At 47.1% G+C, this 144,179-nt stretch overlaps 2 protein-coding genes across 2 annotated transcripts; both read left to right on the top strand.

Annotated features, from left to right (window-relative positions):
• Positions 1-29,142: 29,142 nt before the first annotated feature.
• On the top strand, positions 29,143-138,978 carry LOC149350528 (forkhead box C1-B-like). The gene is made up of 2 exons (XM_089579573.1): positions 29,143-30,609; positions 138,847-138,978. Exon 1 carries the CDS (start codon positions 29,368-29,370, stop codon positions 30,607-30,609), a length of 1,242 nt encoding a protein of 413 aa, XP_089435699.1. The 5' UTR covers positions 29,143-29,367; the 3' UTR covers positions 138,847-138,978.
• On the top strand, positions 100,210-101,187 carry LOC149350529 (E3 ubiquitin-protein ligase MARCHF3-like). The gene has a single exon (XM_089576895.1). It carries the CDS (start codon positions 100,210-100,212, stop codon positions 101,185-101,187), a length of 978 nt encoding a protein of 325 aa, XP_089433021.1.
• Positions 138,979-144,179: the final 5,201 nt, after the last annotated feature.

Genomic DNA, 144,179 nt, shown 5'->3' with positions numbered 1-144,179 from the left:
TGTGTAAAAAGGTCGGACAAAAAAGTGCGCGGCCGTCGTCTCAAAGGCGCCTCATCCGGTCTTTTTTTTTTTTTTTTTCGGGTAAGCGGATTAAAAAGGTGGGGCCAGCGTAATTACTTTGGCTTTTGTGAAGAAAAAGCTCCTGACCGGCTTAATTGAAATCTTTCGCGCAGAGTAAGTTCTACAGCTTTTTTATTCATTTATTTTGTGCGGAACGCATTGTTCGAGGCCACTGTCTTCCGTTTTCGTTACTTTTACGCCGTGCTTGGGAGCGGATATACGCGGAGGTTAAAGTTTGAAATAAGAAGCGAGTTTTCTTCTTTCCGTTTTTCGTTGCCACTGTTAGCCTCGCAGGCCTGCTTTTATCTGCAAGCCCGCTTCTTCTGCTCCCTTTTACTTTATCTCGACTTGGGCGTCAACCACACATGACGTGTCTTTTATCTGTCGGCCGCAGACTCGGGGCGGTGGGTGATTTTTGTGCAAAATGGACAGGCGCCAAATTGGTTCAAGTTGCCGCAAGTGATCCTTAATGACATGAAAAGGGAAGTGGCTGCGCCCATTAAAGATGGTAATTCGAAAGTAGACTTTCTGTCGAAGTTAAAAAAAGAGTGTTGCTGTGTTTTTAGGAAGCTAAGGTTTCAATACTGCAGGACTGAACCATTCAGCTTGGAGACTAGGTTGTCGATGCTGTGCAGGTGAGCTTAGAAGAATGGGAAAATGAAGAATAGACAGATGAAGTAGTAGAGGAAGAAGAAGACAGTCACGATATAATACAGGCGATGATGGTGATGATGAAAAAGGTTTTATTCAGTAAAGAGCTTTGCCCCTCCCGAACTGGGAGAGGCCCCAAGACCAGGGCTCTTATACGGCTTTATCTGTTTTCTGCGCCCGGTAAACCAGCTGTCTTTGGTCCTCTAGGCTTGAGCTGGGCAGCGCGGCCTCCCACTGCTCAGGTTGTGGGTTTGGGATTTTCAGGGCTGCATGCATGCATTAGCAAGCCCATGTAGTGTGATACGGCGTGGGGCATTCCCCGCATAGCTATAATGTGGGGTGTTTGTGGTGCAAGAGGCTGAGGTTTTGCTATGTGTTCGTCTGTATAGCTGCCTCCAAGCTAAGGCTTCTTCTCACACGAACGTACAGGGGCTTCTTAGGCCATTGGGTGGGAATGTATTTCTAGCCACTTGTACGCGGCGTTGCAAAAAAACAAAAACAAAACTAAAACGGAAAACAAGAAAATGTGAAGGCCGCGAGTCCGTTTCGGCCAAACATGCAATGGCGTTGTCTTTGCGACTCAGATAAGTACGCCCGCAGTCAGAAGTTTATGGAACTCAGTAGTAGTGAAAAAAAATTTCAGCGCCGTCTTTGCATGCAGCTTTGAGAACATGTATGCAGCCTGATTCTGAGTGTGAGAATCGCACGGCGCAACATTAAACGTCAAGTGCCCTGGATAGGAAAACCTTTTTTTTTTTCCCCAGTCTCATGTTTCATAAGCTTTTGACGGTGGCTTTACATCCAAGGAAACGCACATTTTCCCCTCTCCTAGCTGTCGGCAAATCAGGCGCCAATTAAAGTTCGGATCAGCAGCAAGAAAAAAAATAACGTTAATAAACTCCAGGAACCTGCCCCGGTCGAAAACAACCTCAGGCATATGAAATAAGCGCTGGAATCGGCACTTCGAGCTTTCAGCTGGATATGATGCCTTAATTAAAAATTCAGTAAGGCATTCAAGTGCAAGGGACTCGGCACCCCTATGTCTGATGCTGCATGTGAAACACAACTCCTCGATATTTCTTTCATGTCGCTATTTTCTTTTTTAAAGAAGGCAAGGCAGGGAATGGTTGCAGCTGTTTGAAGGCTTCACATATCTTCTTGTCCTCGAACTTTTAAAGGGACACTCAGGACAACTGCTGTCTCGACAGGGAACAGGAGTTCACGATTGGTAGCGAGGTGCTGAAAGTGGCAAGGGAATATGTCTACTTAGGGCAGGTAGTGACCGCAGATCCCGATCGCGAGAGGGAAATTAGAATAAGAATGGGCTGGAGCGCATATGGCAGGTTCTCTCAGATCATGTTTACCAATGTCCCTCAAGAGATAAGTATACAAGAGCTATGTCTTACCGGTACTCACCTATGGGGCAGAAACGTGGAGGCTAACGAAAAGGGTTCAGCTTAAGTTAAGGAAACGCAGCGAGCTATGGAAAGAAAAATAATAGGCGCGGCGTTAACGGACAGGAAGAGGGCATATTTGGTCGGGAACAAACGCGGGTTAATGGCATCCTCCTCATCATCATCATCAGCTTTACTAAGCCCACTGCAGGGCAAAGGCCTCTACCATGTTTCTCCTGCTGTTCATGCTGTTCATTCTCGACTAAGATAAAACAGTGAGATAAGCTAGGAGTGCACAGCGGCCTGAATGGTCAATAAATTAGAGAGCTCAGCATTAAATCCATGATCTGTACAGGGAAGCGAGGAGATGAGGGCTACACTGTCTAAGCGGCGGAGCATTTTTTTTTTCTGTATCTGACCACGCTGCAGGTAAAAGCCTGCTCAACGTCCTCGCACGTTATATCAAATAGACGTTGTTTGGTTTGGTTTATGGGGTTTAACGTCCCAAAGCGACTAAGGCTATGAGAGACGCCGTAGTGGAGGGCTCCGGAAATTTCAACCACCTGGGGTTCTTTAACGTGCACTGACATCGCACGGTACACGGGCCTCTAGAATTTCTCCTCCAAAGAAATTCTATCCGCCGCGGCCGGGATCGAACCCGCGTCTTTCGGGTCAGCAGCCGATCGCCGTAACCACTGAGCCACCGCGGCGGCCAAATAGACGTTGTATAAGTACACGTCATAAAAAGGTTCTCTACAAGTATATACACTGCATTCACGAAGTATAGTTTGGCACCGTGTGTCCTGTCTTCACCTCATGCGGTTGATCGTTTAGTACACTGATTCTTGTGTTTTGCACGTAGACACGAGGTATGCAGTTGACGCAATTGAACCTCGTTATAACGAAGTCAAAGGAGCACCTCTTTTCGTCGTTATAACCGGAGGTGGCTTTGGCAGCAAATGTCGCATGCCAACGGGCTTACATAAACCGTGCCGACGTAGGACCGCATACGTGGCCTTTGGCCTACTGCTGATACATGCTGGCGTCGCGGCCAGCATGTCTATGTCCAAAACGGTTGCTCGCGACGAAATTGCTGCCGTGCGACCACTTTTACCGCAGACCGTATGGCTTCAGTATCATGAAGACGGGGCTGGAAGTTCGGAAGACGTGTCGTTTCCGGTTCACATTATTCTTCTAAGGGAGCCTTCACGCGGTCCAGCCACTTCCGGTGCGGCCGAATATGGACAGACCAACTGAATTTCTCAACCTGAATCTCTCAACCCTGCCGAGCGGCGACAATTGCGTTGGGAGTACCCGTTTAGGTTGTCTTCCCCGCATGGCGCATGAGCACGCGGGTCACAACAGCGCCACTACATGATTTAGTTTGGTTTTATAGGGTTTAACGCTCCCAAGCGACTCAGGCTACGAGGGACGCCGCAATGGAAGGCTTCGGATAAATTCGTCCGCCTGAAGTTCTTTAACGTGCACTGATATCGCAACACTTGTTGTTGGGCTAGTTGGTAATACATACTTCTGAAGGAACCAGCGCACAAAACACAACGGACAAGAAAAAGGCGGTACACGACGGACAGGATATCGCACAGTACACGTGTGCTTCTCGAATTTCGCCTCCGTCCAAATTCTACCGCCTCGGCCGAAATCGATCCCGCGTCTTGCGGGTCAGCAGCCGAGAACCATAATCACTGAGCCACCACGGCTTACTGAATGACGAGGTTGTCCTGCCGTGAAGACTGAATTCGCCACACTGAAGGCTATCAGCGCTTTGGTCATGACCACCGCTGTTACTACTCTTTTAGGCTCCGTGAGGCCAGCGGGGCGACCATACAGTCAGGTACACAAAACGTATTCTCAAACGGTGAAATCACGCGACCACTCCGCGAAAACGGAAACTAAACTCAACGAGGCATCTCAGAAGCGTAGTGAATGGCGTGCGAGGAGGTTGAGTACAGATCAACTCCAATGACCTTGGAGTGGGGGCACGTCACCGCTTCAAACACGGTCATGTCAACTCCGTTCCTTACGCAGGCTGTCCTGATATGGACCGTATCGACGCTGCCTTTCTTCTTCGGCCACTTCTACCCGGTCGAGGAACATCATCCCACGAAGCCGTTCCTTCAGCTACCTCGGATCGAGAACACTGATCAGCAAACCTCGGCATTCACGCTGTTTCCGGAGTGGAACGAACCTCTCATCTGGCAACCTGGTGGCACAATCAACGCGGGATCTTCGTGTATAAATACGTGGCACAAGCACCGGCGCGACTTGGGGCACGTCACCGCTTCAAACACGGTCATGTCAACTCCGTTCCTTACGCAGGTTAGTTACTTACCGAACGCTTGTTCTACCCGTACAAGCGACCCTTTTTTATTCGCGGTGTCGTGCCCACTTGAGTTCATTGATTCTTGCCGCAAACTGTTGTTCGACATGTGTTTACATTGCATCAACGCCTATTTTTTTCGTGTCTTGCTTATGCTCTCTGGCGATGTTGAAATGAACCCTGGACCTGACCAAACCGACACCCCAGCAACCCTAGAATCAATCGCTGCGGCAATATCGCGCCTTGAATTGTCCCAGAATACTGTTTTGTCCGAGCTTTCCAGCATACGTGGTGCACAGATTAGTATTGAAAAGAACGTCAGCGCCCTTTCATTGCGGGTTGATGCTTTGGAAAAAATTGTACATGCTGGTCAAACCGAAGAACAAGCTGCGCCCTCAAGCTCGAACGCCGACATTACCAGACTTTCCTCTGAAATTAAAATGCTCACGGAAAAGTGCGACGACGCAGAAAATCGCTTACGCAGGTCAAATTTAATCTTTTTTGGTATCGCGGACACGAGCGACGAAACCTGGGAGCAATCAGAGGCGCAGGTTGTCACCTTCTGTTCACAACACCTTGAACTGTCGATAAACAGTGATGATATAGAACGCGCCCACCGAATGGGCCGCTTTCAGGAATCGAAAAACCGCCCAATCATTGTGAAACTGGCACATTTTAAGGTCAAGTCAAAGATTCTGGCTGCAGGACCAAAGCTGAAAGAAACAAACTTTTCTGTTCGAGAAGATTATTCAGCGCATGTTCGATTAGCCCGAAAGAAGTTATATTGTTTTGGCAAGGAAAGAGATGTCACGTTTAAAATACGTTACGACAAGCTGCTTATCAACAAAAAGCAATACATATATAACGCCGACACAGATTCAGTAGTCGAGCTTTCATCATAGCAGTCATCGTCCGCCTCCAAGTTTCCCTCTAAAGCGCCGCCCCAGCCTTTGCATGTTTCACGCGCCATCCCATCTTATCATCACATGGCTGTCATGCTAACAAATATTCGCAGCTACTTACCCAAGAGAGAGGCTGTGGAAGCGCTACTCGAAGATCACTGCTCAGATATTGCTATCCTTACTGAGTCATGGCTTACCGATGACATTCGAGACAATGAACTACTCGAGGGCAGTAAATCTTTCACTATCTACAGATTTGACAGAGCTGGCCGAAGAGGAGGGGGTGTTCTGGTTCTGATAAAATCTAGCATACGCTCACACTTCGTGCCAGTCGGCTGTAGCCTTGAATTAGTTTGTGTTAACCTGTCCCTTACTTTTACCGCGACCATACTTATCGCCTGTTACCGGCCGCCAGATTCTGACTGTTCTTTTGTTGATGAATTGTATTCAGTCTTTCTAGACTTGCGGTCCCGCTTTCCCCGTGCACACTTAGTCCTTTGTGGCGATTTTAACTATCCCGACATCGACTGGGATCAGCTGTCAGCACCTTCTCGTCAGTCAAAAAAATTTCTTGAATTAATTCTAATGTTTAACATGGTTCAGTGTGTTAATACTCCAACGCGTGGTAACAACGTCCTCGATCTTGTATTCGTCTCGAAGCCTGAGTTGTTTAAGTCTCCCTCGTGTACCAGTGGCCTTAGCGATCATAACCTGCTATTTTTTAATTTGTCATTTGCCATTCCTTCCCGCAAGCCATCAATAAAATATATTCGCGACTATAACAAAGCTGACTATGCTCAAATTAACCAGGTTCTAGAAAAGTTTCTTTGTCATTTCCGTAACTCTGCTCCCTCTCGAACAGTTAATAGTAACTGGTTGCTTTACAAACAGAAAATGCTATCGCTGATGGAGTCATATGTGCCTCTTGTGTGCATACGCGGAGATGCTGATAAGCATTGGTTTTCCAATTCTCTTCGAAGATTATTAAAAAAGAAAAAGCGTCTTTTCCGAGCAGCCAAAAATTCCGCCACCGTTTCAAAATGGGATAAATACTTCGAATGTCTCCGTAATTATACGAATCTTTTGAGACGCTCCAAAAAGAAATTTTTTAATAATGATTTGCAAAACATAATTAAAAATAACCCCCAGAAATTCTGGAAGATTCTGTTGCCAAACCATAACTCGCCGCAGGGTATTATCTTGCGTGAGCAAGATGGCTCGCACGTCTCTGCAGATCGCTGTGCAGATGTTATGAACAATTACTTCTCTTCCGTTTTCACTCATGAACCCGTCCTTCATGTACCCAACCATAACAGCTCTCATTTCAGCCAGATGCCCCCAATCTCCATTTCTGCCGAAGGCATAGGTAAACTTATCGACAGTTTGAAGTCGTCTAGCGCCCCTGGACCTGACGAGATACCTACAAAAATACTAAAAGGCACTAGAGAAATTTCATGTCAGATATTACAAATAATCTTTAGCCAATCAATTTCAAGTAGTTCGATTCCAAATGACTGGAAGTTAAGTAGGGTTGTTCCGGTTTTCAAGTCAGGTGATCGCTCTGATCCATCAAACTATCGCCCTATTTCATTAACATGTATTGCTTGCAAAATGCTAGAACATATCATATACTCACAGGTTGCTCTTCATCTAGACAAAAATTCCTTCTTCTTTGCCAACCAGCATGGATTCCGTTCTGGTTTCTCGTGTGATACCCAGCTTTACGAATTTACTACGGACCTTAACCTCAATTTGGATTCTTCATTTCAAACTGATATTATCTATCTGGATTTCTCTAAGGCCTTTGACCGTGTCCCACATCAACGTCTGATGTTTAAACTCTCATCCCTCTCTCTTGACCCCTTGGTACTATCATGGATTTCCTCCTTCCTTTCAGACCGCACTCAGTTCACTGTTATTGGCGACCATCGCTCCAAAAACTCAAATGTCATTTCAGGCGTACCCCAAGGCTCTGTCCTCGGTCCACTTTTATTTTTAGTCTTTATAAACGACCTCCCTACAGGCATTTCATCCACAATCCGCCTTTTCGCTGACGACTGTGTACTTTATCGTCGCATCACTAATACATCTGACCAGTTGCTCCTGCAGAAAGACCTCAACACAATAGAAACCTGGTGCGCCACCTGGCTGATGAAACTGAATGTGTCCAAGTGTAAGAGCATGCAAGTCTCCCGAAAACGCTCCAACCTTGATTATTCATACTCATTGAACTCCATGATCATTTCACGTGTAGAATCATACCGATATCTGGGAGTTATTATCACAGACAAACTGAACTGGTCTGAGCATATCACGAAACTTGTGGCGGACACATCTAAAACACTTGGCTTCATCAGGCGTTCTCTCTCTTTATCCCCCAGTAACATTCGTAAGCTCGCATATGAAGTATACATTAGACCTAAACTTGAATATGCCTGCGCAATATGGAGCCCTCATCAACAATACTTAATTGACTTACTAGAAAGCATCCAGAATCGTGCAGCTCGCTTCATCTGCTCAAAATATGATACACGGATCAGCGTTAGTGCCATCAAATCATCCATTGATCTCGACTCGTTAACTCATCGAAGGAAGACATTACGGCTGAGTTTATTTCATAATCTATATTACAACCGTCCTGACCTGCGAACCTCCCTTCTGGTACCACCTGTACGAACGTCCCGTCGGCTCTTCAATTCCCTGAGCGTGCAGCGTATTACTGGTTCCACAAATGCATTTAATAAATCATTCTTGCCCTTGGCTATTGATGACTGGAATTCACTTCCCGAAACTATTGTCCATGAGCGTGACAACTCAAAATTCAGGCAGTTAACATCCGCTCATTTTTCTAAATAAACTGATGAGCAGCAATAGGGTTTCATTTTTCTTTTGCTATACTTATCTCTAATACACTGCATTTTTTGTTCAGTACCCGATTGCTTTTCCTTTTTGTGTGTGAATATACTGTTTTGTTGTTTGTTAAATAATACACTGCATTTTTTGTTCAGTACCCGATTGCTTTTCCTTTTTGTGTGTGAATATACTGTTTTGTTGTTTGTTAAAAGTATGCGGAGCATAACTGCCTGTGTAATTTTCGTCCGTTTGTTTTCCCTATATTTCAAAATGCACGGATCATAGAAATGCACGTACATCACCATGCCTCGTTGTGTTTTTCTTCTATGTATAAATATGACCATGGCCATACTTTCTTGTCCCCCCCCCCCCCTTATGTAATGCCCAAACCAGGGCCCTTAAGGGATAATAAATGATGATGATGATGATGAACTCTGCTGAGGCGAAGTGAGCAGTACGCACCGCGCTTTGTGACGTCGTCCAGGGTCAGCACTCCATCGATATTCCTATGGGAGTAAGAGCTCGCGTTTCTACATTACTAAACCTGCTTGTGCATGATATAACATGTAGTCACGTTCTGGCGTATAAGTATGCCGCTTCGGAATATAATCGGTTGGTAGTAGCGCTAGGGCTCTTCGTGTTTGTTTTTAGTCATTTGCTGCTCTACATTTTGTTTATCAACCATGCACCAGCAAGCCTGGTAAGCCACGCTTGTGGTCAAAATTTTGTAGCGCCGAAGCCGCCGAATCGTAAGTTGAACGTTCCGTGCGGAACTTAAGTGAGGCGGGAAAAGTTTCGCGCATGTTTTGTGTGATGCTCTACTCAGTCGGTTATGCGTAGTAATTTCGATTTACCACATCGAGTGGCTAACTGCTGCGCACAGCTACATGTCGGCATATTCAGCGCTGGTCAGTGAAGTTCACTTGGGATTCGTTATATCTCTTTGCGGGAAAAATTTACTTTGTGAAAATGAGATATGAAATGCATTGTCTGCTATGTGACCTTGCAAGGGGAATATCATATCCAGTATCACGTTATAAGCCGTTGCGTTATAACGAGGCTTGACTGCACTCTGAAAACCAAGCAGTAGACCTACCGCAGCGGTGGTCTTGTAATCTGAGCACGCGCCATAGCGTGCGGAAGGGGCAGGGTTTGATCCCCAGTGCTACAGTCTAAACAAGCGGTTTTCCAACGGTTACAAGCTTTCCCCCGACCTGTTGCTCGGCTTCCCGGCGGTGAAATGTCCGGAAAATGCGCATTTAATTCCATTTTGTGCAGACCAAAAACACGATATCCATGGCTAACGCCTCTAGTTTTCCGCGATTACAGGAAAAGTTGCGGATTTAAGCACTTTTCGCGGAATTATGTTTTAACAGCCATCTTCTCTATTTATGCTGATGCTGTTGCGGACATAAGGTTGAACGACAGTATGATAGAAAAATTAATATTTTACCATAACTCGCGAATACAACGCTAGGTGGGAAACTGAGAACTCAAGAGAATTTTGAAAGAATCGTTATTACGAGCATAATGCAATTTCAAATTGTTCAGACCTACCGTAGCCGATCCCCCCACCCACCCTTTCAAATTCCTAATTCAAAAAATAAAAAGAAAAATGAATACGACATGCTAAAATTTGCAAGCAGCGGACACCTCGATGTTATTTAAGAGACAACGCTTCAGGTGCGCGCCACAATCAAGCGAAGCCAAGCCTCCTATGCATGCAGCCTTCCACGCAGCAGCAGCCGCTGTCACCGCCTTGCCCCTGCTCGGTGTTTTGAGCTGCCCTGCCCAGCGCCCGTTTGCATTTTGCTTACCGCACTCTACACAACTCTTTCAGTGTCTTCACTTTCTCAGCGACCCGAACCGCCTTCTTTCCACATAGCCACCTTCAGCTTTGCACGTGCACGCGCAGTCTGGCTGCTTCTGTGGCTATCAGGGTGGCGAAGGTCGCTTCAGCTACCTTGAAAAGCTCAAGGGGAAGGGAAGGAAGGGGGGGGGGGGGGAATCCCCACTAAATTGTTGTTGTGTTGTGTTTTATGGTACATATGCCACTAAGTCCATCGTGTGCCTTATACATCACACTATCCTTCCTTGGTTGCGAATATAACGCGAGGTGCATACTGCAGCATTATTTGATGTCTGCCACGGAATTTGGCGGATTCTTTGTTCTCCATTCGCGGAATATTTTTCGCCGCAGAAAGTTAAGGGCCTTAGCCATGGCGCTATCTGGCCAAGCTTCCGTTGTATCATTAAAACCAAACCACCATCATGAGCAGAAGACATATAGCTAGGAGTCGACACTAGGTCCTTATACAAAAAAAGAAAGAAAGAAACACACCCGCGGTCAGAAAGTTCATGACTATTGCACGCTTATTACCGCAAGAGTTTTGTTTTAATGGTACGAAGCTTCGAAAAAAGGTTGACGAGGTTCTGTGTAAGCTGCAGGCCAGGTCTCCACTGATGTCTCTCAAAATGGTTCAAAAGTCGGCGCCGCATTTGTGCTATTTAGTAAATCTGCTACCATATTTAAAACTGCGCAATGCCACCTCACGAACTATAGCATGAGCTATGAAGCTGAACTTTCTGCAATTCAAAAAGTTCTGTTTTACATTTCAGGTCACACTGACGGTAAAAATGTTCTGCTTCATACGGATAGCCTATAGGTGTTTTAAAAGAGCTATGCCATTTCTAGAAAAAAAAAAGCGTTTTCGTTCTCAACGTTAAGTATAGGCTACAAGAAGGTCTTGGAAGAAGTGAAGGTTTATCTTAGGTATATCAAAGGTCACAGTGGAAACAGTGTGAACGACGATGCCGCCGAATTAGCAAAGAAAACAACCTTCAGTTCCATCAAAACCACTGCACTCAACACACAAAAAATTACAAAAGTTTCATTAAGAAATCAGGTATACAAGCATGCGAATAAAGAATGCAACTAAGAAGGTACAAACAACTGCATTTCTAAATATATACAAAACATCATACTTGGACTTTCTTTTTCAGCAGGATTATACGCGTCTAAAATTTTTTACCGGTTCCAGGAAGTTTCCTTTTTGCTTCAGTTAACCCAGACTTCCATGTGTCCTTGAAAGCAAAGCATAGAGAACTCTGCTCATTATTCAGACCATTGTTTCATTATAAAAGCCCAAAACAAAAAAAATGATTAAGTATCTATAAGCATTGTCCAGACACTAACAGGAAATACTTGATTCTTTTTCCATCCCATCCATCACACACGCCAAAAAAATCTTGCTCACCATAGTTAGCAGGTCACTTAAACAGAACAGCGTACGCGCACACACACAAATCCAAATACACTCAGCGGAAGCAGTCCGTATAAACTCTGAAGTTAAGAATGCAGTCGACAACCCAAGAACAACATACACAGCAAGCACCTATAGAGCCCTCCACGGACCCGTTTGCCTCGGCCCCACGGCTCAAATCTTCTGGGTGAAGTTCCTTTACTTCCTTTTTTCTCTGTCTCTTACTTTGTATGAAACTGTCTTTCGGTTCCTGCCCTGTTCATTTATATGTTTGTTGGCACCTTTCACCTGCGATACATCGGGGGTGCAAGTTGAGACAACTTCTTTATCCTCAGTTGATAACAGAGTGCAAGACTGCGACGAGAGGAGAGCCGGAGCAGTACAAGCGGAGAGAGTGGTTGTGAGTAGGTGTTCGCTGAAACAGCATCTGAAATCATAGCGCCAAACTGATACAAATGAGTTTCCTAATGCTTAAGTTGGCTACTTCACAATGCACCTTGCCCAACTAATGAAGGATATAACAGTTCTAATGTAACGCCCTGAGATTCCCATTACATCGGAGATACGAAATAAGGATTCAAGTGGCTAGAGGGCAGTGCCATGAAGACCAGGGCGTACGTTTGGCAGATATTCAAGTCGTCAGCCGCCCTCCGAAGTGCCCGCGTCAAGACACCGTATGCACTTAAAACTTGGTGCACATCAAAAGCATTTCCGCATAAATGCATAAATATCAACTACGTATATGCATACGGTAGTGCGCAAAAAGGTTTGGTTTTGTGGGGTTTAACGTCCCAAAGCGACTAAGACTATGAGAGACGCCGTAGTGAAGGGCTCCGGAAATTTCGACCACCTGGGGTTCTTTAACGTGCACTGACATCGCACAGTACACGGGCCTCTAGAATTTCTCCTCCAAAGAATTCTAGCCGCCGCGGCCGGGATCGAACCCGCGTCTTTTGGGTCAGCAGCCGAGCACCATAGCCACTGAGCCACCGCGGCGGCGTAGTGCGCAAAAAGATATGATATTTCAGTTTTTTTAATTTAACTTTTTTTACTGCACTAAAATTTGTGCACGGTGTTAGTGGGGCGACAATGTCAGACTTCTCAAACAGCAGCAACTAATTTGTATCATTATTTTAAGGGACTATTTGTTCTCACAGCAAATTTATTGAAGATCTGCTTTCTGCGTTGCATGAAGGTATCAGCGATTATATCTATTTTTTTCTGTCACAAAATGAAGCAACAAGTTAAAGAATGTCTTTTCAAAATAACCTAAAGCGTCAGTACTTTACACGCAAGCCTTTTCTGGCGATCACTGCTTGATTCCGCAGAAGCAAGGAGGCCCTGCAGGAAGCTGTCAGTGAACGTCTAGTTCATGTTCCTACAATTTTGCTGCAGCTTCTCAACTTTCTGCTCGGCGCTGCTGGCTTGCTTGTCCCTCCGATGATATAAGATACTTATCCAAATATATCCAATTGAAATAATCTCAGTAGGCCGGCTAGGCCACTTCATATGGTCCACCGTCCTCTTCATACAATTTTCCAAAAACGTAGAAGAGTACTTCGGGTTGTAATTTTGCTGAAACACATATCCAAATTAGTTTCTTGCGTGCCTATGGAAGCATAACCCTTGCAAGAATGCCCTGCGCAACCTCTTCGCTCATGACACCTTGAATTCAGTCAAGGAGACAAACTCCACGAGCGGATCAGGATCAGCCCCGTGCCATTACATTAACGCCTGTCTAGTTTAACGTCGAAGGTTTATAACTCGGTCCATATAAATTGCATTGGGGCGACGTATACCATGAATCCCGGCATTCCTGCGCGACAAGAACTTCGATTTGTCCAATACATTCACACTCTTTCATTCGCCACGTATCCACACCGGGCGTTCCTTTCTCTAGATTATCCTGGAAACCCAACTTTTTTTCACAGGTGTGCAAGGTTGGAGCTGGGATCATTTCCTTAAGTTCAGCACATTGCACACGACGTCTCACAATCCATGGAGTTACTGTAAAGCCTGACATCAGGACCAAATCTTCGGAAACAGTCAGCCTAGAGTTTTTTAAGCTCGCGCGAACAATGTCTTTCTCGACAACTTGGTTGGTTGTTCTGGCGGGTCTAATGCGAAGATCGAAAAGCCAAATCTCCCCTGAATTTACATCTCTTCAAAATTTGTTACGGCACGGAGCGCGCTACTCTGTAATCCAGTGAAAGATGATGGCGTTCCATCCTATAACTGTGGCAGCGGATAACTGCCATTTGAAGTCTCGATGACGTCATGTTAACCTTAGACGCCGCCCACTGCTTGTAAAAATATGCAGTAATACATGTAACAGCAGAATATGTCACTTGAAAGTGACAGAAAGTTATTAATAATTTAGAATAGACGGAAAATGAATGCAGTGCGAAGCGCCCACAAAGGGAAAAAAAAAACAGCCTGAGGGCAAACAGTTATGCCCCTAACAACTTATAATATATTCAGAAAGAGCAAAAAGGTTTTGATATCCGTGATATTTCGAATTTATACGATAAAAACTGAAAACATCATACCTTTTTGTTGACTGCTGTATATACACAGCTGCCTGGTATACACAGCTGCCTGGTTAGTGTCGTCGGTGTTGTCGTCCCTTCCGCGTGCCCCATGCCTCCCCAGCGTAGTAATACACCAGCGTAAGAAGCCACAGAGCAAGGAGATAGATCTGAAGGATATAGAACTGGAGGCTCTAATCCGGACCACGATGCAGAGTATACTTCCCCTCAGCCACGAATCCGCCCATTCATTCATAGGATACTGTGACAGCACAGTAACAGTGGAAGAGGATTTCAGTGCGAATGGCAGTCATGCGTGACGTCATCACTGTGTATCCGTTATTTCGAGAATCAGGTTGCACTTATCACTCCTCGTACCCTGAAGGAGTGCGGCTGCAATTTTTTTTCAGCTCGCAGCGCGACTAAGTGCTCAGACAAGGAATGCTGTGCTGTCGGAGCACACAAGGAGCGATGGCTCGGTCAACGACTGACGACGAAAGTCGGAGCCTGTCGCAGTCATAGTGGCACGCAGCTGAACTAGAATGCGGCATCGAAAGTTTTTAACGTAACCCAATAAATTTATGTGAACTATTGAATTTGGCACATACAAGAGCGGCACAACGGTGACATAACGGGAACATTGGCATTATGGTGCAAAACATGATCTGCAAAAAAAAGGAACAAAAACAAGAAAGGAGGACAACGATACACCCAAACGGCTGACACAACACAGGGCGGAAGAGTATGCGTGCCGACGGCTTCACTTCTGGTGCGGGCATGCTCTTCTGGAGAGGAGAGAGGGAGTTGGAACGAATGTTCCCGTGTCAGGCCCTTAAACAGAAACATTCGAGGTGGAACGCATGTTTCCAAGCCAGGCCCTCGAACGAAGGCGCTAAATAATAACCTCATTAAAGAAAGAAAAAAGAGCAAAAGAGCAATAGACAGGGAGGCTTTTATCCCGCGCTGAACTGCAGACGCCCGGAAGATTTACGGACACCCCACGAGCCATAAATTTTTTCGCAAAGAAATTTTGATATCGGAGGCGCTAACACACAAGGCGCGCGCGCGCGCGCGCTTGCTACGTGCTGGCGTGCACAAGGGGAGGCATTAAAGGCACGGGGCGCGCCGACAGAGACGAGGGGCGGTCGCCCGTCACGAGAGAGGCCGACAACCTTGGCCGGCCCGCTGCTGGGTCCCTCCGCGGCGGCCGGGCGAGTGTCCCAATAAACCCATCAGGAGAAGACGGCCATTCCGCCAGGGGTGTCGCTTTACAGCCGCGGAAGGGCCGCGCCTGACGGCCGGCAGCGCGCCTTGTGCGCGGCCGATGATGACGTATCTGCGCAGACATGAGGACAAAGGTGCCGCTTGTTCGGCGCATTGTCGGACGGCTCCTAACGAGGCGCGCTTCACACCGCGAAGGACGGCTTGACGGCGCTCAAAACGGAAAGCATTCGCGCCGCGGGGCAGCCGGCACTGGGCTCCTCGGGGGCGGGGAGGGGGAAAGAGCCGCAGCTGGGCCGCTCCTCTGCCGGCGCTGCTCCTCCAGCGGCATCCCATCGCTCGGAGAGGCCCGCGTCTGCGGTTCACACTTCGGCACGCCACACGGTGCACGCTAGTCGTGGCGGCCTTTTTTTCTCTCTCTCCTACCGGAAAGAACCTCTCTGTCAGTTAAGGCCGTCCCAAAATTTGCGACCTCAAAATAAGTGCAAGATCGCCCGCCCTGACCGGTAGCCAGGATGGGAAACACAGGCTGTGTATTTTTCAGCCAGATTATTCATGTTGAAAAGTTAATGCTGTCACAGCCGCCCCGTTGTACGTCCTGCTCGCTAGCCGGCCAGTTGCGTCCAGGTGGAACTCACTGCTGTTGTCCATAATGTTAGAGCGGAAATAAGTGATGCATTTATGCGAGGATCGCCGCATATCCATGACTGGGATCATCTCACAGATGCTTCGGGAAGCACTAATCGCGAATTCACGGTACACTCAATTATTAAGGTTCATCCACAAACTTCTTTTCTTAGGCTGCCTTGATGAACTGGGACAGTAAGCATTTCTTCTCACTGCATGTTCCGGGTGCTACGTTTTACCACCTGTACTTCGCTGCTTTTTCTTTTTTATGGTGTTTTTGTGATCTTCCTCTTCGCGTTTCTGGAGCAGGCAGGCGTCGCGCCCCTTCTGATTGCAGTTTACAGCCAGTTTTTGACCCCTTTTCATTTCCTTGTGTCTTTCATATTCCCTAATTAAATAATAATTGTAACAACAATAAAAGCGCTGCAAAGCTAACTGCTCGGAGAGGCGGGTCCGTACAAAAAGGGGGTGTCAGCACCTCGTCTCCTAGTAACCGTTCGACGATAACACTCAGGAGAAAAGTAGTGGGTATAAGCCGTTTTACAGTACTCACTTTTTTTTTTCCCCCAGGCGGGATCTTCTGCGTGTGTGTCCCACGCCGCGCTAGCAGAGCCATCGCCAAGGGTCCGCTCTGTCCTTCATCCCCCTTTCAAGTGGCATGGGCTTGGAGGAAGCGGCGAAGGAAGAGCCGTAATTTATCGTTTATTCGATGCCACCGCTTTTCTTTCTGCCCCAGCCCGACTGTTGTCGCACGTGCACCTGCTGGTCAGCCCAGTGGCCCGGGGCCGCGGCGGCGAGCCAAAGCTGCGTCTCTGACGCGGGGGGGGGGGGGGGGGGGGGGGGGTGCTTCGGGGCTGACACCTTCCTTCGCGGCGGGAGGGGAGCGGGGCCAACAAGGCGTGGACGACGAACAGGCGCGCGCGCGGGGGCGGAGAAGGAGCGCGGAAAGAATGGACGCGCACGAGAGACAGCCCGGACACGTCGCACTGCCGCGGACCGTTTTTCAGCGGCGTGTTGGGTTTCTGGCAACCGCCGGGTCCTGACCTTCCGCAGCCGCGCTCGCAGCCGCACCGGCCTCGACTGGACGCTGTGGCACATTTGGCGGAAACGGGAGTAAAGCTGCGGGGGAGAAGGGGCGAGGGGGCTGACAGGCTGGAGCTTCCGGGGAGGACAAGGCGCTTGTCCGGGAATGTCAAGCCCGGAGGGATCGCCGCCACCCGCATAAGCCGCCCCCCCTCCCTCGGCTCGGCGAGGGGTCGAGAGGAGAGGTGCTACGCTGCCGTCGCGAAGATCTTCAATCCTCGGCTGTAAGCAGGGCTCTCGCCCCACGCCCGCACAGCGACTTTTGAGCTGTTCTCGAGCTCCCGTTCGCTTTATTTCTCTTCTTTTAATGGCTTGGTTTCCGACAGCAGAAATAAATATATCGCATGAGAAGCGGCTGATATCCAAGACAGGAAAGCCGAAATTCAGAAATTTTTTCAGGGATAAGATGGAGAATTCATGCCTAGCAAGAGATTTTCAGGAGGAAGCAGAGTGGTGGAACCGGAAAACATGACAGTTGTTGTATGCATCGTAAGAAGGAGGCTTTTAAACTGGCACCTCTGGAGAAAAAATGAATGAAAAGTATACTCTCACCTCGTCGAAGCTGTTCACGGTAAACATTGCTTGTAGCGGTAAAAGATATGCTTCCATCGCTTGTTGCATTTCTGCGGAATGAAACGCCTAAAAGCAACAGGCACAGAATGTCTGCTAGAGTTACCATAGGTACACATTTCACCTCATCTACAGAGCAGCAAATGACTTTTTGAGGAACACGCTCATGGCTCTGCGGAAGAGGGGACTGGCTCGTTGGGAAGGGGGGGGGGGGGGGGGGGGAGAGACTTGTTCAACTTGATGATGATGGTGTCATCAGTCAATAGCCGTCTTCATCTTTCATGCGTTAGTTCCGCTCTTCCTAATGCCTGGCGGCAGCAGAGTTGGCGCCCTGGCCGTGCAGCGGAGTCAAATGAATCAAGAGGTAGAAAGTGCTGCCTTTGTCTTCAACGGCAGCTTTACGTACCCGCACATGAAGCTGAGAAGGCGACCTAGACGACCTAACACGTCTTCAACACGTTCATTGTGGCAGCAATTTTCGGAGCCCTGAACTCTGTGCGTCGTGGCCCCCTGGTGGGCCACCTTTAAAGGGGCTCTCAAACACCTTCCGAGGAGAGCACATCAACTCGCTCAGTCGCTACTGTGTTGTCACGAAAACCTGAGCCAAAGAATACACTTCTACACGCAGCGGAGGACCCACAATCAGGAGCGAAAGTTGGCGAGCCCTTCCCGGCGACATTTTCATGCTCGCACCCTCCCCCATCACTCGCACCTGCGTGTACAAGTTGAGAGGTGGCTATTGGGTTAGATTCTTTCAGACATCAGGCAGCTACCATGGCCGCGGCCAATAAGTCGCGTTGCACCTGTGGATCAGGAAGCTGCGATCCCGGAGGTGGGGCCTGCGGAGGAGCGCCGACCTTGCAGCGTGCAAAAAGTGACGAGAGGACAGGGAAAGGCGGCAAGACGCTGACATTCAAATTTTGATTACAGATAACTCAGCTTCTACAAAACGCATTAAAAATATTCTTTTTGGGCAAAATTAGTAAAGCGGCGTGCTTTAACATCCCGGCATACTGCAACTTTATTAGGGCCCCTTTCAGTGCCCCTTTAAATTTTCTTGGGTGTAGCGCCACCCCGCAGGCAGCCTCCGACGAAGCTAACTTACTGGAACCGGCAATAGATTCTAATGCAACCTAGTATGTGTGATTTTTGCAGGCTCTTTGAAAAACCTGATGTGTCCCACGGGTTCATCGCGCCCCTCAGTATTCCTGCCACTCAGCATGAGTACACTACGTGACCCACCGATGACCCGCGACACAGTGAACATGCTAAGGCCGAAGAAGAGAGGGCGAGCTCTGTGGCGCGTCAAGCAGCGAAAATAACGACGGACGCCGAGCGTAGAGATAAGAGGCTGAACACCAAGCGCAATTTCAGCTGGAAGAGTAGCGGCTCATAGCGGCGGCTCCTCAAGCCACGAAAGCTGCCAGGGATACCATTCACACTACCCAGGTCTAATGATAGGCAAAGGCAATAGAAATAGGCAAAGGCGGCGGCCGGTCCAGCAGGCCAAATGAACTAGCCAATATCTACGTGCGGCTGCCAACATCTATGAGCCGCCCTAGAATGTGCCTCGCCTATCCAGCAATGCACTTCATTCTCACGCCTTCTCTCAGCTACCAGGTTGACTACAAATTTTTACGACCCGTGTTGAAAAGCTATTCTCAGCCCAAGTTTTGCAGAATCTGCATGAGTGTGTGCGTGCTAGATTCCACTGCCACGTCCCTAGCCTGTACTGCAATTCCAGATAATCTCCCTGCCTTTCCTCCTCCTCCTCCAGCCCAAGTTTTACTTGAAAAATGAAGCAAGAACAAAGGTTTCGGACAGGCATGTAGTCAGATTTTTTTTTTTTTCGGAGGTGATTCAAAGTAATATTTTGCAGAAGGACAGGGGGAGTTGAACCATGGGTTTTACCTCGGAGGGAAGGGGATGAGAGAAGCACTATTCTCTCACCCACTTTTAGCTGCGTCCCTGCTTTTTGAAATGCTTAGCCCAACGAAGCCAAACCCCATCGATGCAAGCAAATGTGCAGTTTGGTGCACAGTGGGATGATGGATTAAGAAGGATATCTCAGAGGTCACGCACGTTACGAGAGTGTTTGCAAGCAGGCTCATCATTAGTATTGGGCTCAACTGTGAGATGTAAACAAGTGACTTTAAAGGTAGTAATTTAACGTTCAATTCATTTTAGCTAAGTTGGAGGTATACATATCTTCATCACAACTATAATCGCACTGAATGTTCGCCAAGCCAAAATGTATCTATGCGAGGATAAAAATCGCGCATCGACAACAGCATTTCTTTTTGCATTATCTAAAAATGCATTTCAGTACATAGCTGCATACTCTGTACTACAAATAGTGGTTTGAGGCTCCGCCATGGTAGCTCCTGTATACCGTCTGCTTCGAGTCGGAGGCTAAGTATGTGCATACCCATTCACACCAAAAGAAACCAGCATGCACGCCCAGTGGTGTGCTTAATTCGCCGTAACGCGTTAAACACGCTCATCGCCAGTTCACGCAAACGACATCGGCTGCAAAAAAAAAAAAAAAAGTAACACGGTTTTGGGAAGGCATTTGCACGGCAATGTCATGGAGAAACCAGGCGCCGTCTGAATAAGAAACGAAAATGTGTTTAAAATGCTTTTTTGTCACAAAGGAGCGGAAAACTGCGCTTGCCGACCAATACTTCAATCCGTGCTATTTTTGTTTACACAGCAGCCTGCTGCGTTAACCATTCTGTCCTCTACTTCGTCTTTGTTTTACCTCAACTTACCTTCTTTTCCCTGGCTTGTGCAACTGCAGCTGGCCCGCAATATCTACCCCTTTGAAGCCGTAAACAACCAATAAATCACCAATAAATCAATTCCCACGCGGGAATTGAGTTTACATTTAAATCTGGTGCCTCAGTTATTGAAGAATCTGTTTGCGACAGACAATGACACCTTGCCTTAGCGTCCCAGTTTCGCCCTATACTAAAGTTGTGCGCGGTTCTCGAAACATGCCTCAATAGTCCCGCTTAGACAGTGTCGTACATCCTGTGCAAGGGGGACTGCAAATTGCATAGAGCAGTTAAATAACGGTTTGTTTTTATTTCTACGTGTCTATCTTATGCCGGTGCAGGCGAGGCAGTGGCATTGCATCAAGGGGTCTGAAACTGAAAAATGGAGGCCTTCTGTTTCAGGCGACGCGGGAGCGACAACAACGTGACGCACGCGCTCTTCTCTGCGATCCGCTACCATTCGACCCCGTCTGAAGGAACTCGGCAGCTTCAACTTGTACTCTTCTGCGGAAATTCCCGATTGCGGAAGACATTGAGGGCCTGTCTGACAGCACACATTGCTCGAACTTACTCGAATACCCGAATGGCCTTCAAGTACGGGAGCACGACCCACATCACCGCTTTCTTTTCATACTATAGAGTGTGGACAAGATTCGTTCAGGTAAGAGATACCCCCGACCACCGACCGAGGTCCAGAAGCCACTATTAAATAGATACGTTCACGACACCCCTAACACCCATTGGTTCCGCGTTTAAAAAAAAAAAGACTTGCGTGTGTGTTTTCTTTTTAATTAAATCGCCGCCGCGGTGGCTCAGTGGTTATGGCGCTCGGCTGCTGACCCGAAAGACGCTGATTCGATCCCGGCCGCAGCGGCTGAATTTCGATGTAAGCGAAATTCTGGAGGCCCATGTACTGTGCGATGTCAGTCAATGCACGTTAAAGGGCCCCAGCTGGTCGAAATTTCCAGAGCCCTTCACTACGGCGTCTTTCATAGCCTGAGTCGCTTTGGGACATTAAACCCCCATAAACTGAAGTAAGTAATTTTTTTAATTAAATGGACACTATAGGAGACGTTGCTGCCTTCTAGCGGCATTGACTACTCTTTTTCACACTCGTACTGACGATATAAAGCTCCATAAAAAGCAACACACCTACAATATACATAGTACACAATATATAGAACTTAGTGCACAAGTCAGAAGAAATAACATTAACGAGTCAGCATAATCACTGCAAATGCAAAGTAATCAGTAAAAGCAGTAATGAACAATACACAGCAGGGAAACATACGAAACCAACAAGTACGAGCATAAGAGCGCTGAAATAGACCAGGACAGAGGAAGAGAAATAACCAGGGACTACCGGCCGTAATTATGACTTCATCGCACGCACATAAATGTCTACCTAAAAAAAAAAGTTGTCCGGCTGCTATCGCAGTCATGCAACTAATAATGTCAGCGCAGGAAAGAATATATGGAAACACTCAAGACAACGTTGAAGCGATGTAGTAGCTCCAACAATTAGCAACTGAAGTATTTTAGTAATTCCCAAGGATGCTGCTGCTCCTTTATTGCGCACTCTGCTCGCGGTGTCACAGAATGCTTCAAATATGCGAACACACTAATTCGTAAGACAACCTGAGAGAAAAGGTATTACATATACCACAAATATTTACAAGTAACTTAGATTTTACCCAAATATACATCACAGTAGGCGAGTGAAAGGAGTGCAGATAAATACCTTACGGTTAACACGAAAGATATTCTGATTATTTTACCGTGACGAAGAGCAGTCATAACACACTGTGAGAAGAAATAGAGGACGAAGCGACTAGCTGGGTTAGCCAGCAGCCGCCATTGCAGTCTTGTTTTCGAGCTCGCGTTAGGGATGCCTGGTGCGTACTGCGTCTGTCCTCATTAGCACAGCAAGAGCAAGAAGAAAGCTACAGTAAGTAAATACCATGTTCACACTCATATGTCCTGGCCTAGCCTTGGAAGATGCCGTAGTCGCTTAAAAGCTTCTTCTTTGTTAGCGTCGTGTTAGCACTACGTTTCGCCAGAGTCACGGTACTATCACTATGTGAAACATTAACTGCGCGTTGATGCGTGGTCTTTCCCTAGTATGACTGACGTGGATGCCACTGGACAGCGGGGTCAATCTTCGTTCAGCAGCTATGCCGTTCTCGGCGTCCCTCATAGCCTGAGTTGCTTTGGGACGTTAAACCCCAATAAACCAAAACAATCAGCTTCCACTAGTAACTGCGTATCGATCCCGGCCGCGGCGGCCGAATTTCGATGAAGGCGAAATTCTAGAGGCCCGTGTTCTGTGCGATGTCAGTTCACGTTAAAGAACCCCAGGTGGTCGAAATTTCCGGAGCCCTCCACTACGGCGTCCCTCATAGCCTGAGTTGCTTTGGGACGTTAAACCCCAATAAACCAAACCAATCAGCTTCCCCTAGTAACTGCGTATCTCCTCAAACCGATAGCCGTAGCAGGAAGGTTATAGAAAGTTTACGGCTTCATATAGCAGTATAGCATGCGCCAACAGAATCAACACCGTGGCCACTCGCATATCTCGTGATCACCCCTGTCCAATGGCAGAGGAGCGTTGCCGCGTTCATTTGCTGGCTATAAGAATATGTCATTCGTGGTCACGTGACTCTGTTATGTGTTACTTGGATCGAACTCTCGCTGGAGGAGGAGGAGATGGGGCGGTCAAGCTATAGCTGTCACTTCTAACAACCTAACAGTTTCTTTACAGCGTTTTTTCTTTTTTTATATATGGCATAGATTGCCTCGTATATCCATGCTAAGATCATGGAAATGTACCCGTTCGAAAACTCAAGTGGCGCGCACATCTGATGAAGGCTTCAGCTTGGGGTCAGCGCCGCATCCGAGAGATTATCCTGTGGTAACCAACCGAACCATTTTCATAAAAAAAAAGATGGCACTGCGCAGAGGGCATCGGGTATCGGAAGCCAAATTGAGGTTTCAGATATGCTCTCCACCAAGGGGCTGACGTATGCTTACATCCAAAGCCATTCGGGCTTTTCATTACCCTAGAAATAAGGAACGGACGCTGCGCCGCAAGGGACACGTTACACACTTAAAACAGTTCGACAGAAGTAACTGTGGCTTGCTCAGTTGCAACACCGATCAGAAATGAAAAAAAAACGTGCTAGGTGCCTCTTATGGCGGATATATGGCTCCTGATGAGCGCGCCTTCGAACTCTGGAAATAACCCTCTGCTGAGATAATAATTTGCGATTTCAGCTAGAACAAAAGCACACCTAACATGGGACGATCCTTTCCACCCGTTAGTTTATCATTTCTGGACAGCCATTAATGGTCATTACAATCAGAACTGGTAACCAGTTGTGAGATCGCTTCAAATCTCTTATGCTACACATTCTATATGAGCTTTGAACAGCGACGACGACAACTATTGTGGTGCTGCTACAGTGTGTTCCTGTTAACACAAAGCAGTACTGAGCAGCTAAACTTTCCAAGTACGGTCAGTCAGGCTGATGTGATGAGTGGCAAATTCACGCAAGCGGCCCTTGATTCTGATGCCTTAACCAACTTAAATCCTGCTACAATGAATAATTTGTGAGAGCAAGCTGGGTTGAAATGTTTCCCGTTACAAAGATAATTCATTAATCAAATGAAAAAGTGCCCTAAAATTATGAGAAACGATGTACTGCATGTTCGAACGCTCCTTGCTGCGGCTATTAGAGAATATCTCGGGCTCAAACAGTCACTCCCTGCACCCTCTTTCTCCCCTCACTTGACATTTACCCGGGTGAACTTCAAAATAGTTCGAACGCTGCAACGTTTGATGCAGCCGCCTATTAAGCGTCACATTGATGAGAATTAAGATTCTCTGATGTGAATTAAGATTCTGTCTCACGAACTGGGAGCGTCAGTTTGCAACAGACTGTCTCATGACTGCGAGCTTCCATGCCTGTGTGCTTCGAAGCACACAACACGGAGTTTCCTTGCCTGAAGTACAACACAAGCTTAGATGCTGATTGGAAAATTATATGTACGGTTATTTCTTGAGTGCACTGGCGACAATTCAGCGTGCTTTTTACAAATCTCACGGCGCAAAGTTTTACGCCAGCCACATTCGTTAAAACTTATTCTCTCAAACAAACTAGGCTGGGACTGCCGGGAAAAATTGCATTGATTTCCTATATAACTAAAGTTTCCTCTTAACGTTAGGAAACATTGTATGAGTATCAACAATCTTGAACGCTCAATAGCTTGTGTGTAACTTTATCTTTGTTGAATCTACAGCCACCATTGAATAAATAGGAAAAAATGATGTGCGCTGTAAGCGTTGGCGCTATATTTTTTACCCACACCCATCCTGAAATGCCTGTCCGGTCCTGGAAGTAACACAAATAAACTTGACTAGGCTTCAAATTGACGTATTTGACAAACAACCAGGAGACAAATGTTTTAGTACCGAAAGAAATTGGCCCCGCCGCGGTGGCTCATTGGTTACGGCGCTCGGCTGCTGGCCCGAAGGACGCGAGGCCTGTGTCATGTGCGATGTCAGTGCACGTTAAAGAACCCCAGGTGGTCGAAATTTCCGAAGCCCTTCACTACGGCGTCCCTCATAGCCTGAGTCGCTTTGGGATGTTAAACCCCAATAAACTAAACCAAACCAAACCAAACCGAAGGAAATTGCCACATTAGGATATGAAAAATATCCTTGCTTTAAGTTTCACCCTGGAAAAAAAATAAGAAAATCAGGTCATCGTTGGGTAAAACAGCAGTTGACTTACCTGAAGCCAACACTGTGCGGTCACTGCGTTTGATGTGAATGATGTCTAAAATATATGTAAAACAAATGACGAGAGACCCGAAAGATTCTCCGTATGTTGCATTATATGCCCTTTTCCTGACGTTGCACTTGAATGGAGGCATTCTTTGTATCATTCAAATAATAATTCGCAGTGTAGCAACAAAGATGACCTCCTAAGTAAAACGTTCAAAATCGCCGACAGCGTTGGGCTATTAACAGCCAGCCACTACCTGTTGGAAGCTAGGGAAATACCGAACTTAGACACTTAGAAGTTTTTGCGAATCATTGCTACTTCTCCAGAGCGTGAACAGGTGACCGTATATGCCGTAATGGTATGACGCAAGCGGCGTTAAAAGCCATCTCTGCCCCTTCATTTTCTTTTCTCACTGGAAAATTTTATAACCTACAATTCCTACAATAGTCTGTGGTTTAAATAATTTATTCGCTCGAAGCAATGTTGTTATGTGCGTTCTCTACCATTTCAATAAATGGGTATATGAAGCTAAATCAGCTGCTCATGAAATCCGAAATTTAAATTCAGCACGATGTATACAGACGAACTCATCTCAAGAAGTCTTCTGCGTCCACAAATACACTGAATGAAGCGTTTTTTTTTCTCTCAGAAATTTTTGTTTCGGAATATGCCTTTTAACCGACCGCGATCACTAAAAAGTGACGGTTGCTTATTATTACAGGCAAGCGGGTAACATTCTCGTGCCTGGAGATATCAGCGTGCGCTAAAGAGCCCGAAGAGGTCGAAATCAATCGAGAGCCGTCCAATAATAGCGTCTTTGCACAGCCAAAGTATAGCTTCTGGACGCAAGTTATCGAGCTGGGAATAAGGAAGGATGAAGGAAGCTCATCTGAAAGGTTATGCCCTGGTGATGATTCGGCTGCATGGCCAAAGGGCTGTTTCACGTTGCGCTTTGCGTGTTTTTCTGCGGAGTTTCCCGAGTCTCCTCCTCCCGAGGAGGGTGTTGCATTGCAAGCGTCGCCAGTGCATGCTCGCCGAAGATCCCCATTGGGTCAACACACAAGAATTTGTTTTGGTGAGGTCTCTTATGTTTGCCAAGCTGCGACCGAAGTCTGCTTGTTTCGCGCACATAACACCATTTCTTCGAGCCTCTCCATTAAGGCTTTCTGTACCCAGAAATTAGAAGCGCGATTTGGCAGTTTGAAGTCGCACTACGTGTTTAAGCCTCTCTCCTGTTCCTTTGCTGCTGTCGCTGCTGCTAAAGAGGAAATCTGATTGAGCGAGGACGAAAGTGTAGACAGATTGTGCTCTTGTATTAGCACAATCCCTTTAACAAGGAAGCGCTGCCACAACAATGATACCTATACAGAGACAGAATTTCCATTAGACATCAGCTGGTCACATGAAGCTTCTCATCGGTTTAAATAGCGTATTTCATGAAAAATCGGCTTGCTGCGAGTTCTCTAGATATGCTACAGTTCGTACACCTCCCATTTTCGCAATCGAACACGGTGCCGAAGCCAAAGTGTCAAGCGAGCACCTTCGCAATGGATGGGAGTAGCGAGTGGGAAGGTCAGATTAATTAACTCTTGTGCACGAAGGGCAGTGATACCATCCATCGGGTCGCACGAATCAGTATACGAGTTGTGAAAAAAGAAATGCGAAAAACAACAGTGCACGGAGCACGCACCACAATATGGGATTCCGTTGGTCGGCAGGTGAGCTGACTCCTCCCCCTCAACGGCCGAGCCCCATTGACACATGCAACGAACGAGCTGTAACCTTTGCTACTGTCGTCCCGCCGTTTTGTGCTAACATAGCTCTGACAGCAACATATCTTCGGCGCTACGTGTGACCACCTCGAAGCCCCCCCAAAAAAAGAACTCAACTGGCAGATTATTCTCTCCTAAAGGTCCATGAAATGTCAACGTGCATTTTCTCCACCCCCAAGGCTGTCGCTCTCTCCTCGGCACGGCTTGCGCGCTTTGTGTAGCACGGGCAAAGCACGCAGTCAGTACTGAGAGTGCCATGTCTTTCACATCATTACCCGCCGCGGTGGCCCAGTGGTTATGGCGTTCTGCTACTGTGCACGAGGCGATATACTCGATCCCAGCAGTGGCATTGGGCGATCTATAAAAAATGCAAATGCGCTTGGGTACACTTCGGTGCATGTTACATAAAGCTCAAATTAGTCGAAATCGATGCGATGCCCACCACTACGTGATGCCTCGAAACTCTGTTTAGTTTTTGGCTCCAAAATGTCAGTTATTTCATTTTCTCTAAGTCTTCGATTTTGAAGATAAGCTCGTGAATGTGCTCGTTTTCATTAAAGCGCTTGTGCGAACACGAGAGCGTTCTGTTCCCACAGACACGCACGCAAGCCCACAGAGGCATGCGTGGGTGTCAGCGCAAGCGGCATCCTGCACTTGGCATAGGCGGCAATCGTGAGTGCAAGAGAGCTATCACGTAATAAAAGACACGGACAAAGAAGTAGACAGGGACGAGCGCTTACTATCAACAGGCTTTATTCGACGTAGACCATTAATATACCTTCGCTTTACCCAAGCGCCACTGTGCGAATCACAAGTACGTGGGTACCAGAAAACACCAAAAGAAAACCAAAGGCAGGTGATTACAGAAATCTATCCAAGAAAACCATTTCAGATCGGCGAAGTATCACAGATGAATCACTGATGCAGTTTATAGTAAGCGCTCGTCCCTGTCTACTTCTTTTTCCGTGTCTTTCATTGCGCCCCTGTGTCCCCCAGAAAAGTTATGAACCAACACTCCCAAATACAAGTACTTCAGAGCTATCACGGTCTGCGCTCATTAATGACTTTTACCACTCTCCTTCAGGTGGCGCCATATTCATGCATATCGACACAGCAATGCTTCACTTTCTTGACGATTTTTTCGTTCAACACGAAACTGTTTCAGTGTCCAACGTATACTAAAGCTTTACCGGTATACGACAGGATTAAGATGATTAAGACAAATAGCGTTTTAAACACACGCTTATCATAAACTGATGCCTTTGTTCTCGTTTCTTTTTCTGGGGACATAGATTATATTGGGACTAGAAAAAGAAACAAGAAAAACCCGCGACATAAGAAAAGCATTAGCCGTTTTCTTTTTGTGTTATAGCAGGTTTCTTCGTCACACTCACGGCGTTATTCGCCGCGAGCTATAATTGCTTAGCTCAGGAGCTCAACTCTCGAGCCACATTGTGATGTTAAGCGAGCGTTTTTCATTTTCCTCAACGTTGTTGCTTCCCCCTTGCTGCTTTAGGACCGTAAAAACAGTAGGTTACAAGATATGAGGAGGAAAGGTTGTCACACAATATTTGCACTCAATCATTCAACAGCGCGAGCAACCGCGTGGCAATAGTTTTCATAACGGCTGCAGAGGAAAATTCTGCCAGGAACTGGTAAGCATAGAGGTCGTGCTTGGTCAAGCATGTACAGCTCGCGGTAGGCAAGATAGCTGAAACTCACGACAAAGTATTCGAGGGTATTTCATACAGACGCACGTTCATCATGCAAGTAACAGGGAGCGTGAGAGGCAAGCACATAAGGTAACCAACATTCCTACGCGCAGTGAGGTCACGAACCGCGTTCGGCGAGTATGCACGGCCGTCACAAAAGCCAAACTGCGCACGAGAGAGCCATTGTAGAAACTGGATTAGGAAGGACCACGTGTGTCACTGGCGACAGCCAGAAAGCGTTAACTGCGCAAGAGTAAAGAAAGAAAAAAAAAGGCAGCGCCGCCGTCGTTCGAGTGGCGTCGTCCATTAGCCAGGCCCCGGGCGCAGCGGCGCTGCCGGTCGGCAGCAGAATTGGGCTCGATCAAGTGCGTCGACAGCCGCGGGTTCGGGTGTCCCCTATCGACGGCGGCAGCAAGGGAGTGGCCAGGGTGCCCTTCGGGGCCTACGTCAGCGCAGGAAGGGGCGGGCCGCAGGCCCTCCTCCGAGGCCGCGTTGCCCCCAACGCTCCCTCACCCGCGCTTCCTCCTCCTCGCAGCCCGAGCTCGGGATCCGTCGCGAGGGGGAGCGACTCGAGCCCCGCTTTTTTCCCAATCGGCCGGCCAAGTCCACGCGGTTTTGTCGGCTTGTTCGCCGCCAGCGCAGTCGACCGAGCGCAGCGTTGCCGAGAGCTCACCCCTGCCGCCGCCCCCACGCCGGGGGATTGCGGACCCCGCGCGTCAATCCACGGGCGGCTCCCACCCTCTCCCCCGCCCGAAACATGGCGCGTGCTGGCAGTGCGGCGCGGCCGGGCGCCTGAGAGCCTCCGCAGGCAGCGAGAGCACTTGGCAGCATGCACAGTCTGTACGGCGACCATCACGGCCAGGGCTACTACCGCTACAGCGGCTACTCAACGCCGCCAGCGGCCGGCGGCTCCGGGGCCAGCTCGCCCGCGCTGCTGTACGGTGCGGCGCACGGCCAGGAGCCGCTGGGAGCGTACCCGGGCCGCATGGGCCGCCAGCCGCAGTACGTGGCGGCACCGTACGCGACCGGCGCCATGGCCATCCAACAACAGGCGCCCAAGGACATGGTCAAGCCACCTTATTCGTACATCGCGCTCATCGCCATGGCCATCCAGAACGCGCCTGAGAAGAAGATCACGCTGAACGGCATCTACCAGTTCATCATGGACCGGTTCCCCTTCTACCGGGAGAACAAGCAGGGCTGGCAGAATTCCATCAGGCACAACCTGTCGCTCAACGAGTGCTTCGTCAAGGTGCCCCGCGACGACAAGAAGCCTGGCAAAGGCAGCTACTGGACGCTCGATCCGGACAGCGTCAACATGTTCGACAACGGCAGCTACCTGCGCCGGCGCCGGCGCTTCAAGAAGAAAGACAGCACCAAGGACGCCAATAAGGACGAGGCACAGCGCAAGACAGCTGAGCTGGAGGACAAGAAACCCGTCATCAAGCAGCCGGCGAACAGCGTTGGCGGCCGGACCAGCGGTGAGAGCCACCAGGCGGTCACTCCAAAGACGGAGCCCGTGGCCGACTCCTGCCTGCTTGCCTCGTGCAAGTACGAGGCGCGACCCCTGACGCAGCCGCTGGGCGAGCAGCAGGGAACGCTGGCGCTTGACCCGTCCTTGTCCGCCTTCAGTGTGGACAGCCTCATGACGCGCGACCAGGCGGCCGACGACTTGAGCCACTACTCGCGACCCCTCTTCCAGGCTGCCATGACCCCCTGCCCGAGCCCGGCAACCCTGAGCTACACGTGCAGCTCGCCGGGAGTGTACGCCGACAGGGGCTCGACCGGCGACGACTCCGTGGCGGTCAGCGGTGCGGACGCCCTTCCTGCCGGCCAGCAACAGCACTACGCGGGCTCGCGGCCCGCCTGGTACACCATGCAGCAGCAGCTGCTCGATCCCTCCGAAGCGTACGCGGCCTCCAACGGGTTCAGGGAAGCGTACACGGGCGCAAGTGCCGCGCCAGGAAGCAACAGCACCACCGGCGGCCAGAGTTCCTACCAGGTGGGCTTCCCGCTCAACAACGCTTACCAGAGGTCCTACACGGCGGGCTACGACTGCACCCGATACTAGGTACTGTGGCCCCTCCTCTCTAGAACAAGTTCTGCGGTCGTACTGCGTCGTGCCCGCGGTCTGTGCGTGATCCGTCTTGACCAAGAGGCTTCTGGAACGTGAACATTTTGTGTGGATGTGAACTGGCACGAATTCGGGGGTCCGTGCTGCGCCTGAGTCTTAGGACGCGCTGCCCGGCCGACAATAATGGACACGTGCTGCTAGTCTCTGAATGAAAAGTGTTAGGTAATGTCCCCATGTTGTTTCGATATGTATATGCATTCATGTTCCGCTCATTCTTCATGGGCAGGGCTGGACACCATTGCGGCGACAAGGCGTCAGCGACGCTTCTTGCTTCACTGTGGTTCAGCTCTGTCCAACGATTCTTGTCAAACATAATCATTTTTTTCTTTTCTGCAGGCAGTAAGCGCTGTATAAATCTCATATCATAAAAACTACATGGAAAAGTCTTACATTTCTTAAAAACCGTCGTCTTTAAGGAGCGCGAAAGGGTGCTCTGCATCATCTTATACGGCCATTTCATGTCAGTATCGTCACGCAATAGTTATAGGCAGTGTAACATGGACTCTGCATGAGAAACTAGAATAATGAGATTGCAGTGAGAAAGTGCATTGGTTGTTTGCATCATCAACGACCACCTAATTCAGTTATCGGGGCCAGATTCAAAAAGCCGTTGGTCTATCCTGATACGTACGACCGTTTCACGACTGGGCATACGTTAGAACGTCAGCCAACAACGAGAATCGATCTTGCGCACGAAGGCAATGACAAACAGTTTCCTGAATTTGGCGCCTGATAATTTACCGGGAACTTATCTGCCTAGAGCCGTTTTGCTATCTTTCCTTCGAGGTGTTTCGGTGGCTTTCAGCATGAACGCTAATCTGTTTACTACGAACCGTTAGAAACAGCGGAGTTACTTGGAGAACGCACGAAAGCAGCTCACGCTCTGCTTGCAGATTAGTTTTGAAGGAAAATGCACCAACGTGTGTCTTGTCTTATAGTACGTTCGCAATGAAACGAAACTATAGGGGCGTCAGGAAATCTGAAGACGAGTTCTCAAATCTGCATGCACGTTAAAGTGGTGCTGGACTGTGCGACACGTATTATCGTAAGCCGGGCGACCGCCACTGGCCAAACACCGGCTAGCCAGCCACAAACTATTCTTAGTACGGGCAGAATCTGTGATAGTTTGGCACCTTGCTCAATAACGCTAGTTATATCTTGCTATTCAGTGTCAGTAAAATGTGACGCATAGTATACATGACATTGTCATGCAGTAGCGACACTTCAGCAGGATACGTTGTTGGGCAAGTTGGTTCATGACGATGGAAAGACAGGTTGCGCAGAAACGACGACGAGTGCTTGTCCTCACTTGTGAATGTCATTTTTTGCACAACCTATCTTTTCACAGTAGAGACACAGTAGAGTATACAACCAAACCAGAAAGGGTACATATACACAGAGCGAATCATGAACCGCGTGCGCACTTGTCAATCCTTCAATTAGGAGTCAAAAGGAATATACGCAGACAGCTAGCGCTCCCAACAAAGATATACAGAGCCAATTGCTTCAGAGGCACGTGTCCAAAGTGCTCCTTTCGTGTGTTGGCCAATTAGCGACGCTGTTTCGAACGGTTAAATTTGAGTGGGAGCCTGCCCAACTGTCCGCTTTGCCGTCAGTTCTTTTCCTTACATTTCCATCGACTTTCGCGATTGGCTTGTGAATATGAGTAAACAACTGTACTATCTGTGAAAGACTCGAAGGTTCACGAAAGCTGCGCTTTTTCGCTCACCTCTCTTCACATTAATTTGCGCAGTACAACTTGGCAGGAGCAGAAGCTGCTAAAGAGCGATAATTGTTCTCCAGCGAGTCATGTCAAGGGGATAAGGCAACCACTCACTGTGTTGCGTGCGAGCCTTCCAGTAACCTCCAGTTTTTAATAATATCAGTATATTTTTGGAAGATGTGTCTTTCGTTGTTTGCTACCTGATGAAGCGCGAGATGCTGGTTTGTGTGTAATGTTCAGGCCGCATTATGCCTGGGAAATTAAAATGATATATCTTCTAAGACAGGCAATGGCGAAGAAACGAAAAGTAAGAAAAGGATGAAAAAAAAGGGGGGGGGGGGGGAGCTCAGCTTGCACTGAAGGCTCGAGTGAAATTACACGAGCCACTTTATTTGGGAGTACTTCGGGACTGCCTGTGCCAGTGCTCTAATAAGCATCGACTTGAAGCCAGCCTCGCGCGCTTATACGTGACTTTGCCTTTCAGCGAACAGAAGGCGAAGCGTAGCGTAGCTTTACAATCGAGTCGGCTTCCACATGTTTTCGAGAAGAGGCACGAGGTGCAACAAAAGAAAAAAAGAAAAGAAAATGTCCCGAGTTGCAATAGGCGAACAAAATAAAACACTGATTCTAAACTGTAGCATTTGTTGTTTCATACAAACCTCGCACTTTCCCACAAACCTGTAGTATGCGTGCAGCCCTGCTCCTTTTATTCTGTTTCGCGGAACTGTGCGCAGGTATCACGTTATTTGTGCTTAAATTAGTTACAAGGTCGATGCCCAGGGTCGGCATGGTTTAGGGAAGGATAGAAATGCGGTATCGAAGAAGAGTTGCCCTCCATCGCTCGTGGGCGCACTTAGTATGTGCAAAAAATGCGGCGGAAGTTAGCGAGCGTTGAATGCTCATTTCTTAAAGAAATTAAGCTCGTTAAGTCATGGACCAGCGCGAGCTGAAACCTCTCGCATGTAGTGCATTGTATACAGTCGATGCTATCTGTTACGTTTTTAGATGGCCCAGCCCGTTTCGCTCCCTGAAAACTGAACTTAGATGCTGCTCGTGCTGTAATACTGTAAGGCGCTGTGGTCGCTCAATGAAGCGCTGCAGAAGCCCACTACTTTTCACCAGGGCAGTGTCGAATTCTAAATTTCTCACGGATGGATTAGGCAAGCGCTGCCGAAAGAGACAGCGCTTGTTTATGGGTGTGTAGGAGGAGGTCCCTGTATTCAGAGTGCACGATCCTGCCAACATGTGGGCCTGAAGGACATTTTTATGCAAAAAATTATAGAACCTGTACACACCGATGTGTGTTCGCAACGATTTCCGAAAATTGGGTGATACGTGCAGCTGTCGGGTGCGCGCACAGGAAGCAGTGGGCTTGACGACTGCGGCAGCGGAGTGCGGTGTCGTTAACGATTATTGTGTGCCTGTATGCGCCTGATCATTGGGACTGTCGCCTGCTCTCAACATCAGAAGCTTGAGATGTTTTCAGAGACCACACACTGTGCGCGCACTGTCGCGCTACAACTCGAATGCTGGCGGCGGCGGTTGCTCGGAAAGCACTTCCAACGCTCTTCGAGGAGTAGTTACGCAGTGCTTCTGCGAAGCTCTATGAAATTCTATGCTGGAACTCTGAGTCGCACTCCTAATAAAAGAACGCAGTGTAGGCGACTTTAACTTAGAAAAGGAAAGTGAGTCGATGTATAAGTAACACTTACCATTGAATCTTACATGTAACAGCGACCTGATACAGGTCGCGTGAACGCAGCCTATTGACGTTAAGGGGAACCGAAAGATACAAAGAGAGGGCCGCAGGATTCAGATGATAAATTTGAAAATGGGTAACCATAGGCAACTTTCATGAACTAATCAGCGTAAAATTTTATTATGAATGTGCTCATAAGCATTGCGGCTTGATTTTTTTGTTATTTTTCATAAGCACGATTCGTACGTTTCAAGGAACAAAAGACTGGCCTCTTTCGGGGTTTGTTGTGATTGCTTCAATAATGCAGTGATGTCGCTAAATTCAAGTGCTGGTGAAAATTATATCGCAGCTGCACGTACGGGAATAACCCGGAACGCTTTTGGAGCCCTGCCACCGTACCGAACACCTCACCCTACACACGGTCAAGTATTGCAATGTGTACCTACGTCTGGGACCACGACGTTATTTGAATGGTTCCAGCAACTCGTAAACACTGGCTTACTTGCACGCCGCATAAGTTTTCATTTCTTCCGACATATTCTTATAACAGAAGCAGCGTTAATCATGCGATATGAATATTTGCAGCAAGTAGCTTCCTTGAATAAGCAGATAACGCGCTAAAGCGGCATGCCGTTTTGAAATCTTTCTTCATGTCGGCATGGCTGAGGATTTTTTTTCCATAAGTCAGAGTCGTGTGGTACCGCATACAACTAGCGTAAGTTGTTGAAATACAAATGGCTCCTATATTATGGCGAGTTTTAGATGACCCATATGGGGGGGATGTAAGAAAGCGTCGTGACAATGATGAAACATTCTTTATGCGATTTAACAGCCATTGAAAAGGTTGGCACAATGTACCGAACTACCTGCTACGAGTAGATCATTCAGATCGCAACGAGAACTTTGGCAGATTCTACGGATCTGATATTGAGGCGCAATGCCACTGCGAGGTACGGTATCGTGGTTTTGATCTGACTTTCATCAGGGCACCCCTCACGGGTCTTGTATTCTGTTTTGAAACCGAAAAAAAAAACGAAAGAACCCGGCAGATTTCTCGTAGAATGCAAGAGGACGGTACCCTAGCAGTCGGAAAACATTAACACTGCGCGGGCAGGTATTTACCAACGTACTCTTCGCGATGGAGACTGGTCTACTCGGGCTTTACTAAACCGTGATAGTTTTGTGCGTAAGGTCTTGTGACAGTAGTATTTTTTTTTTTACCTGGCGCCTTTTCTGTACTTCGTAATGCGTTTGACACCTTTCGGCGTCTCTCTTAATTTGAATTCGTCTAGCGACCGATGAGAACGAAAAAAGCCCGACAAACACACACCAGGACAGTACGTGTTTAAACGTACTAAACGGCAAACTTACTAGCAGGGCAGAACATTTCAATCTGCACGGGTCAATTACGGCGACTCATTTACGAGCAGAAAGTGAACAGAAGGGTTGTTTAAGGAATACCGAAGCACGCGGATTCCTTCAGCGGCGCAAACATGAGTGACGACTGCCGAAGAGACCGGAGCACAACGTGATACAAGGCGCGAGTCCGGGCACGCGACGGGTATATGTGCGCGGCTATGCGCAACCACGTTGGCCAGAAACGAATATATTTTTGGACCCATAGCATGCGCGTAAAGAGGAAATATGCTCGCCGTGTTTACATCCCCTCCCCCTCGGCGCGCGAGAGACGAGCTCCCGGAAAGGAGGCGCAAGTGCGTACAGCCGTGCGGACGTAAAACCAGCGGCCCCCTTTTTTCGCTCGGGACGTAAGGTTCTTGGAGCGAAGCTCCAAACAAGATGTTCTCTGCCCAGACGTCGGCTTTCTGGTCCAGAAATACCGGCCGTCCTGCTGGGCGCGCGCGGATGCGGGCCTTGTGTAAGCAGGGACGCGACTGCGCATCTCTTCGCGCTTTCCGGGTGGTTTTTGTCACGGGGGACACCTGAGTGAAAACATGTTTCATCCGCGGTCGGGCGGCGGCGGCGGGCACTGCTCGGCTCGACTGGGGACTGCGCCGGTGCAGTTCCCTGCGGGGGCAATCCGCCCAGGAACGGAAATGTGCCGGATTACTACGGAGTGACGTGGAGAGGCTGTTGCCAAGCCTACGTCCTTCTTCACATCCAGAATGCGCCGCTGCCTTCTCGTTATCGTAAAAAGGCCCTACGCTGTCGCACGTATGGCTTATGAATGTGCTTCGCGTGTGAAAGTGTCACCTTAATGGCAAACCAGGGTAATGGTTGCCGGGTTCTCTTATTTGTCATGTGGTTCCGTAGCTGCAGATGGCTGACTGATTACACTGGCACCTCAGCACGACAGTCGTTTTAATCCACCGTGAGTTCGAAGGCTTGAGTACGAAGGGGAAAGGCGAACAATTCCAGAACTGAGCATATATCTGAATTTGTTCTAAGGCGCGAGAGATCGACATCGTTTCGGTATATCCACCGCGTCAGCTATTTCGAAAGGTTTAAATAAGCAAGTAATGGGTAGGTCAACAGATTTTTTAATCATTTAGTGGAACTGCAAAAATGTTAGAGTTGAAATACCACCCCTTGCGCTAAACAGCTGGTAGTTTCCAGAAAGAATGAAAGTTAGTACCATGTCGTAATGTACGCTTTTTGGCACGTCGGAGAATGTCGCTGTAACTCGTGGCTAAAATTTTCGCTAGATTTATGCTGATCGACATGCATGCAGTTTAGGGACCTGTTTTAGTGCTTATCTCCCTTTTTTTGCTTTATTTAATCGTTCAAATGATTTCGCAATCTTATCAGGCACGAATGCATCTATCAGAACAGTTCGGCTTACCAGTGTCCGAAGAAACGCGATCTAAATTTGTTGCTGTTCATGAAATATGGCTTACAACGATAACACAAGCAACTAAAGGAGAAAATGACTCCAAGTGTGTAGCCAGGAACGATGAGGGGATGACGCGTAACATTCTGTAACCTTTTCTAGTGATCCGCCTAAACAGTGCAAAATGTCATGCACAGAGACTGCTTCCGTAGCTGGCTTATAAGACCATGACACTATTTCATTACAAGTGTGGTTTACAAACAAAAACTGCAGCTGTATAAGGAGCCCTTCAGCTTGTAACTTTATGGGTAAACAGGGATAGCAGATTTAACTGAACTGAAACTGAATGTTGCAGTGACCAAGTTAATGCTTCGGTTTTGCTATGTGCCATCCGAAAGACTCTTTTGTTTAGCGCTGAGAGCTGAAACCGTCATCGCTTTCGCGCCGAATAGACCCGCTTTTTACAAGCCCTATGCATACGCGCTCACTTATGGCAACGTTTGCTGGGTTCGTGATACCACATGACAGGCGTACGGAGATGGTTCCGGCTAACAGCTTTGCTTTCAGAGAAACCCGAAGCCCTCTCGCGATTTCGGCTGGTGCGGCGCTCTATGTATGCACGCATGCGGGCTCCCGAAGCAGGGCGCCACAAAAACCAAATAATCAGACAACTTGCGCCGAATAGAAGCCGCTTATGGAAACAAACAAGGTTGCGGAACTTACACATTGTTTTCTTTTTAGGAGGTCAGGTGAGGAGGAGTTTATGTATCGGCCGCGCTTAAGCCGGCAAGGTGCGCGGCAGCGGTGGGGCTTCAATTTCTCTGGCGAAAAACGAACAGCTTTTTACCATGCGCGTGTCCCATTGTCGCTCTTTGCATCTGAAACTTTGTGGCAATGTTTGCTTGCGTATTTTTTGTTTATTTTTAAGCAGAATAAACTGAAATATATATATTTTTTGCGTTGAAAAAGAAAAGAGTGCACGACTGAGCATTGAATTGGTCGAACGCTGCATCCAACACAGTGCAATCGGCAGTTAAAGGCATAGCAGATCCATTATAACTAAGCACACAGGAGAACTGAAAGGCGCCCGCCTAAAAGAGTTAAGGCAAAATATTGACAGTTGCCGCTTTTAGAAATGAAAGGGATGGCGGCATTTTTTCCTCTTGTTTTCGATGATGTAATAAACTGCCATCGTTTGGCTGTGTAAATATACTGTAGTTTATTATAACAACAATTATTTTAAAAAAGGTTATTTGGCGTGTAATCAGCGGCCGAGTAAATACATAAAAAAGGCATAAATCCATACGTAAAAAGGCAGGAATATGTTTAAGAGCACAGTTTAACTGAGTCTGTATGAACTTATCGAGTTTTATCGTCTTTCTGCTCGGCACAGCTATTTAGAGATATGATGCCGAAACATAAGGTGAGATTTGCTTTGTTGTTCTTCAAAACCTATAATATCGATGGCTGATCGTGCTGCACGCTTCAAGTGCTCAATATTTAAGGATTCTGCTGAATCCTGCACAGCGATAGCAAATTTATGTCACCTTTTGATTCAAGGGAGGTAGACGATCGCTTTAGAAAGAGCGTGGTCGAGGTTCGTTCTCCCAATAATAGTATAAGCCTTGTTTCTTTGTTAAGCATCGTGAAGAATTAATTTCATGCGGGTTGTCCTAAACACACACAATCTGCATAATCTGAGACTGTCGCACGGTCGGGTAAAGAGGGCCGCGATTATATAACGATTCGATTTTAGTTCTGTTCCTTTTCGCCCATGACAACTGAATGTGGCGCCGCTGGATCAGCGTTGTCACTGGGATCATCAAGTCTACACGGTGGATGGTGGCAATGGGAACGAATGGAGTGGGAAAAATTGTTGCACTGCATCGGCCTGGCTGGATATTTGAAATGCCCTAACGATACGATAACGTCATATTAATACCAACAGAACCCACCAATTCTGTTGAGCCGCCTTAGTTTAGTCTTACCGATAGTCAGATGCATCTTAGTTCAGTAGCCAGCTGGGCTGGTTAGAACATATTCATCTCAACGAACGACGAAAACAAAAAGAAAGAAGAAGTAGGAAAACGCAAACTACCGGATACCCCGAAGGCATAAAGCTGAAGTTTATTTAACGAAAATCGTAAAATATATACCAAAATGTGAAATGCATTCGCATGTTTCTACATAAAAAAAAAACAGGCGGGAAAAGGGAAAAAAGGAAGAAAAAATGGATAGAGGAGATTGTGAAAATTTCCTGTCGCTATCAAATGCTCCAGTAGCGACTCCTATGCCTTGCAGAGGGAAATCGACGGGCATCCTACGCGCATTTTATCTCTGTTCTTAATGCATATCGCCTAGACCAATTTTCAGACCGTCTGCTCCCGGAGCTTGTGGGAGATATTGGCTCGAACGAAATACGGAATGAATCTACACGCCTTGTAGCCCGCTGCTAGCCCTTAGTGGAGCTCAGGTGCTCCAGTGCTTTTATTTTTCGTTCTTCCTTCGTTTCATGTGCATGCGCATGTGCATAAACTTCATGTCTTCCGATATCGTTTGCAAGTTTCCTTGAATAAACTTTGGTTTATGAGTCACCGGAAGTCCAATAGTCTCTTTCTTCGTGTCTGTGTTTCTTTTTTGGACGTTTGCTCATGTATGGTCCATTTCATTAGTTTATACAGGTTGGCTTACAATTTTATTTCTGAGCAATGAACTACGGTGGTTGCGGGGCCCCACTCAAAGATTGAGAACCAATAGCAGTGACCTATTTTGTTCTCGCCATTCGCTTTAAAATTGCATTAGAAGCCTTTCTTTATAAGGTTTGAAACTATAGGTTAAGATCACATTTGAATGTTATATTTCCGGCTTCAAGATTTAGGTGCTCATAGCAGCAGCGGCTCAGTACCAAACGGCAAGAAAACGTCTAATGAGTTAAGGATTTCATTGTCACTCATCTCTGAAAATTTGACAACAGCCGACTGTCAACGACAAGCAGACCGCTGACGTCCAGTTCTGGAAGCGTACCGTGAAAACGGGAAGAAAAGGTAACCCCTGGATTTGTTGGGGAGTTTATCCCGCAAAGTTATTGATTATGACGCACTATGGGAACAGTTAAATGACCAGGCGTATAATGAGCATTCACACTTTACGCTTGCTTCCCTAGAAGCTGGCACAAACACAAGCGACGACAGAGTACCGAAGAACAGTTTAACAGCAAGTCCTATAGCTGCGGGAAACATAGCACTGCATGCGAAACCTGTAGTTGGAGACACACGATAACAGTAATGTAAAATGATGCATCTTTGCTGCGACAAATTTTTTTCTGCCATAGTTGCACCCAGGATTTGATTTAGACTTCGTGAGGTTCGTAAAGACAGCACCTAAACGAGAGAGCTGCTGCAGTTCACTGTCGTCAAACGGCAACAGCCACTGCTGTTGATTCAACCCATAATTCGTGCAGCCGCATCACACTGCCATAGCCATTGAGCCAACGAGGTGTACTAGAGTGTCGCCTAGAAAGTGGCTAATACGAATGCAGGAAATATACTGGGGGCTTATGCTCTAGTTCGAACCATCTCCATCGCAGGTAAAGGAATGGCACGCCAGCTTTTTTCTATGGGCTCAATATGAAATCTTAAGTTTGCACTAAGCCGATCCGGTTGCAACTGCTTCTTTGTCCCCGGCACTGACTCGCTCAAAATCTACATGTTGACACAGCTCACATGAATCGGGTAGTCTTCGCGGTAAAGAGTTTAGAGTGGCCGGTTTCTAATCCCGGTATCCTGATTTCGACCCTCAAATGCAGACATACGCGCACTTCAACTTCAGTGTGCTGATGGAAAGTTTCATGACCGACGCACACAGCATCGCTCGAGCCACGCATATGCTAAGTTCTGTGTCGTAGGTAACTTAATCAACGACTTCGTCGTCATGTCTCATGTGAAGTTCTGGCGCAGGCGCAATTGCGGATGTCTTCGTCTTTATTCGCACCTGTAGCTCAACAATACTTTGTCAATTTCTTTTCTTCAAGGTTATGTAAATACCTAGTTCTCCTTGTAAAAAAAAGAGTTATACGCTCTGTGTTGTGCGCAGCAATAGCTTGCATATCCAGTCGATGCAAGCTGTCATAAAGGAATTGATTTCTCTGGAGTGCGTTCGAGATGATCAGAAATAAACGCAGCTTTTTGTCAGAAATGAGAGCCGTACAAATTGGCCAAAACGATAAACGTAATTTCTTAGCCATGCTTTTAAACTGGTCTGAACAGGTTGGATTAATTTTTTAAAATTATTCTGTGACAAATCTGGTGCACATATATGAATTTAACATTAAAAAGAGTCTAATGTTTCCGCTATAGGCCCACAATTTTGACGTGTACTATTGTGATACTCAAGACAGCCTTTCAGAGAAAATCGCAGGCAGTTCTTATATTAGTGCCCAAATGATCTCATGACCCTTATCAGAAGTTCTTTGCCGCGAAGCCATAGTTGCTTTTTCTATCATGATTAATGAACTGAGGAAACAGTATGTTGGCAAACGATGAGCAGCTTATGCACAACCACGAATATATCTTAGTTTCGAAACTAATGTACATACCGTTCCTGAAGTTGACATTACGCGACCTTAGAACAACATCATATTGTTGTAGCTCGAGAAGGCTATAAAATTAATTTTTTGCTCGAATATACAGTGTGCAACACCCACAGTACCTGATAAAAACCCTGTTTGTCTCATTCGCGAAGCAAAGTTGAAACGCCTCATCGCAAGACATCGGGGATTCAAGCGGAGATCTTTCCCACTCGGCTGACAAACTTTTCCTCGTAATTATGATAGTACATGACGGTATTTCTCAACCTCTTGCGAACCTGATCAAAGTTCTTCGGAAGGAACAAACAGGCTGACATCGCATAATCACGGTGTGTCAAACTATAAACTACACGACATGACAAGACAGGCATGGTTTTGATGCCTACTCATGAAAGAAGCCACGTCTCCATGCCTCCTAAACTAATGTATGTAAAAAATTTTTTTTGTGGGCATCGATTCACAGTAATGCAAGCACAAAGCGTTTATGAGACGAGAATAAAAATTACTGTGCTGATTTCGGATAGCTGATTTTCAGTCATGGGACCATTGACGAAGTGAAAAAGCAGCTGAGCACTTGCTTTGCCATTGTCCCTGCGTAAACGTCCCGTGAGTGTCTCTCGAGGCACCATTGTGCCGACTGGGCTCCGATCAACTCAAAGAGGACAAGATTTTCCACTTTGAAAGCTAACGACTTGGGAAACGAACAACGGACCTTTTTTTAATTATTATTGGTCACCCATGAACGCGACGGAAGAAACTTCCCTTCGCTCTCTCTTCTCTTTGGCTGCTTTTATCCCTGTTCTGAAGGGTACACAGCCACTCGGAGAATATCCGTGGTAAAACCTCCCCACCTTTTCTTATGTGTTTGCCTCCCTTCCTTTCTCTGGTTGATTTTTCACATATGTGTTGTAGCTTGTTACGCTGAAATGAGACTCCCGCTGTGTGCATTCTTTTCTTCAGCTGCTTAAAGGGGCCTATGACATGGTTGCTCGACGTACTGCCGTGTTGTATTGCAGTAACTTATACAAGAACCATTAATTCTATTTCCAAAGTTTGTGTGCCCTGGACGCGTTGTAAATATAAAAAAAAACGATCGAAATTGAGACCGATAAATTCCTCCCACCGACAGAACCGTCATATTGAAATGTTCGCGTGGCGTCACAAAGGCAAAGGCATACACGCCGCAGTGTCGTCGCAAATCCAGGTTACGAGGTCAAAGTATACCTGTTTCTCCTGTCGCAGTAGCGGTCGTCCCCCATATACGAGCGACTGATGACCGACATGTTACTGCGCAAAAGTGATAGCAGTAACGTCAGTCTTAGTTGGTATAGTTTAGGCCCGGTCGCACTAAATGCAGATGCTACGCCGGACGTCCATAGGCTGGTCGGCATGCAGGTGCCGTCGCAACGTACCAGCCTGTCACTACATTGATGACGACGTCAGCACGACCAATGACCACCTATCGTCATAGTGCGAGAGCTTTTCAGGCAAGCAACGCCGATGAAATCGTTCGGCAGACGGTTGCCCGATCTGTTTTCATTCCCGAGAACTTAACGAGAACTTCTAAGGTCTCTTTGCGCTTCATTTTTACCTTTCAAATATGAACCAACAAGCCCAAGCATATACCCTTCTGAGAACTTCTAGCCCGCTGTGGCGACGACGTGAACGGCTGTACTTGCCTGTACCTTATCCGTGTTAGAAAAAAGCGAAGTTAGTGGCTGCATTTCATATGTTCAAAATTTAACACTCACCAGCTATGAACTTTTGCCAGATTCTTAAATTTCAGTCGACACCAGCATGCCAGCCTATTTCGCGACCGAGTCCGCAGGCTTCATGTGTGCTATTGCGGTGGGTGCGCAGAGCGAATTAAGAAATTATTACGAATGAAAATGGCCATCGAGAATAGTTCTGGCGACACTGACCTAAAATCGACGATACGATTTCTTGCATTGTAGGACGCGCGCGCAATAAGTGGGAAGTGCCGTGGTGACGCGGTCTACCGATAAATGCTGAAGGCAGCCGTTTGACCAGTTAGCCTGTCAGCGCGCACACGATAGATTTTGTAACAGTATGCATAACGTCAGAGTTTGGTCGAAATCTAGTTTCGGTTTCCTGGTTTTTCCTTTTTTAAGATACTTCTGCTCGGTATTTTTGCAAACGTTTTTTTTTTTTTTTGTGCCGGAAAGAGGGGATGCTAAGAAATTGATGTGGTTATGAACTCAATTTGTTCAAAAACCCGCGGAGTCGCCCTTGAATGTTTCAGCCTCATCGGACGAGCCTCATTTCGACGAGCTTAGTAAGGAAGCAGGAGGGAAGAGAGCAGTTAGGCTCTCTCAGGCCATTTTAATTTCCCTGATACGACACAAACGCTGCTATGCAATAAAAGCATGAGACAATGCACACGAGAATTTACTACGACATCTGTTTTTTTTGTGCACAAAACGCTTCTTGAGCAAGGGTCTGCAGGTACCGTTGCCAATACAGCGACCATTGGCGTTCCGTTCAAAAATTGTTCAAAATGTATGTCAAGAAGGAAACTCCATTGTTAGGCCAATTATGCTATGCACGACTGTGGTTTCAAGTCCGACTTAAACAGGTCGCATTGCGCAACCCGTCATGCACAATCACACCAGCATCCACGCTCACTTTACCAGCACATCAAAATTCCGGGAGAGACACGCGTGCATCGAGGAAAGGGAGCCAGCATATATTCCCCGCATTATAGCACACTGCTCTCTGAACAGAGACTTCGGTGACGGGGCGGTTCAGTGCGGCGATCTGTCATGCGGCTCTTCCAGAGGCTAAACAGTCCCATGAGCACTAAAAGATCTCATGGATCTTCCATTGTAGCAAAAAGTTTACAGTATACGGCGCAATCTCAATGTCCTTTTTGACAGTCCGTTGAAGAATGTCCAAAAAAAAAACACGACATCACGACAAAACACACAGCAATGATCAAAAGTTTCTGGCTGCTGACAAGCGACAGTTCACAGACCATGGCACAACAGTCCCTTTTTCACGAAGCCACGTTTTGTCAGGCAGAACGAACTTGTGAAGTTCAAAAATGAGTCTTTAATCTGAAACACACTCTCGCGCTGTGCATTGCACGTCGTCGTCTGCATCAACTAATACTGCTATGAAACTAATGATCGCGCTTTGAGCTACGTGGCGGTAGTGACAGAGAGGTGTGCGCTGCACGCGTTGGCGTGTACAACGTTGTGGCCGAAACACGGCACTGGAGCAATACGCTTTGGCACTGACGACATTGCTGCAGAAACGCGGCACTGGAGCGTAGGCCGCCGGCGTACATTAGGTGAATTGGTAATGACGATGAAAAAAAATTGGCTGTGGCTTAACTCAGTTATGCCTGGATGTGTGTAGCGAGAGGTACAGTTAATCTTACTGTTTAGCTTGGTTATCTCTACGGTTACATCTTTATCGTTTAGCTTCAGTGTAAAGACTATATATTTTTAAAGTGTAACGCATTTATTTTCAAAGTCTTCATCGTGTGTATGCGTGGCGGCCTAGGAACCTTTTTGTACACCATCTCTATCATATGACGTGCCCGTCATCATAATTTTAGCTCTTTGCTCGTCGCTGGGACTTGGTGGCTATAGCATTCGGCTGCTAACCCCAAGGACGCGGTATGAAATCCCGGTCTCGGCGGCCGCATTTTCGATGGAGGGAAATGCAAAAACTCTGCGATGTCACTATGTGTTGAAGAACCCCAGGAGGTTTGAGTTAATCCAGAGCCCTCCGCTACGGTGTCTCTTATAGCTCGTGTGCAGCCTTACGATGTTACACCCCACATACCAGAACTAGAAGAGTGCGGTGAGGGGCTAGTTGGTACGACATTATGAGAACAAAAAGTAATTCTCTTGTCCCGTTCTTTTGCGCAGTTACTTTTTGTTCTCATATTACCAGAACTACATTGCAATTTTTGCTCCTCATCTGTTCAATCTATGGAACATTAAAACCTTCGGAAGCCTTCAATATGGTCCTCCGGCTCGCAGCCTTGTAGTGATCGCGACTGCGCATGTCGAAAGCACCTGTCTAGCCAAAGCTGAAATTTTCGGGTCTCTTTATCAACACCTAAATGAAACTTTAACCGACATCGCTTGCTAAAGGTACTTACAGCTTCATATTCACTCGTTCTGACACCCCGGCCCTTTGCGGCTCGAAATTACAAGCCAAGAGGGACGTTACAATCAGAGTGAATTGTCATTGGCGTCTTTGATGTTCGGGCTTAGGACAGAGGTAGCAGGAAACATGCTGATATTTTTAGTTCTACGAGGGGGTACCCAAAAGAAACCGGACTAAATTTTTTGGTCGGCAAAAATTCTGTGCTACCGCGTTTTGTCACTAGGAGCGCATAGAACGAAAATTCCACAGTCAGTAAGCCGAGTGCCGTCGTTGAAGGAGGTCAGACTAGTTTAGGCAGAGTTTTAGAGTGACGACTGTTTTGTGTGAGTGTCGTTTTTGCAATGGCTGATTTTCGTGAACAGCGTGCGCCGGTGAAATTCTGATTTTTGCTCGGAAAAAGTTGAATGTAAACTCTTGAAATATTAAGAAAGACGTACAAGGACGATGGTATGGGGACAACTCAAGTGTTCCTGAATCGAATCCTGAATCAAAGCAACAATCATGCCAATGGAAAACTTCAAATTCACCTCGGCTCAAGAAAGCTCGTCAGGTGAAACCAAACCTCAAAACAATGCTGATATGTTTTTTCGACGTGAGAGGAGTCGTCCATGGAGAATTTGTTCCGCAGGGTCAGACAGTTAGCCAGGCTTTCTACTTGGATGTTTTGAAAAGATTGGGCAACAGTATGCGGTGGAAGCGGCCAGATTTGTGGCGGTCGGGTGACTGGTTTTTCCATCATGGCAATGCCCCTGCTCACACAGCCCTGTCTCTACGACAATTTTGGACCAAAAATGGCATGACCCCTATTCCTCAACCCTCATACTCTCCCGACCTTGCCCCGTGCTACTTTCTTTGTTTCCTAGAATGAAAAAATAGGTGAATGGAAAGCGTTTCGCTGATGTTGCTGAGGTGAAGAAAAAAACGACGGAGGCACTGTCAAGCATCACAAAAGATTAATTTAAACAATGTTTTGAAAAATGGAATGAAAGATTCGACAAGCGTATTATTGCAAGTGGGGAATACTTTGAAGGAGATTGAAGGTCTGTGCTTAAAATGTGATCAAATCAGTTCAAACAAAAATAAGTCCGGTTTCTTTTGGGTACCCCCTCGTATATGTGAAAGGCTCTTACGAGTCGTTAGGAGCCATTGAGCGCACGGAACAAATCTATTCCCTATGAAACACCGTTGACGTGGTGTTGCTCTCAACTGTGCCTCTTTAACCCGCGGAATTCGCCGCTTTTGCGCAAACATACCAATAACTTCGGCAAGCAGCTAATTACAACTCACACAGGGAGATGGTTTTCAGAGAAGGCAGAGAAATAGGCGGTGAAAAGTTAAGTAGTCAGTGACGGTTAAACTCGCAGACTGACTGTACATGCGAGAAAGTTCATTCTGTTTTTTTTTTTTTTAAGAAAAACAATAGAGGGTGGCGGTGCGCCTTCAGTAAAATGGCTAGAGTTTGGGTCATAGCAATATTTCATTTATAAAAAGTCTTAGCCCACTTTTTAAAAGGTCAGTGCCTAGACTGCTGCGAGCATATACTTCTTTTATATATATGCTCGCCACTTGTGCTCCAGGCAACATCCCGAGTATCTTATTCAAGTGAGACCTCTGCCTCTTTCACCCTAACCTTCCGAACTTCTGTGTATTAGCATGAATTCCTACAGAAATCAAAACAGGTTAAATGATTTTCGTGGATAATAGTCGTTCGCTTCAGGTGTTCGGCAATAAAATCCCCCAAATATTGGGCAGCAACATGGATTCATCGAAGCGTATTTTTATTGTCAAAATGAAGTTAGTGTTTCCATCTGCCGTCTTACAAGTCACCCTCGTCCAATGCCAGTTAGCATACAATAATCCTGCCACTTCTCACGCGTCAGAAAGCAAGGTTTACTTCGTGGATGTTACTTCAATAGAACCTTTCCATTTCGGCAGTTTAGCGCATACAGTTAGCATGTTGTGATTTCGTACCTTCCGATTTCCCTGAAACAGTGATAGAAAATATGGGAAGCATTGATCACTTCTCCATTTTAATCACAGAACGCAGGCAGACCTTCTCTCACACACTGTTCAGAGAGGAAGCACCGCATAATATGTTATCTCTGAGTGAATTTCGCCGGGACCCATCTTTTTCTTATTTAATATTATTAAAGCGCTTGGAGAGGTCAAAGCCGGCACATACCCGTGTACATCCGGTTAGCAAACAGTTAATTTTGCTTTTACGGGTTGCGGAAAAGCCCTGGACCAGAATATGCTCACTGTATGCACTATCATACGTATTAATTTGAATACTCCGATCGCTACGTTCTCGGCAGGTTCCTCTCATACCTGGCAGCTATCTTGCGACACCTGAGTTTATTAAGACATTTTGCGGCGCAACTATAAGAGATACATCGCTCCCCTTCGCTTACGCGCAAATTTTCTACCCGTGTAGAACATTTACAGTAACTGGAACATTGTGGGCACGCAACATATGGAGAATCACGGCGTGGTATTCAGTGCAGCGCTGGGTACGTATTGCGGGTTCGATTAGGATAATGCGAGCATGCAAGTGTGTAACTTGACTGAATAATGTCTGTGAATCACACGGGCACGTTTTTCTGGTGCATCTTATTTAACCAGAGCTTCCTTGCCTTGCCTTAATAAAAAAATAAAAAGAAATATTTTTTTCTTCTACTCTCGGGGTGAACGATTCACTGCTAGAGCGCCTAAACATAAAAGTCGCGATTTGGAGACCAGCGTGAAAGCTTGCAAAGAGATTGGAAGGCTAGTTTCCGAAACGCGAAACAGGCCTTCAAAGCAGCTTGGAGTACAAGTTCGAGTCGAGGCGTGTTTATGAGCTCGGCGGTGAGGAGTGCGCAGCCAACAATGTAAAAGAAACTGACACGTGTGGCATTAGGATACAGAAAAATAACTCTATAGAGTAATGAATAAACGCGAAACTTGTAGGAAGTAATAGGTATTTATTTCGCAAAACAGGCAACCGGTGGCATATTTAGTGCCAGACTGGACAGCAAGGGAAGGATGCGCGGCTGACAACGGCAGAAAATCGCGACGTTCGACGTGGTTCGTAAGTTATGCATGCCTCGGCTGGCGCAATGGCGTTCTCTGGAAGAGGGCCTTCGTCGAAGAGTCATGAGCATGACGTAATCGGAAGAGCTGTTCTTATTTCGTATCCAACTGGGCAGGAGAAGGTAGCCGCATATTGTGAAGTTGCGCTCACTGTCTTTGCAATAGACAGTTATCTGTCACGGCCTTTTCACAGCCCGGCCACGTCTCTTCATGATCTTCATCGCAGTTCAAGCGCATACGTAACTTCTTCGCGTGCTCGGTGAATGAGCACAGGTAAAGCAAATACGACCAGTTTGGGAAGCTCAAACTGCGTGAGATTGGATTACGTACAACTCCGAGTGGCACCAGGCCGGATTCTCCTAACGCGTAGCTTTATTAATCTTCTTTTGCCCTTCAGCGTTCCCCTTCGTTCTCCTTCCACACTGTCACGGGGTATCCCCCGAGTGGAGGGGCTGCGCGAACTTCCTTTCGTGCCTTCCCGGCGCGGCCGCAGCGGTTCTCATTACCCGCCGCAGTACCACGAGGAGAGGGGATCCGGGGCGCCGCACAGCGCGGCTGGCTGCTGGGCGAATTAATTCCCCCACTCGCTCCTCTTCCACGCAACTCGGCGAGGCAACAGAAAGTCCTACTATCGATTACAATAAGCTGCTGCGCATCCGGAATCCACGCTGCTCGGGCGGCCGTCTGGGGGAAGGGACCCGGAGAGATCGGGGGGAGCGCGACCACCGCCACCAGCAGCAGAACAGGATCAAGCAAACCGCAGCGGCAAACACGATGAAAAGGAAATGATCCCGACGCCTCCGGGCTTTTGATAGGGGAAGGTGGGGACAGCGTCGAGGGCGGGGGATTCCGCGGGGGGAGAGATCGATGTCCCGTGCCGGCTCGGCCAATCAGAGATGCGGCGTGACGCAAGGAGGGGAATGCGGGCGCATCCCAGGCTTCCCGCAGAGCCCAATCCCCACGGCTGGCGCGGGAGACGCGCGAAGTGGGCCACAATGGGGCGCCGCGGCAGAGGCGCTCGCGACGCCCTGCCCACCCCTCTCGCCCTCTGGCGCCCGCTCTGACGAGAAGGTGGGACTTGGGCCCCAGCCGCTTCAACTGTCTGCGCTCAACATTCTTCGATCCATTCTTCCCGCGCGCCACCATTGCTGCTCTTGTTTATTTTCTTCGTTTATTCCCCGCCTTACCACTCTGGTCCCTGCTCTTCAACTCCCCGCGCTGATCGCAGCCAAGCGGGAGCCGTCGAAGACGTCGGCTGCCTCCTAAAAACTGCAGAGGAAAAATTGAGAGAAGGGCGCTAAATCTAATAGAGTGCAAGAGGGAGGGAGAAAGAGTGAGCAAAAAGAAAAAGAAAACAGACATCTCACACGCTCAGAAAGGCACTCCAGCTCAGGGCACTCGTCCGCGTTTTCCCTCTTCTTTTTCCTTTTCGTCTTCACTTATTCATCCACTGCTTCACTCATTGCAGGAGCTTCGTGACCGACTTCATGTTTGCTTTTGTTCGACGGTAGGCGTTGTCACGTCTCAGGAGAATTGTGCAAGCGAGAGCTTCTGACCACCGCCAGTCCAATGCAAATCTTATCAGCGACCAGCAGAGTTTGCACCCAGAGCGATCGGGCAGCAGCGAAGCTACGCGTTATTCCTGAACCGTTTATTCGGAAATACCAAGAAAAGGAGCCAGGCCAAACTATTTCCAGGCAGTGAATATTCTGCCCAGAAAAAAAAAAAATAATTAAAGCCAGCTACTGAGAAAAGCAAGTACGAACTAGCGCTACCTAACAAGCTTTTGAACATGATTTACTTCTCGGAATGCGTCTGGCTTTACGTGCATATAGGGAGGCTCAAAAATGGTTCCCAGAAAACGACATCGAGAGATACCTTCTCTCTTCTCTCCACTCAGCCTAATCTGTCGGCTGTGGGCGTTGTAATTCAAATTTCTGGCTTTCAGACAACAGTCCTTCCGTGTATTGATGACCATGTACACATCGATAACTGTAGTGCATATAACTAGAGGAAAGAAAATTGCAGCGATGAAAGCTAAAGGAAATCAGTGAATATTCATGGCTGACGCCCGCGAGAGATGGGGAGAAAGAGGGGGAGCGTAGCTGGAACGCAGAGAGGTTAACCTGCGTTAAGAGAAAAAGGAAAGAGAAGATATAAAGGAGATGGAAAAAGATAGGCGAGTTATAGCTAGTAAGTGAAGTATGTCAAGTAAGGACGTGTGCGCAGCAAACTTCTAACTTATCACGCAGCCACGCAGCCACGCCTTATTCAGGAAGCGGAACAGTGTCGGGCAAGCACCTTACAGCCTACGATTGCTGTGTGAAGGCTCTGAAGAAGCGCTATAATGATAATCTTACGGAAAGAATGAGGAAGCAGGCGGTTATGTACTTTGGCTATTTGGCTAGGTTTTAAGGGTCGCACGGAATTAAGTCGAGAACTACTATGTGAACAATGTTCATATCGGTACGCACTGAGGACACATTCGTTGGTTAGGACAGTCCAGCGCTCAAAACCTCCGAGGAACCCTCCCCTGTGGGCAGTGACATTCGGTTGCTGGTGTCAAGTTCGCGCGAGCGAACCCGTCCGCGGCGGTCGCATTTCGATGGAGGCGAAATGCAAAAACACTGTGCCGTGCAATCTCAGTGCACGTTAAAGAACCCCAGGTGGTCCACGTGTCGCTTCGGGGCGTTAAATGCCATATACCACATCAAAATCTTCCCAGCGAAAATGGGCAGAAATTGTTGGTTAACGACATGAATTTTTGTTCAAACTTTTGAAGTTCGTTTGCTAACAGCCGGTATAAAAACACGCCAGCGTGATCGTCACAGTTCCGTCAGTTTACGCATTGACTCTTTCCTTTTTGAGTTTATGGCTGCCAAGTGGGACACTGCACAACAGTCATCGGTAGCAAGTGCGCACGTTTTATTTATTTTTTATTTATTTCATACTGCAGATCATCTTACAGATCCAAGCAGAACAAGATAACACAGATACACGGGTAACAAGTAAAATAAAAAGAAATAACAAGTAAAATAGAAAGAAAAACTAAAAATAAAAATAAAAAAGGCATGCAGGATGACTATGCGCTTACATTTTATCATGTCAGAGAATTCCACTCACTGATGGTACGCGGGAAAAAGGAAAATTTAAAAGTGTCAGTTCTAGCAAAGTACGGGGTAAGTGAACCGGGATGATGGTGACGCGTGATGCGTGTAGCTAAAAACGATAAATAGGGTGCAGGATCAAGAGCCAGTTTGTTATTTATGAGCAAGGAAAGAAATTCTCGTCGAATATTTTTTCTTCTTACCTCAAGAGGTTGGATACGGTTAGATTTCATTAGCTCAGACGGAGAATCAAAAGGTGAAAATTTAGAATAAATAAATCTTATGGCTTTTCTTTGGATTCTTTCAATTTTCTTAATATTAGTATTAGTATATGGATCCCACACCACGCATGCATATTCGAGCTTAGGCCTGATTAGTGAGTTAAACGCGAGAAGTTTAACCTGAGGGGGAGCTTTGGAAAGTTTATTTCTTAAAAAATAGAGTTTGCGAAAGGCGGACGAACAGATATTTTCCACATGTGAATTCCAGGACAGATTGTTAGTTAATGTTACACCCAGGTATTTAAAACTGGAAACTTCCTGCAGTGGTGTTTGTCCGAGATGGTACCTGTGCTCAAAAATATTTTTTTTACGTGTCACGCGAAGGAAGTTTGTTTTTTCTTTGTTTAAAGCCATGTCCCATTTCTGGCACCAGGTAAGGATGTTAGTTAGAGAAGTGTTTAGGTCAATCTGGTTATTTGAACATGTAATATCTCTGTACAGCAAGCAGTCATCCGCAAACAATCGAATCTCAACGCCCGGAACAGTTGTGTCGACGATGTCATTAATATATAGTAAGAACAATAAAGGCCCAAGAACGCTCCCCTGAGGCACTCCAGAAGTGACTGAAAGAGCTCCCGATTCCTCTCCATCAATCGAGACATACTGCTTACGGTTAGTTAAATAGTTTGAAATCCAGGTAACTAATATCTCAGGAAGGCCAATAGATTTAAGCTTTAGAATTAATTTATCATGAGGGACTTTGTCAAAAGCCTTGCTAAAATCTAAAAATATTAGGTCAACTTGGCCATTATTGTCTAAGCTTAATGCAATGGAGTGAACAATTGTTACTAATTGGGTTACTGTTGAATATCCTTTACGAAAACCATGCTGAAATTTAGATAAAATGGAGTGCCGATTTAGGAATTCATTTATGCGATCAGCAATGACGTGTTCAATTAATTTACAACAAGATGAAATAAGGGAGATTGGGCGGTAGTTTGACAGCATTAAACGATCTCCTTTCTTAGGTACAGGGATGATTCGGGCGGTCTTCCAGTCAACAGGCAATTTCCCAGTTCGCAAGGATGCTTGAAACAGTACATACAAAAACTTTGCAACCGATTCGGCATATCTTCGCAGAAAAATGTTAGGAATGTTATCAGGGCCACATGCTTTTTTGGTTTTCAAGTTCAGTAGCATAGAAAATATCCCAGCATAAGAAACAAAATTGACTTCGGTGTCATGAAACTGTGCGACTATTGGGGTACATGAACTGGAATTCGAAAACACGCTTTGAAAATATGTATTAAAATGCTGCGCAATGGCTCTCTGGTCTGTGATAATGGAACTGTTGACTGATATCTGTGACACAACAGCCTTTTTTCCGGTTATGTAATTCCAGAACTTTTCTGGTGCGTTCTTTATCCAAGTTATCCAAGACAGACGATATCCTGTATTTCAGAGTGTCCAGGTATTTCGAAAGCTGTCGGTGAGGCACCAAATGTGAAACGTGACCTATGGGAAGTAGGGTTCCAATGTGATGTGCTGAAGTGTAGGAGGGAGTTCGGGGCCCCGCAGGTTTTGTGGCGGTTGAGGACGAGTGGCGGATAAGAGAAGATAGCAAGCTAAACACTGGAGCGAGAACACTGGTTTAGCCTTGCTTGCAGGCTGGAGCCAAAGCAGGCTGGATGCACTGAAGGTACAGAGACCATCTTCGTTCTCTTGCGTACACCTTTCCAACATTCTTGGATAAAAATTCTGAATATTGCAAAATCGTGAGGTGCTGTTATGGAAATATTGAAGGTAATCGTCCATTCTTCCGATGCATAGCAAAACCTTTCTTTTAAATTGTTTTCATCGCTCGCATCTAGCAGTTAAGAGCGGCATATAAAACCAATGAGGAATGGTTTTGAAGATAAAAAAAAACGATAACAGCAAAAAAATGGAAGCCTGCCGACCGGAGATCTGCGGATATATTGATTGTTATAGCGAAGTCTTACAACATATGAAAACATTGCGTTTATAAACTGGTTCCCGGTCAAAAATGCTTTTGTCCAGAATTATTGGGTATAGCAGGTACACAAGAGCGGCACACCAACGAGCCTGCACCAGTCCAGTTTATAGTACTGCGAGAAGCTTCAGATATTTGTGTCTGCGCATGTGTGTGTGTATGGGGGGGGGGGGGGGGGGGGGGCAAATTCAGGCTTCAAAGCGCTGTATGAAAACTGAAACAATAAAGATGTATAGCTATGTACGAAAGGGCGAGGAAAGATACAGACCCGTGTTGGGCCTTTCAGCAGCACAGGTCTAAGAAAGCGTTTTTGTGGTTATGCGCCAACACCGATGCACTGCTGATACATTCTGCACAAGATACTGGTATCAAGAAACTCTGCTTCGCAGCCGTTACCCTTGCAGTGATGCGCAAGATGTGAACCCTCCAAAGAACGACGGTGCGAGTTTTTAAGGTGAGTTCGACGATGTTGTTTGCGACTATTTGGCTAGCCGGGAGGGAGACGAAGAACGGAATGAGACAGGTGACTGAATTAAAGCACAGCGGCCACGGTTCTGTCCAAATTTCTTAAATTTCTCAGAATTCCAGATCTCAATCCCGGGTGGTAGTGATTAAAGTAGTTGATGGTTAATTGATTTTTCTGTACCAAGGCAATGCTATAGGCTATGGATCGCGCAGGCGTTGGGGCCTGTGAATTATTTCGTGCACCATGCACCGAAGGAGCAATCAGAGCGGGTAATGATTGGGGTCAAGTATAATTAGCCTGTGCTCCAACCCATCCCCCTCCTCATGGGAGGCCGCTCTGGGAGCTGAGAGCAACCAGCTGGCCAAACGTGGCGATTGGACAGAGCTCTCCTTGAAGCCCAGGCCCGTGGACTCTTGGACGATTAGGAGCCCACCATTGAGGTCCTTTTGGTTTTTTTTCTTAAAATAAAGTTGTTCCTTCTCCTCCTCTTCCATTTTAACCTCATTAGTTAAGATTATTAAAGAATTTCATTCGTACGTAGGATGTAATATGAAAAGCTAATTGACACGTACTCATCAATGAGAGTAATTCGAGAACATAAGCCGCCGAGAAAGCAGCTCATGGTAATCCGCCTTTCGCAGGCGGAGTGAGGCTTCAAGGTAAGTGTGGGCGCCGCGATCTTCAGAAGATCCATTAGTTCCGCCCTCTTTGATAGTATATTAGGGAAACAAACTCTCACCAAAAGTCTGAGAAGTATAAGGAAAATGTTTCTTTTTTTTTTTTTTTACAGCGAAAGCTGTAATAGCTTAGTCGGAGAGCGGGTACAACGACTGAATCAATGTCACACCATGCAGCATCAAGAGTTACACTGTGGAAAAGAGGAAAGCCCGGCGCGGCGACAGCGGAGAATTAGGAGTGAAAGCCCTGAAGGCTGGCGGAACGCGCGCGCCAATATTTTTATCACTGCGTGGTTCAAGTGTCCATCTACGAAGTGAGCCAGTTATGCGCCTTTCCTTTCCCGAAAACCAAGACAGTGTTTAGACCGCGAATAAGATTACACAGTCTAGCTACAAGTTTAGCGTTCTTCGTAGTCTAAACCCTCTGCTGGATTCTAGGACAGAAAAGACGCATAACTGGTTCGCTTTGCCGGTGGGCACCTCAACCACACCTTGAGAGAAGAGCACGAACGCCGACTAAAAGCTTGTTTCCAGCTATTGCGTTCGTGTTTTTCTTTCACAGCGTGGTTCAGGTGTCCACAGACAAAGTGAGCCAGTTATGCGCCTTTCCTTTCCTCAAGAACAGTAGAAGGTCTAGACTGTGAATCAGGCTAGTCTGGTAGACTGCCTAATTTGCTTTGTGCAAGCGGGCCCTAAGCTGTGCCAAGAAGGAAGGATTGAAAAGTACATGATTCCGAACAATGCTGTGAATCAGGCGTGCGTCTCTCGTCGGGCACAACACTTTCTAGTCGCGTCTTGCACTCCGCCCGCACGCAACGCTGGGTCAGTCTCGGCTGTGGCGGCAGCGCTTTAAAGCGAAATGCGATTAAACTGACTTGCTGCAGTTCATGTTTGCGGCCTTGCTTTCGCTGTGTATTAAGTGTAACTCAACCTGCCCGTCTTCTTTCCAATTTCTCGCGTTGATCAATCGGATATTGGTAAGCATTTTATGCCTGAAAAATAATTGATTATAAAGTTTAAGAAAAAAGAATCATATGCCGCCAGTGGGATCCGAACCCATGACCTCTATATGGCGCGTACAGTGCTCCAACTGAGCTATGGCGGCGGCTGTCCAGTTTTCTGCTTTCGGGGGTATTTAAGTTGAGTACAACCTATCCTTGACAGTTTTCCCCAGCGCCACCGTCGTCCATAGCGGCGGACATAGAGCGTACTGTTTTACCGTGAGTGTTACGTGGAACGTGGTTGAACGATGAGGGCGGAAGCTGCGCAAGAACCCACTTATGCCACCTATGGCATCAAGACTGGCAGAAGCTTTCGAGCAGACAAGGGAAGGGAAATGAGGGGCTCGGTACCGCAGCCTCCATCAATGTATTTCAAGCAGAGGTTTATTGAGTCCAGAACGGGTGGCTGAAGCCAGCTGGGTCTGCTAGCCGATTGCGAGCACGAGACGCCTCTACCTCACTCTTTATATTCTGCGTGGTCGGCATAGCTTCTACATGGGCGTAACAATATTAAGGAATCGAAGTTCGACATAGTACCTGACCCTCTTCGGTTTGCTCGACAAAAGTGAGCCTTTTGATAGACGCCGTGAAAGCAGGGCTGAAACAGCGATGAACTCGATTCCTTGAGGCCGTTCCTGCAGCTGATCAGGCCAGAAAGTTTTTACTGTAACCGAAATTTGCCAGGAGGCGCACAGTCATCACATGCTCATTATCGTTGGCTTTTGTTCTGGAATACACTTTGAGACTAGAATTCATCACACAATGAGGCAAGACGCAGAATGCTGTTATGTTCAATGTATCCGTGTTAGTGTGTGCACTGTAAAAACTACTGCGCTACGGGAGTGTGCGTGAGTTACTGTCATGAGCGCTATAGCCTCACTTTGAGAGCAAAGGATGAGACGTAGCACTTGTGAGCGGTCGGAAATGGCATATTAAGTGATCTACACTGACGATGTATTCTGCAGCAGTATATTTGGAAGTTTTGCCCAAGAGGTCTGCAGTTATGAAGTTACCTTCCCAGCTACGTCTTATATTAAGCGCCACTATCTGTAATTCTTGCATCGCGAGGGTCAGACTGCTAGTAGAAAATCGCGTAAAAATGCGTCATTGGACAAAGTACAACGGTGGAAAGGAATAGAGCCATTTGTCTAGGCCGTCTTCATCTCCATTGTTGAAGTAATTAGGTTCAGAAAAAGCTGAGATTACTTTTTATTCCCTTCTGCAAAGACTGTATGCTCCCGAAAAGAGAAAAAAGAAGGAAGAGAGCGCTGCAAAAACTTACGCATCGCAAAGCGTCACATTACCAGCAATTAACACTCGAAGTTTCATAACATCAGAGCTTCGATTCTATTATCGACTTTCTTGTGAGATAAGCGCTCACGAAATGGGGTAAAAAAAACGTGACAGGAAGGGAGGGAGCTGCTGTAAATTGACGATGCACCGACTTGACTCGGAGGTCAACATCTTTTCCAGCGATAGCTACTTGTGCGAGCGCTCCTTGGGTACGGAGCAGCCACTCGTCGATATTGACCGCACAGAGGAGACAGGCGCAGGGGAAGGCGCTCGTGAGGACGGGGCCAGGCGTGTACGAGCAGGAGCCTTGTCGGCTTTGTCTTCACCACTGCGGGGAACCCCTTGAGCGACTGCGTCACGCGTCATGGATACTGGGTCGTGTAGACCCAGAAGCTTTGCAGCGGGCACGAAATCGAGAAAGGAAGCGCATACAGTCTGCGAAGGCCTACATGGCAGTGCAGCCGAGAGAAAGCGTACGTTAGCGGGAGGCCAGAGCCCGCATGCGTGCGGCGTTTTGAATAGAGGATGAGCGCGCATGGAACGCTGGCCGTAAACACGCTGCACGATAAGATCCCGCCGATTCCAAGATAGAGAGGCACCGTCAGCGTGAAACGAAACGTGAGCAAGACAGCTGAAACCTGACCAGCAAAACGAGAAGTGTTTAGTTGATAAAGACAGAAATCTAGGCCGCTTGATTTTTCTTCGACGTCACGAAGACCGGTGCATAGAAGCTTAGACTCCGCTTGTAAATCTTCTCCAGCAGCAAACATTTCTGTGCTCTTGCGCTCCCACTGTAGTTATCTTGCTCGCGCTTCATTTGACGCTAATGATACGCGCCATGGCCAACGCCAAGGTAAAACGACGTAGTTGCGAACAATCGGCACTGCGTGCTGCCGAAGCTGTCGCAGAAATTCGCGGTTTATGTGTGGTAACCCTCCTGTGAATCTGGTTCCTGAAAACCGGCTTTCACGCTCTACCCCTAACCACAAAACAGTGCAAAAATAGCGCATTGCGTGTGTAACGTGGGCGCTATGAGGCCGAATCAACAAGTTGCTATTATGACATAAGGCCACAGGGCGTTGCGCGTTCGAGCTGTCCGCGAAGCTAGAAGGGCACTTGACGGGATGAGTTTTTGAGGCATTGCTGATTAATAATGGCCACCGAGTTTCTAATTACGGCGTAATGTGTTTTTCCTTGTTGAGATTCTCATTAATTTATGATGTATATATGTTCTATTCATGACGCATTGCTGAATGGTCTATGATGCAGGAAAACTAGCGCTTTGCAGCCCCCCTCCCCCCCCCCCCCCCCAAAAAAAAGGGGGGGGGGGGGGAGTGCCTTCAATGCAATTTTTTCTAACGTCTGTTTAACATCATACAGAAACGCTGCATTAATGCTCTCTTCCACGCGACGTAAATTTCGCTGAAACATGGAACAACTCAGGGCCAGACCCGCCAATCATTACATTAGACAGCTTCCATGGACCTTCTGAAAGGAGTAAGTAACAAGAAGGTCGACAATAGGGCATTACAATGTTGTGGAAACCATGCCGTTTTGATACACTCACCTCATCCGAACTTCATACTCCGGCTCACGTATATAGTATACTCTTAATAAATGACCCCCCCCCCCCCCCCCCCCCTTCAAGCAAGTGCTAGTGGAGAGTCGTTAAAAAGCAGGGTTTGAAGCCATGCAATTTCTGGCAGGTGAAAATCAAGAAGTTTACCTACAAAGCTCTGTTACTTTAGGTACAGTTTTGGTCAAAAGTCCTAAGGCCACAGCGCTCACCTGCAGCGAAATGATTGTCCCTGAAATGTTCCGTGTGGCGGATCGTTAAAAACACGTCAAGCAGAAAGCTTCTCTGCATCCAGAAGAAACTTTCTGCTAGCATTTCAAGCTCCAGCGGTCTTTAATAATGCCCTAATGGCTATATTATGGGGCTGAAGCGAAAAGCCTTTGGCCTTAAGACTTTTGTCCAAGACTGTACATCATTACTGCACGAGAAATTGAAAAAAAAAAAGCCTGGGCGGTGCATGAAAATGATGCTGCTCGGATGTGTTCATGTATCATGAGTTGGGCTACAAAACTAAGCTTTTTTTTGTTTTTTCATCACTCAAGTTAGAGCAAAAACTCCTGAAGAATTTATAATGTTACTCCGACGTAAAAAAGTTAACACCAAAACTCATCATGATTACATCATATTGATATGAAAAACTCAATATTCGTTTTTCTAAAGCGGGTACACCTGTACTTCATTTGATTGTATAAAGTTTCACCCTTTATACTCTGCACGTTACCGCGTTTGTGAAAGTGCTCTGTACACCTATTATCTGTATTGCTTGGATAAATGCTGCAAGTCAAGTAAGATTCAAACAGCTGTCAAGTTTTAACTTCCCTCTTTTACTATGACAGCTAATAAATCTGATCATATACGCCAGGTAAACTTTCCCACAGCAAATTTTGAGGGCAAAAAATAACCCCGTATTTCTTGTGCTGAGTGGAATTGAAAATGCTTGGCTCAATAAAGTAAAGGCATCTATGACCCGGATTTGTCTCTTTGTCTCTTCTCTACAAACGCTTCCTCACATATTGAGCGCCCAGCCCCAGCCACTTCAACCTGCCGCCACTGCGAGGCAGACTTCTCCTCAGCAGCCACGGCACTTCAGAGGAGACCCAGGCGTCCTGATTTAGGGTCTGTCGCTTAACTTCTCATTAATCCTGGACGAAGACGGAGCGTGCCATCCATGTATCCTCTCTACAGTGAGACGGAGCAGCCGTCCGCGAAGACGCTTTCCGCATGCAGTTGCAAGTCGTGCTTGAATATATGGTCTCATTCACTCTGTACGTCGGTAATTGGTGTTACACAGGTTTCAGCTTAATCCATAACGAAAACCATCGTTATGGTTATGAGAGAGCAGCGCTGTAAAAATACGGAAGTGCGGTAACTTCTCTCGGCTGACGTAGGCGCTCCTAACAGAAGAAAGCGAGGGGTGACATTTAGGCGAAAAACCTGCTCATATAAAAAGGTTGAAGGCTGCTAAAGATGACACTGTGATGTGTTATGGGCAATTTTTCATTTTAAGATAGCACCGAAATTCTTAAAGATACGCAGATTAAGGAAACTAAAGGTGCAGTCATGTACAGCCGCCATGAAAAGTTCATGAAGCGCAACTTTTGCGAAGGAATTTAATTTTTTTTTCTTCTTGAGAACTTAATGGTGCTGGGCGTAATGCGTACGCTCAGGATAAAGTAGGCAGCGTCCAAAGGCGGCGAAGAAATGAATGTTTTTTAATACATAATATTGCATTCCAAGCGTTTTTAACTGCAGGTATCCGTGTAGGGGAGAAAAAACAGGAAGACGGAGCCTTATTCACTGCTGCTGCATGTTACGAATATCTAAAACCTCTAATTTTTCTACAGGTCGCGAGAACTTAGATTCACATATTCACAGAAAAACACGCAAAACACAGGGAGGAACACAGGGAGAACGGACAGGAGCGCTCTTGTCCTGTCCGTTCTCCCTGTGTTTTGCGTGTTTTTCTGTGCGCCGTTTTTAGATGCAACAAAAGTATCTCACATCTGAGGTCTACACTCCGCTTCACACATAAGGTACAACCTGTCATAGCTAGCTCTCTTGTTTGTGCTGCTTACATTCGTTATCAAAAAGTTATGCTTTCCTCGTGTTGAGCGCAAAATAATAAATGCTTTTGCCTGCAGGCTTACTACATGATACGTTTGCCATGAGCTTGATTAAATGCGCTCTTATCGCTGAAGACACGCTCTCGCTTTCTCGTGCCTTAGACCACTCGGCCACAAAACTCGATCCCTACAGCGGCAGCCGCGTTTTGATGGAGGCGAAATGCAAAAAGGCTATCGTGTTCTGTGCCATGTCAGTGCGCGTTTAAGGTCCCCAGGTGGTCGAAATTACTGCGGCGCCGTCCACCACGCCAACTCTTTCTATCTTTCGGCTTTCACTCCTACCTTTCTCGCCTCCCTAACGGAGCGGTTGATGTGTCTACCGTGAAATAAAACAATAACTGCGCCTTTCCTTTCTTCAAAAAACAATTTTAAGGCGGAAGCCTTTAATGCCTCATCGTTGTAAGCAGCAGTTGTCGACAGAAATGTCACGCTTTCCAATTGGTCGAAATGGTCGTGACGTCACAGTGCGCGAATTTCAAACGGGGCTAATTGTACTTTGGCTACTAACCATGCAACCAATTAAAGGGATCGTATAGTGATGCTCCAAGTAAGTGGTACTGAGTTTAGTTAATTGCTTACTTAACCAATTAGCCTAATTAACCTCTCTAGTCAGACCAGATAAATAAATAAAACAGTAGGAAATTGGTCGAGCTCGGGAATCGAACCCCGGTCTCCGGCGTGCGAGACGAGCACGCTGCCACTCCGCCATGCCAGCTCGATGTTTTGGTATGAACAAAGGCGCGTCTAGTGAATAAGGTGTCTTCGTTCACTCCCATCTTCCTCCCTTCCCGTTACGGCGAGGTTTAGGTGTCCACTGAGATATGAGTGACAGATACATTTTAAGTCGAAAGCCTTTAATGGCTCATATTGTCGTGACCAAGACGTGTTAGCAAATTTGTCCGTGTTTCAAATTGGTCGAAATGGTCGCAACGTCACTGCAACGTCACGGGTGTCCACCGAAATATGTGAGACAGTACTGCACAATTTCCTTCCCACAAATACAATTTTCGACTGGTGTCCACCGAGATATGTGAGACAATTACTGCATAATTTTCTTTCCTCAAATACAATTTGCATTTTCTTCTTTGCGGTCCCTCTTTCTTCTTTCACTCCACTTCCTCCCTTCCTGTGCGGTGCGGTTCAGGTGTCCACGGAGATGACAGAGAATTACAGCTCCATTTCCTTTCCTGGACTCCCAGGCAGCGCTACAACACGCTGTCGCGTTCCACTCCTCAAGGCAAAGATTAGGCGTCATTAATTGGCAGTTAATTAATGCACCAACAGAATGTGAACTGAACAATCGCGTCGCAGAATGCAGCACTCAGGCTTTCGTCTTTCACCACTTTAGCCACTAAAGTTCCTCGAAATTTTTTCACAAAACAAGAGCAGAGTAACACATCTTCATTTTTTTATGCAGACTAGTTCCGTACCTTTCACAGCGTTGCACCTGAAGTATGAAGCGGATCAAAGTAGTTCAGTAGTTCGAAAGCTACAGTTTGTTTTAAATTAAGCTTTGGCATTCGTATGTAAATAGTGTATTTTTGTTATTTCGGTTTCTGAGGCTATATACCGTGTGCTCAAAGTAAAAAAAAATCCAACAGAAGCATGCCAAACCCGTAAGCAAAATGCGTTGATAAAACTATAGGAATTTTGTAATTTCCGTGTAGGTGGGCAAATGGCCATCCATCAAGGTAACGGAGGAGTGCGTTTCGTCATTTACTTGGTCATTAAAAGTAGAAAACTATGGCAAAGATATCAATCAGCCCTTAGAAGTAAGGTCGGGCGTCATGAATGCTCTGAGCACATTGAGTTCTACTGTATCTTACCAGGTTATCAAACTCACATCACATAAACATAAGGCATCATATGCAGCACACACATCCCCGCTGGTAACGTTGTGACGTCTTTTGGAGGTGAGAAGTGCGGAGGTGGCTATACGTTGGGCCAATACCCGAACTCAAAAAATAAGTTGTGAAATATCGATTCCTCGCAGCACAAAATTCGTAGCTTCAACAATCACGCTCACGACTGGAAGCGCGTCCCTATACAAGGAATGATGAAATGCCACACTCTAAGTTGAAAGCGCGAAATCGTCATAGTAGACCTCAGACGCTTGTTAGTCGTTCTTTATTGCGGGGATGGCTTGTTTGCCTTTAGAAAAAAAAGGAAGGCAGGTGTTAGCACCAGGAGATGCTCCCGAAGATGCCGGCGTTCCTCTTAATAAGTTCCCGCCCAGCTGGAGAACTTTCTTTGCTGAAATTTTTCTCCAAACTTGGGCCATTAGCGACATCAAATTTAGGCATATGCACTCGAGTTCGCTGTCAATTCAGGGCATAATCACTCACCCTCACTGAGAATAACACAAGAAAATAGCTAAGCCTCCTTAGACAGACCGACACTACTGCAAAACTGCTCTTCAAACTCTTCTTCGCGTTCGATCAGCATAGCACGAAAGGCACACCCAAAATCGCTCTTTAAGTCTTCCAATCAATTAGCCACCAGAACGTAGTACGACACGCATGTTTTGCTTTGTACTCCTAATATATTAGCAGTTAACTATTAAATGTGTAGGTGCTGGATATGGTCGTGGCAATTTTATGCCTCCCTTGAAAGCTTTGACAGCTCCAAGGCGGTCGGTCACACACGGCTGCAAGGACCTTTCATAGCAGCTCCAAGAGCGGCATGCGACCCATGGGCTGCATGTTTGAAACGTAAGTGCAAATATATTCTTTTGGTACGCTGAAGTTCTTGTCTCTACGAGTTCATATATCGCTCTCATTTTTTTTTTTTTTTTCAGAATGAATCTACTCATGACTGCGAATGTTTTTTTTTTCTTTTTCTTCAGCTCCTATTAAACAAGGTCTGTAGTTCCTTTTCTCTTGTATGACCCCAAATGGAAATCAGAAGCGTCGGCAAAGCTCTTTTTACAAACGGAAGGAAAGAAGAGAATATAATGAAATCTCGTTTTGTTAACTTTGATCCGCTTAAGTATAACAAGGTGAAATCCTCATGTTCTATTTACTGTCCTCGTTGAATGAACAGCCGTTAAAGTTACGTTTCTTTTTTCATGGACGTCCCGCGAGTAAGTACTCAGTTCAAGCAGACCTCACTTAATGCGGAGAGGCTGAAAACGGCAATGCGGCAGACTGCGCATTTCCTGCACTTGGAGAATTGAAGGAAACTCGGCTATAGAGCAGGCTGCTGTGCTATTTTCGGAGCAGTTCGCTCTGTATAAATTCCCTGCGTAGTTAAAAAGGGTGTAGAATAGCCTGAGTGCTTAAAAACAGAGTTCGATGAATCGACGACGGCTGCGCTCTTTCCGGATGAATAAAGTGCCAGGGATAAGGCTTTTATCACACCTTTCGATAATTTCTGCGCCATTCATTGCATTGGGTGAATGTTAATGAAGAGGCTCTTTCCAAGGTGGAGGAAGATAATGATGCATTTAAACAGACTGAATTCAGACGCGAACGCGCCTGTGCCTTATTTCTTCAGTTTACGACCAGACATTGACCATATACCATGGAGACATGGATCCATGCTTTGCATCCTGTTTTATGCACATACGTAAGCCGACTGCTCGAAACAGACTAACGCAAAAATGTCACAGGTTGTGTCGTATTGAGAGGCGTTGTTCGTATTTGATTCCGACTGGGTAGTACCTTAGCAAACGCTCTCAATGAGCATATACAGCGATAGCATGCGCAGGCGCACACAATATAAAAAGTAACATGGGAACTCTTGTCGTATACGTCGCAAGGCGATCTCACTGTGGCGTTCCAAAAATTTTAGGCATGCACGCCTCCCACATATCTCTGTCGGGCGGTCCCATCAGAGAAGTGGCAGAGCTCCGGATCCTGGGTCTGTTCATCAATAACAAACTTAGGCCGGACTCTACTATAGCGAAACTCAAGAGCATAGGTGAACAGGTAGGGCGCATGATCCACCGTGTTTCCAACAAGCGGGGTGGTCTGCGGGGCAGGGACGCGCTACGGCTCGCCTATGCCTTCGTGACCAGCCGGATCCTCTACGCCATGCCGTACCTACGCACCACCAAACAACAAGACGAGCGCATTGACGCCATCATCAGGAAGGCAACAAAGCGAGCACTGGACCTCCCGGTGGCTACCTCCAACGCTAAACTGAAGGCGTTGGGAGTGGTAAACTCCTATCAGGAGTTGCGGGAGGCCCACCTCGTGAACCAATATACGCGGCTATCGCAGACGGTGCCTGGGCGCCGCCTGCTAAACCGCTTACACATCCAACACACATGCATACCAGAGGGGACGGAGAACATCCCGGTGCTGTGGCGCCACATGCTCTTGGTGGCTCCGCTCCCGCGTAACATGGACATGGCTTCACATGAAGGCAGACGACAAGCGCGGGTTCGCACGCTTGAGAGGCAATATGGCTATAAAGAGAGCGTCTATTACGTGGACATCACAGGGCCGTCGCCCGCGGGATTCTTCACGGCTGCCGTAGTCCACCGGGGAATGAATGTCGATGGGCTATCTTTTCGGGCCCCAAATTCAACACGAGCGGAGGAAGTCGCAATAGCTCTCGCTGCCGCCGATCCAAAATCGAAAACGGTTATCACAGACTCTCGCCGGGCCTGTGAACATTATCTTGCAGGCAAAATATCACCTCTTGCCTCGCAAATTCTAAGACGCGCTCTCGCCGATCCAACTCGCACAAAAGTGATGAACGTGGCGGCTCAGTGTGCTCGAGGTGTTGCGTGTAACTGAAAAATTTCGTGATAGTTCGGGTTCTGGGTAGGTCACTAGGGTGCAAAACCAAGCTTTTTGGGAGGCATCAGGCGGGACTCCGAAGACACCGTATTTGGGGGTTCCTTTGCATCGGTATCGTAATAGTGGACCTTACGGGGATTCTCAGATCTCGTTAGTTAGGGGACAAACTCAGGCTTGGATGGGTAGGGAGCTGTCTCTATTTGCACGAGCACAAGCCTGCAATATATTCTTGGTTTCGAAGCTTATCTATGTCATGCAGGTGTTGCATTGTGCGAGGAAGAAATACAGGCAATGCACAGGATTTTTACAACTTTTGTGTAGCGCTCTCAATGTGAGCCCATGTGTCTAGACAATTTATTCCTCCCTCTGGAGGCTGGTGGAGCTGGTCTTCAGCACTTGTTCGTTCATCAGCTTGTTTCTAAGTTTCTATTTTTTAAAACAACAAACCATCCGTTCTTCCTAGCTGTGTTTAACAGACGGTTAAGTGCTCATTTGCCTATTCTGTTTGCGCCCACTGGTCACAGGAGTGAAAGGCCTTTGTGAGGTTTTTTTTAAGAAGTCGCCGACACATTGCACTTCCCCACTGTACGCTTTTCCTTAAAATTCCTACGCAGTCTATCCAGAAGACAGGTCACAAAAGTTCTGATTGAGACGTTGTTTTTTGTACCGATTGGCAGCCTTACCTGTCCTTTCTAGACAACAGTGTATTAAATCGGTGCAGCGGATGTGTGTTCAATCGGCCGCAAGGACTCTTTTTTTTTTATTTCACACGTCAGCCTTACCTGTCAAAACGTAGTTTCGTGAAAAAAGGACTTTTGTGCCATGGTGTGTGAACTGTCGCTTCTGTCATCAGCCAGAAGCTATTCGTCATTGTTTTGTGTTTTGCCCTGATGCCATATTTTTTGCGGCATTCTTCAACGGACCCCCAAAAGGACATTGAGATTACGCCCTACACTCTAACATTTTTGCCTGCAGTCGAAGGTTCTCAGGTCCCATGTGATATTTTAGTGCTCATGGGGGTGTTTAGCCTGTGGAAAAGCCGCATGAGAGATCGCCACGCAGAGCCGATATGCCACGAAGGGTCGTTGGTTCAAGCATGTTAAAGGGGCACGAAGTGAGATCGTTGTGGTGTGTACAACGGTAAAGTGTGTTAAAGATGTGTACTGATGTTAGACCACGATGACTTGCAAAAAAAGTTGCTGACGTGATCCAAGGGTCTCGTGACAACGGTGACTTGCAAAAAAGTTGCTGACGTTCAAACGCAAATGCTTTCGCATTTCTGCACTGCAGCAGACTGTAGTGCTCTCCAAGTTTAGCTTTTTTTTAATATACTATTGGAGTTGGTAGCTCAACGCGATGCCATTGAATTCCTTTCACAATGAAATAAACCTTCAACATGCGTCATGAACTTCCTTTCTAATTGCCATTCTCTGCGATGCATAGTTCTTCCCCAGTTTGGCTTCTTAAGTATTATGTATCAGGCTGTGCAAACTTTAATATGGCGATGATCTGCGAATTACAGCCCAGTTAGATTGCCGGACTAATGAGAACGCGATTAGTCGAGGTTAAACTTTTACTTCCAGAAAGTAAATACATTAGAAAATGTGAGTTTAAAGGTGCGTAAGGAAGTCATGAGAACCTTTATGTACAGATTAAAATATTGGCAACGTTTCGAAAGAGGTATACGCCTCCGTATGCACTGTCGAACTCGAGCAGTAAAAGACGCCGCTGTGCTGCGCGATGTCATTGCATGTTGTAGACCCCCCCCCCCCCCGGGGGGGGGGGGGGCGGTGAGATTAATCCGGAGTCCTCCACTACGGCGCCTCTTTCTCTCTTCCTTCTTTTACTCTCTCCTCCATTCCTTCTCTGAAGAGATGCGGTTGGGGTGTCCACCGAGAGTGAGACAGTTAGTATACTTTTCATTTTTTCACAATCCCCCACCGTGGTGGCTCAGTGGCTACGGCCTTCGGCTGTTGAGCCAAAAGAGGCAGAATAGAATGCCCGCTGCGGTGGCCGCACTTCGATGGATGCAAAATGCAAAAGGTTCCTGCGTACTGTGCGGTGTCAGTGCATGTTAAAGAACCCCAGGTGGTCTCACTTGATCCACAGCCCTCCATTACGGCGGCTCTCATAGCCCATGTGTCACTTCGAAGTTATTTTTTCTTCGTTCTGATTATAGTAGTCATGTCATCGGTTAAAAAAAAAAACTTAGCGAGTACTGCAGTCTGCTGCATTGGAGAAATGCGAAAGCATTTGCGTTTGAACGTCAGCAACTTTTTTCGCAAGTCATTGTTGACACGTTCCACTTATCACGTGTCCCTTGGATGACGTCAGCAACTTTTTTTGCATTTAATTTTTGTCTAACAGCAGTACACATCCCCAACTCGCTTTACCGTCATACACACCTCAAAGCGTTCACTTCATGTCCCGCAAACACACTGGAACCAACGACCTTTCGTGGCATGTTTTTCCGGGACACTGCGCACTCAATAGTGCGTGCATTCTTGCAAGTAAATTTAGTTCATGCTCTAGTGTCCTCTAATGTTTCTGATCGTCCGTGTTTGTGGGGTTCATGCATGAGATGTATTTGGCTGTTCGTTTCCTACTTGTTCGTTTTTCCTCTGAGTTCCTCTTTCTCGGTGTCGAGGAAACGGTTGTACAAGGACTTAATGTGTATGCTGTTCCCTTCGCCAGTGTATTGCTCTGTGTATTTTGGTTTACCGGAACCTGACGTACTCAAGAGAGTATGTAAAATGCCCCCCTCGCCAGATACGAAGACATTTTTCTTTAAGTTACACACTGAGACTACCGGTAAAAACATGGCTCGAGAAAAAGGGTGTTTTTGTGTCTACGGCTAATTGTCGCCTTTGTGATGCTCCTGAAACGACTGAGCAATGTTTCATCAATTGTAAATATGCAATACTTATCTGGGACATTATACAACGACATTGAAAAAAAAAGACTTAATTTGACGCCGCATTCAGTACAATCTTTCACTGAAATGCCTTTTGCTGATGAACACTTAGACAGCTTATTTTTAATTGGATTACGCAACCTGTAGAAAACACGCATAGTGGACCGACATTGGGAATCTGTTGTTTCTGCTAGAGACCATTTCAGTAGAATGACTGTACACCTAGAATTGTATGCCCAGATCGAGTTTGAACTGGAGTGGCATTCACTCTTAGTGGTGTGCTGTTCATTGCCCTTTTTTTAGTTATTTGCTGCTTATATCTGTCGTATTATTATGTATTAGCTATGTACGTGCTCTGCCTTGACTCTTTTCTCGTGCTTCGTTGCTCAGGTACGTTGATTTGCCACTGTTTTCTTAATGTTCGCAGATAGCTCATGTACATAAAAAATCGTATCATTGTAATAAATAGCATGTTCGAAAGAAAGAAATATCCTTCGTGGCATATGCTTTGCGGCCCTGCCTGGTACGCAGAGGGCCTGAATTCGAACCCCAATGCCGGCGAATTTCTTTTGTTCGAATGAGGTCACGTGAGAGGTACCATTTCCTGTGGACACATTTTGCGGACGGACAACTTTCGGTGACGGGTTTTCCTTTCCATGCGGCATATAAGCCTTTTGCATTAATAACCAGCTTTAATTGATGCAGGAGAAAAGAGAGACCAGACGACTGCTCTGCGGTACGTTCAAAATGGTGCTTATCAAAAGTCTCGTGAGCTCACAAGTGTGACCAGGGACACCAAGATAACCCCCTTCGATAAAGGCTGGGCGTCCGAGCGTTGCGAGTGACATTTACAGAAACTATCCTTCACCGTGCAAAACTGGGAAAGATGTGTTGAAAACGCGTGATGACAGACCGGCAGTCTCCTCAATCTATTTAAATGTGGAGCTTCATATGATTCGGTCGAAGTAACAAAGGTGATAATGTTCTATGTGCACAATTCGGCGGAGCAGCCGGTGAGCAGCACGTGTGCGCACATTAACACGAATGGTTCTGTCTCGCTCGTCAGTCGTCACTCCACAAACTGGTCTAAGTAATGTGCATAACTTGTTAAACGGCTTCGATGAATTCGAAACTTGCCGCTAGCCGTCACGCTGTTCGGTATGACTGTATGAAACCACCTCAATAAAAGGAAGCTTTCTGACATTCCGAGGAAGACCTCCAAATTATGAGACGAGGGAGAAATCGTCAATAGCCAGGCTTGCAACGCCATCACGCTTTCAAAAAGAGACCAAATATATTTTTTTAGCGACAGTGGGATCACTTCAGCTTTGTCGGTAGGACTTCATTAGAGAGTTTTGGCATAGCGCGATGCGAGATATTCTCCCTCAATCCGCTTCCACGGGGGAGGGGGGGGGGCGGCTCTCTGTGAATGCACATACGCCTCCGAGGGGCGCACACCTGTCACTGCACAGCGGCAGCTGAGTCCGCGCGTAAGCGGATCATGGTAGCGTAACGCAGATCGCGATAAGCTATAACTGTCTGTCGACAAGACCACCGAATATGTTCAGACTGCACTGATACAGCACCATTCATAGCCCGCCTGGATAATAGGAACGCGTAAGAATTGGTTTGTTATCCCATATAAATTATCCATTTTCATTTTTCATTACAACTTAACCAAAACAGTGATGATTCATATATAAGCGAAAAGATTACACACTCACATAAACAAAACTGCAGGGTTAATGGGAAACGCAGAGCTTTCAAGGCACGTGCGATGAAGCACGAACCGGTTATCCCTTGGATAACGCGCGCAGTATAAGAATCGGCACATTTTGCAGCTGCAGCTGCCTATGGGACTTTCTACACAATAAGCGGCATTGACGTCGTTGTATGTTGTGACGGTAAGCTATCGCGTTTAGGTGCTGACCAATAAGGATGTATTCAAATATCGCTTTCACTTCTCAGCTCCGAATGAGGGCAAAAACTCCGGGCGCTCTATAATCAAGGACACCCCAAAGTTATTACAGTGGTCTTCGCTTTTCGTCTGACTTCCCGCGGAAGCTTGTCCACAGCTCTGCAGGATTCGTCAGTTTAAGGGACCACAGACATCTGATTTTAGGTGCATGTTTTGCTCTTCCAAATAGTGCATTAGACCTTAGAATACATTATTCGCCACGTGGTGTTCGCCTACGACCGTAAATAATTTGTAATTGAATTTTTTCCTGATGCTCTTTCGGTACATCGACCGAACGATGGCTGTGACCCGTTGGAAGTGCTCAGGTCTTGTGACGCACAAAGAAAATTGCAGTGTATTCGGTTTTACGTAGCTTTAATTCACTACAATTCTTAGGCCAGCTTGCTTCAACAGCTGGAATTACAGCAAACGACGTATAAGCGGTTATATTGCAGTTTTTTCCGTGCCTCACGTCACCTAAACACAACCCCGCGTTACAGCATCTTTGGGCTCATGAACAGAAAGAGCATAAAAATGATTTAGCGGTCGTAGGTGAACACCACAAGGTGAACAATCTATTCCATTGTCTAACGTGTCCTTCCAAACAAGAAAACACGCAACTAAAATTATCTGTCTATGGTCCTTTAAGTGAAGGTCTTCAAAAGACTTGCCCGCGACAGCGTCTCGTTTATCGGCACTCACCTCTAGGAACGTCTATAGAGGTTATTTTATGCGCATGTGCTGCAAAACGTTGTTACCATTATTATCAGCCGGGTGAAATCCGTTGCGGGACATTAGCCCGGTGAATTTTAATGATGTACCCTTCTCCATGTGCCAGCAGCAGCCCCCGTAGCCTTGAGGATTTGTGAAATCATTCTCCGCTGTCTCTGACCCCATTTCCTTTCTCTTCGCATTCACTCTGCACTCTAAACATAAAGGAGTAAAGAGGGAGTGAGCTGTCCTCTGGCGCACTCCCTTTTGTGGACACCTTACTCCCTTTTTACTGCCATATATGAGTATTCGTGTTTAGAGTGCGCCTGTGCGGCGGCTTCAGCCCCTCAGTTACCAGCGCATGATGACTGGTGCATGGAAAGCAGGTGCTGTACGTGTCGCCATTTTACCTTCCCTTCACGTTGCGAGAGTCCGCCGAGTTATTCAAAATTGTCGTTTTCTCTCATCAGTCACGCGAAAGCCTGTGCGAGTTTCATTTGATGTCTTTGTACCAGGGTACTTGAAACAGGGATGTTAGAGCATGTGTGCGTATATCCGAGGCAGGTGGACATGACTAGAAATGCCGCCATGTATCACTAGATGACCCATACTCTCGTTCTTATTAAAGCTGATGTGCTCTATGCACCAGGCTGACAAGCGAACCGCGAGCTTGCGCTTACGCCTGTATAGCCTATATAACCATAGATGCCTTCCTATGCAACCGTAACATAATGCAGCAAAGTCAGCGGTGGGCTGAAATCCGTTCGAGTAAGTGGTTTGATGCATGCAGAGTGAATTGGTCTGTGCTGGACAGCATGCCCCACAATTTCAAGTTCACACTGTCTTGGCACTTAAAAGAGATTGCATAGGGAAACGGCTGCATTTAGCCTCCCTCTTGGCGTTGCTAAAGCAAGCGGCATTTCCAAATAAAATTGAAACATCGCTCCCGGACTGCAGTAGCAGTCGCGTCGAAGGATGACGAGTGCCGGCGTTGAGTCTGTTGCGATGTGCAACCCTGCAGCAGCGGTCAGCGGAGTGCGGCGCGGTGGGAGTCGGCCGCTGCGCGCAATTGGTCGCCGGTGGCCGGCGCCGCGCGCTCTCGGCGTTGTCGGCGCGCGCATGCGTTGGCCACCGCCGCCGTTCTTCTTCCCCCGCTGCTTCCGGCGGCGGCCCCGTGTTATTCCTGCTTGCTCCTCATCCGGATTAGCGGAAGCCCTACCTGGGGGATTGGTCCACGGAGAAAGCCGACTCCCTCTTCCTCGTCTCCCCGGCGATGCTAAAACTTAATCCGCAAAAGAAAAACAAGCGGCCGGGCGCATAACCAAAAGGGGCGCCACAGTGTCCGTCTGGCGCGCCCGGGGCCCTCGCCCCGCACGGGGGAAGAGAAAGAGTTTTCGAGAAGCAGCCGGAGGAAGCGCGCTTTTGGGGACTTTTGTTTGTTGTAATAACAAACTTATTTATTTATATGGATCCCTCGCAGGAACACACGCACGCAAGCACCCACATAAAAGATATATAAACATATATAAAAAGGCAAGAAAGAAAGCTGTTACGGGTGGTCTTTCCAGCGGAAGACCTCATGAGGAAAAAAATCGGCGGCTGCAGAGCTTACCGCGACTTCGCGCCATGCAGCCGCCTATTCGGAAGCCCTTCTCGCCCGAGCAGCGAACGCGGCCAAGAGCGCGTCAATTCGGCCGCCGGCACAGCGGCGGCATTCGGAGCCGTCCTTCGATGCCGCCCAGCCGCGCCGGCGCGTGCCGTGGGAGATCGCCGGTGGCCGCCTCCTCGCCGACACCGCCACGATGCAGGTCAGTGGCGCTTTCTCGCTCGCTCGGCTGGACCGCCCAGGACGCGCTCACGCTACGCTCAGCGGAAGCCGGGATAGGCCGCCCAGCTGTGCGCAGCAGGCAGTTAAATGAGGTAACGACCCAAGCGCCGGCGCTAAATAGGTTCCTGCTCGTCAGATTAATAGGCGGTGTTGAGCATTAATTGCCCCGCCTCCAGAGCTTTGATTGTTCTGTTTCTTTACTGCTGCTGACGTTGCCGACAAAAGCTGATGCTAGTCAGTCTATGGCGTTTCAATTCGAGTTGTCACCGGTTACGCTTACGTACCAAATAATGGAGCCAGCCTGACATAGCGCACTCAGGGTACAGATTGGTCATTTTAGATTATTGTTTAAAAAAAAATGTATTGCCGCGTCTGCAAGCGCAGCCGCTCGGCGGCGTAACATAGCTCGAGCGGGACGTACGTAGCTGCGTTCTGTCTGGGTTCCTCTGCCGACTGGAACTCAATTGCTACGCGACAGCGTAGTATATTAACGGTAAATACATGTGCAGAAGCCGTAAAACTTAAAAGAAATTGTTTTCAAGATGCGGTTTTGTCTGAATAAGAGTTTGAACGTTGAGATGACGAGGTGATGGTAACAGGACGAGGAAAATTACGGCACAAATTTGCTTGCATCGTTCCGCGAGGTTTGTTCTGATTGGAGGCCGTGCCTGTAGTGGGTCGCTGGCTGCAAGAGAAAAGCTAATAATAAAGTGACGCGCCCTGTGCGAATCTACCCTTCCTGACGTCCGTGTGCTTTCCGCTGCCACTGCCTGTTGTCATTTTTTTTTTTTTTGCTTCAGTGTGTTATTTCAACTCCTGCGCATCTTTTTCCAGACTATCTAGGACATGGTTAATTTGTAGGACTGGTACGGCTTTTTGTGTGCACACCGTCCTCGTATATGTAGCTATGTGATAACAATTCATATGTCGCAACAGCGTTTCATAATATGATGATCATAATGCGGCATGACACCATATTTATTTAATCCTTTTTGTTTTTTGAATCTAGCTAAGGCCATTCCCATCACTCGCATATTTCTTTCCTGAAATAAACCGCGTAGATATTTCTCGTCATGCTGTACTAAAAGTGCGTTCGAGACCAACACTGGCCGGTTTAAGTACAGTTTTGCGTATACCGCAATCTATGTACGGCTTTGGTCACTTTGTAATTGGTACGGTGCTAGTGTCTTGGACATATATTCACGAATTTTTCGCCAAAATTTAGTTGAATGCCCACTGACTGTCCTACTTTCCAGCCTTTTATAAAATTTAAGAGTTTTTTCGTGCTTGGGAAACTGGCAATCACTACAGTCAATTACCGAAATGGTCCCCCAAGGCATTTCCAATTTATTTTTTTATCTGTCTGTATTGCCATCGAGAAGGCATTACTGAATTTGTGCACTTCAAGTAATCAATTGTATTTCCTTCATAGTTGGTTTACTACGCACCTCGTCACGTCGTTTTTATGCTTTATTAACTACTTTTGTCACTGCCTCAGTTGCTGTAGTGGGCCTAAACTGCTTTCAGAATTACTTTCGTAGAACGAACTGGTAATGTGGTAGTAATGCGCTTTAGCCGATGGGTTAACGTACAGAATATTTAGTCATTCAGCCATGTTCGTGAGGCGTTGATTTGCAGGCTAGAGCGGCTTAACACTGACCCATGCTCTTAGCGAGAATTAGGATTTAGTTATTTGCGTCGTAGATTCGCTGTCCTAGGTTCCTCTAGCAGCGATATCTTCGCCGGTGTCTTCCAGATTCATCTCCATTATATTGAACTAAGACGCTTGGGTGGCATCGTGCCATAGCGCCTAGTCCTGGAACACTGCACCATCATAAATGACTCTGACGTGGAAGAAGGATCAGGTCGACAGGACAGTCGATGGGCGCCAACAACTTCTTTACTGCAGGAAGTGACGCATAAAAAGGATGGAGGCGGTAACAAACGCAAGAAACATGATTATATGGCTAGAGCTAGAGAGCACCGCACAGGCACAAATATGTAATTTATTTTCGTGATAGAACCAGAGAGGGAGTGCTGGTACACTTATGACATCCTTTTTTTAATGCAGTAGGCCTCCAAAGTCTTCCTACTTTAGCTTCGTTTTCAGTTTCCCATAGACGCGTGTGGCGTTCAACTCTGGCGTACATTCGCACCATCTTCTCCAATGGTCACCCAAGTGTTCAACCCCGTAAAATCTTTTTCTGCTACACAGCTCTCACAGCTTGTTGTTCAAGCGCCTGTCACTCTGGCTGTCGTCTCGTTTTTGCATGAGAGAGATATCTCATAAACCACCCCCGCTTTGAATGTTATAAAACGAATAGCATGTTCCTTCTTTAACCGAGGTTGTTCTTTTGAGTCTTTGACAGTACATTTGCCAGCTTGTTGGGTGCTTGCTGGGTGCTGCTACTTCTGCTAATGTCTGTTACTTCTTTTATGTCTCCGTCCTTTGCAACATTGTTGGTTGCTAAACATTGCTCGTGCGATGTTCCAAAATGTAAATCACCAACTGGCCCACCTTTCTGGTTTACCTGAGGCGATGTCTCCTAATTGTCTGGTAAGCAACTAGGTTATCCTTGACCAGTTCTTTTTTATTGAACTGTTGTCATCCTCGTATAGGTAATAGCGCTTACATATTTCAAAGCAACGCTTTCCTGATCGTTGAACTTTGGAATCGACCTCGACAGCATGCTGTTATTGCGGCTGAATGCAGGTTGGTCCTGTCTGAGGGTTTTCAGATCATGTAGCACCAGGTGTAAGCTTTACATGTTATAATAAACGAATCTATAGCTAGATTTGGCCTTCCTCTTAGTTTTTTACCTAGCGGAACGGGCTTCAACACTTCGTAGTCCTTCTGCGTTAGTATTGATAAACAGGTTGTGGAGCTCGGAAACGAAGAGTTTTCATTTTGACTGCACGGTGCAAAACACACAAGGACGAGAGACACAGAGCGACTCGGCGGGGTTCTCTATGTCTGCCGTCCTCGTGTGTTTCGCGCCCTGCAGTAAACCTGAAAGGTCGCCAACTCGCCAAAAGGAGACTTGTGAGTGCTTTTTATATCGACACAAATGCATGCGTGTAAAATAAATCCAGGCCTGCAATGTGTTTACTTAAACAGATCGTGCTGAATAAAGTTGATCAAAGTTAGCGAAATTTGCAACATTTGAATTCATCAAACTGACCATTCGTAAAAGTAGTGCTGCGCTTCCTACAAATACAACTACCCCTTGAACTCTTCTTAACGTTGCTGGCATCATTCACAGATGGTGCGAGCTTACCTAAGAGATAGCGATGAAGAACAATGAATAGAAATGAAACATTATCAATGCCTAGTCCTTTATAGTTTATTCGTTCGTTATCTTTCACGTATCTTTCTTGCCTCCTGCTCCGATTAATTGCAATAACGCCAAAATTGCAATGACACTCTATCTTTTGCTCTTGGAATGTTTTTTTCAGTGTGGCAACTTGCTTCCATTTTTGTTATCTGCACTTCAGTCATATTCGGGACAAAACTCAGAACGTTGGTGTGGACGCGGATGTCACCGCTGCAATTGATGCTGCGACGCATGCACAGTAAATCTCTAAAACCAGCGCGGGGCATTTTGGGGTCCACTGTGTGATCCGCCAATTATTCAACACATTGGAAGTGTTATGTGTATGCGCTGAATAGAACAGCGTGCCGATTTTACTGCGGTAGCACCTTGCGATACCTTTTTACACGTGATACCAAGATGGCAGCTTATCAACTGTCATATTGAGAGAGCTGCCATTCCTTCCCTGATACGCGCCATTCCTCAGGTTGTAAACATGACTTAAAGGAGCAATGTGCAGGATTATTTTGATGCGGTCTAATTTATGCTCATCTGTAAAAACACGCGTACTTTTCTATGCGAGCGCAAAGTAGTCCATTACATACCTGTCTTTAGTCATTTTATTAGCAATAGCATCAGAGTGCATTAGTGCCTGAACTGCTACTGTTTTCTTCTTAATTTCAGAAGAAATCGTGTGTACCATACTTTATGCGGTCGACATCAAGTTGATAGATTCTTTCAGCCGAGCAAGCGCAGAAAGCTGAAACCTCTTTGAGAGAAAGCCGCTTAGCTAGGGAGGTGGTGGAGTGGAGAAGTGGCTGGTGCTTCTGAAGAGCAGCCGGCGATCCCACTGCGTCTTTGAATTCGATTTCCCAGTCGCTTTTATGGCGACGACCATCATGGGGAGCCCACCCGGGGCCTACGTGTTACCATGGTTCATAGAATTTGGCAGGTGCCCGGAAATTGCCCCTATTCGCTGAGATCCCCTAGTGGCGCTGGGTGTGGTGCTCACCGACCCACCACCATTCTCCAAAAGCGCCACCACCCACTGGTCCACCTCTAGTGGCTATTCCATCTGGCGCTTCTGGAGGACAGAGTTGTCTGGGAGCGTGGTGGATGGCGCTTATGGAGGGTAAAGTGGGCGGGGTGTGGTGGGAAAGTGGATCAAGTACGACGGTGGGTGGGTGGGCAGCCTAGATGGGTGGGTGGTGCTCCTGGAGAGTGGAGATGGAGGGTGGAGGCACCTCACTTGGGCTAGAGGCTTCACTTCAACCGACAGTCGATTGCCAGTGGGGTTACAGTTGCACAGCTTTCGCAGTAAAGTAACTAGTGTAAGCACTGAAAGCCATTACATTTGCAAAAGTCAGGCATCATCAAGGTGCTTCAGGCGTCCATGGTTTATTAAAACTAATGGGCCCCACGCCTGTTCCCATCGAGACCTGAGAGAGAACAATATATAAACGTATGGATATTGTCACTATCTCCTCACGCACAAGCACTGCACAGCGCCACAAGATAAGTCGGTAGTGGCGGTGGTGGTAAACAGTTTATTACATGAAAAGCTTTGCGGCCCTCGAACGGGGGGGGGGGGGGGGGGGCATATTCCAGGGCTTCTACGGCCTTAGCTGTTTGCTGCTCCCTGTGAACCAGCTGCCATTGGCTCTCTAGGCTTGAGCTAGACAGCATGGCTTCCCATTGCTGAGGTTGTGGGTTCGGGATTTTCGGGGCGGCCTGCAAGCTTTGGCAAGCCTATGTAGTGCGATACAGTGTGGACTGTTCCCCGCATAGAGGGCGAGTGGTATATTGGGGGGTGAATATGGTGTCAGAGGCTGGGTTACGGACGCCCACATTATACCCAAACAGACTCGGCACTACCGGCACTGGCCGCCAGCGTTCGATCCGTACTCGAGGCGCCCCACTCTGTTCTTCTTGTTATTGTTGTTGGCCTCAAATAAAGATGGCACATAGACACTACGGGCGTGTGGCCAAGAAACAGGCGGTGAATTGCAGAGGCGCTTTGAGGAAAAGAAAACAGATGCTGTATACTTATAAAGTAGGCTTACACGAGCTTAAAAACATAAGACATTACTGAGCCTCGACTGGGGACCAGTCTTGATCAGAGTGGTACACGATTGTTACAGCGCAGTATTTATAAGGGTTGAAAAGAGGCTGCTACAATGTATGTGAGTTAGAACCCAAAGAAAAGAAAAAAAAGTAGAAAAATGGCTCGAACGCCCGCGGCGCGTTATTAGCCACAATCCAGAAATATGTCCAGTGGCCACACTCAGGCCAGAGCGCAAAACAGTGGAATACACACACGCACGCTAGGATACACACTAACTCGGGTGAATTGTCATATGTCAATTGATAAAGCATCCAGAACTGTTTTCGTGTTTAAGGTGCAGAGAGAAAGCTCCGTTTTCCTTCGTTATTTTTTTAAGTTCTTTTCGACAGCGTGTAAGTCTGAGCTGTAGACGAACAATTTAAAATGACTGAGCATACCGTCGCTGAAACGCAACGCAGTTTTCTGATCTCAATTACCATGACCCTTCCTATAGTCTTTTCTGCTGAAATGAGCCGGGCTGGGACACTAGCTCCATTTGCACTACTCGTACTGGGCTGCTCTGGCTAACTTTGTGTTGATGCTAGTTAACATAACAATGTCTTTTTATCCTTTCTTTCACTGTTACGGACAGCAGCGATTTGGCGGCATCGAACGTGATTTAACAATTTCAGCTTGGAACCCTTTGTTCTCGCAACCGGTGTAAGCGGTATGAACATGTCGCTTCGCATATAAGGAGTATTCACCGACGTCAAAGTGGCGCTATTTTGTTGTACCTAGTGCACAGCGAAAGGCTGCGCGCTTGTCTAATCGGCTTATCGCCATCTTCTCTGGCCTGCACTGCTGAAGCTATGCGCTGTACAACAAAATGACGCCCGTGATGTCACGTGAATACTCCCTGCATCTGAACGCTACAAAATACAGCTCCCGTCTTGCTTGTGCGAGGCACGTAAACGGTGTGCTCTCGAATGAAATGGTGACATTAACGAGTGGTGCTGGGGTTTTGATCCGGACGTAAAATTTACAGAGCTGCACGTACATATCTTCGGTTCGCGACTGGCTGCACCCCTTGCGCTGACCGATCACGGCAGCCAGTGTGAGGACTGCCAGTGTGCCAGCCAATCGCTAAACCAGTCTCACTCTCGAAAACAACCCGTCGCACTCAGCATAATGCGTGCGCTGACGGACGGTTTGGCATGATACCCAGTCCAGACATCGGAGACTTGTGCGCTCAGACCAATGGCGAACAAGACAACCGCGGTGGAAGCTGTGCTGAACTGGATCATTCTCAATACCTGCGGACAACGCCGAAATTTCAGTGCTTTTCTCAAGACCGCAAACACTGCCATATACTGAACACGTTTTCTTGCTGTGGATCACTACACAAACGCAAGACTTTAGGGAGGCAAAGTGAGTCCTGTTTGTGATTCTGCTTTCGGGTACATATTATGTGGGTTGGTGTAATGAACGCTTAGCGTGAATTGAAGGCATTAAAGGTGAATTAAAGAGAATTAAAGGACACTATAGTACATGAGAGGCACTACGCACTATAGACATTGCGCTACGAGATACCGACATGTGGGGCCTCTTTTTTTTTTCTATTCGCTGCCATTTCAGTTTACAGAGTATTATTTTTGTACAAACAACGTGAGAAGAAAAAAAAATTTCATCATTCGAGGAAGCTGATTCCAAGGCAAAAGAAAAGCAGCTAATGTATACACACATGTCATTCTATTCATCCGCAAATTTCGTGTAACCAAACACATTTTAAAGAAACTTCACTGTATGGTTTACGAAAGCTGCATAAGCGGTGTTTACAGCGGTGTATAAGCGCAATAGCAATGCATCTAAAAGATGAGGGCAAGACAGAAAGTGTGGCGTCATTTGAGTAATGGAACAATCGGATTATCGCGAGGGTTGTACAAAAAAAAAGTGTCAACGTCACTGTCGGCGCAGATTAAAGGTCGAGTGGCACTGAACGTTCTAGCAGATCTGGGTAGAAGAAAACAAGGGCGCAGTTAGTTCGAGGAGAAAATTGAAGAGAAAAAAAAATACTCAGAAAATTGGCAGGCAATTGCGATAGTCGCTAATACGAAGTTTCAGCGCAGCTCTTCACACGCTGCATGCGGTGCCGTGTGCGTGCCTAACACGCCACCTGGGAAGTGGCGTGTTACGCTGCTAGCCGCCCTCTAGGATCTTCCCGTTCTGCTACTTGGATAACCGGTTATGCCGACAACGCCGACGTCGATGACGACCTGAAACGCAGAAACGCGCACATAAGAGCTGCGCTCTAAAAAGATTCGTCTCCTTGCTTTGCCCATAAAAAGTGTTGGCTTGTGTATCTATTTCCGGCAACGTGTTCAGTAACACCTTTCATTACAGAACCGGCGACATATGGTACTTGATAGCTCTCAGTTCTGACGTTAGAGGCGATAGCGACCGACAGTGAAGGGGCAAACAAACGCACCGGATAACGAATCTTTGCAAAATATTGATCCAGTATATGTTTACAGACAGTATATAACTGTCGCCGGTTCCGGTTGGTTGGATTTAAGCTAGTGGAGTTGCTTCTACCGAGTGCAGATTAACTCTTTCAGGCGCTCTGCACACAGATATACATGGCGAACTTAACGCCTTTTCTGAGAGTGTGCTACGCCTAGAAAGGGTTTTCTTGCTTCAAGCGAATATAACATTCTTCATATCGTAATTGGGATGCTTTCTTATGCTAGCTAGCGAATGCAGTGGGTAAACTATTTCAGTACAGTGAACACGGCAGCGCGTTTTTCGATATAGTCATGTGGAAGTATTTTATAACCCTTAATTAATTTTTCATTTTGGTTTTTCATTGCTTTTTCTGGGTTTCTAGCGCCATGCGCACCTTTGTAAAGAATGCGATCGCACATTCTCTCGAGTGCTAATTGACGAATTGTGGTGGTTTCAATATTTCCATTTCTGACTGTTGTGATACTTCGTTCAGAATTCTGTACGCAACTGTAGAGAGTTAACAGTTGGCGGTTGGCGTTGCACAACTGACAAACCGGCTTTCTTTAGGGCTGATATAATATTAAGGAATAGCAAGGAGTTAACTGGAGGGATAAAGGGAAAGGCATTTGCCCTGCAGTAGGCGTAGTTGGGCTGACAATAATGATGCTGATGAGAATATTAAAGGGTAATTGAAGAGGTTTTAGGATTCGAGCAACGCTTAAACGGAATGAATGTGTGAAACTTGCAGGAGGAACAAGCGATGTCTTTTTGTGCTGGCATTTGAAATGGTGACGCAATCGCCGATTAACGCCCGCGACGGCGTTCACTCTTTTCTGGACTGTGCAGCACAGGGTAGGGGGCGTATGATATTGCCGTCTTGTTGGAAAATTTCCAGCACAGACAAGACAGGGACAAAGAAGAGAACGCCACAAGCGCTGTAACAACATGCTGTACCAACTCGCTCGAATGTCAGTTTTACTACAATATTGCCATCTTGATGGGGACGCGCATTTCCAAGGCAGGACCGCTTGCTCGAAAGAATAAATAAAACGGCGTCGAAGGTACTGTCAGCGTCAATTGAAACGCGAACAAGCCAATTGAAACGCGAACAGCACAAATCGCAGATATTATACTAGGGAGGCAAAATACATGAGCAGTTGATTTTCCCATCGAACGAAAAGACCGCTCTTCTGAAATGTTAATAGCCCACGCCTGTATTTCACCTCCAGCCTCTAATATGCTTGATTTTTTGTGCTCGCGTTTAAGGTGTTTTGTTCGCATTTCATTTGACGCTGATAGTACATCCCGCGGAGCGTTGTTTAGCCGCAGTAGACGAGGCACGGTAATGGGAAAGCGAATGAAGTCTGAAATATTACTCATCATGACGTCATCACTGAGCGTCTCCTCACAACACAAAGCTGCGAGAAGAAGCCTACACATTGTTACCGGCTTTTATCGGCGACTACGCCACCGTTTTAATTGCTATAGAAAAAAAAAGAAACTTGTAGTGCTTAAGTACAATCTTCGTACATTGGAATCCGTGAATCTCGTCAAATTATTTAAAAAAAACGCTTAAAAACGCTTAAATAAACGTTTAGCCTATAAAAATATATTTCATGCGCTAATTTTATATATATATATATCCTCCTGCTATGGCCGCTTTTTTGCGCATATTCTACATACCACGCTGCGCCACGGTGGCTGAGCACTTACGGCGTCCTGCTACTGCGCTCAGTATTTGCTGGCTCACCTTCCCACCGCTGCGTTCCTTTGGAGAACATATGCAAGAACGTCTGTGTACTCAGATTTCGGCGCATGTTAGAAGACCCTCAGCTGGTGTAAATTAACTCGGAGCCTACCTCTGCGGAGTGCGCATAGCCCGGAAGTAGTTTTTAGCACGCAGAGTTACTTTTTTTTTTTGTAATCTTGAAACATGCCGGTTTGATCTTCCAACTTTTTTGGTGCGTTTAGAAGAAGTAAATCATGGTTGGATGAAGAAGAACGCGTCGGCCGGTTTCTTTTTTGTGAATCGGTCGTCTTTTTCTGCTCATTATCTCCTCCCTTTCGGCCTGTAGCTCAAATGATGAGGGCGTTAGTCAACACTTAGCTATTAGCTCGGGCAACCCGAAGACAAATGATTTTTCAACGCCCGTAGATTGTCTTAAGGACGTTTCAAGATAAGAAAAAGCAATTACAGCGACACTTAGAAGGACAACTTTTCAAGTGTATTTTATTGCATTTCGAATTAAATTATTCAAAATAAATAAATAAACAGCAACGCACATTTACTACGGGACAGATATGGGACACGACGTGTTGGGGAGCCGCAGTCGGGAACTTAGTCAAGTCGAGCTCTTGGCATGTGGTAATGGTGCTGCCCGCAGGACTCATGGGCTATCTGAATAGCGTTTAGCGTTTGCAGGAAATCAGACACGCAGAGCAAGACATCTACGTAGAAAACCCCACACAAGCCACCAATAGTAGCAGCTGTGTGCGCCTGATGAGCATGCGTTGGTTGGTGACCTGGGTGGCCTCTTTTTCAATAAACTTCAGTCCCTATAGCAGTGCTGTCCTGCGTGCTTCTTTCTCTATAGTGTTAGTGTCCTTTCTTCGTTTTGTTGCTACCTTCATATATGACGTATAACAACTAGCCGGCATCCCATCCCTGTCACAGATCTGAATAAATTGGACCTTAACACATAGAGCGACCTCAGTATTCAATTTATTTACCAGTCGAATAACCTAGCACCCGCAATAATTTCCTCACTTTCTCTGCGCGTATAGCTGTCTCCGTTTTTAGGCGAGGAACTAGAATTCGACTGGACGAATTCGTGCTTGACGCCACAGCAGATGAATTCGCTACGTCAGGCGTTGAGTAGCAGGTTCATGCGCAATTAATAGTTTGACCACTTCTGTTTCCATCACAACGGCCTATGTTTTCGCCTTTTAACGCGATAACATTAAGAGTCTCGTTCAGCGGAAAACACGGCGTCGTCATCGTTGTCGGCGGCAGCGGCGGCGTGAGTTAAAAGTACCCTGAGAAGCCGGTGGCCCATCTGCCACCTAGATCACGTGACCTTGTGACGCCGTTACAACCTGCCCGCCGTGGCAGGTAGCAGCTAAATTAATGATTGCTCGAGAGAGGTTGCTAGGGAAGAGCAGCCTGGGTCTTAAAATCCCCGCAGGTCGCTGTGTTTGAAACAGCCGCTGCACCGCTGCAACCGCTGCACCACTGCGCCAGGAGTGTTATGAGGACTCCCAGGGATCTGTGAATGCAAAGTAGAGAATGACCAATTCTGCATATATCGGCGTTATAGAGCGGAGCTTAAATGTTCCCTCCAGTTTTTCATTCTTTTAGTAGCAGACTTGTTTCTGAAAGAATAAAAATAAAAAAAAGCGAAAACATAAGCCCCTAAACCACCATCCCTATGAATCCTATTCTCAAATAACAGACAAGAGCCGACCTCCCCTTTGGAATAAAGGTTTCATTCATTCATTCATTCATTCATTCATTCTAAGAGTGCTTTACGCTCTATTGTTAAGACACTAAGACACTATCCCAAGGAATCGCACCTGGCAACGAAGCATAGTCTGTTAATGTATTATCTTTAGGCTAGTGGATCACAATGTTATTCACTAACGAACGAACAACAGATGATAATGATCAGTGGATAGCAACCAATTTGATGCGGTCCATAAGTTGTAACGGTTGTCACGCACTCAACATTAGTTTTAACCTCGCCTCAGTGGCACATATATTTATTTAGAACCAAGATTTAAAAATGAAGGAATCGAGAAGCCAGGGAAAATAACCAATTGAGGCAGTGGTGCGGTACGCTGTACCGGGGAAAGGCAACTAAAAGGAAGGTAGAGGGAAAAAGGAATAACGTACTGTACGCGCAAAAAGATGCGCGTGGCACTGGTCACAATCCATCGGGCATGCCCGACAACTTTAAACCACCCTCATATTAGACCACATCGACGAGCACTGAGGCCCTTTCTGAGGGTTGTTTGCAAGAGTAGCACGCTAATTTCCTTCCTACGTAAAAATTGCTTCGTAAGATCAAAGCAGACGCGAGTGTTTTAAAAACGTGATTTACTTTCATATATAATCGGCAAATAAGGAGCGATGCAGGCGCCGTCGAACGTTACCATGTCCACGCTGTGTGGTGCCAAGGAATCCCATACTTCCTTGCGCTAAAGCACGTGACCCCCGGCACGCTTCTTGTAATGTTCAGAGAGTGGGAGCCTCTCCTATGTTCTACATTTTCCATGGCTGCATCTAAGCTATCCATTGCATGCAATCGAGTGTCTAAAGATAGCCTGCAGAGATTATCATTAAACAAGTACTCGGACCGCCTCGCTTGACGATTTGTTGGGACTGCGTGTCACTTGGTTAACGCCGAGGAGGCATGCAGATGAACTAGGGATGGTAGTCAAGCTTCTGAACTAGATGAAGGTTGAGCAGGCTTCCATGTGTTCAGCAGAAGTGATACGAGATCGCTATGAGCGACCGATTGCTGTTGAATGCTGCGTGGCGAGTGTAGTGCTTCTTCATCGTTCAGGCAGCCATGACTACGTGAGAAGCTAGGCCACTGCGGCAAGGAAATTATTTTTCGCAGCTTTTAGTTGACATAAAAAGTGGTCACAAAAAGTAGCGCTGGCTGCAAGTGAGGTGTTGACTAAGTTTCAGAATATTTTTGACGCCGTCATATTTGTAATGATTCATTTCTTGATTAATTTCCTTTTTCCTCTCCCGTTGGTGAGGCCCGCCTTTGATAGCAGATCTGGCGGTAGACATTGCTTGACGGTTATCAGCCGTGACGTTACAGACGACAGCAGCCAATGAAAAACGAAAAAGAGGGTGAATCGGGAGATAAATCGTTACAAGATACGGACCCTGCAGGTTTGTCCCAAAATGGCTGGAGAGGCAAAGCGTGAAATTAAGAAGCTGGTCCTGGACCTACATCACCTGGACCAGCGCTTTTGTCTGACCACGGAGAAAACTTTCACCTCTCCCAAGGGGTCTGTTCTATGACAAAATTGCAGGTCTCCGTTTCGAATGGTCGTCTCGGCCTCCGGGGTATTTAAAATGATTCTGTTTGTACCCGCAAACGGGCAAAGCTTGCACGCAGTCATGTGTTCTGCTCTTCTGCATCAATGAGCCTTGCAGCTTCTCAATGTCAGCATGAGCATCAGAAAATGAAGTTGTATACCGGGTTGTGTATTTTTTAATCTGCACAGATTTTTCTGTAAACAGCCGTAAGAGATACAACGCAGTGTGTGCAGGTTGATTGTACGGCATGTCGGACTATATGTCAGTAGGCAGTTAAAAGATTATTATTTAAAATTATTAACTAATCAACTCCAATTTTTTTGTCTTTAGGGCAAAATGCTATATTTTGGAATTAGAGACTTTCAACACAGTAGGCTAAGCTAGTTTTTAAAAGTTCTAAATTAGCTTCGTGGTTCGACTTCTTAAACATCGAATTACGCGCGCAAAGCGACCCTATACCTAAAAAAGCGCACGATACGTGTCGGAAGTGGCACAGCTCCGCTTCAATCTGGGGGACTGTCGGACACGAAAGAACCACATCCTCAATTTAAGTTGTGACAGACGCGCACCATACTACGTTCGTTGTTAGGTGCTCCCGACTCGGCCACTTCACACAGCGTAGTCATGCACATGCATGCTACGTGGAGCTTCCGCAGTGTTCTTGGGGATATTAAGGCTGAGAAGGAAGTTCCAGTCTCGCTTATCACTTAACCTAATCGGCCAAGCCTATGCATTTTCCCTCGCTGCACTGCCACGCTGAAGACTGCGTCAGTCGCGTAATTTATTGCCGAAACCGAGAAGCCTTTTTTTTTTTTGGCGTCGCGGCCCTTCTCTCGTAGCGCCGCCCCCTTCGTTAGGTACCAGATTTTTTTCCAATGGCCTTTAGAGGTAAGGCGCAGGTTCGCTAGACGCCCAAGTAACGCAGCTCCGTTTTTTGGCCTTTAATCGCGTCCCTCCTTCCCCCCCCCCTTCCCTTCTACCGGCGCGAAGTGTCAATCTCTCTCTTTCTCTCTCTCTCTCTGGTACATCTCGCGCGTTGGTTTCGGTACCGACTCGTATTGTGCGAGTAATTGCACATTCACTATATGTACACAATGTCGATTTAGAAATCTTGAAAACTGGATTCACCTACGATGTTGAATGCCTCAGTTTTTTTTTTTCGTATAATATTGTGCTTTTACACTAAAAATTGAAAAAGTGATTTAGCTACTGAGTCTTTTAACGGCCTACTATCAAGGATATAATACCCGTCATGTTGCAAAATCCAACTGCACAGACCGCATTGTCGTACCCTTCACGGTTTTTCAAGAACAATCTCTAGAAGCTAGAAAAAAAAACACCCGGTACTAGATATAAACATGTTTTGGAGATTTCATTTCTTTCTTTTTTTCTCAAAAATTCAGCGGACTTACTTCGGTGCATTTCAGAACACAATTTTCGGCCTTTTTGATGAATATTATTTGCCGCGAAATAATATAAATTTTACTTTCTTAATATATGGGCACCCCTTTATGCTCAAAAGTCGCTTATAGTTTATTTTTGCTCCCATGTTAGCAAGAGTGATTTAGGTACAAGCAATTAACGCACAAATGATCGTTGTTTATAGTGCTGGTCGCATACTGAAACTTTATTACTGTAAAAAAGCAACAGCTTCTTAGGTTATTGTGTTAGGTTATATATAGGGCCTTAAAAAAGGGAAACAGAAGAAATAAACTTCTTTTAGAAACGGTTCTAGAAATAAACTTCTAAAACCGTGGTTGCGTAAAAACCACCCAAAAAAACGAGAAAAAGAAACAAGCAAAAACAACGGGGGTACAACACACACTTGCCTAGCTTAGGAAAGTGGAACGTGACGTTTCTGTTTGGTCGCATTCATTTTTTTTAGTGTTTTTGTTTGCGGCACATTACTCAGTCCTTCAGTCACGTAACGAACTGTGAAAGCATGCAGCAGACGCTTCACAAGAGCAAAGCTTTGGATTGAAAAAATAGAAAAGCTAACCGCGGCCTAAATGCAAGAACCAACGGACCTCCGACCACGTAGTGCGCGCGATGACGGCAGTGGTGGTAGTGCCACTGAACCATCGCGGAAGCCAGAACATGACACTTTTTCGCAATGCTTTCGCATGGTTCCGAGTTTGCGGTGGACTGTATACGGTTATAAACGTTGTCGGTGTCCTTGCGTGCCACGCGAAAACTCCTTAACCAAGTAACGGCTCTGATAAGGGATTAAAGTCTGTGAGCAAAAGGAGCTACGCTGGTAGATGAAGCTTGACGAGATGGTGGAGCCTCACGGTCTGCACCCGGCGTTTGTCTAAACTAGCGGAATAATGCCGCAAAACGTAGAGCTGCACTACTTAATCCATTGGTGCCGTTGCCTCACCGCATTCCTGGCTTCCTCACTTCGTGAATTCTCTTGTGACCGATTGTAACTCGCTCTCAATAGCCAGCAAGTTATGGCGTACACCTAAAGGATATGATCGTCTCCGCTTAAAACCGGATTGCGGAAAATGAATTCGGCACATTTTTAGCGTTTAGTTTTTCGGTTTAAACCGCATACTCCAACCCCCTAGTTACGATATACATATAGGGAGCGGGGGACGTAGTTTGTACGTATTCATTCTATCACCTCTTTACTATTGGTTAGCCCCCGGTAACAGACTTGACTTCTGGCGACCAGGTCTGGCGTCGCAAGCGTCAGCTACCAGCGATAAGAGGACAGAAGAATGGAGCGAGACAAGGATCATTACATGTTATTTCCTTTGCTACGTTTCCGAATTCCGTCACATAACTTTACACTTTTATTCACAAAAATATTTACCTGCTGCCTCTGCAGCAATGGTGCAGGAGAGGTTTTCCATCCGTTCAACAGGCCATGCATACTGAGACTCAAGAAGGACGCGTCAAAGCTTGCGGCGCCGGCCTTCCTTAAACGCATACAACCAGAGAGGACCAACTTACTCTGATGTTGATTTACCAATCGTACTCAATTAATTCCCAACGTCGTTCTATATTACCTTGGAGCCACATAACTGAGTGAATGGTCTGCTAACCAAGGGAAAACTGACATATTGATTGACTGCTGAAGCTTCAAAGAGAAATGCTGAACTAAGAAGAGTGGTTTGAAACCGTCTTGATTACAGTAGAAAAATTATATATAATATGAAAACGTGCGCTTCTCGGTCTCTTTTGCAAGAAAAAAAAAAACTAATTCTTTTTATCAGTTTAATACTTGACCTGCTCAGTGAGCTGGCAGAGCCTTTCCTTTACACTTTGTACGTTACGCAACGTGTTTTGCGGCTCATGTTACTTCACGGAGAAAAGAACGTTGAAGATACCACTCTCAACGGCATTTCTTCATAGTATGATAGAAGGATAAGAATGCATGTGTGATATATGCTTCCTCGCCTAGCCCTTCTTTTCAAAAAGACGCAAGCAGGCTTCGCAAGGAGAGTAGGCGGCTTCTTTATACTCAGACGGGACGTTGCCGTGGCCAAGTTGAAGGTCAAATGCGAATCTAAATATAGCGGGTAGTCCGGCGCCTCATCCTGGATGCCTTGAAGGAAACCTCGTTCTATTTCAAGATGCACGAAACTTTTCTTCTCAGAAGAACATTACGGTCACGCCCATTTTCGCGAATTTTCATCTACACAGTTAATCGTAATTCGCTCTGTCTCCACTAAACGCCACTCATTCAAAAACTGGAGGAATTTTATGCCTGCGAAAGAAACCTCGTCCATTTATGAATCTGGAATCCTATAGTCACTAGCAGAAGCAGTATAGTGTCCCGTTCGTTTCAGCCTGCTGGACTTGGTCTTGCAGACCAGTATGACATCACATCCGCATCTGCAACGGAACATGTAAGCGCGCAGGCAGACGATTAGCTTGGCGCTCACACGCCATGCATTGGGAGACGTATCGTATATAGCGCGCGCGTAATTTTGTGCGTGCGTTTACATGCGTGCGCGTGCTCTACTGGTGACAGCCAGTTATGGGGACTTCAGCGTGGAAAGTCGGTCGTTGTCGTCGGCCTCGTCCGAATGTCAGTGAACGTGGGAACGAACGTCGATTCAGAGAGAAGAGAAAAGGGGTCCCCAAATGCGAGGAGATTATGAGGAGCAGCAATAGCCTTCTAGCAATCGAGCTCAGTCACAACTAGTGTGCGTAGAGAAGGAGGTTTTGACAGAGGAAAAGCGCAGTGACTGGCGCGCGAAGTGCAAACTGCGCATTGGCGACTCAAGCTCGGTCACGGTTTGCATTGCGAGGAGGAGGAGTTAACGAGGAGAGGAAAGGCGCGTGCAATGCTACTGTACGTAGTCTCGTCATGAACACACAGTGACTACACTTTGACAAATACGATGGCGAAACACGTGAGCATGGCGATCGCCAGTACTGGTAGCTTTATATGGAAGGGAACAGTCAGCGTACACAAATTAATGTATTATGTTGTTAATTCTGCACAGTCGCGTAAAATGTCTACGTGCGTTATCCACCCGGAGGAAAACCATTAAGAACAAAGGAAACAGTGCGTTTTTCAATCACACTTGCGGATTAGTCATTGGTTGAAAGTTAATAATGTGCTCCCCTTCATGTCGGAGCTAACCGTGAATATTCACTCGTAGGCAGGGCGATGAATACTTTTTGTGTGTGTGTGTGTGTGCTATTGTGAGTACGTGTGGCATCGTAGTTCAACCTCTTGGTCTGGAATAGCAAAGAACGACGGAAGAATCCAGAATAGCATTTGCAGGTTCTATTAAAAGCCTAAGATATCTTTTACCGCAGCTCCAGTTTCGATGCCCCATGTGCTTTACAAATGACCGAACAATTTTGCCTTCAAACAATAACCTGCGAAAACAGTTCGTGTAAAAAAAAATTTCACAGCTTAAGGTGCTCAGTCAAGAGTACATATAACTGCCAACAGTGATTTGCAGATGGCTCGTCTGTCGACTAAAAGAAAAAAAAAATGTCGATGAACTTTTTTCTACTCTCTCTTCTGTTGAGTGTTTCGGAGATTATTTCGTTTTGATGTACTTGACTAGAACGAAACCAAACGCCAAAGCGTAAAGCAAGTCTGAATATTGTCGATAATGTCCCGTCGCGATTACTCATGTTATTGCCAAGGACGTATCTCGCACCGACGGGATGGCTTGATTTAGAAGCCGCAGCGGTTCCGGGCATGGTTAAAGTCTCGAACTGCACCCTGATCCTCTCGGCCAAAGGACGGGTATGTCTCCTGCATGAAATGCATCAGTAAAAGTGCTTATACCTACTCTATACTATACTAGGGACTTAAGGAAATGAGACCAACTAGCCACGGTAATCTGGCTAGCTGGGCGAGTTGTGTACATGAATACCTCCCGCTGTATTGCAATGTTGCAAAGGCACACAGGTGGCGTATTGCTGCTCAACAAAAGCGACTTCGGAAGTTTGTTGAAAACGTTGACATGCTCAGAACAATGCTGAAAGATGCCCATTTGGTTTGTATCTTCTTTATTCTAGAAGCAAACCTGTGCTTATTCAACACGTACGAATGTGTGCGAGTGCGTGTGGGCACGTGAAAAGCTGGACATGAAATATCGCAGGCTACGATGCCAGTCTTAGTCACCGGGGCAACATCTGCACCCAGCCTATAGCGAAACGTTCGTGAACAGATGTCATGATGCCCCCTAAATAACCCAGTGGGACATGAACCAAAGCAACCCGTTGTCTTTTCTCAATTACCTGTTTAAATGTTTGTTCAGTTCTACTTCCCATAGTTCAGAACACGCTATGAGTGTGGGCGAAATCTTCGTGGTTGGCTTTAAAATGTGCCCTTTTCTGAAGTTATTCATCAAATTATAAGTCGCAAAAAAGATATAATACTGTTTGTAACCAGTTTTACACCTCTTAAGTCACTCTTAAGCCATTTATTGCAGAAGTTTACTTCCTTCTCGGCGCACAAACGTTGCTCTATGTTGAAAGATTAACAGTTGTTGAAAAGGGGCTAATTTTTCTTAGCCTTCTAAAGTTGAAGAATACCGGAGATCATTGGAAGCCTCATGCAATAGCGCCTGTTTTAGATTTATTGACATTCTGTCTACTGTACCTTAACATTGTCGCTGCTATACACGGATGCAATACTTGTAAATGATCATTCGTACTGTTTTTCACAGATAGTTGCAAAGAGTTAGTTAAACCTTTAGTAAAGATGTATTGTCTTTTCTTTTGCATTCCTAGATGCTGCGAAGGTGTTAAAAGAAAGGAAAAAGGTCGTTCATACTTGACGTAACTTTTATGCTTGTGCGCACAATTTTCGATGGATTGTCGCCGTACCACTTGTACAACTTGTTGCACTTTCTTTTCTCGTCACTTTTGATTAATAATATACAAAAAAAATGTTCGTATAATTTCGCAAAATATGATGTTTCTCGCACACGCCAGCTGACCGTCACTTGGCTGCGCTAGGCAAGCAGAGCCTTTGTTGAAGCTCAAGCCAGCCAGCCGGCTGTAATAGCGCTCTGTTGTGAGATCGTAACGCGCGAACTAATACTGTACCACCAAAACTACAGACAGCTTAGCTGTGTCGGGAGGTGAAAGCTGTGTCTTGATGGGAGAACTTGTCATCACGCAAAAACGCGTCCGTTCACGTTACCGAGTCAGTGCTGTGACATGCGCGTTACAGGCGTCATAATATTCTCTATAGTTCGCCTTTATTCCCCTGTGTCACGCCAGTGCAACACCACTAACTATAAGGATTTCCTGACGGACGGGTGCGCATTCTTTTTTATCGTGCGCAGTTCTTCGCAGCACGCAGGCAATGGTCATGCTCGGCCATTTTCTATTTACACTCACACCGAAATGCGGCTGCGGAACCGGTGGCACATCACTCACGCGGATTTGTACGCAGCAGCACAACGCCATTAGAACTCATGTGCAGCGTACCAGATTAAAACATATTTTACCTCCTGCATTGGCGGCAACGGCATGCAGAAAATATTTCGTTACACACTCCGTACGAATCCGGCTTCTCTCAGCAGCTTCACTTTATTATCGTTCATGGCGGTGGATAGTTTTCGTCGGGATGGCCCCTCGTCGCGCTTCAACATTTCAACTTACCAGAAGGTGTACAAGTGATGTCTTGTAAGGCGGGCGCTAAATATTATGGTGGGTTCAGTAAACTTCAAATCCTCATCCCTTTCATGTATTCAGACAACAATCGAATCGGTCTTCTACCGGATGCTGCAAAAGCACATGCCGCGGACAGCGAATTCGGAGAGGCTGGAGGAAATAACATCGGATCTATTAACCGCGACTCCCACTTCAACCGTCATTTCGTTATGCACGAGTTCTGCTCCAATACCGCAACCATTTCGCTTGAAAGAGTTCCAGGACCTCGCCAAATGCGAAAGGGGAGACCCTCTCCGCGCAGGGCGCGCTGGGAGCGGGATGCGCGCAGCAGCGGCGAGCGCGCGCCGCTGCCCAGCCGGCGGCTGCGGGCAAATATTGTCGGCCAGCGCGCGCTATTTTGCCCGCGCATCGGGCCGTCGACTTCCGGCGTTGCGGCGGCGCGAGCACGGATCCAGGTCGTCTGCTCACTGTCGTGCGCGCCGGAGGCCGCCCTGTTTGGATGCAAGCGCCGGAAATATCCGCCACCAGACGGATCGAGCGGCCGGGGCTCCCGATCCTCCGCCGCGGTGAATTATTGCTCTGCTGAGGCAGAAAACTCCGCGGATGGATCAACCGCTCTCTCCGAGCGCGCGAGAGAGATAAGGGCGAGCGCGGTGGCTCGCGTCCAAATGGGCTGCCGTCGATAGCCGGCTGGCGAGGATCCGGGCTCTCCATGACGTGCAAAGGGTTCGCTCCTTGGAGCGCTCCCTGGAAGACGGTCGCCCGCGCGCCCCACCCCCATTCACGCCGCCGACGGTCGCCGCGCCGCGGCCGGAAATGGAAATGGCCCGCGCGCTCTCGACGACGCCCCGCTGCGGCCGCCGCACCGTCGTGGCCGCCGCACCCGCGCTGCACAGCTTGCCCGTGCCCGACGCTGTACGGACGCGGTCACGGAGAACCGCAACTGCCGAGTGCAACGTCTGGGATCCTGCCGGTCCTTGTGTGGCTTTCGAAAGACGGCGATTCATTCCTGCAACTTCGAAATGAACTGCAGTTATTTCCTAGGAACCCAGATCCAGCACTGCATCCAAGCGCAGAATCTCTGTATTTTGAATAAACAAAATCTGTATTGTGGTATATTCTTGTCACTTCACTAGATACACGAAGGTGCAATCAGTCTATGTGTTGATTTAATGCCAGCTTAATTTGCGATGTAATCTGTCCGATAGCCCATGCACACTTCCACATGCTGCGATATCTTTTCTTAACACTCGCTAGCCTAAGACAAAGGAATTCCGTCTAAGCAACGATTAAAATTTGCACACACTGAACTGAGCATATCCAGCTGTGTTGGCCTTTCGTAACGCGTTAGCAAGGACCCCCCTTGGACATCTTCCTCAAGTTCAATGTTAAAATAAGTCGTGTAGTGACTGCGCCACTCGTGAGTTGTGTACTGCTTTGGTTATGCGCACTTATTAAATAGATGGCAAACTACCATTGATAAACTGATGTTAGAAGGGCGGGCATGCCGGTAATATATATCGGCGTTTCTGAAAACCGTTTTCAAACTTAAAGGTTTAGGGCCTATCATTTTACTGGTTGCAGCAGTTATAAGTGACACAGGCTGCAGTCAGTGCGTTTCCTGAGCATGACATCCAGTAATACATACGAGAATAAGTACTGACAATGTTGCACTTGCATCATTAGGACCGGCCACTCGCAAGCACGTCAACTTCGTGTACATGGCGTCTCGCGTAATTAAGTCTCTGAACCGCTGACTTCACGTGCACATACGATAAATATGAATCGCGTGAACAGCCTGGCACACACCAGTATCTTCCTTTCATTTTGAGGCCAAGTATCCTTGTTGCGTTTTGGACGTTACAGTCAATTATACTGCTTGCGGACTGCGTGCCCCGGAAAACTGCCTACTTCATTCATCCTTTTCCCTGAAGAAGCCAACGGAACACACACAAACACACACACACACACAAACACACACACGCATACATACATACATACATACATACATACATACATACATACATACATACATACATACATGCATGCATACATACATACATACATACATACATACATACATACATACATACATACATACATACATACATACATACATACATACATACATACATACATACATACATACATATATACATACATACATACATGCATGCATGCATGCATACATACATACATACATACATACATACATACATGCATGCATACATACATACATACATACATACATACATACATACATACATACATACATACATACATACATACATACATACATACATACATACATACATACATACATACATATATACATACATACATACATGCATGCATGCATGCATACATACATACATACATACATACATGCATGCATACATACATACATACATGCATACATACATACATACATACATACATACATACATACATGCATGCATGCATGCATGCATGCATACATACATACATACATACATACATACATACATACATACATACATACATACATACATACATACATACATACATATATACATACATACATACATACATACATACATACATACATACATACATACATACATACATACATACATACATACATACATACATACATACATACATACATACATACATACATACATACATACATACATACACTCCAAAGCCGCCCGGTCTGAGCGACAGCAATGGCCATGTTATTTCCCGCTAACAGTGCTTCTGCGCAGTTTGTTGGGTTTCTGAAGCTCAGAAAAATAGCCGAAAACCGCATTCACCATTATTTGCATGTTACCGCCCTAAGCACCTACTTCGCATCATCAGTCGTTCCTAAGGGCCTTCGCATAACTGTAAAACCAGCTATACCTGAAACGTCCGACAGGAATATAACAAGGTGGAATACAATACTAACGACCACTTTGCTTGAACTAACCCGTTTGTTTTAGAATACTGTGTATCTTGCGGTAAAACGCTACTTAATACAGAAAACAAACTAAGTTCTTCTTAATCATATGCGTTGGAAAAGTATAAAACCAAAAACGAGATGAACTTTGAATAGTTAAAACAAAAAAGCCGCGGCGAGACAACCTAGAATGTTTTCCCAACAAACTTCCTAACGGTTACGAACTCCTTCTTAATTCAACAGCCACAGAATGTCTTTCCTCTCTGTACTGGCGGCACTCGCCGTTAACAAAGGACGCAGTCTTCCTGATTTCTCCAATATAATCAATATCTCAGATTACGAACTACGCTTCGAAGAAAGTAAAGTGTTGTTCCGTGGCCTCAGCTTTTTCCCTGCCACAAGCGGGACGGCGAGTTTCAGTTGATGAACAATTTGGAATATTTTGTCCGGAACATGTCCCTTTTCACAGAAACCTTCAGTTCGCGAGACAAATGCAATGGAGCAGTTAGCGTCCCGAAATGACATAATCATTAGGCCGGCTGACAAAGGTGGTGCTGTGCCGCCGCGGTGGCTCAGCGGTTATGGTGCTCGGCTGCTGTCCCGAAAGACGCGGGTTCGATCCCGGCCGCGGCGGCTAGAATTTCTTTGGAGGAGAAATTCTAGAGGCCCGTGTGCTGTGCGATGTCAGTGCACTTTAAAGAACCCCAGGTGGTCGAAATTTCCGGAGCCCTCCACTACGGCGTCTCTCATAGCCTTAGTCGCTTTGGGACGTTAAACCCCATAAACCAAACCAAACCAAACCAAAGGTGGTGCTGTGGTAGTAATGAACAAGAGCGGCTACGTCGCAGAGGCACACAGGCAGTTAGTAGACGAATCCCTTTTTCAACTTGTAGAGTGTGACCTCACAGAACAGTTCAAAGATACTCTTAAGAATACATTGCTATATCTTTACAATATCAACGAAATTACAGAAAGCGCTTTTCGGTCAGTTGTCCCACATAGCCCAATAGCCGGTAGATCCAACTTGTTACCTAAAATTCACAACAAAAACATTGGGGGTCGACCCATTGTTTCCGGCGTTGGCACTGTTGCAGAAAATCTGTCTCGTTACGTCGACACGCTCATTAATAATCTTCTGCCCACACTTCCGTCTTACATAAAGGACGCCACGACTTTCCTTTCTGACATCACTGATCTTATCATTCCTCGGGGTTCTTTGCTTGTCGCGCTCGACGTCACTTCACTTTAAACGAAGATTCCGCATGCACATAGCACGTGAGCGCCTACAATGAAGCTTGCCTGTAAAAGACAGTAGATATTTGTACTTTGGCCATCCTACTGAAACTTATTTTACAGCTTAATGATTTTGAGTTCGAGGGAAAACATTATGCGTAGATGAATGGTACTTCAATGGGTACGCGAATAGGCTCCAATTATGCACATATTCATGGGGATGCTTGAAAACGAATTTTTGGAAAGCCGATCTTTAGTACCTTTTTACTCCACGCGCTACATCGATGATATATTTTTCATTTGGCCCCATGGTGAAGCTGGATCCTATCATTTATTTCCGATTTCAACTATGTGCATCCTTCCATATGATTTTCCCATACTTACTCTAGATGCACAATGAATTTTCTTGGCGTTACAGGGTTCACTTCACGAAGACAGCTTAAGTACAGCACTGTACCGCAAACCGACTGACTGCCAGCAGTATCGCCACTTGGATAGTGGCCATGTAAAATATGTTAAAACCAACATCCCCTGCAGTCAAGCAGTTCGCTTCAAACGAATCTGCTCAGAACAATCTGATTTTGATCGGAACTGGCCACACTTCGTAGCTCGCTTATTAAACAAAAATACCCCCCCCCCCCCCCCCCGCTCATAGATGACACCATAAAGCGCGCTGATATACAAGTCCGAAGGAATCTACTGCCAAAAACAAACCAAAAATTCAGCATTTTCATAATAACTTGGTCTTGGCTCATTCTGCATCCGCTCCGAAAGCTTCGACAATCCTAACGAAGCACTACAACATTCTCATGCAAAGTGATCGCCTGAAGAACATATCCGTAGAGCCACCCAGAGCAGAGAAGATTCAAAACCTGCTGAATATACTGACTTAATCGAAAACCAATTACCCAGAACCCATAGGCTGTCACCCATGTAACAAGAATCGATGTAAAATATGTCTGCACATGACCACATATCATAGCGTCAGCAGTACTCGTTAACACTTTCGTTTAAACATTCACGGTTACTTCACCTGTGATAGTTCAAACGCCATCTATCTACTCCGATGTACCGTATGTAACTTGAATATATAGGCCAGACTAAAACCCCCTTTAGATTACGCGTTAACAACCACAGAGCCCTTTCCAAACTTTCCCCTACCAAGGCATGTCCAGCCCCCCGTCACTCATTCCATGAAATTTCAGCTACTATTCTGGAATTAGGCTTTAGAACTAATCATGATCGAGAAACTAGGGAGTCCTTTCTTATCTGTAAATTCAATACAGTATGTTCAGGTTTAAATGAAAGCAGAAACGTTTAATTCATGTAGTCTGCTATTGCGGGACGCGCCCTATGTCCGTGCATATGTTATGTTCGTGCAGTGAGAAACTTGCCTGAGCCCCTGCTTTTCTATGAGAGAATAGATTGCGCGCATTAAGTGCCGGCTCTCGGCATGTCCTGGCACTGCGCTTACAGATTTTGCCAAGAAAAACATGAATTAGGAAGCGCAAACCTGTCCTACCACAAGTGACGGCCGTGTTCATGCTCACAAGTGCAACATGCGGGTATTTGCGTGAATCAATTCATGAAGTGGAAGTCGTTCCTGCGTGCAATGCGCGGCCACCGCCAGTCTTCGAAATTAACCAAACGCAATCCTTGGCGAGTATACAGTTATCATAAGTTGTGCTTGTCGAAGCATTTTGCGCTTTTAAAAGTTTCCGAGACTCCTACGAGAAATGTGCAGAGCGCTCACGGCAGCAGACTGCTGAGTTCTCACTTCACAAGAAATCTTGTTTCCTTCCCTCATATTTCAATGCACAGGTAGCAGAGGTTCCCGCTGAGCAAACCCAGCTTGCTGCGTAAATGGCTCCCAGTAAGGGGGCAAACAGACTATAGGCCTAGCAGGCACCGGACACTGTGCTCGGCTCACTTCGAGTCAAGCGCCTTCGGATGCTTCGGATGTTAAATGAACTGCGTGCATAGCTGTACTACATAAGCACAAAGCGCACAAAACATAAGTAAAAACTAAAGTGGTGAAAACGAAACTAAACAATAAAAAAATCAAATCCATAGCATAGTCAACAAGGCACCAAATGTCAATCCAAAGTGCTGTTTTCCCGGCATGCATCGGGCGTCCATGGGGGATGAAGTGCAGAGCCGCCAAATTCCCCTGTAGTGAATAGTACGGAACTCTATGCTTAGCGCCTTCTTTGTGGTTTTCTTCTTCTACACCTTCGACCTTCGCCTATTGCTTTTAAAAATGCCTTTTTTTTCGTTTCGCGTCACAATGTCTGATCGATAAAATGCGGCTGTTTTTAAAAATTAACTGCCGCTGATACTGTTCTGTTATTGCTGCTGCTTCAACTGAGCACTTCATATTCGTGACATCTGTCATGTGCAAAAGCTATAAGGCCATTCATATTCCGCATGCGCATGCCACGTAAGCAGATGCTCATCAACACGAGCATATACATGAGACACCCATATGTCCATATGGATTCGCGCCTACGGCTGGCTGCTTCCACTCTTATCAGTTACTCAGGACCACGCAACCGTTTACCGCGTTCTTTCACAATCGATTGGTGCAGGTTCCAGTGTCGAAGACAAAAAAAAAGAAGAAACACAAACCAGAATAGCATTTCGTGAAGAGCACGCTCAAAGAGCCCCAGGAAGCCGCTTATAAGTTGCGCATGCTAACTGGCCACCTTCACGTGGCATGCAGTCATGCGCCGTGTCTCGCGGCTTGACGCTATATTCTTGCGTGGCACACGTTTGTTGTCACTGCCGCGCGAAGCTGTATTGATTCGACGCTTCGCGATGTCCGACGGACCCCGCACCGCTGCGACGTCAACGCCCAGGGAGTCGACGCCCATCTTCGGCAGGGTTGAACGGCGAGACCGAACGTCGTGCGCCGACAGCTTCACGGCGAGCCCCGTGTGTCGCGTCCATGTGCCCAAAGCGTACCGCGAGCCGGGCGACGAAGAGGAGGGCGTGCCGCTGAGCCCGGCGCCGGCCAACGTGACGACGAGCAGTGGACCCATCTGCCGCATCTGCCATGAAGGGGACCACGGACTGCCGTTGCTGTCCATCTGCCTCTGCTCGGGCACTATGGGCCTGGTGCACCTGACCTGCCTCGAGCACTGGCTCAGCGCCAGTGGCAGCGAAGCCTGCGAGATCTGCCACTACCGCTTCAACGTGGAGCGGCGGCCCCGGCGCTTCCGCGAGTGGCTGCGCAGTGCCAACGTGCGCCGCGGCTTCCTCGGCGACCTGATGTGCTTCGGTCTCCTGTCGCCGCTGGCGTTCCTCTGCGGCGTGCTCTGCCTGCACGGCGCGGCGCAGCAGATGCTGCAGCAGCGGCTCTGGGAGTCCATAGGGCTCACCACGCTCGCCTTCCTGCTCTTCACCGTGTACAGCGCGTGGGCGGTGCTAACGTTCCGCTACCACTACCGCAGCTGGAGGAAGTGGCGCGAGGCCAACCCCTACGTCAAGGTCGTGGACGCGCCGCGCGAATTCCAGGACCTGCCCGAGAACGGCGGCAAGAAGGTGGAGATGACCGTATCCCATGTCGCGGTCCGACTGCCACGGGCCGGCAGAAGCGCCCTGCCTTCGGGATCGGGCCTCGATTCGTCCTTCGAGCTGTACTCTCCCAACACTGTGGCGTCCGGCAGCACCGCCTGGGAGTACTGCACGTCGCGGCTGTGAGGAAAGGGCCACATACTTTTAATGTAATTTTTTTCCTCATCGCTCAGCGAGCGCTTTTATTTTTCCACTGTTGCCTGAGCTACACATTTGAGGGTTTTTTTTTTTTAGGTTGCTGAGTGAGCGCTCTTATTTTTTTTTTTTTTCAACATTGCCCGGACAGCACATTTTGGGAGGCACAATGTGTACTACGGCAATAAAGCGCTCTGAAGTGACCGCGGTTCGCACAGCGTGACCTGATTTTTCTAGTGTCGCTGCCGTGCAAAGAGAACGCACCTTACGTTTGAAGTGGCCTGCGTTTAGCCAACGTTTCTAGAAGTGCCGTAGAGGGCAGATCTGCTGTGACAGCGGCAGATAAGACAGCTGCGATCGCTGTTTCACTGTAATCCGTTTATTCGTAGCGTGAACTCGCGGAAGAAATGTCATGTTTGCTGAACGATTTGCCCTGGACAGGCTTTTGCACATAGCAGGCTAGGGGGCCGGATGGTCGGTTTTTCTTTTTCTGTCAGCTTTCGATACCGGCACAGAGTGCGAAGCTTGGAAAGCCGAGCATAGTAGGCGATCAGTTCGGCACAGCTTATACAAGCCAAAGAGCGCACATGTTTGACATTCGTGTAGGCCTCAGTACATAGGTGCTATAATCCTTACCACGTAATTTGGGAAACAATCTGCGTGGCGTTTCTTTAAATCGTGTTTGAATTTGGCCTCATCGCCATGGTGCTTTTGATGACCACACGCCTACAAAAAACTACGGAATTAAGTGTTTGCACTTTTTGGAGCGCAATAGCTCACTCAGACTAAACGTGCTTCAGTGCACGCGCACTGGTTCCTGCATGGCGGCTTGGCAGCAAAAGAAAAAATTTTCGATTGACAAGATGCACCTGTTTATTGCGATACGGAGCGGGCGTTTATGCGAGTTCTAAGAAATCCTCTGAATCGCATGGCGTGCACTGACCCTTACATAGCTAATTTATCCGCAAATTTATAAAATATGCGGTGCAAAGAAAATAGACAACTGGTCCTGCCTTGTCTGTTCCGCATGTTGCAGCCGCCACCGTTATGGCGCTCGGCTGCTCACCCGGAAAACGCGGGTTGGATCCCTCCCGCGACATTCGAATTTCGATGGAGGCGAAATTCTAGAGGCCCGTATACAGTGCGATGTCAGTGCACGTTAAAGAACCCCAGGTGGCCGAAATTTCTGGAGCCCTTCACCTGGCATCCCTCATAGCCTGAGTCGCTCTGGGACGTTAAATCTGACCCAAACCTGTTTTATATATTGCCCTTATTCACCGGTATACCCTGTTTGTAGTCGGGCAATATGGCTCAAATGCGCTCGCTACGACCGTTATTCGCAACTGTCCAATTCACTTCGTGTTTATTTTTGCAGCGAAAAACAGTTATAGGGAGCCTAGCCCAATGCAGAACGAGCGGTCCTCACGCATCCTTGGCCATTTCGTCTTATTTGCGGTCGCGCGGGCTAGGCTGTTAACGTTTCATTGTGGAAAAAAACAGCGCAAAAAAAAAAACAACGGGAGACGAGATAGAACCAGCACGAATTCTGACTATCAAATGAATGTATTTATTGCGTGAGCTCATAAATACCTACTGCCGGACAAATGTTTAGCTGGCGTGCGTGACAGTCGCTTTTTCTGCGCTCCTGCGCTTTACGACGAAGCAAACTTCCGGAAAGCTCAATATTAAGCACGGGCTTAGTGCACGAGCCTATGCTTAGATTTGATATTTTCGTAAGTTTTCTCCGTCATAAGCTGCAGGAGTACGTAAAATGCGGCCGTCACGCACGCCAGCTAAACATTTGGCCGGCTGTACACGTGAAGAAAGCATACACACAAGAAAAAAAAACTGCGCAACGTCACCAACTTTAAAGTACCATGGCTGGTCAGTGAAAGATTTAGATACGCCAACTCACTGCGAGACAGAAAGACAAAAGCGTTCAAAGTGAGCCGCGTTTCTTTTGCAAGTCTGTTATTCTGAGATCACTGTTGATATATGAAACAATCCCAGCCGCTCTTCACTGGGTAAGCACAGGCGTTTTCTGTTGTATGTATTGCGCCTATCGCCTGACTCTATCAGAGAGGCGAACAGCCTGAAATTTTGAATATTATATATAAAGGAATTGCAGCGCTTAAACTGACAGAAGGTGCGCTATCGCTTTATTTTTTTAGTTTATATGTAATTTAAGTAAAGCTGGAAACTGAAAGGAAAGAGCTACAAACACCAAGTGGTCAGGTGAATAGAAATCAAGCTTACCAGTGGCGCATTGCCTTTTATAGCGCCTCTCTTTCATGGCGGATGTCGTCGCAGTGTGGTGGTATACCTATCCCATAAAAGAGCCTGTATTTCCAGTAAATTAATCACCATCATCATCACTGTCGTCATTGAGAAGAGCAGAGCTACGTTTATTGCAAGACAAATACCGCCTTACTAATACCACATTACACCGGCCGATTTATTTGTATCATCTCTCCCATCCTTTCCCCTCTCCCTGCCGGCCCGACTACGTTTCCCTTGCCTCCACTCTGTGCCTCTGATAGACTCGTGGTTATCTGCTCTGCACGTTACGCGCTCCGGTTTGTGTTTAAACAGTCAGTTTGGCAACCAAATAACTGTCCATTAAACCTCGCTTTTAGAAAGGAAAGAAAAAAAAAACTGTTCAGAGGAGGAGACGAGCGTCTTGCGGGCGGAGGATGGTGGTGCGCGAGTCTTGAATAACTGTCGGCACCTGCAACACGCGCGGAGGACCACAGTTGTGCCATCCGCGGGCAGCCAAACTCGACGCACGTACCAACTTATTGCCGCCTCTCGACATCCATATGCGCGGACGTCAAGCGCTGGAAAAGCGAGCAAGAGTAAGCAGGGACGTGTCAAACTGAAATGCGCAAGAGGCGCCGGGGCAAGAAAAAAAAAAGAAAAGTAGATGCGAGGCGAAGCGCGCGGAAAAGTTCGCGATGAGTCGCGGAGCAAGTGAAGAAGCGCCAAGGAGGTGGGATGAGGAGCGGGGTGCCCCGCGCCGGCGACCCGTTTTGTCCAGTTGCCACCGCGAGACCGCCGTCGTGCACTTCCGCGGCGGAAAGCGGGAGGCCCGGTTATTTAGGGACGTACACTTTCTGACAAGGCTTTCAGGCTTCCCAATATTTGCGGGGGCCGCGGCGGCGCATCGCGGTCGCCCCGCAAGGCCCTCGCGGCGTCACCGGCTGCCCCTCCGAGTGCGCGGCCCATGAGCGGGGCGGACAGCCTTCTGGAGAGCGTCCAGGAGATCGGTATTTCGGGCCCGCGCTTAATGGACCGGGATTAACCCTTTCAGCAACCGGAGTAGCGCGGTTTGTCGCGATGACTTAGCTCCGAGCCGCATTTCCAAGGCGGACTTGGACAGCGGGAGCCGGCTGTGCGCGCCATAGTAGCGCGTGAGTCAGGGTTAGGCGGCTCTCCTCTTGTCTCGGTGCATAGAAGGAGACGCCCCGGGTTGGGACGCTCAGAGAGAGCCGTTTTCTTCAACGTTTGCGGGTTCGAGGAATCCCAGCGGCGTCCTTCCTCGCTGCCGCGTGCCTTGGGCCGTCCGGTTTGGCGCATGAGCATCTAGTCGGGTTATCGCTCTAAAGAAAGCTCGCGGCGTCACCCTGACCTTCCATTCGCCCCCTTTATGAAGGCAGTGTACTGCACGCACAGTTTTATGAAACATTTCATGCAGGATGAAAGGCATTCACCGATGTCAGTCGATAGTCACCGTTACTGTTAGGTCTTATTGCCCCAGCGTTGTAATTGTCGTTCAAACTCAAGGCGGAAAGGCTGTGCTTCCACCGTTAGGGATCAACTAGATGACGCAGTGGCTTCCGGTGGAGCTCATCGATATAGGCGTCTTGAATATGGAAACCGCTGCTCTAGAATGCATCTCCTTCACAGCTGCCGAAAGTGACCTGTATTTGCATTGTATACCGGGTAAGAAGCTCAGTGCAAGGACAACGTCCGTCAATGACGTGTTTGAGTCACCTCGGTGCCCAATTCGAACGGCCTGCACAATTGTACCACGTCATGCATATTTTTTTGCTTCACCTCTTGGTGCAAGAAAAAGAACAGTCATCGCCAACTGCGCGGTCATTATTTTTTAGAGTAATGCAGCAAAATAAACTGCATGTCATGGTAAAGTGGAGTAGGCAGTTCTAATTTGGCGTCGTAACCACTGAAGTGGGTCATCAGCGGACGTTGCGTTTCCATCGAGCTTCCTGCGCACTTCATGAGCTCATTTGCGGTTTTGTGCGGGAAACGCCGGATTCCCTCTAGCTGCAGAGCTTTAGAGAACGACTTTTTCTTGGTTTCGAAAACTGATATGGCATAGCTTTGTCCATGGTTTCGAACTCCACATGTGCACTAACGACCAGACTGTGTAATTAGAAAAATATTTAGTGAATTTTGGTTAATTTGCTACCTTAATGGTACGATTTCTGAGGTAATTGATGTCCGCCATGGCATATACTTTTTTTCCGCTGCAAAGTTTCTTATTTTTAGGAATATTTAAAGAGTTTGCTATAGCACACGGTATGCCCCGCAGTTCACGTATTGCTTGTTGTGCAGCATATTTGTGCCTGTTATTCAAAACATTCTTGCCGCCACGCTGAATTTAGTTGTCAGAAATTAGCTACGCGCAACGCTAAATAATCTTCAAAATATCCTTCCTGGATACCCATTACTCTTAGGCCACTGCAGCAGAAGTTCCAGATTCACCTCTTTATTTGCAGAAAAATAACTGGGTACACCTTTCAAGCATCGTTTTACTGAAGATTGAACTTTAAATGCCTTCTCTTTGAGAGCAATCTTTCCAAGCCGGATCTCGCAATTGGTTGAAGCTGCTGTGAACGCAGCTTATTATAAAAACCATCCAATTATATGGCACATATGTATCCGTATTGTTTTCATGTGCATGCATGAGCGCTGTTAAAAACTAATGTGCAGGTTTAATAGGTGTCCAGCAGTCACAAAATGTAGGGCAGAGAATCGATCACAGGAACATCACTGGCTCTGATCGACCAGTTTTGCGTTTTCAGTGGGCCTTCGCAGTCGTAAGCAGCTTACGCAGGCAGCGCGCGCGGGGAGCGAGCGAGCAGCATAAAAAACAGAGAGCGCTACCAACTTGCTCGGCTGGGGATCGATTTATCCTCCGTTCGAGGAAAAGGTTCCACTGGAGGAAATGGTCCCGCTGACGCAAGTTCCTATATTGCGCCACTGCAGAGCGCTATTCTTGAGTCAAGGCAGCGAATAGAAAAACCTCTACGAGATAGAACGAGTGAAGAAACGAACGTCCCACTCAAGCAGGGTGGTGCAATGTGAGTCAAAACTTAATTGTATTTTATTATAGTTTAAGCGACGAACGATCCAGCGCTGTTTCACAAGCGCCACTGTAGCGCCCTACCTGTCGTGTGATGTGACGTCTTGTGATAAACCCATTGCAAAGCAATCCTTTTTCAGCGGGGCTATTTATGAACATAGTTGCTGCAGGCGTTTTCAATATCTCATCGCAGTATTATAGGTTGCACGTGTTATGTAACTGGGTTTCGTGGATAGCGTCCTAAAAATTAACCTGATCTCCCAAGTCATTACCGTACTTGGCATACGTAATCACTCTCTCGTGGTTAGATGGAGCATGTTTAAGTGCTTCTCAAGGCGGCTAAGGTTTACTTGAGCACGGCCACTGAAAACAGTGTAGCGTTCGAAGATTTAGCTGGCGATATAGAGCACCCAAAGCCTAATACACATTAAGAGCTCACCATCCTTCTTCAGATCAACGGGGCGGAGATGCCCAAAGAGAGGGAAGACAAATGGTCGCCTTGCACAAATCTCCGCCATGGAAAGATTCACGTTCCCTCCTGCAGACTTCTCGCTGCGGAGGTCCCTTGGGTTTGGGAAGAAGGCGCAGGAGGAACGGAAGCGTGGCTTTGCTTTTATTTTTTTTTCCTGCGCTTCTCTCACATTTGCTCGTCCGCTGTTTCCGAGGTGTCCTTTCTGGCCCTATTTGTTTCCTGTTTTCGTCACTTCCCGAGTGTTCGCGGCGGCCGCCGTGGTCCTTTCGTCCTGCAAATCTCGTCAGAGACTAATGATTTTCTCAGGGCTCGAGTCCCGCCTTCCCCACCCCCATACCCGAGCGCCTGTGCGGTGCATCTCGCAGTCGCGGCATTGATGTATTACGGCCCTCTCTCTCTCTATCCCCTCTTTCCCTCCTGGCGAGGACTGCGCATCTCTCCCTTTCCCCGTCGCGAAGCTCGCGACGGCTCATGCCTTGTCCCGCGCAAGTAGAGACAGAATGCAGTAGGGACCGGCTTTTCCCACACCTCGAAGACGGGCGCGTGGGTGGCGGTCTGCCCTCTTTCCCTGCACGGCCGCCGGTCTTTTTTGCCACGCGGCTTAAAGCGTGCAGATGTTTTGTATTCGGCCCCGGCGGCCCCGAGTCTCACGGCTGCCGCCGCTCTGCACGGCTTGTCCTGCACGCTTCACTCCGAAGCGCGCGATGGCGGGAAGAGGCGTTACGAGACGAGCCCGGAGCGCGGTCCCGTGGAGACGACTACCGCCCCCCCCCCCCCACCTCCCACCATGCCGCTGCTGGCAGCTGCGACTCGCCCAGAGCCAGGGAGCAGAAGTTCTAAAGTAATCGGTTGCAGGGCATCCTAATGTTTTCTGATGACGTGTGTCACTCGATCAAGCTGCAGGGTGCTGTGGTTGATATTTCGACCTCTTTGCCTTAGCTAAATCGTTTCCTATTCCGTTGTATTTTAGCGCTGTCACCATCGCGTCATAAGTTGCCGACGAGTTGATAATGCACCGACGAAGTCATATCACGCCGTAAGTAAGCAGGGTATACATGACTGCTTTCGGCATCACCAAATATACTGCGTGGATATTGGTCGACGTGCGCTATTTGCTTTCTACACTCAGCGAACCACGTACGAGAATACCTCGGCCTCAAGGCGTAGCTCTATTTAATTTTTCTTTAAAGGTTCAGGCAGGAAGCTTTAACGAGCACGGTGGGAATTTTGGTTGAACTGAACCAGGAAGATATTAAACCAAGAGAAAGAGAAATCTCAACACTATAATAGGCTCATAACTCAAGCCTGTTCCCGGAATACTCCATGCCTTCGGCACTATGTTTACATAGCGTCCAACAATTCGAAAAAGAACAAACAAAACAGCCCGAGGTTGAAGCAAGAAAAGAGGAACAAGGGACGTCCACTCGAGGCTCGCGCGTCGTTCGCAGGGACGCCCGCAGCACGGCGCCTCGGGCGACAGGTGAACAGGATAGGGAGAAAGCGTCATGCGGGGGCCGGGGAACTCGACTGCGCAGAACTTTTGAATCTGGCAGCTAGGAATTCCCTTTCCCCCGCAGGCTCAGAACCAATGGCGCTGACAGCCGCTAATTGATCTTCTGCGCGGAGCTTACGTTCAGGTCTAGGCATCAGAGCTGCCGGACGTCGGCGAGCGGAATGTTTACAGTGGGGCTAAAAATGATGTGGGGGCTTTAACCAAGCAACGAAAAACGAAAGGATCAAGTAGTTACAGGTTCGTATAAAGCTCACAAAACTGCATTAACCGGAACTACGCAGTGAAGCTGCAGCTTCGGTCTGCACGCAGGAAGGTGTCTGGGAACACATGAGCTGAAACTCTCACCACACAGCTGTTTCTAAAGTGAAACACAGTTTTACTCGTTGCTGGAGATAGCCTGCTGCTGATCGACACTGTAGGCGGGTAATTGGCGTTGGCTGGGTCGGGAACAACTGAAAATTAAAAAAAGAAAGACAAAACAAAAGAAATACATGGTATTCTTAAAACTCACGAGTAAGCAAAGCGAAGCGCGTAAGGCTTACAGTATTTTTCTTTTCTTTGCCAGAACTATGCAGCAAAAGTATACGCTTGACACAAGTTCGGACGTCGTAGCCCTAAAGAATGTAAATACATTCTACAAAACCTGCTACCACTTCGTATTTTCTGCTTTTAGATATTCGTTAAACGACGACATGACCCCTCTATCGCCAAAGCCTACCGGTTGGAACTGCGGGCGATAGGACGGATATCAAATTTAAAATCCTTTACATATTAACAGCGCTATGCTTCTCGGTATGTGTGTGCATGCATGTGTATGCGCTTTTGCACTTCTGTTTTATGCGGTGAGCACGCCCTGTCAGATTTTCCGTTGCACAGTATTGCTAAAAACGAAAAAGAACCTACACCGTACTTGCGAAAAGGCCCCAGGCGCAGCCAAAAAATTGAAGTGCGTGAATTTTTAACGGACGCAAAAGCAAGAAAATACTGAAATTGAGTAGATTCTTCTTAAAGATAGACATTCGGCCACATGCCTGTACACCCGGTAAATCATTATCAAAAACTTGCCGCGTTCGTAAAGTCCGCTAAAGACAATTGCTTCGAAATACCCTGCATTGTTCCCGTAGCTTCGTTTTCATACGCAGAACTACAGCGCGCACAAATATATGTAATGTTCCTTCAGTTTCAAATGGGAACAGTGTATAGATATGAATGGCGCGCGGTCACCACTCTGTGCGAGATTGTACTTCAACATGAAACACTGTTCCTGGCTGCGATGCATCGTTGCTCCTTGGTGAGATACAACTTTCCATGGGTGTTTTGGCACACCGCAGAGGAAAACCTAGCGCTTGGCCCGCGCGGGGGCATTTCAAAAAGCAAACAATCCGTGTTTTCTTTTAAAACGGCGCTTCGTTCCATTGAAAACACTCTTCGTGGGTCGCTGCAACGCCGAACAAACAAACAACCGTGAGTGGTGAGCAACCCGTGTAGTCTATGGGGCCCAACAGCGGCGACCCGACTTCACGCATCCTATACAGAAAAAAAAAGAAGAAAACCACACTGACACGAAAGGTGATAGCAGTCTCCACGAACCGCGGTAGCGTTCCTTACGTCCTGGCGGCTAGTATGTTACTCTGCAAACACGTACTGCCACTCCTATCCATTCTCATGAGTTTTCTTGAACTGCGGTTTTCGTTCTGAATTCGATACCTCTAGTTCTGAGAATGAACCGTTGCAGTTGCGCAAGAAAGCCTGATATAAACCCAGCACGTTACTATACGCCCTTCGTCACACGTCTGTGGAACGAAACTTTGGAGAAGGAATCTAAATGCTTTGCATACAAGGCTCATGTGCCGTTAAATTGCAAGTATGTAATTACATGTACCTTGTAATTACAAGCATGTAATTGGAAGCTTCTAATTACAAGCATGTAATTGGAAGCTTGTAATTACAAGCATGTAATTGCAAGGTTTACTGTGTGATTCGGACCCTCAAAATGAGGCTTGATAGAGTTATTTCAGGATGCGCTAATGAGACGATGAAAGTGAGTGTTTGGCTAATACTGCGTCCCATAAACTTCTGACCGCTGGTATACATTGCAGCCAATGACGGATACAGGAGCGGGTGGGTTTGGACGATCACCTCGTCCTCTGATCCCCTTCCATAAAGCTACTCTTTATCCCTGCGTCCAACCTCTGCGTTAGGGTGTGTTTTGTGCAATGAATTTTAGTTTCTGAATAGGTCGCATATTTATAAGTTAGTAAAATCGCATGCTTTTGCTAACAGCAATTCAGTAAACAACTAAAACCAAAGAATAGCCATTCAAATATACAGACACGTCCTGAGCTATACAGCCCCTACCCCCCTCCCTCCGCATGCACACACACGCACACACACGCACACACGCACGCACACGCACGCACGCACACGCACGCACACGCACGCAGACGCAAACGCACACTAGGCTAGTTTTGACACTCCCCTGATTGCAGCAGCGGTCAAGCCAACATAGTAACAGCAAGCTTGTGACCATATTAATGTAATTAAGAATGCATAATGCGGCAGTGGAATGAAATCCTGCTTTCAAGAGTGTAGGAAGGAAGGAAGGAAAAACTTTATTTTACTCTAGTCCTTTTTCCTGCGGTTTGGGAGCATCTTCAGAGACGTTTTCTCCTTGATTTTACCCCCAGGAGTCTTCTCTGTCGAAGTCGTCCGCCTCTAATCAGTGGTCGGTTGCCCTCAGTCCAGGGCTCCGCTGGCCACTGCCGCCCGAAAAATGCTTGAGAAGCGAAACCTTAGCAACTTGAACACGTCGCGTAAAACTGATTGACCTGTGCTGAGGAGCTTACAGAACGAGATACTCTCAACTTGACACAAATGCTGGCACAAATAATCTCTTCGCATTATTCATGTTACTCAAGGCAAGCTGGTAGTGAGTCATTGGTCTCAGCCTTGCATGAAACTGACATCAGGAGGCGCAGCACACCTATTTACATAATTAGGCACATTAGAAGCTACCGTGCGCGACGGACAGATAAAAAGTGTATTCCTTTCAGAGATCCATGCCCTCGACGAGTGATTGCTTGCTACCCTGAGATATAAACTCGAGTCGTAAAGATCCACGTCAAGAGGTGAACCAGTATGATTTAGTCGATACACTCTCACCTAATGACGAACTCGCTACAAAGTTTAGCCGCAGGTATGAGATTTGCATATATCTCTAATAACCTCGAACACACCTTTCTTTATCAGCGAGTGTATTTGTTTTGATGTCATCATATCTTTAAACCACTAACAGTTTTACGAGCGCTGTTTTTATGTATCTCAACATTTTAATGTTTTAACCGAGAGGTAGGCGATAAGGACGGCTTTTACGCCTAAGGCTGGCAGCGGGCACCTTTTCTTGCCTGCGGGAGTCGTCCTATGGAGGATGCTCATGAATAAACCGGTGTACGTCTGAAGCCTCAGGGAAGCCAATGCAGTCAGCGCTCAACAGCAAGCAAATGCACATGAGGCTTGCCGTATACTTGTATGCATGAAGTTGACATTAACTGCCACACGATATCGCATAGATGATGTGCATCAAGTTCCACACAAGTACGACCTTTAAAACTTCGATTAGTTGCCTTAGCCAAGCCGCTTGACCGAGTTGGCTTTTTAACGGGCGATAACAGGCAGTTATTAGCATCACATTTCAAGGGCTGAGTTATTTTGTCGTGTTTTTGAGTGTGTGAATGTGTGTGTGTGTTTTTTATCTCTCTCCAAGTTGTTCTTGAGCTGCTGTGTCTTTCTTATGTTAATACTCTTGATAATGTTGATAATGTTAATGTTGACCATGAACCCTGTACTTTGTATTTCTTGTTGATTTTACCGACCACTGTATTATGAAACGACCGTCCCCCCCCCCCCCCCCCCTTATGTAATGCCCTAAGCCAAGGGCCCTTAAGGGTAAATAAATGATGTTGATGATAGCTTGTGTACAGCCCCTCGTCGGAAGCTTGCAGGGTTATTTTTGAGGAAACAATCCTACCCGTGGCACTGCGGCCACAAAGTTATCGGAAAAAAAATGCCTTAATACTTTGCTTTGGGTGGAAGGCAGCTCTGCGGAGCACACATCGAGAAGTATACTATTGCATTTTGCCCTGCTGGACTGTAAGGTGGTTATAAGTTCACAGAAGGTTAATGGTCGGGCCACAGCTTTGTCGGTAGCGTGGTAAAACCAAGCGCTGCTGTTTTGAGCGTACAGCGCAAAGTACATACATGATCTGAATGCATTTCATAAAAAAAAATGCTGGTGCATTTGTGGAACCAATATCGCTGGCAAGTACGTATGGCTTCCCTCAACCTTTGTTTTTCTAGAAGGGCAAATGCTGCGAGTTTTTTCTGCAAATTCACCTCACGCAGTCGACTGAACGCACTGCGCTGAGCTCAAATTCCGTGAACCTGCCTGAGATGGGGCAACGTTCCTCCATCGTGCCTTGCGCAGCTTTTGCAGGCGAGGTGCGGCAGCTCTGGCAGCAGCATCTCGATGGGACTGCGCTTTGATGCGCAAGTCATGGCGACGTTACAGTATCGGGAACCAGGGAACAAGCATCGTATGCAGCTCGCCCTCGAAGGAGAGTAGTTGTGTCTGTGAACCAAGAGCACGGGCGCACACTGCACTGCTGTACTTCGCCGCAGACTCGTTTTTGTTTTTTTCCTGCGCCCTTCTCCGCCTTCAGTACGGCCTTTGCGGTGTCCACATAGAAGATGCGCTGCCAACTAAACGATAAATACGCGCTTCTACTTATCTGTAAGCTAAAATGTTTTGGAAAAGCTTTGCGTCCAGTGAACGTGAATGCTGTGTTGCTCGAGTTTCCACGTTTGAAAATAGCGCCGGCGGCGCGTCGGAATGGTACCGCGGTGTCTACACAAAAATAAAAGAAAACTACGAGCATCTCTCACCTTGTAAAGGAATGTAATGTGGGAAAGCCGGGTTAATGTTTTAAGAAAAGGCGCGTTTCAAATTGCGTTTACTTTTTGTGAGATGACACTAAGTGAGAGCACATTTTGAAAGACTAATGTGGCTGTTTTATTATCTTGTTGACTGCGTGTGCCACTTGACTTGTTCATTCAATGCCGCATGGCATTCCCTGATGGTATATGAAATAAAATGAACATAGCGGGAGTTACTGCATGCCCTTTCGAGGATTATGTCTCGTTGTTACTCGATTACTGTGTCGTTACAGACGGAGTCCAATCTCTGTGCTCACAAATTCGGCAAACCATGTATGATGACAAACTTCAGGTTTTTGTACAAGTCCGTCTGCGTAGCATTACTTTGCCGCTGGCCTTCGCACGTTTCCGTTTAAGCTGAAATTCGTCTTCCAGTGAACGAACAAGCTTCTCTGGTGGTATCTTTAGTGCTGATTTCCACTCCATTTTATTTTATTTAGTCGGGCCCTTTCGCCGCTATTTGATTGTTAACACGGTTAAACACGAATACGATAGTGACAGGGTTCTTGCAGTGTACGTGCCGCCCGCCGGCGAGCTGGCAGCGCACTGGTCGCTGGCCGTTGATATGCCTAACCTGCTTCGCATTGAAGCCGCAGCGGACAGCTCTTTGTTCCTAGCCACTGCTTACTATAATATGTCTAATCCTGTTACCAGTGCACTATAAATAGAGTAATCATTCATTAAAATTACGGACATAGTTGGTTTCCACAATGTTTTCGGTAGCGAAGAAAGCAACACCAGGTCAGGGACGCCGCAATACTTTAGTTAGTTTGGGTTCACTGCATGACAGCGATGCGGAGTGGAAAATGAGTGCAGGAGATCGAAGACCACCCTCAATCGCGCCTCAAATTCACCTCGTCACGTAGTTTCACAGCGCTAGCGCTAACAGCAGGTGCCTAAGGCCGCGCAGCCGACCCGTCTCCGCACGTGAAAACTGATCCAAAAAGCCGTCAGGAGAAGCGCCACTTGCAGGGGCGCGGCGCGCAATTAGATATATAGAAAGAACGACGAAATTGGAGTTGATTACACTGCGCTACTTTCCTGCACTTTTATGCGGGATTTTAAAGGGCATAATCTGTGTGTTCGTATAACCAATAATTCCAAATATCCGGGTTCGATATATCCGGGCTCGACGTATGCTTTTAAAAAAATGTGCCATCACCTCTCATTTGGCGCATAAGTTTTTCAGCGCGGGTCATAACGCACTCAGTAAACGTGAGGCGGCGGTATGCAAGACAGGGTTTTTCACGAGAAAAGCGCTCGAACAGCTAATGCGCGTTCGTCAATATTATGCGCGCTTCTTTTGTCACACCTATAGCCGGCAGGCGGCAGACCACAATTGGGCGGAACGTGCCCTGATTCGTTTCCTCTTACAGCAAATTCGCGAACGTAGAAGTCGCAACGGCCACAGCAGAGTCAATCATAACGATTGTCTGCGATCATACTTGCTGCGTAGTTCGTCAACAAACGGGCGAAAATCGGCAGCATAGTGCGCTGTTCGGTGAGAAATTCGCGGGCAGTTTGTCATTCAGATGTGGCGTTGAATGAAATACGTTAGAGCGCGACTGCTGCTCGAGTGCTTTTGAGAATCCCTCGAAGCTCACGTGTACAATTCACGATAGCACACAATGAACGTCCCGAAGGCCACAAGCTCGCGTTATCGTCGCCGATGTGTACGCGCGTGAGCGTGGTCAGCAGTTTGTTCTGCAGTCCGCGGCTGCTCACGATGACTTCACGCAGTTTATTTCGCACCCGGGGAACCTATTTCTACCCTACGCGCACGCTGCTGCAAGACCCCAGATGCACGCGATCCAGTGGGGAACCCTCACCGGAATAGTAGTGAGCGGAGGCGCCATACACTTGCACCTTGCCGCCGTGGCCACTGATCTGTTGGCTTTCGGTTTTTGGTTTGCGGCTGCGTTTTCGGTTTTTGTGGCGCCTCTGACTGGTCGGACTGCAAAAACGACATAGAAATGATGTCGCGGCAGTTCATTCTTCGCAGGCGCTTTGAAAGTGGAAGTGTTTTGGGACATTCACTTGCTATTTCTGCAGCAACTCAGCCCCCTTTCCGCGCGAAAAAAAAGTCGTCAATACTGTTCTCGATGAATAATCTATCCCGTCTTGCTTAGTTTGATATTTTTCTTTCATATGCCTTTAAGCAGGTGCTCCCACTTGCTTCTGGCTGTTGCGTCGCGGTAATGGTAACGCCTTCGTCAGCTCAAGACGTGTACAACAGCCGCTTCGCATCAGTAATGCGCACTGTTAAAAAGAAATGCACGGACACGCAGCCGTAACTGAGCCTCAAAAGTTTCAGGTGTTGATCAGTTTCTCGCTATCACCTTTTTACTATAAATAAGTATAACACTAGTAGCTTATATCTGACGTATTTTGTCTGTTCTCTTTCCTTTGATATGTGATCGTTCAAAGTTGTAAATTGTAAATTGTCAAATTCAAATTCAAATTCAAATTTATTTAGCATCAACAATGATGTTACAGAACTCGTGATGCAACGGGGTGCTAGCAAAAAGCCTGTAACGGCTTGACAAAGGCTAGCACCCCGTTCACAAAGCAATACAGCAGGGGACAAAAAAGTGATAGCGATATAAAGAAAAGCAATATATATATATGGCGACGGCTTTACATAATCATAAAAACATGTTAAGTGATAGGGCTAACATTGCGGGTTCATAATTGTAAGTGTTAATGTCTTGGAGGTGACTTGGAGGTGTTATCAGAAGAGTTAAGAGCATGTGGTAGTGTGTACATCAGCATTTGGCGGCCATAGTTAGTACGGGGTTTAACATTGTGGGGTTTAACATCCCGAAGCGACGGATGGGCTGTGAGGGAGTTCGTAGTGGAGGGCTCCAGATTCACTTAAACCGCCTGTTCGTCTTTAACGTTCGCTGACATAGCACAACACATAACGTCTTGTTCGTTTCGCCTCCATCGAAAAGCGGATGCCGCGGCTGGGGCGGAACCTGGGTCCTACGGTTCAGTTGCCGAGCGCTCTAGCCACTGAGCCACCTCAGTGGGTCAGATAAGCGTTTGATTTAACCGATATATCAAAGAGTCTGAGAAAGGAATGCAATTTCCATTTCCTGAAAAAAAAAAAAACTACAGGTCCTCCAACTGTCTTCAAGTTAAACTCAAAGCATTTGCAGCGTGAGCTCTTAAAATTCTAGCAGTCGATTAATCTCCTCAGATTCAAGATAAAAATAAACTTATCATCACAATGCCAGCCTTCGCTTTCTCTCTTTTTCCACCTCTCCACCTTTCTCTCATTAAAATTCCTTTCTCTCTCTCTCTTTTTCCACTTTCTTGAAGTTGCATAACTTGGTTTCCTTCCGGTGCTAACAGTCCTGTAGCCGAGGCTCCTTCACATTCACTGGGTGAAAACTGATTTGTTTTATAGCGCCTTCAGACTGCCAGATATCGGAAAGTATCAGGAAGAGGAGTGCGGTGTTTTCATTTTTGCGTCGCGATGGAATCCCACGAGGGCTTTCATTTTTGTCGCGTTCATTCGCGTTTGCTGCGACACCAGAGCGAAGACTGCGATACCCAGCAGGCCCAGAATCTACAGTACAGACTATTCGACGAACAACGAAGGCATTAATTAGCATTATTCACGGGGTGAATCTTACGTATTGTCCGCGCAGAGCACTACAAGTTGAACGTCCAAGGCCGTAAGCTCGCCACGATTGGCCGTTATGAGGTCGCGTAGTGAATGATCATCAATAGGAGCGAGCATACCCGCGTGGTCTGCGGCAATAAATTACTGTATTGACGTTCAAAATAAACTTTCCTATGTAGTAAGAAAGCTCAGCTCTTTAAAATCGAAATGTAAGGTGTAGCTTATCGCTCGCTTAATACCTTGCTTTCGTACCACAAAGGTGAAATCAAGGTGTAGTACAAGGTTATATGGCTCAGCTTAACATCAGCATATGGAAGAACAGACTTTTCACATCTTGGCACCCATGCCTCTTAGCAAAATCTTCAAATCGTTGAGAACATGCGCCGCCATTCCATTCGTTAGGGGGAAAATTTATTCACCCCACCTCTGTGTTGATTGTTTGTTCAGAGAATAATCCGTCTCGTTAAGGAGGCTAATGCGCAGACTAAACAGAACCGGCTCTGTCCCAGCGGTCGGATTTGAAGATGTTGTCCCTGATAGTCGTGTTAGGCATTGTTCAGTAACTGCCTAGGTTTTAACCCGGACTTAGGGAAGGCGGACCCTGACTGGTGTGGCTGAATACAACAGCGCAGATTAATCTCAACTTTCAGTCAAGCGGGTGGTTTTAGTGAATAATTAATTTTTGAGCAATGGGTAGAGATGGCATATGCGAGCGACAGAAACTTTAAATGTCTGTTTTATTTGCGGCTTCACAGCCAATTTGCAAAGAAACTCTCCAAAAGGCGTTACATATAATATATGATGCAAAGGAAGTGTCAAGTTTTCCTGAAATGGTGGTGTCTCCAGCAGCGGTATGGCTGTGACAACACGTCATCTCTTCATTGCGATCCGATTTGGATATAATGGTAATTTCATTAATGATTTCCGCTTTTATGGGGTTTAATGTCCTAAGGCGACTCGGGCTATGAGGGACGCCGTAGTGGAGGGCTCCGGATAATTTGGACCACTTGGGGTTCCTTAACTTGGGCTAAAATCGCACAGTGCACGGGCTTCCACCATTTCGGCTCCGTGGAAATGCGACCGCCGCGACCGGGATCGAACTCAAGCCACCGCAGTGGCTTAATTTCAATAATTACTTACCAAAAGTTCACATAGTGTTCAAACGCAACGTGTCTGAACGCGCGAAATCTCTTTTAATCGCAGGCTGAAAACAACAGATTATCTCTGCAAAAATTGCGTAAAATACGAATGGTTATTTAAAAAAAAATCATCGGTCAGGTCATAGAGAAATGTGCCGAAAACAAAGAGCCACTGATTAATTAGAAACTTTAAAATCATGCTGGAATTGCGTAACTATAGACGGATAAATGTCCAGATGAGATTATTAATCTGGCGGGAATAAGGTGGCCGCAGCTATAGCACAGGACAGCGTTAATTTCAGAAATATGGGAAAGGCCTTGGTCCAACAATGGACGTGGCTGGGCTAATTACGACGATGATTAAAGTACAAATGAATCTCATTAGAGGAGAATAAGAAAAAATTTATGGGGGTGCCTTAATGTATCACACATTTGTGTTCACCAGCTCACCAGTACATAACATGGGCGGAACATTAGATCCGCACATCTCGTATGGAAAGCTGAGCTGAAGCATGGATATGCGTTCCATTCTGTCGATTTTCTTCATTCCAAGTTCTCCTTTTAACGTCACGCTTATTTCAGCACATAAACATTTGTCTGTTGCTTGCTGTACGTTAAACTGTAGTCACCATTTTTCTTACATTTGAAAACTATTTTACCTCTGCGCGCACACATCCTTCTTCTGTAATTGGATGGCCGGGACATTCGTTGTTTTCTTCTCAATTCTTGTACTCACGTACTTTTCTCGCTGCGGCCGTGCCTTCCGTTTTCTGCAGGGTCATAAGCACTTCGTTTGCTCTCTTTTCATTGTTTTTCATTTCCCTGCTCTGTCTCTGCGGCCCGCAAGAGGCGTGAACTTGGCGGCGGCAGCACGGGGTCGCTGCAGAGCCAGTGCGTGGCACCCGCACAGTGCCGCGGTGTCCGCCCTTCGGAAAGCGCAGGCGCTGGCTCGCGCGCGCGCTTCGGCAAAATGGGTCGCCCTGGGGTCGCACACTGAAAGCCTGTCTTGTGTTCTCCGACTGTTGGAAAGAAGAGCGAAGGGGGGGACCGACCCGAAATTCCGCCCCTGGCAGCTCCTCCAACTTGAGGCGAGTCAGGGGTATATGGAAAACAAGGGGGTCCCCATGAAGCGCCACATCTGGTTTTTACATTGGGCCGCGGAGAGAGCGCGGGAGGGAGGCTGCAAGCCGGCCCAGATGCCTGCCGACGCCGCCGTCTTGGAGCTGTCGACGGCTCCCCCTGCGAGAAGGGGGGACGCCTCGCTCGCGCCCGCTGCGCGGGGAGCGTCGGAATTCTGACAATGAGTGACAGTCGTATTAGGACGCGTGAAAGATTACACTATCCGCTGAAAGCCTGCCTCCGTCAAAGGCCCCGTCGCTGCGCGCCGCTAAAGGATCGCTTGACCCTGGTGCAATCAGTAATTGCGCTCCGTTTTGGGTTTCGCGCGCTATTACGACGGCGCCTGCGTGACGTGTCTCGCAGACAATCGCCGCCGCCTCGTTTGCGGAGCGGCTGCGTTGCTACGCGTCGCACCGTTTCAACTTTCGCGCCGGGGATTGCGGAGGCGCACTGGCGCCGCAGAATGCGAGCCTTCAAAGGCGGCCTTTGTGCCCACGGGCGAGGCTAAATGGGAGCCCGATTTGCTTTGCCCCCTCGCCTCGCTCGAGGCAGCGAAAAGAATTTTGTGAGGAAACGAACGGCTCGGTGCCACGTACAGGTGCAGAAAAGCGCTTCTACTCGATGATATTAACAACAACCAGTGGCTCAGCCATTAGTGATTATTTCATTCAAGGCGGTGGGATATCTCATCGTTCAGGGCAGTATAATGGGTGAATGAAGTGAAACGAGTAATAGGCTATGCCATGGTGGGATCATCTGCATTTTCTCATCAGCATTTTCATGGACGAAGGGGAGGGGGGAGAGAATTTAGGTCTGGTATCAGAGATCTGACGCTCACCCTTTCTACTCATCAGGCACAAGCTGCTGTAACCAACGTACTGGTCTTAATGCGCTCATGTGGTTGCTGAACAACACGCTCGGCTGTATCATATCCTTTCCTAAAACCCTATCGCCTTTTTTTTCTCTTTTGTGATAGGAGCCTTAATAAATAAAGTGGGTGCCGAAGTAGGCACAGTAAAGAAAGCTCGAAGTATCGCTTGTGTTCACTGAACAGTCCTGTCCTCATCACACGTTCATCTATTCGCACGTTCTTCTCCCTCTATCGGCAAGTGGAAAGGAACGTCGCGCGGCCCATTAAAAAAAGAAAAGAAAAGCTGGTGATGTTCTGTACTTCCTCAGTGCTGCTCTTAGCGTAATCAGTATTTCATTCACTGCAGCAGTGTATTTAGCTGTGATGTCCTCCGGTTTTCTTTGCAGGCATTTGACACCTGGCAACGAGATCGAGCCGAAGGGAATTTAATTGCTGTGCCATTCTTCGTTTTTGAATTTGCGCCTGAGGTACCCAAAGAGGTCTGCCATTATTTTTGTATCCCAGCACAGGTTATAGAGAAATGCGTAGAATATAACCAACCCCTAAATATAGAGTTCATTGATTGCAAGAAATCATTTGACTCAGCTGAAACCTCAGCACTCAGGCAGGCATTGCAGAATCAGAGTGTAGACTAGTCTTACGTGAAAATACTGGAAGATATCTATAACTACTGCACAGCTACCATAGTACCTCATAAAGTCAGCAATAAAATTCCAATAAGGAAGGGTATCAGGCAGGGAGACACGATCTCGCCAGTGCTATTCACCGCCTGTTTACAGGAGGTGTTCCGAGACCTGGATTGGGAACAGTTGAAGATAAGAGTTAATAGAGAACACTTAAGTAATTTGCGATTCACTGATGACATTGCCTTGCTAATTCACTCAGGAGATGAGCTGCAAAACATGATCAATGAGTTAGACAGGCAGAGCAGAACGGTGGGGCTAAAAATTAACATGCAGAAAACCAAAGTAATGTTCAACAGTTCCGCAAGGAAACAGCAGTTCACAATTGGTAGCGAGGTGCTGGAAATTCTAAGGAAATACGTCTACATAGGGCGTGTAATGGCCGTTGATCCAGATAATGAGAGGAAAATAACTAGAATAATAAGAATAGAATGGAGCGCATATGGCAGGTTCTCTCATATCATGAATGGCAGTGAAAAGTATACAGCAGCTGTATTTTAGCGGTACTCACCTAATGGGCAGAAATGTGGAAGCTAACGAAAAGGATTCAGCTTAAATTAAGGACAACGGAGCGAGCCATGCAAAGGAAAATGATAGGAAGCGGCAGAGTGGGTGAGGGAACAAACGCGGGTTAGTGACATTCTGGTCGAAATCAAGAGGAAGAAATAGGCTTGGGCGGGAAATGTAATGTGAAGGCAAGATAACCGACTGTCCTTAAGCCCACCCCAGTTTTGTAAAGGAGTAATTTTAAAGAGGATGGTGCTTTAGAAAAATTGCGTCGTAAGTATCCAAGCATCCGATTAGCATTGGATATTATATGCGCGATGTGAACGGCCCATGTTAGATCAGAGGTGATGTGAAGGCCAAGATACTTGTAAGTAGTTACCGGATCTAATGGTGCGTTATTAAGAGAATACACAGGAAGTTCGTTAGCATTTCTAGACACACGCATAAATTTACGCTTGTTAACATTTAATTCCATTAACCATAATTTACACCATGCAGAAACAGCGTTAAGGTCTGATTGTAGTCTGGTTACATCGTCATCACAAGCTACTTCGGTGAAAATTACACAGTCATCAGCAAAAAGGTGAATGTGGGAGGAGACGCAGGAAGGTAAGTCGTTAATATAAATGAGAAATAAAAGGGGCCCAAGCACAGAGCCTTGAGGTACACCCGAGTGAACTGGACAGTGCTCCGAGGTTACGTCATTAACTGGGACATACTATGAGCGGTTAGTTAGGAAAACCTCAAGCCAGTACAGAATTTTGCTATCAAGGTTGAGTTGATGCAATTTATAGATTAATAAACTATGACACACCTTATGAAATGCTTTGGAAAAATCTAAAAATATTAAGTCAGCTGCTGAAGAGTGATCAAGTATTAGGTGCAGTTTATGCGTGAACGAGACTAGTTGGGTTTCACATGAGTATGTTTTGCGAAAGCCGTGCTGAAACTGTGAAAAAAATGAGTTCGCTTCTAAAAAGTTGGCAATCTGAGAAAAGAGGATATGTTCAAAAATTTTGCATGGTATACTGGTTAAGGAAATGGGCAGATAGTTAAGTGGGCAATGTTTCGTACCTGATTTGTGGAGTGGAATCACCTTCCCAACTTTCCATAGAGCAGGCAGGGAACATTTGTCAAGTGATTGCTGAAAATCTTTGAAAGTATAACGGAACAATATGAGTTAGTGTTTTTCAGAAACTTTGGATTAATAAGGTCACAGCCAGGAGCAGATGAAAGCTTCAGTGATGTGATTACTTTTTCTACGCCGACTGGTTCAATGGATAAAGGGTACATTACAGCAAAGTCGTAAGAATGTGTAGTTGGGTGAGTGGCATGGGTGGGTTTCGAAAAGTTGCGTGTAAAAACCTCATTAAAGATGGATGAAGAATCGGTAGGTGGGATGGCGTTTTCAGCGTCATCAACAAGGATTATTATGTCGTCATTCTTTGGGTTAATGGTGCGCCAAAACTTTTTCGTGTCAGTAGAATAGCATAGATGGCAATGTGATTTTTAAAAAGTTATCTCTTGCAGCCCTAAGGGCTGTGATGTAGTCGTTAGATGCACGTTTGTAAGCTGCCCATTTTGCAGCTCTTGAAGCTAAATGATTAGAAAAGCAGAAGAAAAAACAACCACATACCGCCGGTGGGAACCGAACCCACGACCTCCGAATTACGCGTCCGGTGCTCTACCTCTGAGCTGCGGCGTGGCTGTCAAATCTGCTTTCGGGGGTATTTATGTTTACAAGTAACCATCGTGCAAGTAACCTAACCTTGAGAGTGTACCCGCGTTCATAAGCGGCGGACGTAGTACGTCCTGATATATATATATATATATATATATATATATATATATATATATATATATATATATATATATATATATATATATATATATATATATATATATATATTCTGATAAAGTAGTCTAACACACGCTTAAAACATAACAAGGGTTTATTGACGTTTCGACTGGGCCCAGTCTTCTTCAGAGTTCTACATGACTATTCGAGACGTGCTATTCCTATCTGTCTGACGTATGTTCTTCCTTCAATCAAAGCAAGCAGTTATCAGATCAAGAAAACGTGTTTTGACAAAGGCACCACGTGCTACGCACAATAAATTTATTGGAAATTTCACTCGAATGGAATGTATGTGTGTGCGTTCCGGCGTTTTTTTTGCTGTGAGTTTGTGTTTTATGCGGCGTTTTCTACTGTGTGCGTGTGTTCCGGCGATTTGTGCTATGCCCCAAGCACGGACACTGGGCACCTTTGTGGACTGTGATTCATCACGCGCCAAGAGGTGCCATTTTTGTAAACCGTTATTTATTATTGGGGGAGGGGGGGGGGGGGGGCTTAACTCAGGCGAATTGAAACAGCCTTTTTCCATCCGTTATAAATACTCGTCTGGAATAACCTTGTAGCACTCTGAAGAAGACTGGTTAGTATAAGGTCCACACATTTCTCGCTTTCAAAGAAAGCTGACGCCTTAGCGTTGACTTCACAGCGTGAAACAGGCATGGACACGAAAGACACGAAACGACAGGGACGGCCACCTATTTCGTACTTGTCTGTTTCGCGCAGTGAAGTCATCACGAACGGTCGCCAACCTGCCCAAACGTGAATTCTGACGCCTATTTACGTCATATTTTTTTCCCCTTTGTTTCTCTTTTTGCCCGGATAGGCAGGAGACAAGAAGCGCTATACAGCACCCAGGGAGCAAGCTCCGCTGCGCAGGCAACCGAAATATGGCCCGCCGCGCGGCTGTCCCGAGTTTCGTTGGGTAGGCGTTGCGTGCGGACGTCGCGCCAACCTCGCGCTCCGGTGGTCCGACCACCCCGCGGAACCGTGGGTCGCCGGAGGGATGGCCACCGTGGCTAGGCAACCGAGTGACGCAGCCTGATGAATTGGCGCGTAAAAAAACTTAGCGCGAGCGACCTGCACCCGCGCGCTGTTTAGCGTTCCACGACGAGAGACGCGGTGGCTTTCATGGACCGTGTGGCAGCGCGGGTCCTCGGAATAGCTGGCGCGCCCGCAGCCGCGGCCCAGCAACGCGGATTCCGCTCGATGTGCGACTAAACGCGACCCAACTTCATCATCGGCGGTGTGGCATCGTCCGCGAAGTTTCCTGCCGGCGTTTATTTGGCCGGCTGTCTTTCACGCGCGCGGTGGGGCTCCGCTCTGGCGAAAAAGAAACTCGGCGGCTGCCGTCTAAGCGAGCGGGCGACGTGTAACGCGGGTGTACCAGCACGTCGAAAAAAACTTCGTTCACCGCTTGAGCGCGCAACCTGAAACATGCCGCATGAGCGATCGGACGCTTCCATTTGTCATTTCGGACACCCTGCAAGACCGATCGCTGAAGCGGTTGGCTATTCTGATTTATGTTTTTTTTTTTACATATATCGCGTTATTGTGAGTACCGCTACCGAATGTATTTCGGGTCATCACCAAATGGACATCCCTGGACTAAGAACCGAAATAACTTTGCCATCGCGGAAGTATGTCGCAGGACGCTGTAACCCCCTAGCAGCAACCATTTCGGCAAGAGGGAGGCCTTGCTATCCTAAGCGGCAATATTTTTTTTAAAGCACCGTTCCTGCATTCGCATTCTTTAAATAACTGCCGCGGTCACGTGCCACCTTGAGACGGTTTGCAGCAAAGTTCGTAATGATGAACTTCCTCCGTTTCTGATCATTAGAGAGAAACACATACCTCTAGTTGCATTTCTTCTGCCTTTACACATCCTGGTCGATAATAGAAACCTGACTTAGGTTGCCCGAAAAAAGCTGCGCAGTGGCAAATGCAAATGGTTTAAAAGTAGGTCTCATTGCGAATGTAAACAACTTCACTGCTTTGATCCCCCGAAACTGGCGCTTTCAATGCCTGATAAAGCAGCGAGTGATAACTTACTCCTTGATGATGATAGAAGTTCAATTATAACATAAACGCCGCCGGACGCTGCGAACTAGATTTAAGTGGGAGCAGATCGCGTAAAAAAGAGTGATCTGATTGATGCTCGATAATTAACTGCACCACACATCGCGTAGAAAAGGGAAGGCATGAACTTGATTTAGTGACTTCTGACACTATCAGTTAACTCGGTAGGGAGAGGGTGGTCAGTTGGTTCTTGATAATCACAAATAGAACAAGGGAGGGAAAACCTCAAACGTTTCGACAAGATGATTTGTCTTCGTTTGAGCCCAGGCGAAGGCGAATCCTCTTGTCGAAACGCTGTCAAGATTCCTGAGGTTTTCCCTCCTTTGTTCACTTGGTGATTATCAGCTAGCATGTTAGTTATCGTGTCCGTGATGCAGTCGTGGAACCTGGAAGTCTATTAGCCAACACGCGAGAGAGTCTGTGCGCAGGTTCATAGTATGATAACCTAAACTCCAACGAAACAAGTAGAAAGCACAAATAAAAGGCAAAGAAAATAGCACCCCCCCCCCCCCCCCCCCCCGTGTAGCAAATGCGTAACACTGGTGGACATTCGCTGTTTTATTATTTATTTTATTAACACCCCACTGATTTCTCATTCGAATAGAAGAATAGAAGACCAACCAAAAGCATATGTCAGACTGGCACAAAAACTGAAGTAAAGACGTTCCCCCCACCCCGTCAAGTTGGGAACATGCGAAGTTTTGTGAAAAGGATAGCACAATATCTGCTTGTTTTTTAGACATATTCGAACAACCAGGGCAACCGTATGCTGATAGTAATGTGGCTGCGTCAAGTGCACCTGGCTCTCAAGTGCAATTTAATGGTAAACGATACCCATGACTGCTTGACGTCTGCAACGTTAACGTAACTAACGTACAGGTGCCGTCAAAAGTAAATGGAAGGCAATATTAACGAAAAAATTTAATCATTGCCCGCTCAATTCATGCATCCTTGAATACATATGTGCAGACTAATTGTGATTGTGCGAATTGCAATGTGCACTAACAGACATGGACTATTATGCTTTAGATTTAAAGAAATTAAATTTTTTTTGACAATGCCGCCTTCCATTTACTTTTGACGGCGACTGTACGTTGAGCGTGCGTTAGTTAAAGGGAAGCTGAAACGGTTTTTTGAGAATTCGAGATTATTCAAGAATTCGAATTTATCAAGCTTCTAGATAAAGCATGCAAAGTATTTTTGCACTAGCATTTAAAATGGTGACATAATCGTCAATTAAAACCGCGACGATGTTTAGGCTTCTCCTCACTATGTTGGAGGAGTGCAAGGAAACTCGGCAGGGACGTCATTGTTGCCGAAATTTCAGATGTCTGCTGCTCACGCCTGCATGCAGCTGTGCGTCATGAGATTTCGCCAAACAATGCATCGTGAGCTTCACCTTCGATGGCGTCGGTTTTCTTCCATGGAATAACCGTTTCTTCGCTGGAAACGTAGTGCCGTCATACGTGACATCATTTTCGGGGCCTCTGCCGGTCACTGCGCACGTCAGAGAAGCTAAAATCCGACGACGACTTTATTCTTCGCAGGCTTTACCTGCACATTTTGCACATTCGGCAACCTTACACTTATCGAATTCTAAAGCCGCTTCAGTTGCCCTTTAGGCACGATTGAAAGCTTCTTGGATGAGGAGTTGTTTAATAGCCTGTTTAACTTGGTCCTTCTTAGTTAATTGTTTTCTTTTTTGTCAACTAGAATGATGTAACTGGGAGTTATGCTATCCCCCTTTTCGCCTCGTGATTTGTCATACAACACCATTTACCTGCCCGCCTATTCACTCTGCTCTCATTGGTTACGTTCTTAGCACACCCGAAATTTTAGTTATCCTGCGTTTATGGGTCGCCATACTTTTTTTTGTTGTCCCGTGAATATGTGTAAGCCGACTTTCGTCCATATTAGACGTCCATTTCAACGTAATACTTGCTGAAATATATTGAACACGTTAATGGCGCGTCACGACGAAGACCAGGCACATGCACTCCATTGTACTTTTAGTGCCTGACTGTGCACAAACTCATCGAAACGGTACAGCGAACTACATGGGAAATTATTCAAGCAAGCTTCTTCACTCAGTACATTGCCGATGAAAGTTGTCCCGGTTCGTGGTAGCGGTTTGCTTGCCAACTTTGACTATTTGACACATAACTTACGTTATATTGTTTGTCCATTCGAACATATCTAACAAAATGGGAGGAGTTTAGGGTAGATGCTCCATAAATTCTCCTTCCTATAGCCATCAACGCGAACATAGTTAACTTTAATCTGTTTTATCAGATGTATTATTAGGGAAATAAGCCGCCGCGGTGGCTCAGCGGTTATGGTGCTCGGCTGCTGACCCGAAAGACGCGGGTTCGATCCCGGCCGCGGCGGCTGGAATTTCTTTGGAGGAGAAATTCTAGAGGCCCGTGTACTGTGCGATGTCAGTGCACGTTAAAGAACCCCAGGTGGTCGAAATTTCCGGAGCCCTTCACTACGGCGTCTCTCATAGCCTTAGTCGCGTTGGGACGTTAAACCCCATAAACCAAACCAAACTATTAGGGAAATAAGTCTCAGGGAAGCGTGAAAAACAATCTATGGGCATAGGTGCCCGTCTCCCTACAGCCACCTTACTCGAGCATGGCTGCAGTAAAAGCATAATGCTATGGCAGAAAAGCTTGCTTGCGGAATACAAGCATCCCCCGAAAATTGTATACTCCGCACGAAGACTTCCAGCTGTAGAGATCTCTGAGGTGGAAATCCCTTTAAAAAGAACAACCAATGACCTGCGGTCCGCTAAAACTTGCTGCTGAGGTGTTACCTCATTTAAGCAATTTAAGTCAGGCCATCGGCGGCGTAATGGCTGACAAGGGTAATCGCGCAGTTTTTTTCTAATTCGAAGATTTGCGATAGGATATAAGTTGGGTAGTTGCACAGTTGTGCAGTTCTTTTGTTCTACTCTTTGCTGTTCATGAACAATGTTCACAGCTTTGTTCTTTAATTCATTCGACCATTTTGGCCTCCTGGTTTCTTGCTTCGCAGCGTTTCTCAAACTTTGCGCTTTCTGGACTGCATAATTAGAACTATTTGGCATGACGGGGTACAAAATCAAATCTAGGCACTTTTCCATCGCAGCTTCGTGTATCGCTTTTATTTTGTACTGCACTTTAACCCACTTCTACTTGGGCTACACTGCGCTTATAGTATCTTCTGATATAAATAAATAAAGAAACTCCTTCAGAAACACGCGAAGAGGAAACGTAAAAGCCACAAACAAAATTAACCCGCGGTGCGGTGCGTCGAACTATTTCAACCAGCAAAAACCATAAAGAAAGAACGGAGGTAGTGACACGTGCTTCTGCTTTGCTTATTATCATTTGGTCGATCCTTCTGCGGCATGAAGATGTTCGGCGCTGACAGGTGAAGTTTACAAGAGCCCGAACGGAAAGAGCTTTCGGTGGCCGGATGAAAGACATCACACGCAGTACAGGTCCTCGCGCACGCAAGCGCAGACAGTCGGGAGAGGTTGGAGAGAGTGGAGAGGGGGGAGGGGGGGTGGGTGGAAAGATGCGCTGTGGGGCGCGCCGCAACTAATCAATAAAAAGCATGCCCGGCACGAATTCGTTCGAGATTGGTCGCCGATTCTATTTTGGTAGCGCGCGAGCAGTGCACCGCCCGGGTCCCTGGATCCGCGTGGAGGGGAAAGCCGGTGACGACAAGAGTTTGAACCACGGTTGACAGCTCCGGGGTCAAGGCCCGTGCGCGAGCGTCCGTTGCCGGGGCTAAAAGGAGGCTAACTTCCTTCTGCCGGGCGTTTTATACGCGCGTCTCTCGGGCCGCGCCATTAGGTCACGCCGCTCGCTTCGTCGCGCCCGAGGAAACTACCGTGACCGACGACGCGCGAAAACCTGAGGCCAGCCCGCACTGCGCAAGAGGGAGGTACGCACCGGGCTGCGAGTCAAGCCAAGGAGGGGGCTTAGGCGGTCGGTTTAGGCCCGTAGCCGGCCGAGGCCTGTATAAGATGCCCGAGATGAGACTGCGCTCCTATCACGAGAGGGGGGAGCGGGGGAGGATGGATTTGCATGCTATCTAGCTTATGAAACGGGAGCGATGCTCGCAGAAGATCGGCAGTTGTGAGTTCGATATGCAGGGATTCTAAAACGCTGGCATTCATGGATAGAGCGCAATATTGCCATATATACCAGGTGTCCCAGCTAAATGTAACCAAGCTTTTAAGAAACACAGGATGTCCTAGTGGTCTGAAACCAAATGAGGGTTGTTTAGAGTCGCGTGACCTAGTCTGCAGTATTTTTTTCGTTCTTCAAGGTTGACTAATTAGTTAAGCTTAATCAACTAACTTTTAATCATTGATTTGAGGAACAAAGTGTCAATGGAAAAGTTGTAGATCGCTTTGAGAAACAGCTTACTGAGACATTTGCAGCAAAGTAATATTTACTTGAAGTAGTTTTTTTACCGGCCTTTAACCAAAACCCGCACAATAAGAAAAAGCTTCCACATGGCAACTGTGCCGCTTCAACGTCCCAAGGCGCGCCCTAAAGAATAAAATCCGTTTTTTCTGAAGTCCTCTCCTCGATGAGACTGGGTGCACATTGGGGCAGAGAAGTGAGCGAGCAGCTGGTCACGTGATAACTTTCTTTTAAGGCCAATAAATGAAGTTACGTAAATTGTAACTTGACGGAAACAGTACTACTAGACTACAAGAGGTTTTTCGAGGCGATCTAACACTTTTGCATTGAAACTTTCTTCCTGAAGTCAATAATTAAAAAGTTAGCTAATTAAACTTAACTAATTAATCAACTTTGAAGAGCGAAAAAAATACTCAAGACTAGGCCATGTGACTATGAACAACCCTCAGTTGGTTTCACTGGACTAGGACACTTCGCTTTTTTTAAAAGTTTGGTTACATTTAGCTGGGACACCCGGTATATATTGCCGACGCATATTGCCCATGCGTTTCATGTATGCTACAAGGATAAAGTTGACTTGCTCCATTTCATGATAATCGCTCTGGTTCTGAGGCGGTTTTTAAGATTATTGACAATAGACAACTACTAGATTGAGTGGGACTTGTAAAGGATTACTCATGAACCATGCAAGCACGGGACCCAGGGGGAGTATAAGGCGAACGCAGCATCGGAACGACATGTGAAGTTTCGACATGGAGATAATGATGAAGCAGACCTTTCTTCTCGTCTGCTCTTGAAAGCGAACATTAATCTAGCCGCACAGCATTAAACTCTACTCCAATTAGGCAGAACGAGTACGCATTCTGTGTCTCCGTCACAGCTCAGATTCGAGTCCCTTACCAATGCCTCTTTGCAAAGGATGAACACTGCGCTTGTAAACCTTTCACATTTGAGCCAAAATTACAGATATATCTGCATGTTAGGCTGAAGCTGCATGGCGACTTTTTCCGATACGTACTGCTTGGGTCCCAAGTTTTCAAAGGTAGCAATAGAGGACCAAGGGACTAATCATTCGTTAGCATCCAAAGTAGCGCTGCCATACGGCTACAAAGAAAAGGTGCACAAATATGAATGCTAACTAACAGTGACTCCCTTGGTTGAAACCTACTCAACCATGAGGGATTCCATTAAAGCATTCGAGTAATAGGTGATGGTACGCGTGCTTTCGTATGTGGTGAAAGGAAGGTTGGTGCCACACACAAGAGAAACATCGTCATTGGGTCGATGGTACTCTCAGCGCGGTTACAAGTTCGCCACTATGCCTCCTGATTTGTCCATTCCTCCACTTTGGACAGCTTACAACCGCATTGTTCGCACATCAGGCAAGGGTGCGCACCAGATGTACGCAAAAACTGACCAGATGTTTAACTAGACCAGATAGTGACCGCAGCGAAACACGCGATAGCACTAATTCCATGAAACCAGCGACGACGTCGGATGTGCTAAGATGCAGACCTATTTAATATTGTGTTTTCGTTCTCGGTCTACCTTGAAAAACACTCTTTCTGGACGTGGCAATAAACTATGTTTGAGCGCTGTTCCGGCTAATTCTGGCCCCTTTGAGAAATAGGCACCCCGTCGAAATGAGTCGAAATCACACGTTAGGTATTCAGCCACAACGCACATTTAGTCTCTCTTTGGCAACTCGTTAGGCATGGGTCACAGAAAGTAAGCACAAGACGCTGCCCAAGGGAGTGCAGAGGAGCGAAACTGAAGAGCCGCGACGCGCAACTCGTGCCCGAGCCGTCGGAGTTGCAAATTGGCGTCGCCGAAGGGGCCACGTGACGACGGGCGTTACGTGCCGGCTCGCGCGAACCCACGACCGCGCTCGCGTCGGTGGTAGCGGCGGGGGGAGTCGGCTGCTGGGTAAATAGAAGCTGCGAACTCGGGCGCCGCTGGTGACTCTGCTGACACTCGTAGCGGCGCGCGAAAGAAGGGCCCTGGCGCTCCCTCTCGTGGTCGCCCGTGTCCCTTTGTTGGCAGGCTCTCGGAACGCGCGCCCGAACCGTCCCCTTAGATCAACATCCCGGGGTCTCCCCTCGTCTCCCCAGCAGCCGAGTGGCAACCACTTGAGGATCGGTAGGATGGAACATCGCCTTGCCCGTCAACCTTTTATTATTCTTTGCCACCCTCCACGCTTCCTTCTTGGAAAAATAACCGCAGGGCATTGTGGTATTACTTCCATTTCCCTGGCGCGCCGGGCTCCCTTTCTCCGGTTAGCAGATCACCCCCCCCCCCCCCCCCCCCCTCGCCACTCGGCTCTCGAGAGCTGGGCGTCACGCAAACACCTTCTCTGCCTTCTGGCCGCTGCTCTTTTGCTTCTTCCCGAACTTCTCGCTGTCGAGTTTAATCGGAGACGGAAAAGTGGCGAGCGCCGAGAGAAGAAAAAAGCCGACAATAAGGACCAGCGCCAAGTTCGAGAGGAGCGAAAACGGAGAGAGGCAGAAAGCAAAGAGAGGGCGGAATAAAAAAATAAAAAAGCAGCAATTTTTAGAGGAGCCCGAAGATAAAAAAAAAAATGAAAACAGAGGGGGCGACAAAAATCCCGCTCGAGGACGCCCTGGGCCGGTGAGGGCGAGCCTGATTCAATCCACGCGGCTCGACAGCGTCCACCTGCTTACGAGAGTAGAATGGGGCTCGGCGGTGGTGTGAACTCGGGACCGCCTGTTGTGAACGAAGGGAGGCCTGTCCGCCCGCCGCCACCCCCCTAGCCACCCTCGTGGGGACACAGGAGGATTTGTAACCCCATCCGCCGAGGCTCTAGCTTTTTCTTTTTTTTTTTGCAGCTGATCCGCCAACCGGCCGCGGCGTTGGTTTTTCTCCGCCGTGGTCCAGAATCGAAAGTGGACGGCCGCCTCACAATCTCCGAAATACAAACTCAGATTAGTTCTGCTCACTTTGCCTGCCATGAGAATGCTACAATCGACACGTGTATATTCGGAAAGCTTCTTTTTTTTTTTAGCGTCTTTTTCTACGCTTGGCTGTCAAAGACCGGCCGCTTTGTGCTCTGCAACATGGCATGAGCACGTCGGTCTGCTTTCTTTATTTTTAATTCTTTTTGACCACATGAGAAACCTTTAGTCGTTTTGTGGAAACGTTCCTGCCATTATAGCCACCCTTCTGTCGTACAGCTCGCAGAACTGCATAAACTCATTTTCCCCCCGAACTATGGCAGATCGGAACAAGTTGCCACCAAGCCTTCTCAACAGCGCTGGTTCTTTTGATGCAATTGATTGTTAACGCCTTATTCTCCGCGTTATATTTCAGTATGCTTGTATTTTGTATTTTCATAGCTTGTTTTGTTGTATTCATATTTGTATCCTGGTAAACTGTATTTTGCAACTGCATTTTCTAGTTTAAGAGCTCCGTTTGTTTGACTTCACCTTTATACCACTTTTGCTTATTCATGCATTCTGTATGCATGTTTATGCCCCTCCTGCTTAGGCCTACTGCAAGGCCTGCAGTATTTTTAGATAAGTTAAAAATAAACCTGGAGAAACTTTAACAAAAAAAAAAAGAAGTTGATAAAAGGTAATCACCGTTAGCTTCTGTTGCATCGCACACATTTTTCAGTACTCCATAAAAAAGCACACTGGTTTCAGTACTGTTACTTGTGTTGGTACAGTTACAAATTATATTGCACGAGTAGATGTTACTCTAGATCCCACGGACGTGCAGCGAGTGTATAAAAAAAAAAACTGACGCCTCATCTTATTCCCGAGTACACGACTCAGTTCCGAATACTTAATACAATACGACGACCACTATTGCCGTCGTTTACTAATCGCCGACTTTTTTTACCGAATTACATCTTCTTTCTTACTCGTCTTCATTCTTTACCTCCACTGAATCTGCTAACGAATGTTTATCACACCCACACAATTCGTATTTCGGATAACCTTTGGCTCTTTGAAAGGCGCATTTGTCTTCCATTGCAAGGATATGTGTTATAAACTTATCACTGGTTACGAATAGTAACGTATAAATATATGCTAGTGTAACGCTGTCTTTCGAGAGGCACAGACAGTAAGCTCAGGAAGAAAGTGCAGGCAGTTTCATGCCAGGTTGGCCGTTCCGTGCATTGGGATATGAGTGAAAAACAATTCAAAGGCAGAGAAGAGCAGACTGTGGCTGAACAAAACGTCTCTGAGTTAGAGGTTTAGTCTTGCTGTATGAGATTTTCCGTCTGTTCATCGTCGTCATCAGCCTAACTACACCGACTGCAGTACAGAGGAATCTCCCATATTCTCTCAATTAACCCTGTCCTGTGCCAGCTGCGGCCACCTTATCACCGCAAACTTCCTTATCACATCCGCCCACATTGCTCTCTGACCCTCACTGCTACGCTTGCTTACTCTTGGTATCCAATGCATTACCCTTAAAGGGCCACGGACCACCCCAGCTCAGCAGACACTCTCTACCTCTCTTTCAGCGAGCCTCCTCTCCTTCCACTCCCTCCTCGAAATTTTTCTCTCCCGCTCCTCGTCGAGTAGGCTCGGCAAGGCAAAATCACCCCTTCCTTCTCCGGTGTAAGCCGGAGGCGTGGTGTCTGTGGAGTGCGTCACAGGGTGACGTCATGGCCCCGCCTTCAATAGAATTCTTTTCTTGGTTTTTGCATTTTCTCCGCACACTGAACGATCGAGAGGCGCGATCGGCTCGACCACCTAGACTTGTTAGCGAGCGCATCCTTTCATACATCTGTTTGTCATTCCCAGTTAACGAGCCACCTTTTCATTTTCTTTTAGGCCTCCCCACCGTTTCACGAGCGGAGGGGCGGAAGTCGGTTGTGTTCGAAACACACGGCGAAGCGCGGACCCGGCAACCGCCCGTTTGCTTTTCTCCATGCGTGTTTGTGTTCTGTGTGTTTGTGTCTTTTCTCCGCTCCAAAGCATATGTCATTCATTGGAGTCAAGGCGTACGCAAGATGCACGAAAGATAAGCGGTATGTGTGCGGAGCGGTAAAGTGGGCGAGCGAGGGAAAGGCTCTGCTGCACTACTAATTAAAACCTTGTTTTGGGGGGCTCGCATAGAAGAAAAGAAACTGAGAAGGGAGCGCGCACGCAGAGCGTCTCGTGACGGGATCACGGCGGGGGGGGGGGGGGGGGGGAGGAGGAGGGGGGGGGGGCGAGCCAACTCCCTCAGTTTTACTGTTTTTTTACTTTTTATGGCTAGGGTTCAAGGCTGTCGCCGCACGCTCCCTCCGCAGTTTTTTTTTTTTTTTGTTCCTTCATGCGGGTTTGTAGGCATGAGCCAGAACAGAAGGCGCTGCGGAAAGCGTTGTGCAGACGACGCGACGCCAAGGCTACGCCCAACCTTCTCCCGTCAGTCAGAACGATGCACCAATGGAGTGCCTTTAGCGAAAGTAGCCCCCCCTGACGTCAGCGGTGTGCAGAGTAGTGGGCGGGGCCCGTTTTTGAAGGAAGGAAAGAACGAACGGGCTTTGATTTGAATTTTCGCAGCTTTTCGGGGCGCGCATGGCTCTAGTATTTTGCAGAGGTTATCTTCGATGCCTCATCTATGCAGTGGGCTTGTTTTTCAAAAATGTCCGGACCCTGGTCAGTGGCCCTTTAAAGCGTAACTCCAGCGTTTTTTCTGCCTCCTAGGATTTTACTGAAACTTTCACGGTACGTTTGCCGCAGTTTTTGGGTCCTTGGTGTTGAATTTCGCTGCGGGGTGATGTTCTGCTGCAACGCAAATCAATTTTTAGATTTCGTATTTCTTGGCCTCAGTCGGGGAGATTTCTACGGGCAACCTTGCGTGTATGGCGTCACTGGATGCAAGGCCGTCGATATTCGCTCTGAGTTTGTTGAAGGATACAATTTCGAGTTTGCTTTTGGTCATTTCACACAAATAAATACCCAAGCTGTTGCTTACAGTCAGCAGCTTAGCCAATCAACGCGCACATGATATATTTTGTGACAGTATCCGTGACGTCATAAGTTGGTCTGTAACAACGTCGTTGTTTGGTCGAGACTAAGTTTCTGGTTCGGATTCCTGGCTCTTGCTCTTGTAAGAACGTCTACTCGATATTTTCAAAAAAGGCGTTTTTTACAAGTGATAGGGGACGTACTGTAGGGAATGTGATTACCAATGCAAATGTTCAAAAAACTCTCGGAGTTGCCCTTAAGGATCATCGGTTATTTTTCCGACGCATTAGAGGCTTCGTCTGATACAGAATCGTAAATAGGGTTGGTGCCACTGGCCACGGCAAAAGCACCCTGAAAGCATAAAAGTTCGCTTTAATTTGAGGGCACGGAAAGGAGCCAAGAATCAAGACCAGCACCGATCACTAATGTCACAGTTATGGACTTTTGCGATACTTGGCACGAATTCATTGTGAACAACTTCAACAAGAGGGGGGAGGTAAGAACACTTTGAGGTATTACCTGAGTGTGCATGCCCGTTCCCATCGATGCGCAGTCGCCCTCTGTGGGCCGGAAGACCTGGTGCAGTAATGAACACCTCAGAGAATATATCTGTCTGACGTTTTTGATAGTCGCCGCGGTGGCTCAATGGTCATGGCGCTCGGCTGCTGCCCCGTAAGACGTTATTTCAATCCCGGCCGAAACGGTCGCATTTCGATGGGGACGAAATGCTAGAGGCCCGTGTACTGTGTGATGTCAGTGCACGTTAAAGAACCCCAGGTGGTCGAAATTATCCGCAGCCCTTCACTGTGGCGTCCCTCATAGCCTGAGTTGCTTTGGGACGTTAAACACCATAAAACCAAACCAGTGCTTTTGATAAAGCCAGTGTTTTTTGATAAAGTTTTTGGTACACAGACCGTTTCGATGCCCGGATTTTTTTATGCACGCCCTAGTTCTCCCGCTCACCAGCTGTTCGACGCGCGCACTGTTCGATGCACACAGCTCTTAGTAGAATGAAATATTCGCTGATCAGAACAAAGAATTTTAGAAAAAATTGCGTGACGTCGGTTAGTTTATTAGTCTCGTGGAACACGTTGCCTGTACCACCTCTATTAGCATTAGTCCATGATGACACAATGAATAACAACCCACATGCTTCTAGCCATTTTGTATATAAATCTGCTTTCGGCTACCGGTGATCTCTGTCACTCTTTGTTTTCGCTTCATCTTGTTATTTATCTTCAAGACCAAATGGACAATACAATAAACTTGGATGCATTTGAGGACACATAAGCATAAGAGAGTTAATTGGAGACACACGGATTGGGTTAATAATGACGACAGGGTTAATTGGAGAGACATGGGAGAGGCATTTGCCCTGGAGTGGGCGTAGTCAGGCTGATGATGATGATTAAGCATCACGAATCGGTTAGCAGGGCTGTACTCTGATGCTGGCAGTAAAAGCTTGCTCGAAAAGTAGCTTTCGTTCAAGAATTTTATTCACTGTACTGCTCTGAAAATGTACTAGAGATGCACTCACTAAGCTATATAAGGGTATCTTTCCTCCCTATTACACACAAGGGCTTTTAACAGCGCAGCCAGTCACAAGCCGTTGTGACTAAATGCGGCGAAACCTGCGCTACATCATAGTGCTGGGACCTTCAAATCATAAACCGACGCCACATGTACCGCTGATCGCAATAAATGATTCAACAATGATAACGTAGCTCATAAAGATATTTTACGTTCTTGAACAATCTTAAATGCTGGGAGGATTAAGCACACGCACACACACACGCACAAGCACAAAAGAGGTTGTGAGAGCATCTCCTCGCGAAGTGCACTACTTAAGGTTTTTTCAACGTTTCTTCGATCTCCATACATAGCTGGTGCTACCTGAAAAGACAGAGGCAAAGAGAGCTGATGCCTCAAGGCGACGTAAGCGAACATCACTTGTGGCGAGGTCGCTAATGGATGTCAGCTCAATGCTATTGCTCGTCCTGTAAATGAAAAATGAAGCCGTCCCGAGTTAACCACCAGTCTATAAATGCCAATGTCCCAGTTCTTTTTTTGCTTCCTTTTCTCGCCGTCATTTCTGCGCTACATTTACCGCATCTTGTTCTGCCATCTTCGGCCACGCGTACGACACTTTTTCGTCTCGCGGCCACGAAGAGCGTGGCGCGCGCGCGATCGCCTGCGTTTATCGCGCCACGTGCGGCTGCCGCGCAGCTCCGTCCATCCGACGAGAGGGATCGGATGCGCGGCGCGTGGACGGCTCGCGCCGCGCGTCGTGCGGCTGCTGCTCCATGTGCGCTGCGCGCGGCCGAGATGCGCGCTACGAAAATAACCGCCGTCCGGCACCCTCTCACGCCCGCGAGGCCGTATGCCGCAGATTTGTGCCCGCTCGCAGACAAAGATGCGCGCTGGGGTTCGAGGCGACGCGAGCGCGCGAGGGAACTATAAGAAAAAAAAGATAAAGACAGAGAAAAAAAGGCAGCTACAGAGGGATGACGAAAGGAGAGGAAAAAAAGGTTAAAAAGAGTTGGAGAGAAAAAAAAAATGAAGCGAGAGGCAGAGAGCGAGCGGGCCTTGCGGGCGAAGTGGCACGGCTCAACGGCGTCGCATAAACAAGATGGGCGTAATATAAATTTCTTCTGGCGCCCTCCCGAAATAGAAGGAGCGCCCGGCGGCGTCCGCGCTCTTCCCCCCATTCCTTGCCCCTTTCTTCCCTCCCTTCTTTCTCCGCGTCATTCACGGGAACACCAGGCTGGCGCTCCGCTAATTTGTCAGCCTCACTCGCGCTGTCCCGCATCACGCCGCTGCTCACCTCGTGCGGGCGGCTTTTTCGGGCGCCTGGCAGTTGCGCTCCCAGGCGGCCGCCGGCTGCAAGGTGCGGCGGCAGCAGCGGCATAGACACCGGTGGCCGGGGGGGCGTGAAACATGACGGGTGCGCGTGCCACGGATGCCACGCCGGAGACGCATGACGGCTCCTTGTTGTCGCGCGCGACCGACTTAATTGCCGGCGTTCATGTTGAACGCGGTTTGCTCCGCGCACTTGTTCGTTCCCGATGACAGACGGCCGATGTTTATGACCGCGCTCTCCTTCTCTCATGTGTTTCAGGAAGGGGCCGAAGCCTGCCGCTGCTGCCTGCCTTTTTCCGGGGGTCGCAACGGCTCTGGATCGTCGCGGTGTCGAAAGCTGCGGGCCCACCCAGTGGCCGGCGGACCAACCCGGCGCTTTTGCCTCGCGGATGCGGAAAGACTTTTACAGAGCGACGGGTGCTCCTTGCTACGATTTCGTGACGCATTTTCCAGTGCAGCAGCAGCCGCCTCTCATGTCAATAACAAAAAGACAACAAACACACGAATTTTAGCTTGGTGGGCTCCTCCGTTGGCTGCTGCGCGGATTGCAAAAAGTACAGCCACTGACATTCTACTGACGATTTTCTTGTTGAGCTATATTGAGGCTGTAACCTTCTGAGTAGGGGTGTGCGAATATCAAAATTTTCGAATACGAATCGAATACGAATACTTGGTTCCGAATATCGAATCGAATATCGAATAATCAAGGACAGACGCATTTAACCACTACAAAACATTTATCTGAGCACCCAAGAACATCACAGTTCAACTATCAGTGATGAAATGAGCACAAAAGGTGTGTGTGGCTGCACAAAAAGTATCAAAATCTCGAACATTGTTTTTAGAAGAGTGGAAATATCAGAGATGGCTAGTACAGAGCATTGATCAAGGCTAGCTTGCCATAAGCACAAAAGCGCGTTGCTGGGATGAACATAAAAGGTTGTCGTGAAGGAAAACCGGCTGCTCCACATGGTCAGGCAGAAGTAGTTCCCTTCTCGCTGAAATGACTTCTCCAGCCACAGAAAATGCCCTCTCAATTGGCACTGAACTGGCACGTATTGCGAGGTATTTCATGCACAGCTCTGGCTATACCAGCTTCGCAGGTATGGCCCCAGAGAAGCGCACCAGCGTAGTCAGCTACTGCATGGCCCAACGTTACGCATTGCTCTGGGCGCCGCCATGTTGTTATGTCTCTGTCGATAGGACTTGCGGACCGAAATGAACGCCGGTGCTCGCAATAAAATATTCGGCTAGATCCGAATATTCGCGTCGTGTCGAATATTCGAAACAACACGAATACTTGGATTTCGAATCGAATACGAATACTAAAAATATAATATTCGAATTATATTCGAAAATTTCGAATATTCGCACACCCCTACTTCTGAGCATACCTGTGTTTTCACCCTTCCAATGCTGTTCGAGCGGTTCGCCGTAGTAAAACTCTGTCACAGTCATTTCATACGTAACTTCATGTCGGTACTACTAAGCACGTATGGTAAATGGTACCGAGAGGTGGATAAATGGTACCATTGCAGTGCTTTCCATGAACCACGAGAGCCGCATCTGAGTTCAACGAAACGTTTAGCGCACGAGTCGAACGCTTGTCAACCTGCTCCTACTTAGCTGCCCGAAATTGAGACAGATGATCACGCATGGTCGCGTAGTTGTGGAATTTACACATTTACTCCGAGATCTATGCGCATAAACGGTACACTGAAGTGTTTGCTGCGTTCTGAGCTGTTCAGTTCAGTTCAGGGAACTTCTATTCGTTTCAATGAAAACAAAACTGTTAGCGTTACGCAGACGGGAACTCATAAAAAAAAAGAAAAAATTGGCACACATACCGGAAATCAAACCCATCGCTCTGGAAACGCACTGTAGAAGAATGGGGAGCTTGGATAGTCGGTATTTATTCATATTGAAGAAAAACCAGAGCACAAAACGGGGCGACAAAGAAGAAGCAACACACCCGCACTCGGTGTGTCACTTCTTCGTCGTCCCGTTTTTTGCGCTCGTTTTTCTTCAATATGAATCCGGAAATGCTTCCCACTACGTTTTTTTTTTTTATTCGAGCTGTTTGCCATCAGGCATAATGAAAAAGGAAAGAAAGTTATAAAAAGGAGTGCAAACAAGCCTCGCTTAAAAAGCGGCAAAAGTTCGTTATATAGCGATTATCTAGAGTCCACTTGGTATAGTCGTCTGCAACGTCCGATCGCAGGCCAACCTTTCTTAGTAAACGTCGTCTCACGGAAGCTGTAGCCGGGCAAGTCCACAGCAAGTGTTTTTCATCACACTGGTCGGGCGCAGCACCACAATGGGGACACTTGTCTGTCACTTCGTAACGTTTGTCACGCCACCGATGACGCACAGAAGGAGTCAGAGCCGCTCCTGCCCGAATCCGGCGCACAGATACCTCCTCCTCCCGAGTGAGACTCCGGGGGAGAGGGTACGAACACGGAGGAATTAGAGCGCGTGTTCGCTGACGCAAAGACATGGGACAGGAACGGATCTGAGGGAAGAGGGGAAGGTGGCGGGATATCGGATGTGTCAAGGTGTGTCATTGCATCCACATGAATATTATGCGGATCCTGGGCATGCCCGCGAATCCAGTGTATACGCACAGGACAGGGGTATTTTGTGCAAAGTTGATGAATGGATTGTGTAACTTGGAATGTGCGCCGGACAGCCTTAAGCTGCTTAAGGGCGGCTAGGGAGTCGGTTTAAATGTGTACAATATCGAAAGTAGGTACGAGTGGAAGGGAAGCAATGGCATTGTGTATCGCCTGAAGCTCCAAGGCCAGGGGGGAGCAAGTATCCGTGCTATATGTAGCGCGGGAGTTGAGATGAGGATGTGAGGGACTGTAAACTGCAGTAACTCCCTGCACTGCTGTGTGTGATGCATCGGTGTATATTATGCACCCTGAAGGAAGATGGGCGGCTGATATCGGCGTCGAAGCAGAGGGGCGATTGTCTGTGAGCTGACAGTATGACCATGGAGGAAGAGTCTGTAAACGATGAAGCTGAAGCGACATCTTGCGTGCTCTGTTTGCCTCACGCTGGTCGATAAGTTCACTCAATGTATTAAGTTGAGCGTACTCTTGCAGAATGGGTATGGGTGTGATACGCGGAAGATAAGCTATGGCGCGCATAGCCTCCCGATTGATTGATTCAAGGGAGTCCCACTGTCGGCGGGTGAGGCGATGAAATTGCGCTTGGTACACTATCCGCGGCTGAAGGATGGAGCGCACGAGCTGACGGGCAGTATCAAAACGCGCTCCGCCAGAGCGCATAGCTATGCGTCGAATCAGACCGAGAGTAGCGTGAGCCGATTTACGGGTCGCGTTTAGCCACGGAGTCCCAGTCCCAGATGTGTGAAGTAGAAGACCTAGAACACGCACACTTTCAACTTGAGGAATTGGAGAATTGTCTACCGTAAAGGTAAAAGGTGCTGCTTTTCGTAAGCCACTTCTGTTGCCAATGCGAATGAAACAAGATTTATTACACGAGAGGGCCAGACCCAAAGGGGGTAGTCGTGATGTTAAGGCATCCAGCGCTTGCTGAAGCGCTGACTGTTGCACAGACGCATCTGGATTACAGGACCACAAGGTTATGTCGTCGGCGTACGCAAGGACGCGCACAGAAGGAATTTTCTCTAGGGCTCGGACAAGAGGTATAAAAGTTACATTAAATAATGTGGGGGCGAGGACGGAGCCCTGGGGTACGTTAGTGGGGAAGCTGCCCAAAGTATACAAAAAAAAAGCGCCATATTAGTCCCAACATATCGCCGTTTTCGGGAATGCCCTCCTCGGTGCTCTGTGACTTTTATTTTTTAGCTATTTTTAGCAGTCATACAACGACCTAGGGTATTTTTGAATTCACTTGTGCTCGTGAAATGGCGTTCACACTGACGAGTCGTGGACGTAGTGCTACCAGTTTGGTCGATTCGTTACCGATCGCTCATGACGTCTGGGGCTCCACTGGCGAAACGCATTGATTAAAGCTTGTGCACAACGTCCGTGACTCGGCGGTGAGAAAGTGGATTTACGCCTATTACGTCAACACTTAAAGGTTGCTAGACGCAGCTGACTAATCACTATCAAAGGTAATATGAGAGGACCATCTGTAGGGTAAGCATCGGGTAATAATTAATACTGTTTAATAATATTGTAATAATAATATTGTCGACAAAAATGATATTGTCGGCTCGAACCGCGGGTTCGAGCCGACATGCCGACGACCCGACGAGCCGACGGGCCGAACCGTCGAGCTGACTACCGACCCGGCCGCCTCATCTGCGCCTGCCACGCCAACTGTCGTCGTAGCCCACCCTCGCGACCCGGGCACATTATGCGGTACAGATGGCGTGGACGTCGAGGACTGGCTCTCGCTTTATGAGCGTGTTACCCAGCACATCCACCAAAAGATGTTACGGGGATGTTACGGTATTACCGTTACGGTAAGTCTATATTGGCGGCTGCTCTGAGATGGCCTGCACTCAGCTCAGACTCCAAGGGCCTAGCTACCCACTGTCAACGTCGTCGTCGTCCAACGCACCGCCACTTCTTCGTTCACGATTCATTCACTTATTCAGTAACCAGTTCACCGGTGACAATATTATTTAGATTTAATATTTATTAACATTATGAAAGAAAATTATCGAGGGTTCGACGGTAAGAATCGTATCAATAAAAAAGTATCAGTAAAGATACGAAACTCCACGCTATAATAGGGCATTCTGTTAGGCTAGTTAAAGCAGACGGATTGCAGAAAAAAAATGGCCTCAGAGATAGGGCACCAGAATGGGGTACTGGGTGTAGTAAATCAGGCGGGGGCGCTGAGTGTGTTGTTTCGTGCTTAAGTATTATAGGCTGCGTTAGATGACGGCACTAATTATTACTGATCATCATCACGGTTATGACCCGTCATCGAAAAATATAAAGGTCGTTTTTGTTTTTTTTTAAGTTCCGTGCCGAGAGCGCGTCCGTTCTCGACGTCGTCGCTACCTAGACGCGATAGTGCAGACCGGGTGGAGCCCCTCCTCACCCTTACTAATATTCAAACAGCAGTTCCTTCACCCTCTTCCCGAAGGTCCGGACGCATCTCCCCTGCTTTTTTTTTTTTTTTAATCGAAAGACAATGGAATCGAAAGGCTATGGTACCTGTCAGAGATTCGGCCCTCAAGCAGCATGGGAATACTGGCGAAATTGGTGTTGTTACCGCTAGTTAATTGCCACAAAGTTGACTAAGACCTTGGCTTACTTATAATCTCACAGATAGTGAACGCACGAGTAACATTTTCCCCCATGCAATTTATTCTTCAACCAATACCTTTTCGACCTGGGACGAATTTTTGTAATGTTTCGCGAGAGTAAGGGCAGTGGGTACTGTAGATCTAGATTATCATTGTTTTCATTGCGCCCGCCAAAAATATACTTTCCGACTAACAGTCGATGCGATGGCCGCCGGTGCCTAATCCTCATGCCATTGGTCAAGAAGAAAATAGAAAACAGGAACTTCGTAATGCTTAGTGCCAGCCCCCAGGTTGTGTTACCGGAAGTCTCCTTCCCGATTCGAAGAAGTTGCACAGCC

This window comes from Amblyomma mixtum, chromosome 3, assembly GCF_055824585.1.
Source record: "Amblyomma mixtum isolate Tamu chromosome 3, ASM5582458v1, whole genome shotgun sequence".
Taxonomy (NCBI): Eukaryota; Metazoa; Arthropoda; class Arachnida; order Ixodida; family Ixodidae; genus Amblyomma; species Amblyomma mixtum.
This window is presented reverse-complemented; position numbering and strand designations above follow the sequence as displayed.

Bases quoted from the DNA above. Each gene is read 5' to 3' on its own strand.
- LOC149350529 (XM_089576895.1), top strand. From the start codon at position 100,210: ATGCGCCGTGTCTCGCGGCTTGACGCTATATTCTTGCGTGGCACACGT.
- LOC149350528 (XM_089579573.1), top strand. From the start codon at position 29,368: ATGCACAGTCTGTACGGCGACCATCACGGCCAGGGCTACTACCGCTAC.